This window comes from Balaenoptera borealis (genome assembly GCF_965194805.1).
Source record: "Balaenoptera borealis genome assembly, chromosome: 2".
In the NCBI taxonomy this organism is placed as follows: Eukaryota; Metazoa; Chordata; class Mammalia; order Artiodactyla; family Balaenopteridae; genus Balaenoptera; species Balaenoptera borealis.
In genome coordinates this window covers 157,325,279-157,468,293 of record NC_138867.1, presented here as the reverse complement: position 1 = coordinate 157,468,293, position 143,015 = coordinate 157,325,279, and the positions used below count along the sequence as shown (strand labels likewise).

At 48.8% G+C, this 143,015-nt stretch overlaps 1 protein-coding gene and 2 long non-coding RNA genes across 8 annotated transcripts; 2 read left to right on the top strand and 1 right to left on the bottom strand.

The window, feature by feature from the left end:
• The first annotated feature begins 14,111 nt into the window (after positions 1 to 14,111).
• LOC309623744 lies at positions 14,112 to 33,120 on the top strand. Its single transcript, XR_014241518.1, has 2 exons — positions 14,112 to 28,776; positions 31,963 to 33,120. It is a non-coding gene; the product is annotated as an uncharacterized lncRNA (long non-coding RNA).
• Positions 33,121 to 56,471: 23,351 nt separating this feature from the next.
• On the bottom strand, positions 56,472 to 99,104 carry NEURL1B (neuralized E3 ubiquitin protein ligase 1B). Of its 3 annotated transcripts, none has more exons than XM_082380874.1 (5): positions 98,893 to 99,104; positions 81,263 to 81,808; positions 66,082 to 66,801; positions 63,859 to 63,984; positions 56,472 to 63,488 (listed from the first exon to the last, which is right to left on the bottom strand). In XM_082380874.1, exons 1-5 carry the CDS (start codon positions 98,921 to 98,923, stop codon positions 63,244 to 63,246), a joined length of 1,668 nt encoding a protein of 555 aa, XP_082237000.1. In that variant the 5' UTR covers positions 98,924 to 99,104; the 3' UTR covers positions 56,472 to 63,243. The 3 variants fall into 3 exon arrangements, with proteins under 3 accessions (XP_082237000.1, XP_082237002.1, XP_082237001.1); XM_082380876.1 differs by lacking the exon at positions 98,893 to 99,104 and adding an exon at positions 89,791 to 92,861; XM_082380875.1 differs by lacking the exon at positions 66,082 to 66,801.
• Positions 96,876 to 142,673, top strand: LOC309623742. 4 transcript variants are annotated; one of them, XR_014241514.1, is made up of 6 exons: positions 96,876 to 98,798; positions 100,187 to 100,276; positions 131,382 to 134,352; positions 134,571 to 134,784; positions 135,489 to 135,573; positions 141,956 to 142,673. It is a non-coding gene; the product is annotated as an uncharacterized lncRNA (long non-coding RNA). The 4 variants fall into 4 exon arrangements; XR_014241516.1 differs by having other exon boundaries at positions 131,382 to 134,784; XR_014241513.1 differs by lacking the exon at positions 100,187 to 100,276 and having other exon boundaries at positions 131,382 to 134,784.
• Positions 142,674 to 143,015: the final 342 nt, after the last annotated feature.

The following is a 143,015-nucleotide window of genomic DNA, read 5'->3' as shown; positions in this document are numbered from 1 at the left end:
TCCTGGTATACTTAGAGTTTTCATGTGTATCACTTTTTTTTTAAATAAAGAAGATATTCATTTATTCATTCATAAACATTCATTGAGTACCTACTATGTGCCAGGTCCTCAGTGCAAAACAGAGACAAGTAAAACTTTACCTTGAATTGTGAATGCCTCAGAGTCCAGCAAGAGAGAAAGACAAGTAAATCACAGGGAGCCCTGAGTATGTGCTGTAATGGGGGATGTACGGGAGATGTATTATTTTTATTCTATCTCACATATGATTTTCTCATTTAGAATATATTGTTACACCCATATAAATCTTATATATTATTTTAGTCACGTATCTTACATATATTCTGTTCTCATCTGGGTTATATGTAATTATATGTATTATTTTTGCTTTAAAATTTTATAATTTTACTTCTCAAAAGATTCACGTATCTTACATATATTCTGTTCTCATCTGGGTTATATGTAATCATATGTATTATTTTTGCTTTTAAATTTTATGATTTTACTTCTCAAAAGATAGTTTATAGCTTTCTACTGTATCTTTGAGTTTTATCTTTTTAACAATATAATCTTTTGAAAAAGGTGCTTTTTCCCTCGTGACTTTAATGGTGGTGCATTTTCCATGGAGAAAATTTAGAAAATATAGAAGAAATAAATACATAAATAAAAATAGCTTCTCATCTCACACCACCCAGAGACAGGAATTGTCTACCTGCTACTGTCTTTCCTTCTAGTCTTTTTTCTAGGCTATATGCAATGTTATGGGTCTTATTATAAGCGTGGGACACACTCTTATTAAGACACATGGTATTTAATTTTAATGAAATTGGTAGGGGTGCAGGTGTCTCAGAGGATGAAGTATCCACACCTTCGTTCCCAAAGAAGGTCTTGATTTTCTTCCTCTCTGGGTCCCCAATCACCCCATCCTGACTACTAAATTGAGGAGCCCAGGGCATAACCCCATGGCGGCAAGGGTTTCTGGCAGGCCTGGGACTGGGGTTCTGAGGCTGTGCCCAAGGTCCGGGCGTCAACCTGGCTCCAGAACCTGAGCCCTTGCTCACCCTGGGGCGGGGGTGGAGGTGAGGGGAGAGCAGGTGAATTACTGGGGGTCAGGGGGAGTGTCACTGCCCCCCCCAGGGCCTTCTAAATAAGGCCCTGGAGTCTGCTGTATCAAGAGACAGCCGAGAATCCACGTGGCCCCAGAGTGGCTTGTGTGGGGTGGGGGGCACTGGAAAGCCAAGACCCACCACCCAACATTTCGCTGCCCTCCAGCCTCTTTGAGAAATGAACTTCCCGGGGAACAGTGTGTAACGTACACGCAATATTATCCCAGCCTGGGAAGTGGAAGTTCTGGTTCTCTTTGTTGAGCGGTGGTGGCCTCACGATGGATCTAGGAGGTGGGTTGCTCTGCCCCCTTTACAGCGAGGTGGAAACTGAGGCTGGGAGAGGTGGGGTGACATGTCCAAGGTCACGCAGGTTTGAGGTGACCCTAAGACAGGCACTGTTAAGCCCGATGCTCTCCTGCCCCTAACCCGGGCCGTCCTGGGCTCTGTCTGCGGCTCCCTTCTCTGCAGGCACTGAGCATTCCGTAGGGTAAATTTCCCAGCCTGGGTCCCCACCTCCTCCTCACCTCCTCCCTCCATCACTGCACAGGCAGGAAACACAGGCTCCCCGTCTCGGCTTCCCAGCAGCCCCCGGCCGTGGCCTTCACATACAAATATTTATCTGGTGAATTAACAAACACAGAGAGAGGAGGCCTGCAGATAAAACCAGGCTGGAACATAATCCTCCACACAGGTTCTCCTGGAGGTCTCTACGTGCACAGCCGCACAGCCGCGTGGCACTGTGTGTGTGTGTGTGTGTGTGTGTGTGTGTGTGTGTGTTGGTGGTGGAGGTGATAAAAGAGTCGGATAATGGAGTGCAGTGGTTTGACACGCGGACTCTGGAGCCCGGCTGCCTGGGTCTGAGTCCCAGCCTCTCAGCTGTGTGGCCTTGGGCAAGTGACCGCCTCTCTCTGTGCCTCTTTCCTCCTCTGTGAAACGGTGCCGTGGTCAATGGTCCACACCTCCTAATTCACGCAACAGTGCTGGTACTAGAGTCAGCACAGTGCCCGGCACGTAGCAAAAGCTTTTAGAGTGAAACAAAATATTGGGGAAACGGAGTCAAGATTCCGAGATGAAGTAACTTAACAAGAGAGAAGCCACTTGCACCAGGAAGCTCCCCAGAGGAGATAACATCTGGAATGTTCTGGAATTCTGCCTAAAACCCCCCAGTGGCTCCTCGGCTGTCCTCAGAACCAACTCAGAGAGGGTCTGTTTATTGTTTCCATGGCTCACAAGGCTCCACACTGTCTGGAACCCAAATTAACCTCTTGATTTGACCCCCACAAACGTGCTCTGCTTGCATCTTCCCCACCTTGGCCTCCCTATCCCCCTCCCCCCAGCAGCGGCTCCAGCCCACAGCCCGGGAGCTGTTTTTGACTGCCTCTTCTCTCTCTCATACCCTGCAGCCTGTATCACATGCTGTCCCTCCAACACGCAACTGCTTCTCCTGATGGCCACCAGTGCTCGCCCCTCAGGCCTGACCCATCTCCCACCCGGATGCAGCAGGAGCCTCTTATCTGAGGCCCTAAGTCTGCTTCTACTCTTGGTCCCAGAGCCGCCAGGGATCCTTTCAAAACCCAGCTCTGAGGTCGCCACCTCTCTGCATTTGGCTCCCAGGAGCTTCTCAGCGCATGTGGAAGAAACCCTCAGATCCTGCTGCAGCTCAGCAAGCCCCAGCCTCCGGGGTCCAGCTCTCCTCCTCTCCTCCCGTGTCACTCCTCTGCTTGAACCACACAGGCCTCCTTGCTGTTCCCCTCAGAGCCTGTGCACCTGCCGTGCCCTCCCCCGACATGTGCCTTTCTCCACAAGCTCCCGTGTTCCCCTCCAGTTCTCTGCCCAAATACCACCTCCCCAGGGCCTCCCCCGACCCTCACCTGCAGTACCCCCAACTCTCTCCACACGTACACCCTAATCTCTTCACCTCTATCCTGCCTTAGTTTCCCTTCACAGTGCTCATCTCCACCTGAGATTACATTACAGTGTAATTTTATTTATAAAACGTATAAATAATTTTTAAAATTTACAATATTGTCTATCTCTCAAGCTCATAAGACCTGGGAGAGCATAGACGTTTCCTGAAGGAAAGAGGGCAGGAGGAAAGGGATGCAGGCAGGAAGGAAGGGAGGAAGGAATGGAGGGTTTGTCTGATCTGACCCCATCCAGCTGGGAGGCCGCAGGAAGGAGGGGACAGATGAACCCCAGGCGCGAGGATATTTGGGGGGACAGCCTGTCTGGCTCACAGGGCATTGTGGAATATGAGGCGGGAGGCAGGGCAGACTTTTGGCACAAAATTTATGGAGCTTTAAATACCAGAAAAGGGAACTGTGAAACCAAGAAACAGAATTCAGTATTGACCCTAAAATGTCTTTCTTCTCACCGGAGGACAAGTTAGCTTCTAGAAAGGACAGTGAGGACGGAGTCCTATAAATCATATTCCAACCTTGGTTTGAGCTGCTCTCCCGACCGTCCATCCGCTCGGCAGCTGGGGAGGGTGTGGACGCGGGATCTGAGGCCAAGGAGGAGCTCACGGCATCACACCCTCTGGAATGCTGTGGCTGTGACGAACCCGCTCCAGATTCGCCCAGTTCCCGTCAGAACATGAAACCAAAGGGAAAAAAAAACCCACGAGGCCCAGATTGATCAGCACAGAACTTAGCAACAGCACAACAAGCTGTAGTCAGCCCGCTTCTACAGCCGAGGTTCTCTTCCGCCAGGCCCAGGGCTTGGGGACTCACCGTCTCTGTGGGCCTGTGGGCCCAAAGGCCGACTCCGTGGCCATCGGCGGGGTGGAGCTGGGGTTGAAGCTGGAACCACAAGGGCTCCAGGAATGGCTTAAAATCCCAACGTTCCACACGCGCTCCCTGTGGGGAGCCTGAGAAAGGAATGCTGATGGGTGTCCCCTTGGGCACCCTGGTTCGCTCTGCTATTTCAAGGGCTCACCCCATGCACGCCCTTGTCAGGAGCTGGCAAGGGGATAGGGGACTTCAGAGTTTCAGAAACATCCAGAACATCCCGGCATGTCTCGGTGAGTCACACCCTCCCATCTTCACCATCACATCTGGACGATGAGGAGCTCAGCCAGCTCCTGATCCAGTTCCTCAGACCTCCTCCCACCTTCCAGGCCAGCGTGATTGTACCAGAAAATATCTCAAGTATATGGCAAAGTTCAGAAAATCATACTGTGGACGAGCACCCCTCACTCCCATTTAACCCTTAACGATTTGCCTTATTTGCTTCTGATTTTTCACTTTCTCTCTTAAAAAAAAAAAAAAAAAGTGCCTGTGTAAGCATGGCCATGGTAGGTGGTGGTGGTGTGATATCCTCAGGCCTATCTGGGGAGACAGGCAGACTAGCAGATCATCTGTCAGGCTGATGAGAGAGTGCCTGGCGGATGCCTGACAATAGGACTGACACATAGTAGGTGCTCAGGAAATAGTGGTTTTCCTGATAATGCTGCATCTCACCCACCTGTGGCCTGTGAGGCAGGCAGTCTGCAAACAGAGCTCGGGCTCACTCAGCCAGGAAGGGGACCAGGATTGTGAGCCTTGTTGGGGGCAGAGAGAGGACAGCCACTGGTCCCCCAGTGCTGTCCCTTCCTGGGGGGGCAGGATGGAGTCCCCCCATGGGGCGCTGAGGGCAAGAACCCACCAGAGAACAGGGACATGAGGGAGGTTGCCTTGATTTCCCTGAAGCAGCCGTTTGGGGAATTCAAGGCAGGGGCTTCTCCAGGGATGGGAGTCTCGGGGCTCTCCCTCTGCAGCAGCTGCGACCTGGCCGGGTTGAACCTGTTCTTGGCCTTGCCGCCGTGGCAAGGGGTTGGGGCAGACTTGTTGCAGCTGGGGGTTCACAGGTGGAGTGGATGAGAGGGTCCAGAGCCGAGGGATGCAGCGACGCCTAAGTCTGTCTGACTCACAGACTTAGTGACTGTTTGTGCAACTCACTGAGGACAGAGCACCCTGTCCTGTCCTCCAAGGGCCCCATCTTAGGCCCCATCTCAGAGGTGGGGAGGTACGGGGGTCTCTCTGAAGCCCTAAGCCCCCAGGATGGAGTCCCTGCTCCAACACTGAATAGCTGTGTAGCCCGTGCAGGCAGTCTCTCCCCGCTGAGTCTCAGTGCTTCGTCATCTGTGAGTTGGGAGGATCAAGTGACCAACGTGGCAGCCCTTATTCCAGCAGATACTCAGGGGCTCCTGCCACCCCCCACCCCGCTGTGCTGTTCTAAAGCAGCAGTTCTCAGAGTGGAGTCCCCAACCACCACCAGCAGCATCACCTGGGAACCGGTTAGAAATAAAAATTCCCAGGCCCCACCCCAGACATAGTGAATCAGGAACTCTGGGGTGTGGCCCAGTGCTCTGTGTTAACAAGCCATCTGATGCCCGCTCATGCTCGGGCACCACTCTTTTAGGGCATCATCCTGATCATGTCACTTTCATGCTCTAGATTCTTCCATGGCTCCCCATGGCCTTCTGGATAAAGTTCAAGGGCTCTAAGCAGTGTTCGAAGCCCTCCCCTGATGGCCCTGACTGACATGAGGTGCCAGACCTGTTTGCCCAGTCACATGATAGGCTGCTGGAGGGCAGTGCCCATGACTCAGGCCTCCATCCTGTGTGCTCTGCCCCCAGCCAGGCTGGCAAACTGCACAGAGGGCAGGAGAAAACAATGGCATGTGTTGACTACGTGCATGGCTCTTAGTGGCAGTCTGACGTTTGGCTTCTGGCCCTCACTCGTGAACCTGGCCAGTTGCACAGTTTGGAGCCTCAGTGTCCTCATCTATTAAATGGGCATAATAATAAAGTGGCTACTTAGGTTACTGTCAGGATTAAATAGGTGCAAAGTGCTCAGCCTAGTGCCTGGAAAATAGCAAGAGCCTTAGGGTATCAAGGGTCCACAGTCCCTTATCCCAAATTCTTGGGGCTAGAAGTTTCAGAAATCTGACCTTTTCAGATTTTTAAAAAATTATTTACTTCATTCATTTATTTTTGGCTGCGGTGGGTCTTCGTTGCGGTGCGTGGGCTTCTCATTGCGGCAGCTTCTCTTGTTGCAGAGCAGGGGCTCTAGACCCGTGGGCTTCAGTAGTTGTGGCACGTGAGCTCAGTAGTTCTGGCACACGGGCTTAGCTGCTCCACGACATGTGGGATCTTCCCAGACCAGGGAACCTGTGTTCCCTGCACTGGCAGGTGGACTCTCAGCCACTGCGATATCAGGGAAGTCCCAGCTTTTCAGATTTTAAAAAGGGAACTATACCATGTATTTACATGACACATCCTATGGGGGTGGGGTCTTCTTCTAAAAACAAACACACTGATGTTTCCACATCAAAATGCATGCATATGCAAAGTAAGTGCAAATAATAAAGACCGTCAATCAATAGCCTCCTATCAGTTCAGGTCATGGCAAGGCTCTTGGGCTTTTCTAGAAGGCAATGGGGAGCCATGGAAGGATTTAGAGCAGAGAAGTGATGTGGCCAGGTATGTATATTTTGGAGATTAATCCCTTGTCGGTTGCTTTGTTTGCAACTATTTTCTCCCATTCTGTGGATTGTTTTTTCATTTTGTTTATGGTTTCCTTTGCTGTGCAAAAGTTTCTAAGTTTAATTAAGTCCCATTTGTTTATTCTTGTTTTCATTTTCATTACACTAGGAGGTGGATCAAAAAAGATCTTGCTGTGATTTATGTCAGAGAGTGTTCTGCCTATGTTTTCCTCTAAGAGTTTTATAGTGTCTGGCCTTACATTTAAGTCCTTAATCCATTTTGAGTTTATTTTTGTGTATGGTGTTAGGGAGTGTTCTAATTTCATTCTTTTACATGTAGCTGTCCAGTTTCCCCAAGCACCACTTATTGAAGAGATTGTCTTTTCTCCATTGTATATTCTTGTCTCCTTTGTCATAGGTTAGGTGACCATAGGCGTGTGGGTTTATCTCTGGACTTTCTATCCTGTTCCATTGATTTACATGTCTGCTTTTGTGCCAGTACCATACTGTTTTGATGACTGTAGCTTTGTAATATAGTCTGAAGTCAAGGAGCCTGATTCCTCCAGCTCCGTTTTTCTTTCTCAAGATTACTTTGGCTATTCGGGGTCTTTTGTGTTTCCATACGAGTTTGATGCCCTAAAAGAATGGTGCCCAAACATGAGTGAGCATCAGAATCCCCCAGGGGGTTCTGTAAACACAGATCACTGGCTCCCCACACGTGGTCACTCTGGCCTCATGGCAGCCGGTGAGGAAGGCATGGTCACGCTCCCATTTTACAGAATGTGTTACAGAACACTGAGGCCAGGGAGATGAAATTACTTGCCCAGGGCCTCACATGCTGGGCTCGGTGAGAGGCCTGTGACAGGGGAAAGCATAGTCTTCGGGATTCAGACTGGCTCTGCCATTTCTTGGTTGTTTCACCTTGGCCAGGTGACCTTGCCTCACTGAGCCTCAGTTTCCCCATCTGCAAATCGGGATTGGCAGTTGTTCTTTGAAGGGCTGAGGGAAGAAACACTGAGATGAAGGGTGCTGGGCTGAGCCCCAGAATTCCCCAGGCCCTGGCCCCAGCCCACACCCCAGCAAACCTGGGCCTGGGCTCCAGAATGAGGAGGAGCCCTTCCAGCCTGTGTTGTCCAAATATTGCAAAGGCCTGTTGGTGCTCTCCATGGTGATGGCACCCTGAATGTGATGGGGGCAAGGAAGTGCCTCTGTGCCAGGAACCTGCAGGTGCTGTTCCCGTGCCTGGGACACTGCAGGAAGCAGGCTGGCTCACACAGGCTGGCATGGCCAGTGCCACCCGAGTGGAACTACAGGGACAGCTAGGCCTTGGTGATAAGAGCCTTCAGGGGAATCCAGGAAATGGGTGTGTATTAAGTCGAAGTCTGTGTGCTCTAATCCTAGAAGCAATCACATTTCCAACCCAGGCACTGACTGTCTGTCTGTATCTCTTTCTCTCAAAAACTCTCTTATCAAAGTTCAACATTTTCTGAACACCACAGAGGATTGGGGAGCTCAAAGTCTCCAAAGCCAGAGCCCTGCATTCAAATCCCAACTCGCCAATGACTGGCTGTGTGATCTCAGGCAGATTACCTGACTCTCTGTGCCTTCATTTCCTTATCTGTAAAGGAGTGGGCACCTCCATCCTTCTAGGGGCTCAGAGCAATAACTCAGAGACAGCTTTGACTCTTCTCTTTTCCTCAGCCCCACATCTGACTATCAGGAAGTGCAGCTGGCATCACCTTTAGACCTATCCAGATCTTCCTTCCTCCCTTCATCCACCCCTCTGCTCAGAGCCACCATTGTCTCTCACCTCCCTGTTCTTTCTGCTTCCACACCGGCTCCCAGGAGCTCATTCTCAGTGCTCTGCAGTGCCTCCCTGTCTCAATCAGAGGGAAAACTCAAGTCCTCCGGTGGCACCTGCTCCCGCCCCCCCATGTGGCCTCACCTCACCTCCCAGCCTCATCTCCTGGCCTCACTGTTGCCACTCTCTCCCTGCTCACTCTTCTGATGCCGAGGAAAGTCCTGCCCTTATACGTTGCCCTGGCCGTTCTCTCCGCCTGGAATGCTATTCCCCAGATACGAGCCTAGCTCGCTTTCTGACCTTTCTCCGGTCTCTGCTTAAATGTCATCTGACTCCAACATTTAAAGGGCAGCCCCCATCCCCCCAGGCCCTCTCTGTCCCCCTCCTTGCTTTATTTTCCCATATGGCTCTAAACACTACTCAGTAATCCTGTATTTTACTTCAGTTGTCCAGAATGTAAGCTGCAGAGGGCAGGGAATTTTGTGAGGTTTGTTCTCTGCTGTGTCCACAGCACCTAGAACAGCATGGCCCACAATAAATACATAACTATTTGTTGAATGAATGAATGAATGAATGAATGAATAGCAGCTACTGTAAGTTTGTTGTGAGGATTAAATGAGTTAATGCAAAGCACTTAGAACATGCAGGGCTCGTGGGAAGCTCAAGATAGGTTTGCTATTGCTATTGGGACGTGGTGTACAGAGCTGGCTTGGAACACAGCGATGGGAGAGACCAGTTCCGCCCCTGCCAGGAGGATGTCCTGGAAGAGGCTCAACTCATGCAGACTCCTGGGGCTGTGAAAGGGCCCGGGTGCCCTGGAGATGTGAGCAGCCAGGTGAGCAGGCGTGGGATGAAGGAAGGGCTGCCAGGGATACCAGCAGCTCCAGATCGTGAAGCACCTGAATGCCAGGTAAGGGGTTGCACTTGCTCTGAGGGCAGTGGGGACCTCAGGAAGGCTTTGGGTGGGGGCAGGATTGAGGAAAAGCGTTGATGACTCTGAGAACCAGGACCTGTGCCCTTTGAGGTCTTAACGGGGAAGGTTATGATCTTGAGCTGGAAGCTTTGTTGCAGCAGCAGGGGACTGAGAACCTGTACTCTCCCTAAAGGGACAGTCTCCTTTCTAGCCCTGCCATGGCTGGGAGGGGCCCTCTGGTGAGCAAGAGGGTTCGCCCAGCGATGCCCCACCGCAATCCTGTGCCTCGCCCAGCGTTGCGGAAGTGAGTTGCCCACCTCTGGCAGTTTCCCAGCAGAATTGCTGGGATAGATAGGGAGAAAGGGATGGCGGCTGGACTGTGTGGCCCCCTTGGGCAGGAGGGGCACAGATGGGTCCTCAGTGTGGGGCAGTGAGGCGCGCTCTGTAGGCTGGAGGCTTCCAGGGAGGGTCTCTTCACTAATTCCTCCAGCACGTGCTCAGCGAGCACCTACCATGGGCCAGGATCATGCTGTTTGCTGGACGTGCAGTGGGACACAGCACGGGCAAAGTCCCTGCCCTCTTAGGGCCGACAGTCCAGGATGGGAAGCAGAAAATCCACCCATGAGCAGACGAACAATACTGATTTACAAATGTGAGACCTGCTCTGAAGGGAATTTGCCTTCCGTGGCAGAGATTGATGTAGGCTGGAGAGTCAGGGGAGGGCCTCTCAGAGAAGATGACATTTGAGCCAATATCGGAAGGCTTAGCAGGAAGTCTTCATGCAAAGAGTGAGGGGAAGAGCATCTCTGGCACAGGGAGCAGCAGGGGCCACGCTCGGAGGCCACTCCCAGTCTCATGCTGTCCAGGGTAATGTTGGGTTGTTGGGTTTTCCAGGCCTGGTCAGAATCTGCATTTGGGGTACCCACTTTTTTTTTTAAACAAATATCTACTTGGTTGTGTATTTTTTAAAAATTTAATTAATTAATTAATTAAGCTGCTTTGGGTCTTCGTTGCTGCGCGTGGGCTTTCTCTGGTTGCCGCGAGCGGGGGCTACTCTTCGTTGCAGTGCACGGGCTTCTCACTGCAGTGGCTTCTCTTGTTGCGGAGCACGGGCTCTAGGCACGCGGGCTTCAGTAGTTGTGGCCCACGGGCTTAGTTGCTCCTCGGCATGTGGGATCTTCCCGGACCAGGGCTCGAACCCGTGTCCCCTGCATTGGCAGGCGGGTTCTTAACCACTGCACCACCAGGGAAGTTCCTGGGGTACCCAACTTTAAGAGCAAAACTATTCTTGGAATTCCCTGGTGGTCCAGTGGTTAAGACTCCGTACTTCCACTGCTTAGGGTCTGAGTTCGATCCCTGGCCGGGGAGCTAAGATCCCACAAGACGTGCGGCACAGCCAAAAAAAAAAAAGGAAAACTATTCTAAGTGATCTAAGTATTTCATTCATTCAAGTATTTATTGAGTACCTACTATGTGCCAGACCTTGTCCTAGAGAGCGTATAGCTGTGAACAGGACAAAGTCCCCACCTTCACAGAGTTTACAGTCTAGCAAGAGAAACAGTTAACACGTGAGCAAATAAAAATATCATTTCAGGAGTGAAATGGTAGCTGCTATGAAAGAAATAAGGTCAGTGTAGAATGGTTTAGGGCTGGGGTTGGTGGTCAGGTGGGGCCTCCCTCAGAGGGTGCTATTCGAGCTGAACCAAGTGAGGAAGGAAGCCTGAGAGGATGTGAGGTAAAGTATTCCAGACGGAGGGAACAGCAAGTGCAAAGGCCCTGGGGCTGGGAGACCATTTTAATTAGTATGAGGAGCAGCAAGGAGCCCAGTGTGGCTGCGGTGATAAGAGGGAGCCGAGCAGTGATGTGAGAGGAGGTTGGAGAAGTGCTGAGAGCCAGGTCAGGCAGGGCGGTCAGACTCCTCAGTATTTGGTAACCTCGCCTTTGGGGCTCTGGGACTGCCACAGATGTTCCAGCAAGGCTGGATTCAAGCCAACTGTGTGCTCTCTGGCACAGACCAGATGAGATACCAGTTCCATGCAGGGGCTGTGGTCCCACAGATGCCACCATCCCCTCCTCCTTTTTCTTGTCCAAGTCTCTCCTTCTGGAATGTTCCATTAGTCCAGTTTGGGGTGGCAGTGGGGGCTGCAGGGGTGGAGGGCTGCAGCCAGGGATCTTGCTGTCTTTGGAGGGCTGCAGCTGGAGGCCTAAGGTCCTCCCATTTCAGGCATGGCTCTTCTGTCCCCATTCAACATACTGGCCGCAGGACTTCCCTGGTGGTGCAGTGGTTAAGAACCCGCCTGCCAATGCAGGGGACACGGGTTCGAGCCCTGGTCCGGGAAGATCCCACATGCCGCGGAGCAACTAAGCCCATGTGCTACAAATACTGAGCCTGCGAGCCACAACAACTGAGCCCTCGTGCCACAGCTACTGAAGCCCGCACGCCTAGAACCCGTGCCCCACAACAAGAGAAGCCACCGCAATGAGAAGCACGCCCATCGCAACAAAGAGTAGCCCCCGCTCTCCGCAACTAGAGAAAGCCCGCATGTGGCAACAAAGACCTAACGCAGCCAAAAATAAATAAATAAAATTAATTAATTAAAAAAAAAAAAGACTGGCTGCATAGGTTTCCTTTCCCTGCTGCCTGCTCCAGATCCCCCCTCTGCCTGGTTCCGTCAAAAGTCCCCACACTCCACGCTGGGCCCCCTGGGGGCTTCAGGCCACATACTGGTCCCTGCCCAGCCCTGGCTCTCAGACACCTTCCTGCATCTCTGCGAGCACCCAGGCTCCTGCCTACCCTTTGTGCTTCGGATCTGGGCTTCCACGTTCTACCTCATCTCAGCTGGCTCTTGGCTCTGGCTCCGTCAGCTGGTGACACGTCCAATCTGATGGCCAATCAGTGGATCCCCAGATGTAGATGATGGCGTTGTGAATTTGCCCAGTGTTGACCGTATCACTGTGGCTAGGCCCTCTGTGGGGCGACGGAGATGAAAAAGACATATGCCATCAAGGAGCTCCCAGGCGACAGGGACTGCAGAACTGTAGCAACTCAGCCAGAGGGGTGAAGGCCCCTCCATCTACACCGCCCCCTCTCCCACAGCCATCTTCCTTTCGCCAGTTAGAGAATGTTCTATCTGACTCTACAAGAATTAAGTCATTGGGCTTCCCTGGTGGCGCAGTGGTTGAGAGTCTGCCTGCCAATGCAGGGGACACGGGTTCAAGCCCTGGTCTGGGAAGATCCCACATGCCACGGAGCGGCTGGGCCCGTGAGCCACAATTACTGAGCCTGTGCGTCTGGAGCCTGTGCTCCGCAACAAAAGGGGCCGCAATGGTGAGAGGCCCGCGCACCGCGATGAAGAGTGGTCCCCACTTGCCGCAACTAGAGAAAGCCCTCGCACAGAAACGAAGACTCAACACAGTCATAAAAAAATAAAAAAATAAATAAATAAATAAAAGAACGTGAATTTCTTTAAAAAAAAAAAAAAAAGAATTAAGTCATTCGCCGCTTCGGTCGCTGACCTTCAGCACCCCCTGAAAGGAGTTCAGGGCAGAGATCAGGAACGAGGCACTCTGTGCTCTGGGAAAACTGGCAGAACAGGCCTTCATGTAGTTAGATATTTTCAGGAGAAAATTTAATGAACCCAATTTCAAAAGCATTAAAATCATTAACTGAGAGATCTGTTGCTTGAGACTAGCAGCGACCCTACCGAGAGGTTTGCACGATTATATGTACCGCTTCTCCAAAATCACACACATGCTCACCTCCCCCCCTCACCCCAAACCCACCTCTTTGGAGCAGTTCCTCAGAGCTGAGAGGCTGTCTCCTGGGCTGTAGTCCTAAGTAAGTCCCCAAATAAAACTGGAATTCACAGCTCTCATATTGTTCATTTTATTTCGGCCAACACTTTGATGTGTGGTCTGTTTCTTTTAAAATTTTTATTTGGAAAATTTTCAAATCCACAGAAAAGTTGCAAGAATGGCTCAATAAACACCTCTCTGACCTTCACCTAGAGCAGTGGTTCTCAGTCAGGGGTGATTTTGCCTCCCAGGGGACAGGTCTAGAGGCAATGTCTGGAGACATTCTTGGTTGTTACTGGTATCTAGTGGGTAGAAGCTAGTGACGCTGCTGAACAATGCATAGTATGTGGTGACTATCACTCAGAACAAGGAATTTTCTGGTTTTCATCACAGGAAAAAAAACTGTAACTATGTGAGGTGATGGATGTTAAGTAAACGTATTGTGGCAAACATTTCACAATAAATGTGTATACCGAGTCATTATGTGGTACACCTAAAACGAATACAGTGTTATGTGTCAATAGTATCTCAATAAAAAATTAGATACACTGAAATAAAACCGCACTGAAAAGTTGAAAACGAAAGCCTGGAAAAATGTATAATGTGCAAATACTAACCAAAAGAAAGCTAGTGTAGCAATATGAATATCAGACGACTAGATTTTTTTTTTTTTTTTAGACAATGGTTTCATGAGCAGTGATGGGGGGTCTCTGTGTTTTGTTTTTGTTTTTTGTTTTTTAAATTTATTTATTTTTATTTATTTATGGCTGTGTTGGGTCTTCGTTTCTGTGCGAGGGCTTTCTCTAGTTGCGGCAAGCGGGGGCCACTCTTCATCGCGGTGCGCAGGCCTCTCACTATCGCGGCCTCTCTTGTTGCGGAGCACAGGCTCCAGACGCGCAGGCTCAGTAATTGTGGCTCACGGGCCCAGCTGCTCTGCGGCATGTGGAATCTTCCCAGACCAGGGCTCGAACCCGTGTCCCCTGCATTGGCAGGCAGATTCTCAACCACTGCGCCACCAGGGAAGCCCCAGACGACTAGATTTTAAGCAATTATATTAATAGAGACTGTGAGGGAAAGTACATAGAATTAAAGGGAAATTGAAGGGAAAATCTTTTAAGAAGGCACAACTATCATAAATGTGTATGCACCCAGAAATATAGCCTCTACGTATATAAAAGGAGACATTCATAAATCCACGATTTAACTTGGGATATTTTTAATACATCTCTCTCCAGCAGACAAATGAAAGAGAAAGGATATAGCCTACTTCAGCAAACAAAGTATTGCAACTTGATTATACATATAGTAAATATATAAATAAATAAATAAATACACACACACACACACACACACACACACACACACACACACACACACACATACCAGCAGAGACTGAGGGGGTTCCCTCTAGGACAAAGTACTAAATCTCATGGCATTTGGGTGGTTGTCCTCTAATCGCCCTGGAGATTACATCACTAATGTCCAGCCCAAACATTACAGCCAAGTGGTGAACTTGAATTGCCATGTGCAACTCTAAAAAAAAAAAAAAAGAAGAATTTTCTTTCTTTCTTTTTTTTTTTTTTTTTTAATAAAGTTATTTATTTATTTATTTTTGGCTGCATTGGGTCTTCGCTGCTGCAGCGGGCTTTCCCTAGTTGTGGCGAGCGGGGGCTACCCTTTGTTGCAGTGCACGGGCTTCTCATTGCGGGGGCTTCTCTTGTTGCAGAGCACAGGCTGTAGGCGCGCGGGTTTCTGTAGTTGTGACACGCGGGCTCAGTAGTTGTGGCTCCCGGCTCCAGAGGGCAGGCTCAGCAGCTGTGGCACAGGGGCCCAGTTTCTCTGCGGCATGTGGGATCCTCCCCGACCAGGGCTCGAACCCATGTCTCCTGCACTGGCAGGTGGATTCTTAACCACTGCGCCACCAGGGAAGCCCAAGAAGAAGAATTTTCTGGTTGATAATGTCAGTAAGGACAAGGTTGAGAAATCCTGCTCTAAGCTGACCAATTCATGTGCTTTCATCTCTTGCTGTCTCTCTCTGTCTCTATATATCTTCTTCTTCTGCCCCTCCCCTCCCCCTCCTTCTCTCCCCCATCATTTTCCTCCTCCCTCTCCTTCTTTTGCTTAACCCTTTCAGAGTATGTTGTAGACATCATGACTCTTTGCCCCTAAACACTTCCATACCCCCTGCATAATCACAATATTCACTTAATATAATATGATCATCTCATATACAGTTTATATTTGATGTTGCCAATTGTCCAAATAATACCCTTGATAGCATTTCTTTTTCCCATCTGGAATCTAGCCCAGGATAAGGCCTGTATTCAGTTGTCCTGTCTCCTTTCTCTCCTTTAATCTGGAACATTTAGTTCCTCCGCCCTCTGTGTCTTTCATGACCTTGACATTTCTGCAGAATACAGGCCTACTGTTTTGTAGAACGTCCTTGTCCTTCAGTGTAGGTTTGTCAGGTTGTTTGCTCAGGATCAGATACAGGTCCTGCATCTTTGGCAGGGCTTCCCCAGCAACGCTGCCCAGGTCTCAGCACATCACATCAGGAGGCATGTGTTGTCCGATGGTCCCAAATGAGCTCCCGGCTAAGCTGGGGTCTGCCAGATTTCTCCACAACAAAGGTACACTTTTCCCTTGTGGGATTAGCAAGTAATATGAAGCCTGATGATTTGAGGGTATATATCCTGCCCACTCCCAACAAACTTCCCCTCCACTGATGACTCTTACTTAAATCAATTTATGGAGCCAAATGATTTTCTAATTCCATCATTCCTTGATGATTCCAACCTGATGATTCTCCAGCATCCATTGATGACAAAGGAATTAGTTTTTACTACAATGGTTGTCAAATGATTTTATAAATCCATCATTTCCTCTTCATTCATTAGTTGGAATTCTTCTGTAAGGAGGAGCTTCCCTCACCCCCCTTCCTTCCTCCCTCCTTCCTTTCACTTTTCTTTCCTTTCTTTCTTCTTTATTTTATATTTATCAGGGTGAATTTGTGGATTCTTTTTTTTTACATTCAGTATATTATAATCCATTGCCATCATTATTCAATGCTCAATTGTCCCTGACAAGTCAATACCTAAATTGTTCCATAGCTGGCAACAGTGATCTCTTCAAGCTGGCTTCTGTATCATTTTGATTTATCATTCTTTGGTCACTTCCTTATTTTCTGCCAAAACCTGGTGTTCCAGACTCATCTTGTATTTTTCTTGTTCCAACCTTGGGATCATCCGTTTCCCCAAATGGCCCTGGTTCCTTTTTTTTTTTTAATTTTCATTTATTTATTTATTTATTTATTTTTGGCTGTGGTGGGTCTTTGTTGCTGTGCATGGGCTTTCTCTAGTTGCGGCGAGTGGGGGCTACTCTTCACTGCGGTGCGCGGGCTTCTCATTGCGGTGGCTTCTTTTTGTTGTGGAGCACGGGTTCTAGGCATGCGGGCTTCAGTAGTTAGTTGTGGCACGTGGGCTCAGTAGTTGTGGCTCGCGGGCTCAGTAGTTGTGGCTCGCGGGCTTAGTTGCTCTGCAGCATGTGGAATCTTCCTGGACCAGGGCTCGAACCCGTGTCCCCTGCATTGACAGGCGGATTCTTAACCACTGCGCCACCAGCCCTGGTTCCTTTTATTGGGGAACGATATTTAGAAACCAAGATGTGGGTGCTAGGTGGGCTCATTTTTATTGGGGTGTCATTGATCCCGGCCCTTTCAGCAGATAGAGCTGGAAATCAACATTCATTTGTGTTTAAATACATTTAAAGCATGAGCTCATACTACCCCCTCAAATTCCAGTCCAACACCACAGGAATTTTCTCCCTCCCATATTTATATGTCCCTTGCTGGAAACCCTGACTCCCAAGAACATCAATGTATTTGCTGACTTGCTCAGTGCTATAATAACCACAATACAGTTTCAGACCTGGTGAACCACAGTAAACCTGTTACATAAAGTTTAGGCCTTCTTTCCAGTTCCACTGTCTTTAGCTCAAGGGCAACACAGTGTTTTGGCTGTGTTAAGAGGTTCCTTGGATTTGTTCTTTTTCCCCTCTGTGGTCTCATGATATCACAATTTGCTCTACAGTTAGATTAATTTGCTTTTATTTGTTTAATATTAGAGTTTTGACCATTCTTGTTGATTTTACACCTTGCTTACTTCCTCTCTGGCTCTGCCTCCTACGATTTTGGACAATATTCTGAGCTGAAAATGCTTAGGGTGCTGGTGATGCTGCCGGGAGCTCCTTCTGCTTCAGTTTCCCAAAGTGTGGGCTGTACACTGCCGGCTCGAGCAGAGACAATTTTCCAGACTTGGCATGAAATAACAGTAAATTACACTGTGAGAAATCCATTCTTTTTCTGACTCCCCTTCCATCGTTGGATTACTTCAGTCAGAAAGCTTCAGGTTCATGCTACTGTGGCTTTAATGCCTCTGTAGCAGTTGCTGATCTCCCTCTGAACAAAGAGAGAGGCTTCAGGCACAGAGCCTGAAGAAGGCAATAATATTTAGATGGAAGACAAGACATTGTTTTATTTATCTGTTTGTTTCTTAGAGCCAGGCTGCCTGGTTTCCAATGGTACCCTTGCTGTTTTCTAGCTGTGACATTGGGCAACTTACTTAAGACCTCTGTGCTTCAGTTTCCCCATCTATGTATTTGAGATATAATGGTACCCCAATAAGATTGTTCTGGGGGTGAACAAGTTAACGTTAGTTCATAGTGTTAGTTAGTAATATGCCTAGCAGAGTGTCTGGCACATGGTAAGCACCAGTTATATTCATTTTTATGAAAGCTTTTTGTTGATGGGAAGTGATTCTAGTCTTCCGCCCAGGGTAGTGATGCAACATTTCCTCTTTAGATTAATTTGGTTCAGTGAGCCAATTAAAAACAAAGATTAAGGTTAAAAACAGTGGTCTGCAGATTTAGGAAAAATCATCAGTCTCATGGTGTGATGTGTGGACCCTTCCCTGCAGGTTTCCTTGCTGCCCCAACTTTTCAGTAAAATTATGTAGGTGAAAGAACACTTTGCCAGTTGTAAAATGCTCTCCTTCCTCTTACCCTTCCTTCCCCCTCCCTCCCTCTTTCCTATTCTCCATCTTACCCTCCCTCCCTCTCTCCCTCCCCCTCATCCTCCCTCCTACCCTTCCTCGCTCTTCCCTCTCTCCTTCCTTCCCTCCTTCCACAAATAATAAAGACTCCATCTAGGTGCTGTGCCAGGTACCGTAGCTCTAGAGGTGAATAAGTCATGAAGCCCATCTTCCTGAAATTCACAGTCTAATTGGGGAGGCAGACTAGTAACCAGACAATTGCTGCCTTGTGATAATTGCCCTGAAGGTAGAGCTCAGCATAGCGTGTGATTGGAGCAGAGGGGTGTGGGATTGCCTTACCAGCCTAGGTGCCGGTGGGTGGCTCAGAGATTGTTGCTGAAGGCAGAGCTACAACTTTTCTTTGTTTTTTGGTTTTTTTAATATTTAGTTTTTTATTTACTTGGCTGCGCTGGGTCTTAGTTCTGGCATGTGGAATCTGTGTTGCCGAAAGCGGGATCTTTGTTGCCACATGCAGGATCTTTAGTTGCGGCGGGATCTTTTAGTTGTGGCATGCGAATTATTAGTTGTAGCATGTGGGATCTAGTTTCCTGGCCAGGGATTGAACCCAGGCCCCCTGCATTGGGAGCGTGGCGTCTTAGCCGGTGGACCACCAAGGAAGTCCCCAGAGCTACATGTTAAAGACCACGTACGAATTACTGGGGTTAAGAAGACCCGGAAGGTGACCCTGACAGAGGACTCCACCCATGTAAAAGTGTTCAGCCTTTGAGAGCACACACCATGTGTTTGTTCAGGAAAATATAAGCACTCAGGGTGATGGTGCAGGGTGCAGGGCTTGGGGGGTTGAAGCAGGAGGCTGGAGAGGTCCGCAGGGGTCAGTGAATGAAGGGTCCAGAAGGTCAAGTCCAGAGCTAGGGCTTCATCCTGTACCACGGGGGAGCTGAAGGAGTCCAAAGAACAGCAGGATGTGGTCACATTGCATTTGGGAAGGTCATTTGGGCGCTGGACCAGCTTGGAGATGCAGGCCTGGAGTCTGTATGTGGGGATGCTCTTAAGCCTGGCCCTGCTCCTGAGCCACCTATGGGCCCCGCTCCCAAGAAAGAGACCCCGGGTACACGCTCAGCAAAGACTGGGTCACCCTGATCTGGTGTCCTAACCCAGCTCTGCCCTCCTCTGGCTGGGTGGTCTTGGACAAATTACCTCCCCTCCAGAAGCCTCAGTTTCTTTGTCTGCATCATGGGTAGAATCCCACCTGCTTCAAGGACCACGGTGAAGCTCAGTCATGGCACCGCAAGCGAGAGTCCTTCATGCCTTGCACAAGGCTGTGTCAGTGCATGGGGTGGGAGTTTGTACTCAGTTTCTCAGATTCCCATAGCACCTGACTGAGTCAAAGCTTCGACGTGCTTCACTGCTGCCAGCTCCAGGGACTCCGTCTGCTCCTTTCCAGGAGATGCTCTAGGTCACGTCTTGGGGTTCACTCATCATTGCTCGGTGCACACAAGAGGTTGCCAGCACCAGCTGATGGCCTAGATGGTCCCACACTGGAGGACCCACTTACCTGAATCACTGCTGCCATCTATGCTCTGACCTCCTTCCTGGGAGTCAGGGGACAACACAGGCTCAAATAGTTTTTCATCCATCCATCCACTCATCCATCCATCCATTTGTCCATCCATCCATCCATCTATCCATCCATCCATCCATCCATCCATCCATCCATCCATCATCCATCCATCCATTTGTCCATCCATCCATCCATCTATCCATCCATCCATCCATCCATCCATCCATCATCCATCCATCCATTTGTCCATCCATCCATCCATCTATCCATCCATCCTTCCTTCCATCCATCCATCATCCATCCATTCTCCATCCATCCATCCATCCATCCATCCATCCATCCATCCATTCACCTTCATTGAGCACCTTCTCTGCGCCAGGTACAGTGTGAAGCTCTGGGGAGAGAGGGATGAATGAAATGGACTCGTGTCTGTTTTCGTGCACAGTGTGTTTGTTCAGGAAAATGTAAGTATGTCAGGGTGGTGGAGTACATAGTACAGGGTGTAGGGGGTTGAGGAATGAAGCTAGAGAGGTCTGCAGGGTTTAAGGTATAGTCTGATGGGGGAGATGACCATACAGAAGTAAACAAGAGCATTTTAGACTGTCATAGTATTAGGAAGGAAGGAAACAAGGCCCGGCCATCCAGGGAGAGATGATGGGGTTTGCTGGAGAGCTGGCAGTGGGGGAGAGCAGGGTCCTGGGGTTGTATGTCCTGGGCTTGCTGATGGGCAGGATCAAGGGGTCCTGAGGATCTGCAGCCACAGAACTTGTAGGACCTGAGGAGGGATGGCCCTCCAGGTGACTCTTCAGGGACACAGGGAACCATCTGCCCCAGTGAGGAAGACCTAGGTTCAAGTCTAGGGTCTGCCACTCCCTGACTGTGACCTTGGGTAAATTACCTCCCCTCTTGGACTCTCAGTTTCGTTATCTCTAGAATGGGAATCATAATGGTACTGTCCTCTTGAGTGATGATGATAATGTACTCAATATCAAACAACCCGGCAGGGTGCCTGGTACCTAGGAGGTGCTAAATACATGTTAATTTTGCCATCCATTCTCTCTTCCTTCTTTTCACCAGCGGCCCTAGAGATCTCCAGGACTCCTGAAGACCTTGCATTGGCTGTGGCTCCTCCTGCAGTTTCCCCATCTGTAAAATGGGGTGAGACCAGTGCCTGGCACCTATAAAGTGCTCAGTCAGTGTTAGAGGCTGTTGTGGTTGCTGTAGCCATGCAGACCCCCTTGCAAGTCTGGCCGAGCCTGGCATTTTGTCTGTCACCTCTTGCCTCTTCCCCAGGATGTGATGGACCTGCATGCCTCAGAGCCTTTGCACAGCTCTTCCCTCTGCCTGGCTCACCCTTCCCTCGGGCCAACTCCCCACCACACTCCTCACCCCTATCCCTGGGCACTGAATCCCATCACTCTGTTTTATTTTCTCCTGACACTTGACAGGATCTGGAAGGATCTTTCTTGTCCCTTCAGTTTATCTGATTATTCTGTGTCTCATGGTTAGTTTGGAGGTTCTAGAGGGCACAGCCTTTGTCTTGCTCCCTGCTCCCGTGTTCCCAGCTCATAGTACAGAGCACACAGTAGGTACACAGTGCATATTTGTTGAGAGAAGGAAGGAAGAGAGGAAAGGAAGGAGGAAGGAAGTGGAAGAGATGAAGGAGAGGTGAGAAGGGCAGTGGAGGCTTGTGGAGGAGTGGCTGGGGCTCGGGAGCCCCAAACCTTCTCCTGGGTTTCTCCCCACCATCTTTTTTCAGATTTCAGTGGTGGTTTTCACCGGAACTTTCTTTCTTTCTTTTTTTTTTTTAAGTATTTTATTGTGGTAAGAACACTTAGGACGACACTTAAGTCAGATACAGACAAGTATCATATGATATCGCTTATATGCAGAATCTAAAAAATGATACAAATGGACTTATTTACAAACAGAAACAGACTCACAGACTTAGAAAACAAACTTATGGTTACCAAAGGGGAAAGGGGGAAAGGGATAAATTGGGAGAAAGGGATTAACAGATACAAACTATCATACAAAAAATAGATAATCAACAAGGACCTACTGTATAGCATAGGGAACTCTACTCAGTACTCTGTAATAACCTATACAGGAAAAGAATCTGAGAAAGGATAGATATATGTATATGTATAACGAAATCACTTTGCTGTACCTGAGAGTTATACAACATTGTAAATCAACCATACCCCAATATAAAATAAAAATCTGAAAAAAAAAACCCCCACTTAAGATGAGATCTACCATCCTAACAGATTTTGAAGTGTACAATGCAGTACTGTCAACTACACACACAGGCTATACAGCATATATAGAGAACTCACTCATCTTGTGTAACTGGAACTTTATACCCGTTGATTAGCAGCTCCACTTCCCCCCCAGCCCTCAGGCCCCGGCACCCACCATTCTCCTCGCTGTCTCTATGAATTTGACTATTCTAGGGACCTCATGTTAGTGGACTCATGCAGTATTTGTCCTTCTGTGGTTGGCTTATTTCACGTAGCACAATGTCCTCCAGGTTCATCCATGTTGTTGCTTATTGCAAGATTTCCTTCTTTTCTAAGACTGAATGATATTCCATTATATGTATACATCACATTTTCTTTATCCATTCTTCTGTCCGTGGACATTTAAGTTGTTTCCACACCTTGTCTATTGTGAATAGCGCTACAGTGAACATCAAACTAAAAAGTTTCTGCAAAGGACACAATGAACAGAGTGAAAAGGCAACCTACAGAATGGGAGAGGATATTTATAAACCATACATCTGATAAGGGATATATATCCGAAAGACATAAGGAACTCCTAAAACTCAAACTAGTAACCCGATTAAAAAATGGGTTAAGGGATTGAATACACATTTCTCCCAAGAAGACGCAGAAATGTCCAACAGGTATATGAAAAGATGCTCAATGTCACTAATCTTCAAAACCTCACACCTGTCAGGATGGCTATTATCAACGAAACGAAACAAAACAAAACAAAACAAATAAACAAAGAAAACAAGTGTTGTTGAGGATGTGGAGAAACTGGAACTCTTTTGCACTGTTGGTGGGAATGCAAAATGGTGTAGCTGCTATGAAAAACAGTATGGAGGGTCCTCAAGAAATTAAAACTAGAACTACCATATGATCCCTCCATCCCACTTCTGGGTATATACGCAAAAGAATTGAAACAAGCTTTCTTTTGAAGTGGTCAGTACTCTCCTTCCTGACCTGTCCACTGGCCAGAAGTTACGGCCCTTCCCCATTATTCCCACTGCCCCTGGGCCTGGGTACTTTGCTGGGATGTGCAAGAAGCACATGCTGAGGGGATTAACAGCCCTGGATGCTCTCAGGGGGCTCAACTTCTCGCCAGGGCTAGGAAGGTTTCATTTAACAAGGAGTCTCTGCTACCACCTACTGGGTATCTGGGGAAAGGGTTTCACAGTCACCCAAGGAAACATTCCTGTGTCTGGACACTTATGAATAAATGTCAATCTCCACAGCAATAACAACAGCCGTGATTTTATCAAATGATTACTCTATGTCAGACGTTGTACCAGGTACTTTCAAAACACGATGCCTTAATATCCAACAACCTGAAACGCGGCTGGTGTTATTCTGATGTATTTATACAGAGAGAGAAAGAAAGAGACTTAGAGAAAGAAAAAATGGCCAAGGTCACACAGCTAGTGATGGCCAAGTCTGCATTCTCACCCAGGTCTCTCTGGCCCTAAAGTGGGGCTGAGCAGTGTCTTAGAGAAAGGCAGAGAGGCAACGAGAGGGTGGGCAGGAAAGGCAGAAGAACGGAGTAGAGGGCTGTAGATGGTTCTGGAAACTACTCCTGGTGCCCTTCCCAGGAAAGTTCACTCATGGTTCCTCCCTCTCAGGGCACCCATGCTGTCCCAAGGCCTTGCTATGAGCCAGGACGTCCTCCCAGTGACCCTGGGTGTGCACTCCCTCATCCAACACCACACAGGGGTGGAGAGCTTGGGCCACCATCCTCCAGGGAGTGTGGTGCAGGGTGAGACTGTCTCCAGGCCCTGAATCTGGTGCTCTGGGTGACACAGGTGATCAACCTGGAGAAGCTGCACACAGGTTTCGATGGTCCGGGTGACGTCCTCACATTTTGGGGGCCTGAAGGTCAGGCTGGCAGAGTGGGTGGGAGACCCCCTCTATGGGGTAGATTCCCCAGCATGCTCTGAAATGATGGCCTTGCCATGGTCAAGGGCCCTGTCTGCTACTGTTAGGAAGTCTCTACAAAGGAGGTCATGTTGGTGATGTCAGGAAGACCAGCGGTCTTTTTCTGGCTCTGCCACTTTCTAGCTCTGTGATCTTGGGCAATTTCCTTCACCTCTCTGAGTCTCACTTTCCCCTTCTGTAAAATGGGACTAATCCCAGTCCCTACCTCTTAGGGCTCAATTGGGAATCGATTGAAAACCCATATGTAAAGCCCTGAGGGCATAGTAAGTGCTTGATAGACGGTAGTATGAAGGACCCTCACAGACAGATACATACCAGGCATGCCTCAATGCCTCTGCAAGGCTGAGAAGGAACACTTTTTGTTATATGATGTCTCTGCAGAGCTGGGGAAACTGAGTCACTGGGCCAGGAAGTGCCTGAGCCCAGGCTTCAGCCTGAGTCACAAGCCTAATTCTGGTGAAGCTCCCTGCAGCCATCTCCAGAAATGCTTTGGGTCACTGTCTGCTGGCTTAGTGCCTCCTTCCCTCCCCACCTCATCAGCCAGGCAGGGCTGGGTCCCCTAACTCTGTATCTGATGAGTGAAGGATGCGCTGAGATGAACATTTATTGCCCCTTACAGCTGGGGGAACTAAGGCTGGGAAAGGGGAGGTGATTTCCCCTGGGGGCCACATAGCTGTGTTGGGGTAGGAACCTGACTGGCCCCTGGGGTCATCCATCAGAAAAAAAATGCTTCGGTGGCTGCATTTCCTCAGGGCTGGCTCACACCCCCAGCTCAGGCCTGGGATCAAAGGCGACGCTGCAGGAAGCCCTTCCCAGCCCGACTTCCCCAGAACTAGGACACGCTTTGACGTCAACACGTCCACATTCCTGCCCTCCAGCCCCAGGGCGGGGGCACTGATTTCCTCCCACCAGCCTTGGCATCCCAAACAGGAAGCTGGGTCATGTGGGCGGGTCGGGCCAGGGCACCGGCAGGAGGGGGGCGGGAGTTCAGTCCAGGCGTCAGCTCCCAGCGGCACCTACCGGGCTTGGGGCACCCAAGAAGGGCCAGGGAGTCATGTTATACTATATCACCAGGGTCACAGTTGTTCCTAAGGCACTCATGAAGGGCCGTCAGTGACTTCGTCCCTTTTGGTCTTCACAAACTATTGCACTCATTGATTATGACTATCTTACTGATCAACAATAACGGCTAACCTAGGTTGAGCGCTTACTCCAGCCGTGAGCTTTACGTGGGTTCTCTCACTTAATTCTCATAATCCTCTTATTTTCCTTTAACAGATGAGGAAACTGAGGCATTGGCAGGTTAAGTCAAAAAAAAGTCTGCAGCAGTGGGGAGTGGGCAGGGCAAGGATTTGGACCCTGTCTGGCCTGGAGCTGGTACTCGGAGCCCCAGTGGGTGCAGCAACCTCCCCAGCTCAGCCTCTGCCAGTGCAGTGTTGGAAAATGCAAATCTGATCATGTCTCTCCTGGGCTAATCCCTTCCAAGGCACCCGTTTAGCCCGGGGACAAAACTCCATGCTCTGAGGATGGCGCTCTACGCCCTTTTCCTCCTGCTGCCTCCACCTACCCAGCCACGTCTGGTTCCCAGAACTACTCTCGTTTTTCATTATGACCACATTTTATACAGGAGGAATCCAAAGGTCGAAGAGGAGACAGAAAGTGGGTCAGGTCACAGAAACAGTGAGGGGCAGAGTCAGAATTTACACCTGGTCTGGCTGGTCCAAATCCTTCCACGCCTGAGGTTCCCAGTGTCACAGTGCAGAGAAATGGCGGGGCCCTTATGGCAACTTCCTGGGCCCAACTAGGGATGCAGGGGGGAGGCCTAGAGATCATGGTCAGTGATCTCCCCAGGGGGAGTCTGAGCACCTCCTCCTCAGCCCTCTGAAGCTCCAGGGCAGTCTGAGTGGTCCCACTTATCACAGAAGCTGCAAGACACGCTGTGGGGCTTTTCCTGCTGGTGGGTCCTGCCCTCCCGGGGTTCACGTGAGCCAGGGGCTACGTCAGCTTCCCGCTCCTCTTTCTTGGGGCCCCAAAGTGGCCCCTCCACGCTTCCTTCCTCACTGTCCTCCCCTGCCCTCTGGGCAGGTGCGTTTCCCACACCGGAGGAAGGGCTGCAGCAGCCTGGGGTTCCCACACTTGACTGTGCTTCAGAATGCCCCAGAAGGCTTTTATTTATTTGTTTGTTTGTTTGTATTTTTGGCTGCGTTGGGTCTTCGTTGCTGTGTGGGCTTTGTCTAGTTTTGGTGAGAGGGGGCTACTCTTCATTGCGGTGCGCGGGCTTCTCATTGTTGTGGCTTCTCTTGTTGCAGAGCACGGGCTCTAGAGCACAGGCTCAGTAGTTGTGGCTCACAGGCTTAGTTGCTCCGCGGCATGTGGGATCTTCCTGGGCCAGGGCTCGAACCCGTGTCCCCTGCATTGGCAGGTGGATTCTTAACCACTGCGCCACCAGGGAAGCCCCCAGAGGGCTTTTAGATTGCCAGGCCCATTCCCGAATCTCTGGTTTGGCGGCCTGGGTGGGGCCTCAGAGCATGCATTTTTGTTTGTTTGAAGTACAAATTCTCTGAATATCTAAACGAGGAACTTTAGGTTTGTTGTATATCTTTAGCAATACCCGATCACCAATTTTACTGAGGATTTATTTCTGGGTCTTTTCTAGAATTTTCTTTCTTCAAACTTTGATGTTTTACATACGTTCAGCCCTTCTCATAGCGAGTGTAGAGACCCCTGCTGCCCTGCCAATGGGAGGATATTATCCCTGATGGCACAGAATGAAATCATTCTGGGTCATTCAAGGTTACCCTTAATATAGGACTCTTTGGGTTAGTTTTAAAATCTCATTTGGAAAAATGAACAGAGGACCTGAATAGAAATTTTTCAAACAAAGACATACAGATAGCCAATAGGCACATGAAAAGATGTTCAATGTCACTGATCATTAGGGAAATGCAAATCAAAGCTACAATGAGGTACCACCTCATGCCTGTTAGAATGGCTATTATCAAAAAGGTAAGAAATAATAAGTGCTGGAGAGACACATTCCTCCACAGTGTGGGAACCCTCCTACACTGATGGTGGGAATGTAGATGGGTGCAGCCGCTATGGAAAAGTTTGGAGGTTCCTCATAAAACTAAAAATAGAGCTACCATATGATCCCGCAATTCCACTTCTGGGTATCTATCCAAAGAATAGGAAAACACTAATTCAAAAAGATATATGCATTCTTATGTTCATAGCAGCCAATAACCAAATATGGAAACAACGTAAGTGCCCATCGATAGATGAATGAATAAAGAAGCTGGGTTGTGTGTGTGTATATATACACACACAACATAATATTATTTAGCCATAAAGAGATGAAATCTTGCCATTTTGGGTAACGTGGATGGACCTTGTGGGTATTATGCTAAGTGCTGTAAGTCAGATGGAGAAACACAAATACCATGTGATTTCATACATATGTGAAATAAAAAGAAACAAACAAAATAAGCAAACCAAACCAAACAAAAACAAACACATAGATACAGAGAACAGAGTAGTGGTTACCAGAGGGGAAGGAGGGTGGGGGGGGGGAGGGCAAAATGGGTGAAGGGTGACAGATGGAAACTAAACTTTTGGTGGTGAGCACATTGAAGTGTATTCAGAAGTTGAAATGTAATGGTGTACGCATGAAACCAATATAATGTTATAAACCAATGTTACCCCCCCAAAAACCCAATTCACTTGGTATCATGATGTATCTCAGAGGTCCTACACGATCGCTAGCAATCACTGAGTGTATCACTCAGACAGACAGTTTGGGAAGATGGATGGTTCCAGGGGGACTGTATACCTCTGGGTGGAGGCATGGATTTCTAACACCTGCCAGGACCATGCTTCTGCTGCCAGCGGACCACACTTTGAGAAGCACTGGCGTGGAGGAGGCCAGCTGGAGGGGTGGTCAGCTGGCAGGCAGGGGGTGAGCAGGGGCTCACCACGCTCCACCCGGTACAGCTGCGCCTAGGGTTCCTTTTCCATCAAACATGGGGAACAACAAGACAGTCCTTTTTCAGGCTGGTTTCCTCCACAAACGTTTTGGAGCAAATACATCTGTTTCCGCTCCCTGAGGTTCTTGAGCTCTGGTTTTCACAAGGGCAGCGGGGACTTCTGCCATCACCCTGAGGTCTGTGCGAAGGGAAGCACCAGCTCCGTGGGGCGGGTGCTGCGGATTGTCCAACCCCACCTGACAGTGGGGACACGGAGGCTGAACGTCCACTGCTCACACAGCTGGGAAGCCGCAGGGAAAGGAGTCAAACCCGGTCTTAGTTTCCAGCTTCTCTAAGTGCTTCTTGGGGAGGCCACCGCGCTCACCCCTGAAGGAAGAGACCCCAGGCTGCGGGGCCGACCCGAGTCCGCTGGGCGATTTCTCAGGTGACAGCGCCCTCTCGTGGTCGGCGTGCAAAGGCGAGGAAGAACCGGAGCCCGGCCCCAGAATCTGACAGCCCCTCTCTGCCAGGGATTGATCCTTTGGTTTATTCATCCCTTCAATTCTACAAACACTTTCGGAGTGCCTACTGAGAGCTCGCCGGCGACACGCTGGGACCAACAAAGACACAGTGGTTGCTCTGGCCGCACTTGCAGTCCATCTGGGAGAACAGAGAACATATCCACGCTGATGTAGAAATACAGCTTGTATTAAAAATGCATGGAGGAACAATTTAGGGTGTGTGGGAGTGTGTGCCTGAGGCACTGGCCTGTGGCAGAGTCAGCCAAGGCCCCTGGGAGGAGAGGCGTGATTAGGAGTTAAGTGGGAGAAGAGGGTGGAGGGGGAGTGGGCATCAGTGGGGAGTTTTGCGCAGAGGACACAGCATGTGCAAAGGCTCTGAGTGGAGAGGAAGCCTGGGGAACGTTCAGGTTGGAGGAATCTAGCCAAGCGGGGCGGGTGGGAGGGGGCACCGTGCTGGGAGGAAAGCTGGGGCGGTGGGCAGCCGACCTCACAGGGCCTTCTGAGCCTCAGCCAGAGGGTTTCTTGTGCCCTGGGGGCATCAGGATGGTGTCAAGGTTACAGGTGTGGGCTGTGGCCCCAAGCTGCCTAGGTTTGAATCTTTTCTCTGCCTTTTGCCAGCTGGGTGACCTTGGGCAAGTTGCTGAAGCTCTCTGTGCCTCAGTTTCCTCCCTCTGATAATTGGGATGGTGGCAGAGCTCCCCTCATAGGGCTCCGGTGAGGAGTAAATGAGTCTGCACCAGGAACATGCCTGCAACAGTGCGCGGCCCTTGAGTGCTGGCAGATATTGTTATTGTTGTTGTCATTGTTATTGGAGGGTTCTGGGGTGGGGTGACAGGATCAGAATCTCAGTGACAGGAGGACTCCAGGCTCTGATGAGGACGGCTTGGAGCGGCTGGAAGCAGGGAGACCAGGGAGGGGCTGCTGCAGCCTTCCTGAGGGGAGCTACACTTTTGATTATTGTTTGCATGATGTTTTTCTTTCCATATTTTTACTTTCTACCTTTCTTATCCTTATATTTAAATTGTGGGTTTTTTTTAAAGTTTTAATCTGATACTCTTTGTATTTGGTCTATTTAAAAAATTTTTTAATATATTTTTTAAAATTAATTAATTAATTAAATTTTCAGGGCAGGCTCTGTTGGGTCTTCGTTGCTATGTGTGGGCTTTCTCTAGTTGTGGCGAGCGGGGTCTACTCTTCATTGTGGTGCACGGGCTTCTCATTGCGGTGGCTTCTCTTGTTGCAGAGCAAGGTCTCTAGGCATGCGGGCTTCAGTAGTTGTGGCTCATGGGCTTAGTTGCTCCGCGGCATGTGGGATCTTCCCGGCCCAGGGGTCGAATCTGTGTCCCCTGCATTGGCAGGTGGATTCTTAACCACTGCACCACCAGGAAAGTCCCTGGTCTATTTTTTTTTAAAATAAATTTATTTATTTTATTATTTTATTTTATTTATTTATTGTTTCTGGCTGCGTTGGGTCTTCGTTGCTGTGTGTGGGCTTTTCTCTGGCTGTGGCGAGTGGGGGCTACTCTTCACTGCGGTTCGCGGGCTTCTCATTGCAGTGGCTTCTCTTGTTGCGGAGCACGAGCTCTAGGCGCGCCGGCTTCAGTAGTTGTGGCACGTGGGCTCAGTAGTTGTGGCTCGCGGGCTCTAGAGCGCAGGCTCAGTAGCTGTGGCTCACGGGCTTAGTTGCTCTGCGGCATGTGGGATCTTCCCGGACCAGAGATCGAACCCGTGTCCCCTGCACTGGCAGGCAGATTCTCAACCACTGTACCACCAGGGAAGCTCCCTGATCTATTTTTATTTCATCAAATTACTTAATGTATTTTGAGTTTATGTCTACCATATTAGTATGTGTTTTCTATTTCTTCTAATTAGTCTATGTTCCTTTTTCTATCTTTTTTTTGCCTTTGTACCAGTTTCCTAGGGCTGCCATGACAGAGTTCCACAAACTGAATGGTTTTAAAACAATAGAAGTCTATTCTCTCACAGTTCAGGAGGCCTTCTGGAAAAGCAGGGTGTCACCAGCATTGTTTCCTGCGGGAGGCTCTAAAGGAGACCCCCCCCCCCTTTCCCCATGCCTCTCTCCTAGCTTCTGGTGATGGCCAGCAAGCCTTGGTACTCCTCGGCTTGTAGATGTCACTCCAATCTCTGCCTTCGTCTTCACCTGGCATTTTCCTGGGCCTCTGTGTCTTTACATGGTCATCTTCTTATAAGGACACCAGTCTTATTGGACTAAGGGCCCACCCCACTCCAGTCTGTCTTACCTAATTATATCAGCAAAGACTATTTCCAAACGAGGTCAGATTCTGAGGCACTGGGGGTTAGGACTTTAACATATTATTTTTGGAGGACCCAATTCAACCCCTACTAGCTTTCTTCTGAATTAAATACTTTTTATTACTCCATTCTGCTTCTGTTAATTTCTCTTTTTTTTAAATTTAATTTATTATTTATTTATTATTTTTATTTTTGGCTGTGTTGGGTCTTCGTTTCTGTGTGAGGGCTTTCTCCAGTTGCAGCAAGTGGGGGCCACTCTTCATCGCGGTGCACGGGCCTCTCACTATCGCGGCCTCTCTTGTTGCGGAGCACAGGCTCCAGACGCTCAGGCTCAGTAGTTGTGGCACACGGGCCCAGTTGCTCCGCGGCATGTGGGATCTTCCCAGACCAGGGCTCGAACCCGTGTCCCCTGCATTGGCAGGCAGATTCTCAACCACTGCGCCACCAGGGAAGCCCTGTTAATTTCTTAGTTACACATTCTATTACTATGTTTTTGGTGATTATCATAAAGATTGCAATATGCACCCTTTAAGTATAATATTAATTTAGTGTTTTTGCCATCTTGGACAATGCAAGGACTTTGGAGCACTGTAACTGCATTTTCTGTCACACTTTTTGTGCTATTGTTGCCAGATATATCTTAACTCTACATACATTAAAAATTCTATGCAACATTATTATTCCTGTTTTATATAGTCAAGCTTCATTTACACAAAACCATATAATTATCTTTTCCATGTGTATCTTCCTTCCTCTGATGCTTCCGTCTGAACTTATTTTCTTTCTGCCTGAAGACGCTCCTTTCATAAGCCCTTTACTGGGCGTCTACTGGTGACAAGTTATATATTTTAGTCTCCCCTGCAAAATTTTGTCTTCATTTTGGAAGACAATATCCACAGCATATCAAATCCCAGGTTGCAGGTTTTTAAAACATTTCACCTCTGTTAAAATATTTCATTGTCTTCTATTTCTATCATTACTCTTTAAGAAGTTAGCTGTCAGTTGAATGCTCTTTTGAAACTAATGTGTCTTTTTTCCTTCCGGCTACTTATGAGATTCACTCTTTGTCTTTGATTTTCAGCCATTTTTCTGTGAATTGCCTAGGTGAGTTTGTATTTGTTTTGCTTGGAGGTTCTTGGCATTTCTTGAAACTTTGGCTTGAGGTCTTTCATAACTTCTGTAAAATTTCAGCTACTATCTTTTTGAATATTGCTTCCACTAACCCCAAGTACCTCTGAATGTGACTGTATTTGGAGGTAGGGCCTTAAAGAAGACATTAAGGTAAAACAAAATCAATAAATGGAGAATCTGTCTTATAGGAGCTCCCAGGAAGGTTCCAAGACAACTACTGTGCATAGGCAAGAATGAGAATGGCACACAGTAGGAGCTCAGTAAATGGTAATTGGACAAGTGATCGAAGGTAGCAAAGAAGCATGGAGGGGGAAGTGTGAAAAATCACTTTGAAAGGTAAAGTTAGATTTGTACTTTAAAAGTTAAAGCAAAATAATGTACGTGGAAACTAGAAAAATGGTACAGATGAGCCGGTTTGCAGGGCAGAAGTTGAGACACAGATGTAGAGAATGGACATATGGACACCAAGGGGGGAAAACTGCAGTGGGGTGGGGATGGTGGTGTGCTGAATTGGGCGATTGGGATTGACATGTATACACTGATGTGTATAAAATTGATGACTAATAAGAACCTGCAGTATAAAAAAACAAACAAACAAAACAACTAATACTAAACTTTCATTGGGTTATTTGTATGGAAATATGTTAATATAAATGTTTCAGACATTACATGAAATTTCTAAAAATCTTATATGTTCCGGTATAATGTTATAAGTCATAATTCTAGCTATTACTTTAAAATGTATATCTCAGAAATAACTAAATTTCCTTGTCAATTGCACTATTATGAACTTTCATCAAATCTTTAACTGTGGTCATTTTTAAGTCTTTTGTCATTTACAGACAGTTCTGGGTGTACTCTGATGCTTTTGCAAATATGTTCCTATAAAAGGGGTTCACCTTCAAGGAATTCATAGAAAAGACTCTGACAAGTACAGGTTTCTGGTAACTGACTATACTGCTGAACTGAATGAATAAGCATTTTCAGAACTCTAATGAAAAACTGATGAACTCATAAAAGTGCTAACAAAAGATCAAGATGAAAAAAAAATTAATTACATGGGACTGAGTGAACTGATGAGGATTAGTATAATTTTTGTGACTTTCTGTTTGAATTAAGAAAAAAAAAAATCCCACAAGGACTCAGAGGCAAAGAATATACAAATCAATTTTCACTGCAAAGTAAAGGAGCTGTTACAGTGGAGGATTACTGGACTGAATGTCAATATTATGACATAGTATGAGTGTGTTTTGTGTTTGGTAATTGCAATCATTGTTGCTTTTGTTGTGGTCATCCATTTACAATGCTTGGTGTCAGTCTATCTCTTGTAAAAATAAAATACAGTGTGTGTGTGTGAAAAAAACAAAGAGTTAAAGCAAAATAAATTCTAGATGATTCAATTATCTAAATGTTAAAACTGTATAAATGTACTAGAAGATAATATAGGTGAATATTTATATAATCTTTGAGTTGGAAAGTTAAAGCTTCACACCAAAGGCAAAAAACATAAAGGAAAAGACTGATAGCTTTGACAACATCAATTAAATTTTTTTTCTTCTATTAAAAACCATCTAGGGCTTCCCTGGTGGCGCAGTGGTTGAGAATCCGCCTGCCAATGCAGGAGACGCGGGTTTGAGCCCTGGTCTGGGAAGATCCCACATGCCGCGGAGCAACTAGGCCCGTGTGCCACAACTACTGAGCCTGAGCGTCTGGAGCCTGTGCTCCGCAACAAGAGAGGCCGCGACAGTGAGAGACCCGCGCACCGCGATGAAGAGTGGCCCCCGCTTGCCGCAACTAGAGAAAGCCCTCGCAGAGAAACGAAGACCCAACACAGCCATAAATAAATAAATAAATAAAATTAAAAAAAAAAAACCATCTAAACAAAACTTGAAAGTCAAATAATAAACGATGAGAAATATTTTCAACATATACAGCCAGCAAAGGATTGTTGTTTTTGCTAGCACTCTTACTAACCAATAACACTTTGCCAGAAAATCAGCAAGGGATAAGGAAAAGCAATTCACAATAAGATAGCCCATATTCAAATAATAAAATGTATATGCTTGCCAATAATGAAATAACGGTATAATGCAACATTAGTGAGATGCTATATATTTAAATATCTAATTGATCAAAGATGAAAAATAAATAATACCCAGAGTTGGTGAGGTTACAGGGAAGTGGATATTCCCACATTGTGGGTGAAGTTGTAAACTGTTTCAATCTTTTCGGAAAGCATTTTGGCAGCGTGGATCTAACAGCTTAAATCTTTGCATATTTTTTTGACCTAACAATTCCTCTTCAAGGAATTTATCCTGTGGAAGCAGTTGTAAGATGAACAAAAACTTCAAGGACCTACATGATAGTGCTGCTAATAATTGAAAGAATTTGCATACAATCAAAATGCTCTTTAATAGAGGGATGATGAATAAATTATGGGTCATCCAATCAATGGAATAATGTGAAATACTTAGACTTGATGATAAAAACATCCAGTAGCAATTCAGAAGATGCTAATAGCATGCTGTGGGACCATGAGGAGCCGTTGCCCTAGAAACCAGCACTCACTTAGGGCCACAGGAGTTGAACGGGGTCAAACCCATTCCCCCACCCAGGACCCTCAGGATAATCCCCTCAATGCCTTCAGTCATCTTCCAGACTTTCTCTCATCCCCGTCCTGCCCTGTACAGCCCCTCAGCTGACCCAGTCCTGTCCATCTTCCCTCTTCTCCCTCTCTCCCTCCCTCCCTCCCCCCTTCCCCTCCCCTCCACAAGAAACAAACCAACCCTCTCTCCTGTTCACTCACACACACATACTCACACACCTACACACATCCACACTCACTCACAGGCCTTCCCATACGCTCACCTTCCCCCCACACTCACACTCACCCACCCACAAGCACACACTCACACTTACACACAGTAACCTTCACCACCCCTATGTTCACATGCACCCACACTTTCACTGTACCCCCAACACTCACACTGGACACATCCACACTCACCCTCTCACACCCACACACGTTCACTCTCACACTCATTCATGCTCTACACACTCATCCCCATACAAGCACACACTCACCCACATTCACCCACACACCTTCACTCACTGACGCTCACACACACTAATACCCACCCACGTATCCTCACACACACACTAACACACACCGTCCACACACACTCCTACGCTGACACTTGACACATTCACACTCACACTCACCCATCCACGATCACTCACTCACACTCACTTACACACGCCCCCCACACCTCCTGTTCTCTCTAAGGTCCGCAAGCCCACCTCTGCCCACGGCTGGCGGGCAGCTGCTCTGAGCCGTCCCTTCCCTCCTGCCTGATGGGACTCAGGCTGCCCCGGAGGATGCGGCGCCCTCTAGGTACCCCAGGTGGAAGATGTCTCCACCCTCACACCGGTGCCTGGGAGCCCGGGGATGGATTTGCAGGTTCCTGGCTCCCTCTCCGCCTTGGAGACTCTGCCATCTGGCTCTGTCAGACGCTGCCTCGGGGCTGCCATCGCCAGTCCCCTGGACGCCCCCTAATTCGCAGATGGCTGAGGACACCTGGGGAGACCTGATGCTCCTGGGAGTGAGTGACCCACCCCGACCCCAGGCCTTGCAGCTTCGCCCCCTCCACCTCCAGTGACCTTTCCGTCCCTCCACCTCAGCCATCCACCCCGCTGCACGGGACTCTCATCTCAGAAACCGCATCGCCATCAACCCCTCACAAGTCCAGGTGCCCAGCTCCTGGACAACGCTTCCCGTCCTGCCAGCTCACATACCCAAGAAGCTCACTGTCCCCATTAACCCAATGGCCTCAGCCTGTCCTCACTCTCCTCCCCGCCCCGCCCCCTCCCTCCTTCCCCAGCTTAGATTTCAGGGCCCATCGTTTACTTCCCCGCCAGCACCCTTCGCGGCTTGGCCCCCTCCTCTCCAGCTTGCTTGCCTGGCAAAACCCTAACCCTGGTGAACCCAACCCTTTGCCTTCTGTGGGCCTGTCCCTGAGCAGCTGATCAATCCCACCACCCAGCTGACGGAGCTCACTTTCAATTCAGTTTTATGATCCGCGTGGTCAGACTGTCCCTCGCTGCCATGCCACCCACCGTGACTCTCTAGAAGGTTTCCTGTCCCGTTCCCCCCGGGTCTCTTTCCTCAAAGCCCTGACTTCTCTCACGCTCTCAACTGGTGATCTCAGCTCACTCCACAGAGTAACAGAGGTCTCCGGGGGCAAAACTCACATCGCCACCACCGCACCTACCACCTTCCTGCATCTGCCCCACAGAAGCACACGTCCTCCCCACTACAGCCACTATGCCTCTGGGGCTCTGGATCCCTGCTGGCTTCCTCAGGAGCCTTGTTTACTTGGTTTTCTCTCCCTTCAGCATCACCAATGCCTTCTTCTTTAACTGGTCCCAACCAGCATGCAAAATGCCAGCGCAGGGGTCCACAAACCTTGGCCCATGGGCCAATCCTGGCCTGTCAACTGAGTTTGTAAATAAAGTTTTATTGGCACAGCCAGACCCATCTGTTCAGGTACGTCTATGGCTGCTCCTGCACCACAGCAGCAGAGTTGAAAGGTTGTGACAGAGACCTGATGGTCTGTAATGCTGAAAACTTCTACAGTCTGGCCCGTGACAGAATCAGTTTGCCCACCTCTGAGCTACAGCATTGGTTTGTGGCTGTGTTTTGGTATTGCACATGAGGGGGCTTTTGGAAATAGGGGGGTGGTTTTTGGTTGTCACTGTATTTGAGGGGCTCTACTGGCCTGTATTGGGAGGAGCCAGGGTTGTTCAACATCTGGTGATGCCCAGAATAGTCCTGGGTCACAAAGAACTCTCAAATGCCAAATACCATTAAAACAAATCCATCCATCCATCAATCAATCGTTGAAACAAAAATCTCATGATACTATACACTCCCTGCTACCCTATTTCTCTACTCACCTTTACAGCCAAACTTGCAGAAAGATTGACTGCGCATTTTCATGTTCCTTTCCCCGGTCTCTTTCCAGGACACTTTCATCAGACATCTGTGTCCACCGTTCCGTTGAAATTGCTCTTGTCAAACTCGCCAGGGCCTCCCCATTGCTAATCTAATGGCCCGTCCCTGTTCTCATCATAAGAACCTTCCAGCAGTATCTTCGCAGTTCACTTCTCTCTTTGAGAAGCTCCGCTCAGCTCAGGACACCATGCCGGCCTGCTTCTCTGCTGGCTGCTCTTCCTCTCCTGCTCTCAGATCCCGGGGATCCTCAGTGGTCCTGAGCTCCCTCCTTCTCTCCACTTATATCGTCTCTCCAGCTGAGCCCATAAAATCTAGATTTCTATTTCTATTTCAAATCTAGACTGTTCCCCCAGCTCTGGATTCATATGTCCAGCTGCCTAAGCAACTCCTCCTCTTGAGTGTTTCACAGTCAGCTCAACACAAATATATCCCAAACATAAAGTGTAGGCTCTCCCCTAAGACGTGCCCTCTCATCCCAAGTCTACTGGCACCACCAACCACACAGTTGCTCCAGCTGGAAACTTAGGGGTCATCCTTGATTCCTCCTTTTCTCTCTCCCAATTTATCAGCATATTCTGTTATCTCTGCCCCCAAAACACATCCTCCCTCTGTCCATTTGTGTCTACTGGCCCCGTACCCCCTGAGCGCAGACCGCCTGCATTTCTGCCCTGGACCACTGCAGTAACCCAGCACGTCCGTCCGCTCGGCTCTCCCCCACCTCAGGTCATTGTCCAGAGCCCCCTTCAAAGACTGACTGAACACCTACCATGTGCCGGGTGCCGGGGATAAAAAGTGAATGAGATAAACTGTCTCTGCTTCCACTCACCTCTGATAGGGCGAGGGAGAGAGAGTAAACCGACAGAACGTGGTAAATGCTATGGAGAACATAAACAAAAATCCGCATAGCATGGTCATGAGGAGTATTCTGAGTAAATGACATTCAAGCTGAAACTTTGAGGTGGCAAAGCCTTGTGGGCCCCCTGTAAGGAGCTTTGGGCTTCATATGAAAATCTTTGAAGGATTTTAAACAGAGGAATTATATAATCTGGTTTAAGTCTTAAGAAAATCCTTCCAGCTGCTCCGTGGACAATGGATCAGGGTCGGGTGAGGTCAGAGGAGGTGGAAAGCGCTGACTGGCCAGGCCATGTTCACAGCTCTCAGCCAAAGCAAGGAGATCAGCCAGCACGATCCACATGGATGGGGTGGGGTAGGGTGGGGTGGATTGGAGTGGGGTGGGTGGCTCCCCTGAGGAAAACTGAGGTGTTGTTTCCAAAATAAGGGGAAAGGGACTTCCCTGGTGGCGCAGTGGTTAAGAATCCGCCTGCCAATGCAGGGGACACGGGTTCGAGCCCTGGTCCGGGAAGATCCCACATGCTGCGGAGCAACTAAGCCCGTGCGCCACAACTACCGAGCCTACGCTCTAGAGCCCGCAAGCCACGAATACTGAGCCCGCAAGCGACAAATACTGAGCCCGCATGCTGCAACTACTGAAGCCTGCATGCCTAGAGCCCATGCTCCGCAACGAAGAGTAGCCCCCACTCGCCACAACTACAGAAAGCCCACGTGCAACAACGAAGACCCAACGCAGCCAAAAAATAAATAAAAAATTTTTTAAAAATTTTAAAAAATGAGGGGAAAGAAGGCTGGGCAGGAAAAAATGTAATAGCAGCCCACTTCAGGGACTCAGGTGGAGTGTTATTAAAGGGAGTATTCTGCAGATGAAGAGCTTAAGAAAGTAAAGGGCCTTCCACACCTGGGATATGTGGGGACTCAAGAAAACTTTACTGAATGAAGAGCTAACATGGGTCTAAGATATGAAGGGCTGTGCAGGCCAGGAAAGAGAAATCTCTCTTCCCTTCCGCTGATTCGGGAGGAGAGTGAAAGAAGAGGCAAGAACTCTCTATCGGGGTTTCTCAAAGATGTAATGCTTATAGAGCTGTGGTTCATGTGGTCCAGTCTGAGAAAATTGCTGTGGGATCAAGACCAGAGTCCAGCAAACAAAAAAAGCAGTGTCAACATAGTACAATTCTTCCACTTGTATCTCTCAGTCACCATCAAAAGGATTAACTTCCTACCTTCCTCTTCCACCCATAGGTTCTCCGACCCTCTCTTCCAAATTCCTCCTGCATGCCTCTTGTGCTTCCCCCTACTCTGCGTTTCTTCTGAGAATCTTCCCAAAAAGTGGGCAGGGGGGAAGTAGGACAGAGTCAGCAGGTAGGAGGCAAGAAAGGTTCAGAACACAGTCACAGAGGGGTCATGGTCCCTGGGCATGGCCCAACCTTCCCCAGGCTTGTCTCCCTCACCCACCATGTAGTCATTTGTTTAAGTGAAGAAGTATCTGTGGGATGCCTACCAAGAGCTGGACGCTGTGCTTAGCATCCGGAATAAAAGATGAACCAGACATTTCCCCGGCCCTTGAGAAGCTAATGGTTTACTGAAGGTGATAGAGAAGTAAGCAAATTATCGCAGATTAATGCAGCCTGGTGGTGTCGGGGTAAAGGGTGGGATCTGCCAGGGAAGGCTTTCTGGAGGAGGTCGTATGGAAACTGTGAGGTTTCAATGGAGAGCAGGTAAATAGGCATGATCCAGGCAAAGTGTGTGTGAGTGTGTGTGTGTGAGTGTATGCACTTGGAGTATGGTGGGGGAACATTCCAGACAGAGAGAGAAGCATGTGTACACGACCCACTCCATTAACCCAGGCATGTGTGAAATGAGCTGACTTTCCCCACAACTTCATTTCTATTTTGAGACCCCATTCCACTGGGGTTCTCTACCTTTCCGCCAAGGTCATGGCCAAGTTCCAGGGGTTTGTGTCATGCCAAGATGTTGATGGGAGTAGGTGTACAACACAGAGCCAATTCTCAATTCCATCTTTCCACGTGGTAGCCCTAGATTGGTCCTAGAGCATCTACTGTGCACTGGGTCCTTGCACCCTAGTTGCTTTCTGCCCTGTGGCATCTTTCCTTTGAGTATGGAGGGAGGGAGAGGTCCCAGGTAAGGGAGGGAAGTGCCGGGGGTCAGGGAGACTCAGTTAATATTTAAAACGTACAAGCCTTCCACATTTGTAAGGCAGTTTACTCTGGCTAGCGCAGAACAAAGTGGGGTGGCAGGGGTCGTGGGAGTGGAGGAGCAAGAGGGGGGCATGGTCACGGTGGACCCCACACATCCTCTGTCCTTCATCCATGAAGAAGGGGGTGGCCTGAGCCTGACACGTGTCACTGTTCTCTCCAGCGGAGGTGGGTAGGCTTTTTAAGGCCACATGGGGTCTCACAATTTCACTCTACCCAGATCATGCAGTGAGAAGTTTTCTAGGCTGTTTGGGGCCATCATGTATCTATTCGGTTCCCGGAGAAACTGAGGGTAACAAGCGCCAACGACTCTGCTGGGGTCACGGAGCCAACAGAGCCCACATGTCACCCCCAACCCAGGGCATGACTTCTTCCCTGGCAGACAAGTGGGGAATGATATACAGCCCTGGAGACGCCCCCTTCTGATTTAATCAAACTTAGCATTAGCTGGGCAATTTGCAATTTCTCAGGGAAACTACAGCTCTTGGGAGTGGTTTAACAGGTGAATCAGAGCTCAGGTGTTTTCTATTCTATGTTAAGTAGGAAGGAAAAATAAAAGGGACTATTTAAAAAAATATTCAAAAGCTATCCTCAAGGTGGAGTATACCGTCCTCTCCAAACTGGCTCCTTCTTATACCTTTGGTGGTTTTGTTTGTTTGGTTTTTGGCCGCACTGCACGGCTTGCGGGAGTTCCCTGACCAGGGAGTGAACCCGGGCCACAGCAGTGAAAGCGCTGAATCCTAACCAGTAGACCACCAGGGAACTCCTGGTTTTGTTTGTTTGTTATTGGCCTGATGAGCCACCCAGGCTAGAATGAAGCTGCCTCAGGGCCTTTGCACATACTGTTCCTTCTGCTTGGCAAACCGTCCTTCCTCTTCTGCACCTGGAGACCATCTGATCCCCCTTCAAGATGCTCCTCAAGGGTTCCCTCCTCCTGGAAGCCTCCCCCACCTTCTCAGCCTTGATCAGAGCTCCCACATTCTCCTGAGCTTACCCCAGTCATAGTGCTGGTCACTCTTGTACCATTTGCTTCCATGTCTGTCCCCGCTCCCTGACCATGAGACTGGTGAGGGCAGAGACTGCGTTGTGTCAGATAAATTGGCTTACTCGCTGGACTCCACTTTGCTCACCTTCTTTAGAAGATCATCTTGTCTTGCCAGCTCTCTTTTTATGCCCACTGTCCAGACCCTTCTTGTATTAGACAACTACAATAATATTTTTCTTATTATAACAGCAGTATATGTTCCTGATAGAATTTTTTTATTTTACATGCAGAGAAGCCAAAGAAAATAAAACCACTCAGTTCACCACCATCATCTCTCGATCACAATAACCACTGTTCACATTCTGGTGTATTCCTTCCAGCTTTTTTTCTATGTCAATTATTCATGTGTATTTTAATGTTATCAAGTTGTTTATAGATAGGATCTGTAGCTCTTTTTCTTCCCTTTATAATTTGTCAATATTCTCATGTTAAATGTGTTCCAGTGAGATGGAATCGCAGGTCTTGAGCTGTAAAGATGGAAAGAGGAGCTCTGACTAGAAGCTGAGAGGATATGTCTCTGGGCGGTCAGGGCTGCCGTGTGCAGAGGCAGGGATAGAGCTATGGCGCTGTCATTGACACACCCCATCCAGCCTCACCCACGGGCGTTCCACTCCACACCTGGCCATCAGTACCATCCACTGCTTCCACGGTGCCGGCTACTCATGCTGGCATTCTGCCCCTTCTACCCAAAACATGGTTGAGTTTACTGTCTGCAGAGCTTGTCACAAACCCAGACCAGACTTCCTGACTGGCTTATTTCACTTAGCATAATGACTCGAGGGTTTCTCTTGATTGCATTTTCCTTGTTTTATTTTATTTAATTAATTTATTTATTTCTATTAATTTTTTTATACAGCAAGTTCTTATTAGTTATCCCTTTTATACATATTAGTGTATACATGTCAATCCCAACCTCCCAATTCACCACAGCACCACCACCCCCCTCTGCCGCTTTTGCCCCTTGGTGTCCATACGTTTGTTCTCTACAGCTGTGTCTCAATTTCTGCCCTGCAAACTGGTTCATCTGTACCATTTTTCTAGGTTCCACATATATGCGTTAATATACAGTATTTCTTTTTCTCTTTCTGACTTACTTCACTCTGTATGACAGTCTTTAGATTCATCCACGTCTCTACAAATGACCCAATTTTGTTCCTTTTTATGGCTGAGTAATATTCCATTGTATGTATGTACCACATCTTCTTTATCCATTCGTCTGTCGATACGCATTTAGGTTGCTTCCATGACATGGCTATTGTAAATAGTGCTGCAATGAACATTGGGGTGCACGTGTCTTTTTGAATTATGGTTTTCTCTGGGTATATGCCCAGTAGTGGGATTGCTGGGTCATATGGTAATTCTATTTTTAGTTTTTTAAGGAACCTCCATACTGTTCTCCATAGTGGCTGTATCAATTTACATTCCCACCAACAGTGCAAGAGGGTTCCCTTTTCTCCACATCCTCTCCAGCATTTGTTGTTTGTAGATTTTCTGATGATGCCCATTCTAACTGGTGTGAGGTGATACCTCATTGTAGTTTTGATTTGCATTTCTCTAATAATTAGTGATGTTGAGCAGCTTTTCATGTGCTTCTTGGCCATCTGTATGTTTTCTTTGGAGAGATGTCTAATTAGGTCTTCTGCCCATTTTTGGATTGGGTTGTTTTTTTAATATTGCACTGCATGAGGTGTTTATATATTTTGGAGATTAATCCTTTGTCCGTTGATTCGTTTGCAAATATTTTCTCCCATTCTGAGGGTTGTCTTTTCGTCTTGTTTGTAGTTTCCTTTGCTTTGCAAAAGCTTTTAAGTTTCAGTAGGTCCCATTTGTTTATTTTTGTTTTTATTTCCATTACTCTAGGAGGTGGATCAAAAAAGATCTTGCTGTGATTTACGTCAAAGAGTGTTCTTCCTATGTTTTCCTCTAAAAGTTTTACAGTGTCCACTCTTACATTTAGGTCTCTAATCCATTTTGAGTTTATTTTTGTGTATGGTGTTAGGGAGTGTTCTAATTTCATTCTTTTACATGTAGCTGTCCAGTTTTCCCAGCACCACTTATTGAAGAGACTGTCTTTTATCCATTGTATATCCTTGCCTCCTTTGTCATAGATTAGTTGACCATAGGTGCGTGGGTTTATCTCTGGACTTTCTATCCTGTTCCATTGATCTATATCTCTGTTTTTGTGCCAGTACCATATTGTCTTGATTACTGTAGCTTTGTAGTATAGCCTGAAGTCAGGGAGTCTGAGTCCTCCAGCTGCATTTTTTTCCCTCAATACTGCTTTGGCTATTCAGGGTCTTTTGTGTCTCCATACAAATTTTAAGATTTTTTGTTCTAGTTATGTAAAAAATGCCATTGGTAATTTGATAGGGATTGCATTGAATCTGTAGATTGCTTTGGGCATTATAGTCATTTTCACAATATTGATTCTTCCAATCCAAGAACATGGCATATCTCTCCATCTGTTTGTATCATCTGTAATTTCTTTCATCAGTGTCTTATCGTTTTCTGTATACAGGTATTTTGTCTCCCTAGGTAGGTTTATTCCTAGGTATTTTATTCTTTTTGTTGCAATGGTTAATGGGAGTGTATCCTTAATTTCTCTTTCAGATTTTTCATCATTAGTGTATAGGAATGCAAGAGATTTCTGTGCATTAATTTTGTATCCTGCAACTTTACCAAATTCATTGATTAGCTCTAGTAGTTTTCTGGTGACATCTTTAGGATTTTCTATGTATAGTATCATGTCATCTGCAAACAGTGACAGTTTTACTTCTTCTTTTCCAATTTGTATTCCTTTTATTTCTTTTTCTTCTCTGATTGCTGTGGCTAGGACTTCCACAACTATGTTAAATAATAGTGGTGAGAGTGGACATCCTTGTCTTGTTCCTGATCTTAGAGGAAATGCTTTCAGTTTTTCACCATTGAGAATGATGTTTGCTGTGGGTTTGTCACATATGGCCTTTATTATGTTGAGGTAGGTTCCCTCTATGCCCACTTTCTGGAGAGTTTTTATCATAAATGGGTGTTGAATTTTGTCAAAAGCTTTTTCAGCATCTATTGAGATGATCATATGGTTTTTATTCTTCAGTTTGTTAATATGGTGCATCACATTGATTGATTTGCATATATTGAAGAATCTTTGCATCCCTGGGATAAATCCCACTTAGTCATGGTGTATGATCCTTTTACTGTGTTGTTGGATTCTGTTTGCTAGTATTTTGTTGAGGATTTCTGCATCTATATTCATCAGTGATATTGGTTTGTAATTTTCTTTTTTTTGTAGTATCTTTGTCTGGTTTTGGTATCAGGGTGATGGTGGCCTCATAGAATGAGTTTGGGAGTGTTCCTTCCTCTGCAATTTTTTGGAAACGTTTGAGAAGGATGGGTGTTACCTCTTCTCTAAATGTTTGATAGAATTCACCTGTGAAGCCATCTGGTCCTGGACTTTTGTTTGTTGGAAGATTTTTAATCACAGTTTCACTTTCATTACTTATGATTGGTCTGTTCATATATTCTGTTTCTTCCTGGTTCAGTCTGGGAAGGTTATACCTTTCTAAGAATTTGTCCATTTCTTCCAGGTTGTCCATTTTATTGGCATAGAGTTGCTTGTAGTAGTCTCTTAGGATGCTTTGTATTTCTGCGGTCTCTGTTGTAACTTCTCCTTTTTCACTTCAAATTTTATTGATTTGAGTCCTCTCCCTCATTTTCTTGATGAGTCTGGCTAATGGTTTATCAATTTTGTTTATCTTCTCAAAGAACCAGCTTTTAGTTTTATTGATCTTTGCTATTGTTTTCTTTGTTTCTATTTCATTTATTTCTGCTCTGATCTTTATGATTTCTTTCCTTCTACTAACTTTGGGGTTTTTTTGTTCTTCTTTCTCTAGTTCCTTTAGGTGCAAGGTTAGGTTGTTTATTCGAGATGTTTCCTGTTTCTTGATGTAGGCTTGTATTGCTATAAACTGCCCTCTTAGAACTGCTTTTGCTGCATCCCATAGGTTTTGGGTCGTCGTGTCTCCATTATCATTTGTTTCTAGGTATTTTTTGATTTCCCCTTTGATTTTTTCAGTGATCACTTCGTTATTAAGTAGTGTATTGTGTAGCCTCCATGTGTTTGTATTTTTTACAGATCTTTTCGTGTAATTGATATCTAGTCTCATAGTGTTGTGGTTGGAAAAGATACTTGATACAATTTCAATTTTCTTAAATTTACCAAAGCTTGATTTGTGACCCAAGATATGATCTATCCTGGAGAATGTTCCATGAGCACTTGAGAAAAATGTGTATTCTGTTGTTTTGGGGTGGAATGTCCTATAAATATCAATTAAGTCGATCTTGTTTAATGTATCATTTAAAGCTTGTGTTTCCTTATTTATTTTCATTTTGGATGATCTGTCCATTGGTGAAAGTGGGGTGTTAAAGTCCCCTACTATGATTGTGTTACTGTCGATTTCCCCTTTTATGGCTGTTAGTATTTGCCTTATGTATTGAGGTGCTCCTATGTTGGGTGCATAAATATTTACAATTGTTATACCTTCCTCTTGGATCGATCCCTTGATCATTATATAGTGTCCTTCTTTGCCTCTTGTAATAGTCTTTATTTTAAAGTCTATTTTGTCTGATATGAGAATTGCTACTCCAGCTTTCTTTTGATTTCCATTTGCATAGAATATCTTTTTCCATCCCCTAACTTTCAGTCTGTATGTGTCTCTAGGTCTGAAGTGGGTATCTTGTAGACAGCATATATATGGGTCTTGTTTTTGTATCCATTCAGCCAGTCTGTGTCTTTTGGTGGGAGCATTTAATCCATTTACATTTAAGGTAATTATCGATATGTATGTTCCTATTCCCATTTTCTTAAATGTTTTGGGTTTGTTATTGTAGGTGTTTTCCTTCTCTTGTGTTTCTTGCCTAGAGAAGTTCCTTTAGCATTTGTTGTAAAGCTGGTTTGGTGGTGCTGAACTCTCTCAGCTTTTGCTTGTTTGTAAAGGTTTTAATTTCTCCATCAAATCTGAATGAGATCCTTGCTGGGTAGAGTAACCTTGGTTGTAGGTTTTTCTCCTTCATGACCTTAAGTATATCCTGCCACTCCCTTCTGGCTTGCAGAATTTCTGCTGAAAGATTAGCTGTTAACCTTATGGGGATTCCCTTGTGTGTTGTTTGTTGTTTTTCCCTTGCTGCTTTTAATATGTTTTCTTTATATTTAATTTTTGATAGTTTGATTAATATGTGTCGTGTTTCTCCTTGGATTTATCCTGTATGGGACTCTCTGTGCTTCCAGGACTTGATTAACTATTTCCTTTCCCATATTAGGGAAGTTTTCAACTATAATCTCTTCAAATACTTTCTCAGTCCCTTTCTTTTTCTCTTCTTCTTCTGGGACCCCTATAATTCGAATGTTGGTGCGTTTAATGTTGTCCCAGAGGTCTCTGAGACTGTCCTCAGTTCTTTTCATTCTTTTTTCTTTATTCTGCTCTGCAGTAGTTATTTCCACTATTTTATCTTCCAGGTCACTTATCCGTTCTTCTGCCTCAGTTATTCTGCTATTGATCCCGTCTAGAGTATTTTTAATTTCATTTATTGTGGTTTTCATCGTTGCTTGGTTCCTCTTTAGTTCTTCTACATCCTTGTTAAATGTTTCTTGCATTTTGTCTATTCTATTTCCAAGATTTTCGATCATCTTTACTATCATTATTCTGAATTCTTTTTCAGGTAGACTGCCTATTTCCTCTTCATTTGTTAGGTCTGGTGTGTTTTGACCCTGCTCCTTCACCTGCTGTGTGTTTTTTTGTCTTCTCATTTTGCTTATATTACTGTGTTTGGGGTCTCCTTTTCACAGGCTGCAGGTTCGTAGTTCCCGTTGTTTTTGGTATCTGTCCCCAGTGGCTAAGGTTGGTTCAGTGGGTTGTGTAGGCTTCCTGGTGGAGGGGACTAGTGCCTGTGTTCTGGTGGATGAGGTTGGATCTTGTCTTTCTGGTGGGCACGTCCACGTCTGGTGGTGTGTTTTGGGGTGTCTGTGGCCTTATTATGATTTTAGGCAGCCTCTCTGCTAATGGATGGGGCTGTGTTCCTGTCTTGCTAGTTGTTTGGCATAGGGTGTCCAGCACAGTAGCTTGCTGGTCGTTGAGTGAAGCTGGGTCTTGATGTTGAGATGGAGATCTCTGAGAGATTTTCACCGTTTGGTATTACGTGGAGCTGGGGGGTCTCTTGTGGACCAGTGTCCTGAAGTTGGCTCTCCCACCTCAGAGGCACAGCCCTGATGCCTGGCTGGAGCACCAAGAGCCTTTCATCCACACAGCTCAGAATATAAGGGAGAAAAAAATAGAAAGAAAGAAAGAAAGAAAGAGGATAAAATAAAATAAAATAAAGTTATTATAATAAAAAATAAGAAAAAAAATTATTAAGAGTAAATGTATTCAGAAAAATTTTTTTTTAATTTTTAAAAATAGATTTATTAATTTTTTATAATAAAAAATAAGAAAAAAATTATTAAGAAAAAATTTTTTTAATTTTTTAAAATAAAAAATATGAAAAAACTTATTAACAAATTTTTTTAATTTCTAAAAATAGAAAATAAGGAAAAAATTATTAAGAAAACATATATTAGGAAAAAAAATTTATTTTAAGTAAAAAACAACAACAACAAAAAAAACGGACGCACCTAACCCTAGGACTAATGGTGAAAGCAAAGCTATACAGGCAAAACCTCACCCAGAAGCATACACATATACACTCACAAAAAAAGGAAAAGGGGGAAAATTAATATATCCTGCTCCCAAAGTCCACCTCTTGAATTTGGGATGATTCGTTGTCTATTCATGTATTCAACAGATGCAGGCACATCAAGTTGTTTGTGGAGCTTTAATCCGCTGCTTCTGAGGCTGCTGGGAGAGATTTCCCTTTCTCTTCTTTGTTCGTACAGCTCCCAGGGTTCAGCTTTGGATTTGGACCCGCCTCTGCATGTAGGTCGCCTGAGGGCGTCTTTTCCCCGCCCAGACAGAACGGGATTAAAGGAGCAGCTGCTTCGGGGGCTCTGGCTCACTCAGGCCGGGGGGAGGGAGCGGTACGGAGGAGGCGGGGCGAGCCTGCGGCGGCAGAGGCCGGCATGACGTTGCGGCAGCCTGAGGCGCACCGTGCGTTCTCCCGGGGCAGTTGTCCCCGGATCACGGGAGCCTGGCAGTGTCGAGCTGCACCGGCTCCCGGGAGGGGCGGTGTGGAGAGTGACCTGTGCTCGCACACAGGCTTCTTGGTGGCGGCAGCAGCAGCCTTAGCGTCTCCTGCCCATCTCTGGGGTCCGCGCTGTTAGCCGCGGCTCGCGCCCATCTCTGGAGTTCGTTTAGGCAGCGTTCTGAATCCCCTCTCCTTGCGCGCCGCGAAACAAAGAGGCAAGAAAAAGTCTCTTGCCTCTTCGGTGGCTGCAGAATTTTTCTTGGGCTCCCTCTCGGCTAGCTGTGGTGCGCCAACCCCTTCAGGCTGTGTTCACGCCGCCAGCCCCAGTCCTCTCCCTGCGATCCAACCGAAGCCCGAGCCTCGGCTCCCAGCCCCCGCCCGCCCCGGCGGGTGAGGAGACAAGCCTCTCGGGCTGGTGAGCGCTGCTCGGCACCGAGCCTCTGTGCGGGAATCTCTCTGTTTTTCCCTCTGTGCCCCTGTTGCTGTGGGATCCGCTCTGATAGCCGCGGCTCGCGCCCGTCTCTGGAGTTCGTTTAGGCGGCGCTCTGAATCCCCTCTCCTTGCGCGCCACGAAACAAAGAGGCAAGAAAAAGTCTCTTGCCTCTTCGGCAGCTGCAGACTTTTTCCCGGATTCCCTCCGGGCTAGCACCGAAGCCCGAGCCTCAGCTCCCAGCCCCCACCCTCCCCGGCAGCTGAGCAGACAAGCCTCTCGGGCTGGTGAGTGCTGCTCGGCGCCGAGCCTCTGTGCGGGAATCTCTCCGCTTTGCCCTCCGCACCCCTGTGGCTGCGCTCTCCTCCGTGGCTCCGAAGCTTCCCCCCTCTGCCACCCGCAGTCTCTGCCCACGAAGGGGCTCCTAGTGTGTGGAAACCTTTCCTCCTTCACGGCTCCCTCCCACTGGTGCAGGTCCCGTCCCTATTCTTTTGTCTCTGTTATTTCTTTTTTCTTTTACCCTACCCAAGTACGTGGGGATTTTCTTGCCTTTTGGGAGGTCTGACGTCTTCTGCCAGCGTTCAGTGGGTGTTCTGTAGGAGCAGTTCCACGTGTAGATGTATTTCTACTGTATCTGTGGGAAGGAAGGTGATCTCCACATCTTACTCTTCCGCCATCTTGCCCCTCTCTGCTCTGATCTTTATAATTTCTTTCCTTCTACTAACTGGGTTCTGTTTGTTCTTTCTCTAGTTCCTTTAGGTGTAAGGTTAGATTGTTTATTTGAGATTTTTCTTGTTTCTTGAGGTAGGATTGTATTGCTATAAACTTCCCTCTTAGAACTGCTTTTGCTGCATCCCATAGGTTTTGGATCGTCGTGTTTTCATTGTCATTTGTCTCTAGGTATTTTTTGATTTCCTCTTTGATTTCTTCAGTGATCTCTTGGTTATTTAGTAACGTATTGTTTAGCCTCCATGTGTTTGTCCTTTTTACGGTTTTTTCCCTGTAATTGATTCTAGTCTCATAGCGCTGTGGTCAGAAAAGATGCTTGATATGATTTCAATTTTCTTAAATTTACTGAGGCTTGATTTGTGACCCAAGATGTGATCTATCCTGGAGAATGTTCTGTGCACACTTGAGAAGAAAGTGTAATCTGCTGGTTCTGGATGGAATATCCTATAAATATCAATTAAATCTATCTGGTCTACTGTGTCATTTAAAGCTTGTGTTTCCTTAGTAATTTTCTGTTTGGATGATCTTTCCATTGGTGTAAGTGAGGTGTTAAAGTCCCCCACTATTATTGTGTTACTGTCGATTTCCTATTTTATAGCTGTTAGCAGTTGCCTTATGTATTGAGGTGCTCCTATGTTGGGAGCATATATATTTATAATTGTTATGTCTTCTTCTTGGATTGATCCCTTGGTCATTATGTAGTGTCCTTCCTTGTCTCTTGTAACATTCTTTATTTTAAAGTCTATTTTATCTGATATGAGTACTGCTACTCCAGCTTTCTTTTGATTTCCATTTGCATGGAATATCTTTTTCCATCCCCTCACTTTCAGTCTGTATGTGTCCCTAGGTCTGAAGTGTGTCTCTTGTAGACAGCATATATATGGGTCTTGTTTTTGTATCCATTCAGCCAGCCTGTGTCTTTTGGTTGGAGCATTTAATCCATTCACGTTTAAGGTAATTATCCATATGTATGTTCCTGTTACCATTTTCTTAATTGTTTTGGGTTTGTTTTTGTAGGTCCTTTTCTTCTCTTCTGTTTCCCACTTAGAGAAGTTCCTTTAGCATTTGTTGTAGAGCTGGTTTGGTGGTGCTGAATTTTCTTAGCTTTTGCTTGTCTGTAAAGCTTTTGGTTTCTCCATCGAATCTGAATGAGATCCTTGCTGGGTAGAGTAATCTTGGTTGTAGGTTCTTCCCTTTCATCACTTTAAATATGTCATGCCACTCCCTTCTGGCTTGTAGAGTTTCTGCTGAGAAATCAGCTGTTAACGTTATGGGAGTTCCCTTGTATGTTATTTGTCATTTTTCCCTTGCTGCTTTCAATAATTTTTCTTTGCCTTTAATTTTTGCCAATTTAATTACTATGTGTCTTGGCATGTTTCTCCTTGGGTTTATCCTATATGGGACTCTCTGCGCTTCCTGGACTTGGGTGGCTATTTCCTTTCCCATATTAGGGAAGTTTTCGACTATAATCTCTCCAAATATTTTCTCGGGTCTTTCTCTCTCTCTTCTCCTTCTGGAACCCCTATAATGCAATTGTTGTTGCGTTTAATGTTGTCCCAGAGGTCTCTTAGGCTGTCTTCATTTCTTTTCATTCTTTTTTCTTTATTCTGTTCCACAGCAGTGAATTCCACCATTCTGTCTTCCAGGTCCCTTATCCATTCTTCTGCCTCAATTATTCTGCTATTGATTCCTTCTAGTGTATTTTCCATTTCAGTTATTGTATTGTTTATCTCTGTTTGTTTGTTCTTTAATTCTCCTAGGTCTTCGTTAAACATTTCTTGCATCTTCTCGATCTTTGCCTCCAATCTTTTTCCGAGGTCCTGGATCATCTTCACTATCATTATTCTGGAATGTTGCCTATCTCCACCTCATTTAGTTGTTTTTCTGGGGTTTTATCTTGTTCCTTCATCTAGTACATAGCCCTCTGCCTTTTCATCTTGTCTGTCTTTCTGTGAATGTGGTTTTTGTTCCACAGGCTGCAGGATTGTAGTTCTTCTTGCTTCTGCTGTCTGCCCTCTGGTGGATGAGGCTATCTAAGAGGCTTGAGCAAGTTTACTGATTGGCTCCTTGTTTTATTTTAATGTGCCTGACACAGGGTTTCATGTGTGGGTTAAACAGAGCCTGTCAGGTTAGTGGTCTGAGGTGGGAACCAGAGTTAGGAACCACGTACCATCCTCCCAGCATTGTGGGGTCTTGGGAAGGAACCTGTCCTGGTCCCAGCCCCAGTCCACCCTCACTGTGTCCCCCACCTCAGTGCCAGCCCAACCCCAGACTCAGATGTAACCTCAGCACAGCCTGTCACCCTAACATGCCCTCCTCAAGCTTACCCGGAGCCGCAATGCCATTCGCAGGAGCCTGGCTTCTCAGGTCACCTGGTGACATCTGAGTATCTGCTGAGGGTGGGGTGTGGCGGGGCAGTAGATCCATCAGCACTTGGACCGTGACTATCTATCTGTCCAGTAGTTTTTCTGCTTTGGTTTTTGCCGCCTCTCACCAAAGCCACTAGAGGACGACAGTGCTCCATCTTCTAGAAAGAAACAGCCGATCTCTCCCAAGGAGGAGCCCAGAAGGCTACCTTCTCTGGACCTCAGGACTTCTAGGGTCACTGCCTCATGCTGGGAATGGGGAAAATGTGGTCCCAAGGGGATGGAGCCCTCACCCAGCATCACATGGCTATCCTCTCTCCTGACCCCCTGCCCAGGCTACTCCACTGCCCTTGGCCCATTCTTCTGTCCCTTCTGGAGACTGGCCTGTGGGAGGAAGCCTGTCCAGGAGCCACCAGCCAGGGGAGTCGTGGGAACCTCTGGAGGAAGAGAGGCTGGTTGTAGCAGAAGGAAGATGTCTCTGGGGACCTTTGCCCCACCCATCATGCTGCCCACAGCCTCTGTGCTCACGCCACACTTTGCTGCAGACCATGCTTGGGCTGATCCCCTCTGCCGGCCAACCGCTGTCCACCCTCCGAGGCCCAGCTCTTGGGTGACCTCCCCAGGGAAGCCTCCCCCAGGACTGGCACCCCCGAGAACAACTCCGGCTGAAACAACCCCGGGGGCGGGGAGGGGGTTAGACAGCAAGGCCGGGCTGGGAGGGACGGCTCTAGACAGCCTTGGGACCACATGTTGGGGGACAGGGGCTTGAGAGAGACCTGAATTGCTCAGAATAATGGAGAAGATTCCTTTTTTTGTGGGGATGGGGATAACACTGGAAAAGGCAAATCAGCTAGCACTGGAAGCTGGGGTGTGGATGGGAAAAGCCAGAGACATCTCCCTGGGCACCTCCCTGCATTTCTTTCCTGTGGTGGCATTGGGCATCTTCTCCCAGACCCCCGTCCCTATCCCTCCCTGGTGGGGCAGGTTCCCCTAGGGGACGCCAAGGTGGGCGTGGTCCAGCGCCGAGGCTGCTGCGGGGATGAGCAGGCCGCAGGCAGCTCTCCGCTCAGCTCAGCCGGGGGAAGCCTGGCCCTTCCCACGCCCCTCCTGGAATGCAGGGCTGCTCCGGGAGTTGATCGAAAGTGTGACTTTCCCTCCGGAGTCTGAGGTCAGTCAGCCTCCCAGGCCCGGGCCAGCATTCTTGACAGGGAGCCAAGACAAGCAAGGGGCGAGGGGCCGGGGCCAGCTCAGAGGCCTGGGAGCCCCTGCCATCTGATTGCCCCTCGCTTTCATTCCTTGTGGGTAGGAGGTGTGCTAATGCCAGATATTCCACACTTGGGGGAGGGAGATGTTGAAATCAAGGTTCTGCTATTTGGGAGACCTGTGCTGATCACCTGTAGATGCTGCTAGCCGTGTCACAGGCCCACTGCTTGAGGCAGTACAGGGCCTGGAGGGAGGCCCAGGGGACTGTGGGGCGACAGAGGTGGCCCCTGGCCCAGCTGGGACAGGGAGGAGTGGGATGAATGGGGGAGGTGGTGTAGCAGGCCTGCAGTACTGGTAAAAACAGTAACCACCTACTGAGCACTTCCTAAGTGCCAGCCATTTCCTGACACGGAGCGTCCTGAGCAGTCCACCATGGGGCTGACACCCTCTCGCCTCAAAGATGCAGAAACCGAGGCTCAGAGAGGGTCAGTAACTTGCCCCCCAGCAGAGGCAGGCCTGGATCCCAGGCTTGTCTGTCTCCTGAGCCCGTGCTCTCATCCCCCTATGCTAGACTCCATCACAGTGGATACCCTGCTGGGAACTGACAAGCCGGAATGCATCCTCCTCAGGACCTGGGGAGTGAGTGGTTCTACAGCCCCACCTAGAGGCAGGGAAGTGAGGTGCATCCACACAGACTTCTAGATGAACAGCACCCCCAGAAGGCACCTTGGGCAGACCAAGTGCCCCAGTTTGTTGGGGTTTGAGTGTGGATGTGAACTCTGGCCTGTCCGGCTGACTCCTGAGCAGTTCCTCCAGAGTCCTCAGAGGATGGCTGAAGCCTTTCCCTGGCATCGGGGAGAGGCAGGAGGGGAGTCTGAGGCTCTCAATTGAGAGAGAAAGGTTTAGACCTGGGCAGGTCAGAGCCAGCAGGGGAGGGGGCTGAGGAAAGGGGACCAGCCTGCCCAAAGCACTCTGATGCAGCTGCCCCAGGGACTTCTGGAAGCTTCCCCTGGGTACATTTAACAGCCAAGGTTGGGGCTCTGTTCCCATAGCTGGATGCCTGGAAAGTTCATGTTTTCCACATCCCTGTGTGGGAGCCAAAACCAGCTTGCAAGAGCCAGGAGACTTGAGCCTGAAGGGAGAAGCAAAGATTCTCTGTCCCTGGAATTGGGCTAATAGACGTTATGTAAGTTGAGGACCTGGCTTGACAGCTTTTCTCTCCTTGCCCTTCTAGGTGCTGAGTCTGGTTCTCTCCCTTCCGCTTCTCTCCCCTTCCCTCCTCTCCCACCCTTCCTTTTCTTTCTTCTCTTTCCTCTTTCCCCTCCTCCTCCTCCCCCTCCCTACAGTTTACTCACAGAGAAGCCACGATGCCATGGAAGGAGCCAGACGTGGTTCACAGCCTGGGCTCCACAGCTCACAAGCTGTGTGATTCAGGCAGGTCATTGCCCTCTCTGAGCCTCTCTTCCCTTACCTGTAAAATGGGACAATAATACCTACCTGAATGGCTGTTTGTAGGGCCAATGAAAACACAAGTGAATATGTTCCATGTTCAAGGAACACAAGTGAATATGTTCCATATTCAAGGGCCCATTTGCCCTTGAAAAATCACTGGGTTTAGATTCTGGGAAATAATTACAAAAAGAAAGAGAAGAAATCCTTTTGTATTTGAGAGGCCATGCACAGTGGGATAAAGTTACTTAATTTCTCTGAGTCTTGGTTTTCTCTCCATAAATGGGAGTAATGATGGGATCTACCTCAAAGAGCTGTCATGAGGATTCAATGGATGTCCTTAGCACATAGTAAGTGGTCATTAAATGATTTGTTTATTATTATTATTACTATTAAGGATTGTTTGTCCTGCGGGAACCCAGGAAATGAGGGAAAGAGAAGTCTTTATATATATTTTTTGGCAAAACTCCTCTGAGGCTAGCTGCATCAGGGATGCTGAGGGTCAGGGCATGGGCTTTGTACACTGAAGCTTTAGACAAGAATATTATGTGCCTGGGAGTATGGCCCAGGCATTGGTAAAAGCCTGAACATCCAGGAGAAAGAAGGATGCTTAAATTACATCACGAAATGATCCAGAGCTTTTATGTCTTGGATTTGATCTGTCCCAGCAGCCTCAGAACTACACTAGTCTGAACATGTCTGTTTTGGGGTCCGCCTTCCCTTTCCAGATTGGTTGATTCTTGAGGGTAAAGGCCATGTCATACCTGATTTTGTATCAGGTGTGGGTGTGTGACAGAGATTGGTTCAGGGATTAAGCTTTTAGATTAAGTTCTGGGCAGACTCTGCCTCTGAGACCTAAGGGAAAGGGTGAAAATGTGCCTCTGAAAGATTTTGCCTCTTTACTCTGGAACAGGCACACCTGGGGTCTAATACTACTTCTACCTTGGAGGGAGCCTGGTCTCCTCCCTGTAAAATGAGGAGACAAATATTGTGGTGAATTTTCATTGAGAGAATGTGTGAAAATCACGGTTTCTTCTGCTTGATAAATGCTGGTTCATTTCTCTTACCCTGTTGTTTCCAAAATTCAATGTCACCTAGCTGGGCTGTTCTAACAAGCCAGGAGGAACAGCCCTGGGCAGCAACTTCTCTTCTCCCTTCCCCCCAGTCCTGATACCACTGCAAGGCTCCACCCCAGAAATCTGGGCTCTAAAGCCTGGCCTGGAGGAAGCCCAACCAAACTGGTTAGCCTGGCCTGGTCTCCACTAGAAACTCACAAGCCCTTATCTCCACCGTGACTAAATTTGGATCTCAAACGCAGACAATCAGCCTGGGAATTCCTGATGAATTCTAGCAAGGGCCAGCTGTTCCTGTTGGTTTTTGCAGAGTAGGGAGATAATTTTTCCAAATAAGTTTAAATTAAAAGTAATAACTGGTCATTATAGAAAAATTGGAAAACATGGCAGAAAAAAAGTTACCAATAATGCCATCACCCAGACACAACCCCCATGGACATTTTGCTTCTTTTCTGTTGGTCATTCCAATGCATGGTCAGGTTTTAGGGCTATTGGTTGTTGTTGGTGGTTTGTTTTGTTTGTTCGTTTGTTTTACATCCATCCAATCAAAGTGTATGTGCAGGGTTGTTTTTGAGTTGTTTTTTTGTTTGTTTTTAATTTTTATTGGGGTATAGTTGATTTACAATGTTGTGTTAGTTTCAGGTATACAGGAAAGTGAGTCAGTTATACATATACATATATCTACTTTTTTTTTTCTTCAGATTCTTTTCCTATGTAGGCCATTACAGAGTGTTGAGTAGAGTTCCTTGTGCTATACAGCAGGTTATTATTAGTTATCTATTTTATATATAGTAGTGTGTATATATGTCAGTCCCAATCTCCCAGTTTATCCCTCCCCCCACTCCCTTATCCCCTGGTAACCATAAGCTTGTTTTCTACATCTGTGACTCCACTTCTGTTTTGTAAATAAGTTCATTTGTAGCCCCGTTTTTTTAGATTCCACATGTAAGTGATATCATATGATACTTGTCTTTCTGTGTCTGACTTACTTCACTCAGTATGACAATCTCTGGGTCCATCCATGTTGCTGCAAATGGCATTATTTTGTTCTTTTTTATTGTTGAGTAATATTTCATTGTATAGATGTACCACATCTTCTTTATCCAATTCTCTGTTGATGGACATTTAGGTTGCTTCCATGTCCTGGCTATTATAAATAGTGCTGCAATGAACATTGGGGTGCATGTACTTTTTTTTTTTTTTTTTTTAATTTTTATTTATTTATTTATTTATGGCTGTGTTGGGTCTTAGTTCCTGTGCGAGGGCTTTCTCCAGTTGTGGCAAGTGGGGGCCACTCTTCATCGCAGCGCGCGGGCCTCTCACTATCGCGGCCTCTCTTGTTGCCGAGCACAGGCTCCAGACGCGCAGGCTCAGTAATTGTGGCTCACGGGCCCAGCCGCTCCACGGCATGTGGGAATCCCCGGGACCAGGGCTCGAACCCGTGTCCCCTGCATTGGCAGGCGGACTCTTAACCACTGCGCCACCAGGGAAGCCCTGCATGTACTTTTTGAATTATGGTTTTCTCTGGGTATATGCCCAGGAGTGGGATTGCTGGGTCACATGGTAGTTCTATTTTTAATTTTTTAAGGAACCTCCATATTGTTCTCCTTAGTGGCTGTACCAATTTACATTCCCACCAACAGTGTGGGAGTGTTCCCTTTTCTCAACACCCTCTCCAGCATTTATTGTTTGTAGATTTTTTGATGATGGCCATTCTGACCGGTGTGGGGTGATACCTCATTGTAGTTTTGATTTGCATTTCTCTAATAATTACTGACGTTGAGTATCTTTTCATGTGCTTTTTGGCCACCTGTATGTCTTCTTTGTAGAAATGTCTATTTAGATCTTCCCCCATTTTTTGATTGGGTTATTTGTTTTTTGTATGTGCAGTTTTATATCTTGATTTTCCCAGTATATTTTAATGTAAACATGTTCCTGTGTTATAAACTCTTTGCTGAGTACCAGATGCTGTGCCTAGCACATCACCCACATGATCTCAATAATGCTCACATCCATCCTAAAACCAGGAGCTCCTATTATTCTTACTTTGCAGATGAGGAAACTGAGGCACAAAGAGTTTAAGTGTCTGGCCCAATGTGGAGGTGAGGACCAGGCTGTCTGGTTTCACAGCCCATACTGTTTCCCAGGGATATATCTGTATCATGTTTTATTCAGCCTTTCTTAGACATCTGTTGTTCCTCCCTGCCCAGCTTTCCTTCTACATTGCTCCAATTTTCCCGTGGGGCCTCTGATTCCCACCCCCCAACCCTTAATTCAACAGGTGCGGTTATTGGGTGGAGGTGAGCCCAGGTCCTGGGTCTGACCAATCAGAGCCCCGGATCTCCCCAGCTTCCATGATTGGCTAAGGAAGGGGCACGTGATCCAGTTTGGTCCACGCAGGGATTGCTCAAAGGCAGGATGTAGCCTGGGCCTGCTGCCAGCTGTCTTGAGAACTTGGGTGGGAAGGGGGGACAAAAGAGGGCAGAAGCAGAGGGGGAAAGACCACATCCGCTTGCAGCTTTTCAGATTCCGGATCGAAATGCACCCGAAGTGAGTTCTTGGGTTTTGATACTGGACTTCTCAGTTACCTGAGCCTTTTAATTCCCCAAAGCCTGCTCCAGTTGGGTTTCTGTCACTTGTAACCAAGAGCTCTTGGCAAGTACAGTTGGCCCTCCATATCCACAGGTTCCACATCTGTGGATTCAACCAGACTCAGATGGAAAGTATTTGAAAAAAAATTCCAGAAAGTTCCAAAAAGCAAAACTTGAATTTGCTGTGCTGGCAACTATTTACATAACATTTGCATTGCATTAGGTATTATAAGTATTCTAGAGATGATTTAAAGTATATGGGAGGATGTGTGTATGTTATATGCAAATACAACACCATCTTATATAAGGGATTTGGGCATCCGTGGATCCTCCAAGGCAGGGTGGTCCTGGAACCAATCCCCTGATGATAGAATGGTGAGGGACAACTATAAACCCTGGTTGTTGGTCATCAGGCTTGCTTCTAGTTTTTTATCATTATAAATAATGCTGCAATGAACATCTTTACATATAGAGCTTATCCTCAACAAGAATTATTTCCTGGGGATATTTTCTCAGGAGTTACTTGGCAAAAGGTTTGAATATTCTCAGGCTTCTATAGACATTTTTTCAAATTGTCTCCTCAAGGCTGGCAATGATTTGTATCCCTCACCTCCACTCCCCAACTGTGTAGGCAACTGTGATTTTTAAAACTGAGTCCTGAAGAGACTTTCTTAACAAGCCAAAGTTGTATTTGTTTTTTTAAACAGGAAAATTATGTTAATATAAAACAGATAAAAACAGACAAAAATCAAAACACACAACACGCAAGAGCACAACACACAGGACCAGTGCAAACCCTTCCCCACCCATTCCCCCAGGTTTTGAAACCTTTATTACAGATCCCCAAAGATTAGACTGTATTGGAGAGGTCACAGTATTGAATCAGAAAGAGAGACATTTTTAAAAAGGTCTGTACACAGGTAGTGGGGTGGGGCGGGGGACGTACACTTCCTCACTCCAACATCAAATACACATTGCAGAAGGGTTTCAGTGATGAGCACAGATTTCTAGAACACTACCACGTATGCTAGTCCCCGGCCCACTTTTTAAAGTTGCTTTCAAAAAGGATTAAAAGTGCACAGACACTTTCATAAGGCACAGACAAATTGTTGCACAAGTCATCTCACTAGGGACTTGAGAAAGACGGTGAGAAAATTAAATACCGAGAGATGCCGGGAGGCCACGTGTTCCTGAGCCGGAGTCCTTCTGCCAGAACCGGGGCAGAGACAGGATTGAGAAGCGGAAGGTGATTGCCTCTCATTCGCCAAGAGTTTGCACAACCCTATTCTGGAACTGACTGGGGGTTCTCTGTCGACTTGGGGATTGATTTCCAGCCACCAGTCCCAAGGCCTGAAAGTAGCAGGTAGCTATCTCCCTGTGTCTCCCTGGCAAGACCTGAAGGCGATTATTGGTTGGTGGGGCTCTTGAGGGTTCTGCCCAAGGCCATTTCGGCAGCAACTCAGTGACTACAAGATGCCCGGCATTCCTAATGCAGAGAAGGCTTTCTGAAGTGTGCAGGGGGCTCTGGGTCTGGAAAGCAGTTGTGTACTCACTAAGATAGACCCCCGAGGCAACAGAATGGCCAGGAAAGCCCATGGACTCTGCCCCAAATGTCTCATAATGTCAATCCCTCTGACATCAGAGCTGGGGTCCTGTCCTCTCAGCTCCGTCCTCCCAGCACCCCACACCTTGTGGGCACTCAGCAAATGTTTGTTGAATGACTTTGTGTGCATGTATACATGGTGTTTTACCAAACCCCTGGAGACTCATAACCTGATTTCTGATTTACTCAGTAAACCTTTAATGAGTACCTACTAAGTGCTACCACAGGACCCAGCACTGGATGGGTCAAATACAAGTTTACAAATCTGCCCACCTCCTGCTCTGGACTGCAAGCTCCCTACAGGCCTTGTCTTTAGACCCGGTTCCCATCCCTTTGTCCAGAACACAGGCCACACTGACCAGTGGTTGTCAGATGACTGAAAAAGCATTGCTGTAGTTAGGGGAACAGCTGCCCTGGGTAGCTAAATCCCAGAAGACTCCCAGTTCTGCGAATGGGCTAGAAAAAGGAGTTTGTCTTGACTTGGAAACAGCTCAGTTTCTCTGGTGGTTCAGGCTGAACAGGCATCAGACCACAACAAAGGCGGCATCCTCTGGTCTTCCTGTCCTCGCGCTGGGGGCCCTACTTAGGGGGGGTGGTGGTCATGAGGCCCAGGAAGGTGGTGGGACAAGTGTCTCCCCAAAGTTGCCCCTGATGGGCACCCCCATGTAACAGGAGGAGGCCCTGGGGTTGGACCCAAGCTCACACGTGGCTCAGCTCTGCCGGGAGAAGGTGGGCAGTAGGCAGATAAGCCTGAAAGGAAGGACACTTGTGCTCCCAGGGTTCCGGGCGGCACAGGGGCCGCAAGTCTGGGGCTGGCACCCTCACACAGGGGCGGGTGCCCAGCTCTCTCCAGGCGCTGCCCAGGTGAGCTTCAAGGAAGAAAACTCAAGCAGTCTCGAGCTTTCTGGGCTCGGGGCCAGGCAGCAGAGAGCGTGGGTTTTGGCATCAGGCACTCCTGGGTTTGAAGCCCAGTGCTGTCACCTCCTGCTTCACTTCCAGCACCTTAGTCCTCTTACCTGCCAACTGGGGATAATATCGTATTTCATTGATTCTAGGAGCACAGCTTTTCCACTTAACATGTCGGAGTAAAATGAATCGAATAGCTGTGGCATCTTACAGTTGAAATTGGCAGTGTTTTTCCCTTAGTGGTACATAGAATGGTGTGTTTTGTCATCAGTAGTGTCTTTGATACGACTCAATATGGTACTAAGACCTACCTCACAGGATTGACATGGGGATGCACCTCCCCAGCCCAGTGCCGGGCACACAGTGATGCCAAATAAAGAAGAGTGGTTCCCTTCCCTCTTCCCCCTGCCCCCTCTCCAGACAGAACCTAGAGGGCGGTGTGGGCAGCTCCTCTGCAGCGCTGAATAAATCAGTTTAGAGCATCAGGAAATGTCTGGTTTTTAGAAGATAAACACTCCCTTAATTCCTCTTGGAAACAGGGAGGCTATTTATAGCAGCTGCAGAGCATGTTAAACAGGCCACCAGCTCCTTTCTTCCCAGGTAATAGGTCACCAGGCGCATGGCCTGGTCCACCCTGGGTCCAGGCCCTCGATCCCTGGATTCCTGGCAGTGGTTGCACTGACCCTGGCTGGAACCCGAGGGGACAAGAGAGAGGAGCTGGCTCCCCCAGGCCGCCGAGACCACCGGGGCTTGTGACTATGGCTCAATCCAGTCAGGGGAGCTGCTGCCTGGAGAACCACCGTCCTGGGGGTGACTAGCCCTCTCACATGGGGCCTGTGCGTGGCCTTGCCCACACCCAGCACGTGGGGGAAATGGAAGGCTCCAGCAGACCAAATTCAGCTGGGTGCCGAGCGCTGCCTAGGTATGCAAACTCTTATCTTGGCAAATGCTGGGGTGCCAGTCACTCCCATAAAGATTCTGCTGCAAAATTAAAACCTGGGCGTGTTTCCCAAGTTCATAAGGGAAAAAGAACCAATCAGGGATCCTTGCAGGGGCAAGAGTAGGGTTTCTGAAGTTGAGATCAGGTCGGAATACCAGGCAGAGGAGAAGCAGATGGTCCAAGACCTGGAGCATCACAAGGGCACGGATTGACTGGCCTTATGGGCCTTGATCTGACGAGGGGGACCCCAGACAGGTAACAAACAGTTGCTATATGAATGCAAAAACTGAATGTCCTCCCTTCCCTGCCTCCCTCAACAGAAGAACAGATTAAGAATTGGACTAAAAACGATACCTGCTCTTTGCAAGGTGTCTTGGGCCTTTTAAAATGTGCCAGTCCTGCCAAGAGCTCTGGAGTGGGCAGGTACCAGGCTTCCTCTTGGACAGATTGGGAACTGAGAAACAGAGAGGCCCAGGGACCTCCCTAAAGGTACAGCACAAGACAGGGCAGAGGTGGGGCCCAGAAGGGAATTGCAGGCCTGCCAGCCCATCAGCCTAGGTGTGGTCCGGGAGTCTGCAGAGATGGGCCCAAGCAGGGGGGAGGGGGGAGGGGTTTGGGGCAGGGCCAGGGTCCCAGGAAATGCCCAGCAAATAACCCTGGGGAGGGGGAAAGTCCCAGTGTCAGCATTTTCAGCGAGTGTCTCAGTCCCTAGTTAACATCATCCTAATGATAAGTTAACATCTTAGTAATCACCAGGGGGAGATAAGCTGAGAATCAGAACAAAGACGGGTTGCAAAGCCCTGCTTCCTTCCCCTACTTGGCCAGCAGGTCATCCTGGTGATGCCCACAGCTGCTGGCAAATGCCAGGCCCCGTGTTTCAGCAGGAAATGTGGAGAGTTGCGGAGTGACCCTTTCCAACGCCAGGTGGCTCACCGGCATCTAGGATTCTTTCCCGCCCCCAGGAAAAGGGAACCTGTTGCTTGTCTTCTCCTTGGAGACGGTGAGGATGCTACAGACTAAAAGCATATAGGGATGGAGTCAAGGGGTGGTGTGCTTGTAATTAGGCTGTCTGGGGCTGAAGGGGTGACAAGGCTTCTGGAGAAGACACCACCCAGAGCTCTGGCCCCAGCACCCAGTCAAAACTCCTCTCCAAGACTGAGTTAGAAACTGAAAAAGCAAATTGTTCTCTTATGTTCTCCGCCCAACTACTCCCCAAGGAGTTGCCGCTTCGGAGCTGTAAACAATGAGCTATTTTTGCCTCGCCTTAGAAAATCTGAGTGTCCCTTTTCTATACCATCTGAGGGAGTTCTGTTTAGGTGCAGGCGTTGTACATTCAAAACCAGCTGACGTCACAGCCCCGTAAAGTGAACAACTTCTAGTCACGCTACCGTCTGGGCTCCGGATTGCACATTCCTTAGTGTTAAATAACCTCCTAGAGCCAGGATCCCTGGATAAATACCTACACGTTCTCTCTAGGTCATTCTCACACACTCGCCCTCTCTGGACTGTCTCCCTCCCTCCCCTCCCCCTCTCTCACACACACTCAACCCAACCCCAGCAAAAGGCATTGCACAGAGGACGCCATTTCTCAGCTGAGAGGTCACCGGGGGACAGGGCAGTCTGCCAGGCAGTTCCTGAGCTTGCTCTTAGGACGGCCTTTTGGGGGCAAAGCACTTTCGAGCCAGAAGCAACCCTCGCTTGGACTGAGACCCCCGGGGGCCTCGTGTCCACGACTGTCACGCCTTGCCCACCACTGGAGAGCGGCAGGCAAGACAGCTGCTGCCCTTGGACTCCCCGGCAGCCATGGTGCTCGCCCGGCCCGGGGTGGGGGTGGGCTTCAGAAAGGTGACCTTGCTCTGGTCAAGGCCGTCGGCGGGCCAGGCTACGGCCTGTAGATCTTAATGACGTCCTTGATGGGCCGCCGGCAGATGGGGCAGCAGGCCCGGGCCTGCCTCTTGAGCCGCAGGCCGCAGCCGTGGCACAGGCACATGTGTCCACACGTGTAGATGACTGTGTCCACTTCGCCATCGAAGCACACCGCGCACTCGCTGTTCTTGCTGCCCGCCAGCTCCGGTGGGGAGAACACGGGGGACACTGGTGGGCTCAGTGGGGAGCTGGGGGCCGTCACTGCAGAAAGGGAGAACAGGCAGACCTTAATCCGTGGTTCTCAGGTGGGCTCTGCTGGGGCAATCCCAAGAAGGCAGGGCTTCTATGGCAGAGTCCGTGGGGGGACAACTTTGGGAGACACCAGTTTTGGTTATTCTCCTGGGTTTTGCCCCCTTTCCCATGCTCCTACCCCTAAGCATCAAGCACCATTATCACCCTCTGCGATGCCATATCCAGATGTTTCTCCTCCCTACAGCTGAAGAAGGAAAGGATGCGGGGGAAAGGCGGCCACCTTATTTAGCCCCAGGAAGGGCTGGTACAGCCACCAGGGAGAGCCCCTGTCTCCCTGCACCCTCCACTCCCCCATCCCTGAAGGTGTGCCCTTCCTTACCCAGGGATGATTCAGATGCCGAGGAGGACTGGTTGACACTGAAGGCCATATCGGAATCGCTATCGTCCTGGGAGCCGCTGAGGGATCCTGATGGGGATGTGGTCGCAGGGCTGGACTGCAGGGTGCCTAAGACCAAAGAGACTCCATCAGGGGCAGTGGGAGGTGGGCTCTGCTCTGCTAGTCCCTGGCTCTCCACTGCTTTGCACCTTCACTTCCTCATGTATCTAATGGGAGGACAAGAACTGCCTCACAGGGTTCTGCTAAGAACTGATGGAATCGTACAAGTGTGATAGACATTTGGTCTTTGCCACCTAGCCTCCATTCTTGTTTATTTCAGAAACAGCACTGGAATTTTGTTTGAGGCACTACTTCACCCTCACACACACGATCCAGGCCAGGCCAATAAGAACTTCCACCCTTGGTCTCAGTGGTGGTTCAAGCAAGGCCTGCAAGGCCAAATTCTGTGACTGTCACTAGAACTACTAGGAAAGAAGGCACCCATTCCATTGGGAGATGAGCCTGGTGCTGTAGGGCCTGCCTGAGAGTCAAGCCAACACAGAGCAAAGTACAGCTTTCAGATGGAATCCTGATGACATCCTTTCAACACCTAGATCCAGCTGTTCCTGAATCCATCCAATATACTCCCAGACTTCTGAGGCATGTGTGTACCCCCCAAATTCCCTTTTTGCTTAGGACACTGTGAGTGGGGTTTCGTTACTTGCAACTACAAGACTCCCAACTAGTGTTCAACATGGATGGGTCTTCTTCCCTGAACTCACTGTTGGTTCAGATAATGATGGGTTATCTCTGATGTGAAGAGACAGGCCCCTTCCTTTACCCTACTTGAGGATGGATGGACAGATTACAGAACCAGGGCTGCTGTCAGACGGGGATCAGGAGGGCAAGTCCCTGGCCTCCAAAAGCAGTCACTTCCTTTCTACCTTCTCCTGCCTTCTCTTCCTGACCACTCAAAGGCTCATCCTGGTTCTTCTGGAGGTGCTGGGGAGGGGGAGAGAATGACTCTAGGCTTAGTTCTTGCAAAGCCCCAGTGGGAACTTGGGCAACTCATCTCAGGCTGAAATGATGACTATTGTCTGATGGTCCCTTAAAAAAAAAAAACAACAAACCCAAACCAACCAAATTACAACCACCACTACCCTGTTCCTCCTCTGTCCTCAGTCAAACAGCAACAGTCACTGTCGTTACTATTGCTACTTATTAAACATGCTGCATGTGGCAGACACCTGCTTAAAAACATTATATGCACCTTTTCATTTCATCCTCACAATAACCCCACGATGCAGGTCATCACTCCCTTTCTACACTGAAGGAAACTGAGGCTCAGGGATTCTCTGATTTGCCCAGCATCTTCATGGCTGACCAGCCACGTGACTGGGACATTTATTTAATCTCCCTGTGCTTCAATTTTCAGGAGGATAAAACTGAATGAGGTGACATATGAAATGTTCATCGTTTCTGTTATCGTTCGGACTTTACTTCTTGAAACACGAAAATGGAGCTGTGCTCTCTGGGAACCTTCCCTGATCACCAGCCCCGCTCCACCAAGTTGGCGAGAAGAGAAGCCCCTCTGCTGTAGCGAACACCACACCGCGCAAATCTCCATTTGGGTGTCTGTGACGACGTGAGGGCGCTCCACGGTCTGTGTCCTCTCCTCTGCCGTGCCCCATCCCACGAGCTCAGGGCCTGGCCCACAGCTGGAGGAGGGTGCTGCGTGTCTATTTGTGGCAGAATGAAGGCAAGAAGCAATCTCAAAACGGGATGGTTCAAGCCTGCGTTCCACTTTCTGTGGACGGTGTTATTCTCATTTTCCTCTTTTAAATGTAGTTGTATTTTCTTTTTCTCCTACACTTAATATACATTACATGTGTAAAAAATATTTATAATAAATCATAATAATGGAAATAAAAATTGCACCGACAATTTACCTGCCAGGCCCTGACACCAGCGGGTACTTGGGTTGGTGTGGACAAAGTGTGGTCCAGGGAGCTGCGACAAAGGCATCCCCGGGGCACTGGTTAGAAACGCATCTTCTCAGGACCCACCCCCACTGAATGGGAAACTCTAGGTGGAGGCCAGGTGGTTCTGATGCACGCTCAAGTTTGGGGGACCACCGGCTGGGCTTCAGCAGCGGCTCCGGCTACCTATCCAGTGGCGCCAGGATTCCCGGGGCGAGCGCCGCATACGCGCGGTCGGGGGACTCACCGAGGAGGCGCAGCTGGCCTGCGGCGCCGCCGCTCACGGCGAAGAAAGCCCAGAGCGCCTGCGTGGTGTCCACGCACAGCAGGCGGTCGCGCGGGCGCCCGTTGACGCCCAGGAGCACGTCGCCGCCGGGCCGCAGAGTGAAGCTGAGCGCGTCGCCCCCGCTCGGCACGGGCCCGGCGCGCGCCACCACCCAGTACTCTTTGCGGTCGAGCAGCGCGTAGGGGTCGGTGGGCAGCTCGGCGGCGCGGAGCCCGCCCGGGTCGCATGACGTGATGCCGAAGGCCAGCGCGCTGGGCGCCGCCATCCCCGGGCGGCCCACCTCCACGAAGAGGCTCTCACCGGGCCGCAGCGGGCGCTCGGAGAAGACAAGCGTGCGACCGCCGTCGGGCCGCGGCGCGCAGGCCACCTTGCGGTCGAGCGACAGGCTCACGTCGGGCCCGCGCGTCGCGTGGAAGCGCAGGTCGGCTTCTAGCAGCGCCGGTGACGACGAGGGCCGCGGGCGCTCGCGGGGCCCGCACGGGATGGCTGCGGCCGCGTGGTCGGCGAGCGGCGGGCCCGGGGCGCGGCCCAGCGCCAGGTGGCCCAGCTTGGCCACCACCTGGTTGTTTTCGAGCTCGTTGTTGTCGAAGTTAGCCGCGTCGTGGCTGCTGGGCGGCAGGCAGGCGCTGAAGCGGGCCTGGCCGAGGCGCGCGGGCGTCAGCGTGTCGGCGAACCCGCTCTCTGCGCGGGGAGGGCAGAAGAAGGGCAGTGAGGGCGCAGCCGGCCAGGAGCCCCCGCCTTGCCCTCCCCGCGCCCCCACCCCCACCTGGGCCCTCCCTTTCTTTTTCTGATTCCTTCGTGACGTTATTTAAGATCCCCAGGTGCACAGAATTGGATCAAGCATCGTCCCGAGAGCACTTGACTATTCTTATCTTTGGGACGGGCAGATGAGGCCCTTCCTCCCTTTTTCCTCCCTCCTTCTCTTACTCCCATCCCTCCATCCTTTCCTCTCCCTCTTTTCTGTCTTCTCGTCTTCCTTTTTTTTCTTTCCCCCTTCTTCCTTCCTCCCGCCCCCCTCAGAGGTTTTCATACTTTTGAAGATTTTTTTTTTCTTTTAATTGGTGTGTTCGTTTCTGCTTCATAACAAAGTGAATCAGCTACACATACACATATTTAAAGGGCATTTAAAAATCATTATTGTCTGCTTCCCCAACTAGAACATAAGCTCCAAGGGAAAGAGCAAACCCTTGGGTTTGTGGCCTTAATGTGTGCCAGGTTATTATTTTAAGCTCCTTTTCACAGGTTCTCATTTAGTCCTCATACAACCTGTGAGGTGTGTTATCACCTGTTATCACCCACCATTTGGTAAAGAAGGGAGCTGAGGCACAAAGGGGCTAGGGACACGACCAAGGTTGCACGGCAACTAAGTGGCAAAGTCAGGACTCGAACCCGGGGCTGTCTGGTTCCATGCTGCCTCTGAAAGAAGGCGGGGCATGGGCCTGTCCTCCTCACTGCTGTGTCTGCAGCAGGGAGCACCGTACCTCGGTGCTACTCCACCTTTGAATGTGTAAGGTTTCTGCAAGAAATGGCCTCATTGTATAGGACAGGAAACTAAGGGGGCATTTTTTAAAAGTCACAGTCATGAAAATATTTTTGAATAATTTTTAGTAACGTGAAAAAATGCTCTTGATCTATATTAAGTAAAAAAGCAAATAAAAATAGTGTTTGTCATCCAGGTAATACAGGCCTTCATACTTTGGTATCAACAGATTACTTGTGGACCGTCCCTAACTAGAATGTGAGTCCCTGGAGGGCAGTGTCTGTGACACAGTCTGTTCACCACCAAGTTTCAGGGCTTAGCAGAGTGCTTGGCAGATAGCCTTCATTATTATGTAGTTTACTGGATGAATAAATGAATGAGGTCTCTAGCAGAGACTGACTGCTTCTCTGAATAACAAAGATATCAGGGAAAGAAAGTATTTTGAAGTTGTTTTTGTGATCAAAATATTCTTGTTAACCAAAGCAAGTAAAGGAAGCAAGAAAAAGTGTTACTCAGACTTTTTAAACCAAACCACTCTAGCTAAGATGTTGTTACCATTCTGTAATTTATATCATGGGGGAAAAATATTTCTTCCTCTTCAGTTTTCCAAATATAAAATTAAATCATAAAAACAAACATGGTTTTGCAAAAAAAATGCCCTAACCCCTGGTGAGAGGCTCATATGTTACTCCCCCCCCCCCCCCACTCCATACAGGGCAGAGTTTGCAAACTGGCCATCCAAGTTCTGATGCTGGCTTACAGACTTGTCTGGTTGGCCTACTAGTGTTTGGGTTTTTTTTCCTTTTTTTAACTTTTTATTTAAAAATAACCAAACATATACAAATAGTATAATGAATGCTGTTTACCCAGATTCAACAATTAACATTCATGGCCAATCTTGTTTCACTGACGCCCCCATCAGTTCTCCCTCCTATATTATTTTGAAGCAAATCCTAGACATGCCATTTTATCTCAAAAAATTTCAGTATGTCTCTCTAAAATTTAAAGACTTCTTGTCATACTGTGTGTGAGAATATGCTTTTTTCCCAGTTTGTTTGAATGAAGATCCAAATAAAGCCCACTCATTGTCATTGGCCTCTTTTAAGCTATGGTTGCCTCTTCTTTTTTCCCCTTCCATTGGTTTGTTGAATTAATCACCCCTTGGTCTTTCAAAATATTTTGTGAACTTGTGGCCAGTACTTAAGAGTCAGGAGATTCACTTTACACTGGATTTATAGCCTCTCTTGGAAAATCAGGTCTAGTGACACAGGACCTGAATTCTTGCCTGTCATCAATGGGTTACAGCTTGCCCTTTTGCTGAGGTTGTTTGCTTTCCTTCCCCATGGCCCTGAGCTGGCCCCTTCACCCATCTCAACTGCTTGCTTCGGCTCTGTGGACATTTGAGTTTGTCTTGCATTAGAGGATGCTTCCCCACAACCTGAGGGAAGAAGTAGGATTTCGGTTTGGTCCTTTTAAAAAGTATATATGTGTGCATGTGTCTGTATCTGTCTATAATACTATATGTGCATAGGAAATCAAGTTCTAGAAAGACATACAACAAAATGTTAATGGTCATTATCTCTCAGGTAGGTGAGGTTATGAGGGATTTTCTTCAGATTTTTCTGTATTTTCCAACTTTTCTACAGTAAACATACACACTGCAAAGTTTTATCATCAAAAACCCCAATATTTTGAAAAATCAAGTTTTCAATTAATATTTAACAATGGGGGGAAAATGCCCGTGATATAATATTAAATGAACAACAGAGGATACAAAACCGAATATACGATTTGATTCTAATTATGTGGGAAATGTATGCATGGGATACAGATGAAAGATATAGGAAGGAAATACATAGAAATTCGAGGGTGGTTATCTCTGGGTGGAAATTTGCTTCTTTATGGTTTTCAGATTTTCTCATTTTTCGCTAATGAACATGCATTGATTTTGTAATCAGAAAAAAAACATGAATAAAAGTAGACTAAAACAAGCACTTTTTTTGAAAAGGCATTTTAGACAAGTGGATGTTTCTGGGAGCCTCTTGGCGTAATGCATTTTCCCAGGGCTCGCTGCCTTACTACAGTCATCCTGTGAGGCCAAGCCTGAAGGCACTGGCCGTGGCTTGCCCTGGGCCTCTGCTCTTGCCAACACACTCTGCTTCTGTCCCCCACCCCCAAAGCTCTTCCTCCTGGCCCCTAACAGCTCCACATAAGAGCCTGTCCTTCAGTATAGCATCCTAATTGAGAGCATGGCTTGGAGATGGGTACTTAGGTTCGAGTCTTGGCTTCAGCCCTTCTTGGCTATGTGACTTTAGGTAAGTCACTTTACCTCTTGAAGTCTCAGCTTCCTCCGCTTAAATATCGTATATTAACGCATATATGTGGAACCTAGAAAAATGGTACACATGAACTGGTTTGCAGGGCAGAAATTGAGACACAGATGTAGAGAACAAACATATGGACACCAAGGGGAAGTGGTGGAGGCGGTGGTGGTGGTGGTGGGATGAACTGGGAGATTGGGATTGACATGTATACACTGATGTGTATAAAATGGATAACTAATAAGAACCTGCTGTATAAAAAAATAAAATGCAAAAATTTTTTAAAAAATGGAATAATGATGATACCTGCCCCCCCTCCACTCCCACCCATGTTGTTATAGAGATTAAATTAGATGCTTTTATAAAGAGTCTGGCACAGGGGTCCCAACCCCTGGGCCACGGACGCGCTATCAGTCCCCATGGCCTGTTAGGAACCAGGCAGCACAGCAGGAGGTGAGCAGCGGGCAAGCCAGCGAAGCTTCATCTGTATGTACAGCCGCTCCTCATCGCTCACATCGCTGATCTGACAGGAGCTCCGCCTCCTGTCAAATCAGCGGCAGCATTAGATTCTCATAGGAGCGTGAACCCTACCGTGAACTGCGCCTGCAAGGGATCTAGGTTGTGCGCTCCTTATTGAGAACCTAATGTCTGAAGATCTGAGGTAGAGCCGAGGCAGTGATGTTAGCGCTGGGGAGCGGCTGCAAATACACATTATCATGAGCAGAGAGGTCTGACTGCACAGAGACCATAATCAATCAATGCACTTGAATCATCCGGAAACCATCCCCCCACCACCCAGTCCATGGAAAAACTGTCTTCCACGAAACCAGTCCCTGGTGCCAAAAAGGTTGGGGACCGATGGTCTAGCACAGAGCATGGTACAAAGTGCTCAAAACATGGTAATTATCATTATTCCTTAAACATCTATTAACAAAATGTGTAGAGCACTTGCCATGTGCCAAGCACTGTGCTGGGCACTGGCTGAAGAGGAGAACAAGCAGGCATGGCCTCTGGGTCCATGGAGCTCTCACTCCAGTGGGCGAGGCAGATTTTAATGAAGCAACTGACAGAAAACTAACTCTTCTTCCAAACCGTGATGAGTGCCACCAAGAGCTGCCATCTCACGATGCTCTGAAAGACGGGCACATTCCAGTGGGGAACTCAGACTCCGAGAGGCAAGGTGAGTTACTCCAAGTCACACAGCTAGGAAGTGATAGAACTGGGATTCTCTGTGTGTGTCAAAGGGGGACTTGGTCAGAAGTGGGGCCTGAGAGTGGGTCAGAACAGCCCAGTCTCTGATCACGGAGCTATGACACGAAGGCTGAGGGAGTGGTGGCTGGGAGGTGGAGTGTAAGCATTTCAGGCAGAGGGAACAGCATGTGTGAAGCCTCTGAGGCGGTGAAAGCTTGGTATGTTTTTGAGGCTGGTGTTACAGAGTATGTGACAGCACTTAACGTGGGACCTGGCACACAGTAGCCCCTTGGAGAAGCTTGGGTCTCCTTCCTTTATATAAGGAGCTCTGTCCCTATCAGGCATTGTCCCTGAGTGAGACAGGCCCAAGATAGCAGAGTGCTGACCTAGGCCCGACACTTCAGAATCCACCTCTCAAAGCTTCTCTATGGAGAATCAGCCAGCTGGCTACAGGCAGAAATCCAGCCACATCAAGAGGCCATCAGGGAAGCTTATCAAAACTTCCTGGCTCTAACCTGTGACTCGTCTCCAAATCCACTCCCTGGACCTGATGAAAGTATACACAACCATTTACTTGAGCACCTACCAGAAGCAACTCCATGCATTCATTACCCTTATCAATCCTTACCACTATCCCATGCGGCTCTGCAAAATGGGCACATTTCACAGTGGGAAAACACCGAGGCTTTGAGAGATGAAGTGAGTTATTCAAAGTCACACAGCCAGTGGTGACAGAAATGGGATTCCATCTCAGGCTATGCAACTCCAAGGCTGGGCTCCTTATGACAAGCAACGCTGCCTCCAAAATTCAGCTGTCCTTGTTTAGCTCTTACAGCTGCCCAGCATGGGGACTCAGCCTCAGGCCAAGTGGAGTTGTGGTCCCCAGGGACCTAATATCTCTGAGAGGAAGGGTCCAACAAGTGCCCCCCCCACCCACCCATGATCATCCACCAAGCACCATCACGCAGCAGCAGTCCGAGGCCAGGCGCGCGGAGGCTGGAATGGCTGGGATGGGCGCCCTGACCTCCCACTCTCCCTGGGCCACCTCCAGGGCCTGCCTCTGGCCTGGGATGGAGCTCAGTTCTTCCCTTTCTTTCTCTTCCCTGGCTCTCTCAGGTCAACTGTGTCTGGGCCTGGAAGTAAAGCAGAATTTATGCCCCAAGAGAAACCATCTGTGTGTGAAGATGAAGATGAAGACTGGACGAACTGGAGACAGAGGGGACCATCCATCAGTCACTTCAGTGTCTCAGAAGGACTGCTTTGGGCCGTGTCCTGGAGGCAGAAGTGACAGGACACGCTGACAGAATGATTGCCGGGGGAGGAAAAGAGGAGTCCAGCATGACCCCGGAGGTTTTGGCTGAGGCACCACGTGGGTGGTGCCATCCACCGACAACAGGGATGGCTGTGTGAACGTGTTCCATGTGGGAAGCCTCTCGGACACCAGAAGGAGGTGTGAGTAGGCGGAGGGAACTCTGGAGTTCAGGGGAGGTGTCAGGGCTGGGAATATGGATTTGGGAGCCAACAGCTTAGAGATGGGACTCAAGGCCCAGCGACAGGCTCCTATCATCTGGAGAAAGAGGGTAGATGAGAGAAATGGCCTTGCCTCATTTGTTTGTTAAATTCTACAGTTGTTTAGGCACTTTTCTACATGCATGTTGTATTATATGATTTAAAGGTAAGAAGGAGGGCTTCCCTGGTGGCACAGTGGCTAAGAATCCGCCTGCCAATGCAGGGAACACGGGTTCGAGCCCTGGTCCGGGAGGATCCCACATGCCCCGGAGCAACTAAGCCCGTGCGCCACAACTACTGAGCCTGCGCTCTAGAGCCCGTGAGCCACAACTACTGAGCTCACATGCCACAACTACTGAAGCCCACGCGCCTGGAGCCCGTGCTCTGCAACAAGAGAAGCCACAACAATGGGAGGCCTGCGCACCACAACGAAGAGTAGCCCCCGCTCGCAACAGCTAGAGAAAGCCCACGCGCAGCAACGAAGACCCAACACAGGCAAATATAAAAACACATAAATAAATAAATTTATTAAAAAAAAATAAAAGTAAGAAGGAAAGAGAATGAAGAGGGCCTAGGATAGAATCCTGGGGCTCTCAGCATATGGAGACAGGCAGGGGAGAAGCCAGCAAGCGGGCCAAGGAGGAGAGGCTCAGGAGGTGGGAGGAAAAGCAGGAGCTTTGGAGGCCCGGAGCCACGAGCAGGTCAGAGAGGCGGGGAGAGGTGTCCTGTGGCAGCAGGGAGAGGCCTGGTGAGAGGATGGAGACGACAGCTCTGGATTTGGCAGCACGAGGCTGAAGGGTGAGCTTGCAGGCTGAAGTCCAGCGAAGCGGTGCGGACGGCTCTATTGCAGCCAGGTTTTAGCACATTAGGGAGGAGTTGGATAAAACTGGAGTGAGAAAGGTTTCTGATGGTCCACGAGCACTGGCCACCCCGTGTATTACTGCCACAGCTGGGAACAACTTTCTTCAACGCACCTGGTGGTGCCCTAAGCCAGGAGAAGATGAAGTTGAAGGGCTAAAACTCTCACTGGCCGAGATACTGGGGCATCAAGGTGAGTCCCGCCAGACTGGGTCACTGATGACTACATGGGTAACTAGTAGCGACCAAATGTTGAACCTCCTCAGTATCCATATACTCCTGCACATGTTACAAAGCCTAAGGAACATAAGCAGTTGTTTTTGAACTTCAAGAGAAAGCCTTGTTTGCAGAACCTAAAAAGTACAAGCTGGTAGCTGTCCCATTGTTTGAATTGATGATTCACCAGGCTACGGACCCACCATTTCTTGTCTCCCTCAGCTTCTGAGCAGGTTCTATTTTACCTACAACTGCAATCCTGTGCCAGGGCAGAGGTAGAAGAAGCTGTCTCTGGGAGCACAGCTATATGCAGTGTAGAATAAACATGGTAGAAAATGTGCTTTGGGTATATCTCTTCCCCAGTCCTTAAATTGCCAACTATACTTTCTGTTGTTTGAATAGTAAATAATATGAAGAACCAGAGGGTGGTGTAAACAAATGTGATAATGTTTCATTTCCTTTGGGGCCTACTCATACTTTTTTGTATAATGTTAAAGAGAATTGATTTCTTTCTATTTGTGTTTTCTTTTTAATTTCATATTAAACATTTTTTTTAATCAGAAAAAAATTTCACGGTGGCACAGTGGTTAAGAATCCACCTGCCAATGCAGGGGACATGGGTTCGAGCCCTGGTCTGGGAAGATCCCACATGCCGCAGAGCAACTAAGCCCGTGTGCCACAACTACTGAGCCTGTGCTCTAGAGCCCGTGAGCCACAACTACTGAGCCCATGTGCCACAACTACTGAAGCCCACGTGCCTAGAGCCTGTGCTCTGCCACAAGAGAAGCCACCCAATGAGAAGCCCACGCACCGCAACAAAGAGTAGCCCCCGCTCGCCGCAACTAGAGAAAGCTGGTGCGCAGCAACGAAGACCCAACACAGCCAAAAATAAATAAATAAAATAAATAAATAAATAAATGTATATATGTATATTAAAAAAATTTTCACTGGGATGAGCTGAAGAAGGAAATGGGAGGGGGTGGTATAGACAACACCTTTGAGAAAGTTTCTCTCTGAAGGAGAGCAGAGAAATGGTAGTAGCCTGTGGAAGAGATTGTCAAGGGCAGTTTCTTTTAAAGATGGGAGCTACCAGAACCCTTTTGTGTGCTCATGGGGATGATTCTGTGGAGAGGGAAAGAGAGGCTAGAGAGAGGGACAAATGACAGGAGACTGTCCCTGAACAGGCAGAGGGGACAGGAGCAGAGCTCCTTCTACCATGGCGACAAGAGGGCAGGCAGAAAGGCAGGGGTGTTGGGGATGGAGAAGAGAAGGTGAGGATGTTGGGCACCGAGCCCGGGCTTTTCCAGATGCCTCCCTGCTGCCAACCAGAGAAGACTGGACCAGGGCAGACAGACCTCGGCTGGTCCCTGGCCAGTGCTGTTTGTGACCTCAGCTTCCTTCTGCAATTTGGGGAGCTTCACACCTGCCTCACAGGCCCATGGGGAGGACTAATGGCAGGGCTGTGGAAGGAATAATCACGTGCCGGGTGCCACGCCCGGCACAGAGTGGGCCTTTAGGGGCCCCTCGTAGGACGTGGCCACAGAGTGGAGCTCTCACTCCTGACTGGGAAAGGATAAGCCTTCGGGGTACCCTACCAGGCAAATGCCTTACTGTGGGGCTGGGAGCTGGGCACTGATCTGGGCTGTTTGTAAAGAAAACAGTAACTGCAAAAGCCGATTACCCTCTGCTGCTCCCCACTGGGGCTCCGGATGAAGCCAGCTGAAGCCGCTCCTCCCTGCCTGATGTGGTGCTCACAGGTCCCATGCCAAGGCACCTCTCGGGTCCTGGACCAAAGCCCCTTGCCCAGCACAGCCACTGATCAGCTGGGTGACCTCAGGCAAATCCCTGCCCCTCTCTGGGCCTCTGTTTCCTTATCTGCAGCACGGAGAGGTGCACTCAGACCTGCAGGCTCTGATTTCAATCTACAACTTCAAGTCTTTATCAAACAGTTTGTTCATAATACTAGTGAACAAATACTGAACCACCAACTGTTAGGTGACCTTGGCCAGGTTATCCATCCATGCTGGGCCTGCCGATGGGGACGATACTATTTCCTATCTCACAGGGTTCTTGTGAGGACTAGAAGACATCACCCAGGTAAAGCCCTCAGCGTGGTGCCTGGCACAGAGTAGGTCCAATAAATTAACGAAAGGGCTCAAGTCTTTCAAGGGGGGTTAATGACTCCCTTATGAGGCCTTTGGAGAGCCACTGTTGCTGGCTATCTGGCACCCAATCCCCCCTTCTTCTGGTCTCAGCACCCAACTATTCTTTTGAGGGAACTCCCCCTGCCCCATTTCCACTCATTGCCTTGAGGAGGGAGTCTTAACTTGGCCAGTCACTCTATCCCATCCCTCTGGCCATGGAGATCAACGAGATTAGATCTTGAGATTTTAGCTAGACCTTGTGGGAAAGCAGCTCTCCTGCTAGATTTGTTAAGTTCATGGGACATGGGACTGGAGCTGCTGGTGGCCTTGCCCCCAACCCAAAGGGAGAGCCTGATTGAGGATGACACCAACAAAGACTACAGCTGAGCAAGAAATAAAGGCAGGCCAATATTCTGGGTGCTATTTCTTGGGTCTCTGCATCAAGCCAGTCTAACAGGGAGCTGTTCCCTGGAATTTTCAGTCACAGGAGACATTAATTCCACGCCCCCCCCCCTTTTTTTTTTTTTGCTTGAGTGAGATTGAACTGGTTTCTGTCACTTGCAGCCGAAGGTTTCTGACAGCATAGCCTGCAATGCCATGACCTTGGGCTGGCGTTCCATGTCCAGTCTGACCAGCCTTCTACCGCTTGGCAGAGGAAGGATAATGAGGCCATGACACTGACCACTCCTGAGCTGCCTGGAAGTGGGACAGGGCTGCCTCAGGACAGCATGGGGCCTGCATTCCAGAGCTCTGGAAAAGGGCTTCCTTGGAGAAAAAGGAGCCGGGAGAGGTGTGCATGACCTGGCTGAGCCTTCCTCTCCTGGGTCCAAGAAATACTAAAATCAGCAGAAAGTAACTTGTCTTTGGCCCAGAGGAGCATCCAGAGAAATCAAGGCTCTCAGGATGGACCACTCCAGGCCCCAGTAAGCCCATCCTGGTTGATGCCCCTGAGAACAGTAAACTAGCAGCCACAGGGCAGCCCTGTGGGAGAATGTATCCAGCAATGCAGTTTGCATGGGGGCAACCCAGGTGTCCATCAAAGCGGGAGGCCATTAGAGAACAAGGAAGCAGAGAGACAGATACAGATAAATCTTAAAATGGGGCAAGTGAACAAAGAAAAATAGAATAAGATCCTTAGCACAATACCATCTACCTATGCATACAAAACAGCTCTACATATTTTTAAAAGATACACATGCCCAAGGGCTGCCAAACATCAGACTGATGCTTATCTGGGCAGGGGAAGGCGTGAATGGGAGTGGGGATTGGAGATGAAGCAGAAAAGTCAAAACAAGAGAAGGGGCTTGTGTGATGATACCATGCCCTGAACTGAGAGGTCTGAAGAGCTCAGCTTGGTACCAGGCAGGGCAGAGGGACAGGCACCCATGCAAAGAGGACCACTGTGATCACAATCCTGGCTGCACCCTGGGATCACCCGAGGAGCCTTTAAGAAATCTGAATGCCTGGGAGCCAACCCCGCCCCCACCCCACCTCCCTGAGGTTCTGATCTAATTGGTCTGGGTATAACCTGGGAAGTGGGGTTTTCAGAGCCCCCCAGGTGACCTCAATGTGCAGCCAAGGCTGAGAACCACTGAACTAAAGCGTTCTAATCCTGGCTCTGCCACTCACAAGCAAGTCACTTCCCTTCTCCAAGCCCTGGATTCTTTATCTAAAAGGGGCTAAGTTGCCCTATCTTGAGGAAAGACTGAATGTCACAAGAGGGGGCACCTCAGGGTCTGGCCACAGAGAAGCAGCGCTCTCTGCTGCAGCTGGACCCCCCTGCAGGAGGAATGCTGGGCTGAAAGCACAATTTCATCAGGTGAGAGAAACAGGCAAGGCCTATGAATCTCTTTTTGTTTCTGAGACTTAATTTTGGCTCAAGTTCCAGGGCAAATACAGTGCACCCCTGTCCCACCAGATGGGGAGGACACTTCCCAGATGAGGGTTGCCAGATAAAATATAGGATGCCATGTTACATTTGAATTTCAGATAAACAACAAATTCTTCTCTACCCAATATTCTGTAATAACTTATATGGGAAAAGAATCTGAAAAAGAATGGATATATGTATAAATGAATCACTTTGCCTTACACCTGAACCTAACACAACATTGTAAATCAACTATACTCCAATATAAAATAAAAATTAAAAAAAGAAAACAAATTCTTTTATAACTATGTCACAAATATTGCATGGGGTATACTTGTACTAAAGAAATTATTCATCATTTTTCTGAAATTCAAATGTAACTGGGCATCCTAAACTTGACAACCTTACCCAGATGCTGCTTTAGCTTGGTGTTGAGGGTCTATCCAGTGTGGTCTGAGAGAGGTGAGGGAGGGATAAGGGGTCTCTATTCTGGAGTTTCACAGCTGAGACTCTCTAAGGGTACTATGTTACCCCCTTGTTCCTAGTGAGGAAAAGGAGGCCAGAGGAATTTGCATGACACTAACATCAGTTGCCTTTTATTTATCCACTTGGTACTGTGGACTCCACCCTCAGAAGCCCAGTTCTTCCAGGAACTGGGAGGGAGGGACCCCCTTTATGGTGGGATTTCTGTGGTTCTCATGTTGTGCCAGCAACAGCAGAGTATCTACTACCCAGGCTCAAACCGTACAAAATCATGACTGTTTCGCTTTCTTCTTATTTGTATTATAACTTTTTTTTTTCTGATTATAAATCATTGTTGATAACTTGGGGGGAAAAAAGAAAAAAAACACCCATAACCCCTTTACCCCGATGCAACCAATGTCAATCTCCTCTTTCCCTGGGAAGGAAACATTTATTGAGCCTTGATCACATGTCAGTAACCTCTCCATTATCTCATATAACCTTTAGAAAGAAAAATAACCTTATTGCCCTTTCTGATTATAAAAGGTTTTTTACATATATATTAAAAAAGATAACTCATAGAGGTATGAAGAAAGAAGTGAAATTCACCTATGATCCCATCACCGAGAGATAGCATTCCTTCTAATCTCATTTCCCCATCTGTATGTAATTGTGAACATCGTCCTGTGGCACCTGTGCTAGGTACTCCCTGTCAACCAGCTCATTGCAGGCACTACGGGCAGATAAGGAAACTGAGGCTCATGCCTGCCACCTGACACTGATGTTCCAGTGGGCCCTATCCTTCCCTCCAAGGGGCGTGGGATGCTGGAGGGGCTCAATAAAGGCTTGTTAAGTGAACAAATGAACAAGGGCAAGAGTCCGTGACTCCTCACAGGCTTGTTCAGTCTCATTAAGTCATCAGAGGCTGCTTCCAATTTGTATTTTTTAAAAATCCTAATCCACTTGCACTGATTATGGAGTGGCTGTGATTTCTCGGCTGTGACCCTGAGACATGGGCTATCTGAGGGAGCAGGTGAATGAGGCCTGATTGTTTTCCTGCTCTATAGGAATAAAGAGCTCCAAAAAAGAGTGACAGGAGATCCAGAGGAGGTTTTAGAAACCTACATTTCCTGGAGGTGAAATACCAAAATCTTCCATGGAGAAGAGTGTGGGGGGCAACACAGTTAAAATGCCCAAGTAAGGCCCCGGCTTGGAGGGTGGGTAGCTCTTCATAATTTGGTCTTCCTAAGCCTGGATTTCAGGCATGAGCTTCAGCCCCCATGCAAACGGGCAGAGATTCTTGCTTCTTAGCTGTTATTTCTTGAGCGCCTTCTATGTGCCAGGTGCTGTGCTAATCCCTTTCATACACCATCTCATGTTCCCCTGCCCAACAATCCCACGAGGTGGGTGCTATCACGAACTCACTTTACAGATGAAGAAACTGAGGCACAGAGAGGGTTCGGTCACCTGGCCAGATAGCTGGCAAGTGGAGAGCCAGGTGTGGAGTAGAGATCCGTGTGACTCCCAATCCTCTGCTCCTAACTGCTCAGAAATTCTGCTGCCTTTCTTCTCCTGGAGAGTTGGGGAGCCTGAACGCATGCATCTCCCCTCCCTGCCCAATGGTGGTGTGGGTGGTGGTAGGCAAGGAGCCCAGGGCCAGAGTTTTCCCTCAAGATGCAGGGTTGAAAGACCAGAAACAGCCCAAACATTCAGATATACAAACTGTGGTGCATCCGTATCACAGAATACGACTGGACAATAAAAAAGGAACAAACTTCTGATACACCATCAACATGGATGAATCTCAAAGACCTCGTGCAGAGATTAAGAAGCCAGACACAAATGCATATACTGTATGATTCCATTCATGTAAAGTTCAAGAAGAGGCACAATGATCTATAGTGAAAAATCGGAAGAGTGGCTGCCCCGGGAGAGAGGGGGGCGCTGCCTCAGAAGGGGCAGGCAGGAACTTTTCTTGGCTTATGGACAGGTGTATAAATCTGTCAAAACTCCAACTTTAGATCTGTGCGTTCACTGCAGGTAAATGACATATAGGGCTGTGTGCCCTGAGAAGCCTGCTCTCCTTTTGCTCCCCCAGAAATGGAGGCTGGGTTGGCTCAGGTGCAACCTGTGACTTCAAGAGCTAAGGTCGCAAACAGAAAGCAGGTCAATGGTTGCCAGGCGCTGGGGGGAGGGGAGGATGGGGAGTGACAGCCCAATGGGTATGGATTTCCCTTTGGAGTGATGAAGATGTCTTGGAACTAAATACAGGTGATGGTTGCCGACTGAATGCCACCGAACTGTACACTTTAAAATGGTACTTTTGTGTCACGTGACTTTTACCTCAATTTTTTAAAAAGTTTAAAGAGAGAGAGAGAGAAATAAGGTCTTAAGAGCAGCAGACTTGTAGCCCCATGAGTTCTCACTACCTCCTCTGTTAGAGCCAGACCCACACTTATCTGCCTGCTTCCCCAGTGGACCCTGAGCCCCTTAACCGTGGGCCTTGATTCGATACATATTGCCGACTGCCTGGGCAGTGTAAATACTAGAAGACTAGGTCATATGTTTGACTGCTGTACGAGTAAATGGATTGTGAGTGAATGAATGAGCAAATGAATAAACACGTGTGAGTGAGTGAATATATGAATGAGTGAATGAATGAGCGAGCAAAAGAACAAATACTTGCATGAATGAGTGTGTGAGCAAGTGAACAAGGGAGTGAAGGAATGAGCACAGGAATGGATGAAAGAATGAGTGAGTGAATGAGCACGGAACTGAATGAAGGAGCAAGTGAATGAACCTGGGCCAGACCATGGACTCTGGACCACACCGTGTGGGTTCCAATCCCGGCTTTGCAATGCAAGTCATTTAACCACTGCGTGCCTCAGTTTTCTCATGGGTAAAACGGGGGTGGTAGGTTTTCGCCAGAAAGAAATGAGTTGAAATATGTCAACTGCTTAGAAGACTCCTGGCAAAGTGAGCCCTCGATATTCGTGAATGTTACAGAAATACACATTCATGCGCGCGGGGACCCGCTGCCTGGTCCAGGCGGCGCCGCCCTATCCCCCTGCCAGCGGGAGCCGCGACCTACCGAGGAGCTGCACCTCGTCGGTGATGCCGTAGACGTCGATGAGCGCCCAGAGAGGGCCGCTCACGGCCACACCGCAGTGGAAGAGCACGGGCTCGCCGTCGTTGACGCTGTAGAAGACACGGCCGTGGCGGTCCGCCCAGTAGGCCAGCACAGTGTCGCGCAGCGCCAGGTTCTCGGGCAGCGCCTTGGCCCAGTAGCCGGGCCGCGTGACCAGGTCGGGACAGGCGTACTTGGGGATGTCCTGGGCGCTCATGAGCGATGGGTCGTGCGCCGTGAAGCCGAAGCGCAGCGCCCCGCTCCAGCCCGGGCGCACGGCCACCAGGCGCAGGCGCACCTGCTCGTATAGCCGGATGGGCCGCTGCGTGAACGTGACCCCGTTGCAGAAGCTGTTGCGCCGCGTGGCCCGGCGCGAGTGGCCGTCCAGCCGCACGTTCTTGCCCTTGGCCTGTGCATGGAAACGCGGCGCTTCGCCCAGGACCGGGCGCCGCTCCGGGCCGGGGCCACAGCAAGGCCGGGTGGCCAGGAGGCGCGCCGGCGGGCTCGAGTCTGCGGGAAGAGACAGGCAGGAGGGTTAGGCGCCCTTGCAAACTGTTAGGCCCCTCTGAAACTGTTCAGAGCTGTTTCACTCCCAGACAGGCGAACACCAATAAGCTGGTCACAACAGCCAGGCTGGGGTCAACTGACTTCACCATCCCCATCATATACCTCCACATCTAGAGGCTTCCTCCAAAAGCCGCTTCAGGGCTGCAAAGTCCCTCTAAAGGGAACAGCGGCCTTGGATTCTTGGGGAGTAGTGGGGAGTCTTTGGTTGCTTTTCTCTGTGTAATTTTTATTAAAAAGCAAGGCAATTTGGGCGCACTCTTGGGATCTCCAGTGCATCCTGGAATCTCAGCTCTCTGGCACTTCCTGGCTGTGTGATATGCAGGAGATCCTATCACTTCTCTAGCCTGTTTCCCTGCTTGTAAAATGGGGACATTGCTTAACTCACACAGCTGCTAAATGAACATGTGGATGAAGTTCCTAGAATACTGCCTGGCACAGAGCATGTGGTTAATAAGCGACTAATAACATGATCATAATACTGAGGTTCCAAAGGACACCCAAGCCAGGATTCTGACTTCCCTTCCCCTTTACCCACAGAAGAGGAAGGCATTCTTTATAAGCAAGGCTGGCTTTTCTACAACATACACCTTTCATAATTCATTTCTATGGGAATTTTGCCCCAAAGGACCTGGAGAATCTTGGGATAGTCTCCTTTCAAAGGATCTGGACACTGGCCACAAACCCAGGTGGCCCCGTCTGGAGGTGGGGGCATCATCCTTCCCACCTTTCCTCCTCCATCCCTGGTTACTTACCATGCATTTCCTCATTTAATCCTTATAATAACCATATGAGGTAAGAACTACCATTATCCCCTTCATGCAGATGAAGACATGGTGTTTCAGAGAGGTTGATTTATTTGCCTGAAGTCACACAGCTGGCTTCACTAAAGGCAGAGCTTCAATTGAAGCCATGTTTGTGTGACCTCCATCCTGCCTTTTTAGCCATTTTACCTTATTCTCTCTGCTGTTTAGGAATCAACACAGGATGGACAGAAGGGCTGGGCTGTAGACCCCTGACGTAGGAGAGGGATGCAGAGGCCACCTGTTGATTCCTTGTACCCCTAGGCAGGCCTGCTAGGCATTGAACTGGTGGAGGAGGGCAGCAGGCAAAATGCTCACTCCATTATTCATCCATCCATCCATCCATCTATCCATCCATCCATCCATCCATGCATCCATCTATCCATTCATCCATCCATCCGTCCATTCATCCATATATCCATCTGTCCATCATCCATCCATGCATCCACCCATCCATCCATCTTTTCTGCAGATGCATCTGCTGGTGTGAAGCACTGAGGGAGCACAGGTGATGATACAAATCCTGCCCTTGTGGAGATCTGAGTCTCTCCGTGGAAGAGAAGACACACAGATGAATAGACATGAACATTAGGGACCAATAATAACAATAGAGACCACATTAGGCATTGGCACTGGGGGGCTATTAGGCCCAGAGGAGACCCCAGACTCAGCCAGGGGCCGGAGGGCAGGGGGTGATGTCCACAGAACCAGGTCTTAAGGGAGTCTACATTCCAGGCAGAGGGAACACTAGGGGCAGAGGTGGAGGCAGCTGGACTTGGAGGGGAGGGTAAGTACTACGGTAGGTGTGACAGAGGGCATCTGAGGTTGGACAGCCACTGCTTTGCAGGGCTGGGGGGTGAGGGTGCCATCGCATCATAGGGACCAGACAGGAAGGCCCTGAACGCCGGCCTGGGAGGCTCAGAGCGCACAGCATGGGGAGAGGGAGCCACTAGGGGCTTCCAGTGGAGCAGGCCGGCACTGCCTGTTAGGGAGGACCCCTAAGGCAGAGAGGAGGGTGGACACAGAGCCAGGCTGTGGGCCATCTCCGGAACCACAAGGATAAGAGTGAGGGCCCACTGGACAGCAATACCGGCAGGACAAAAATCAGACGAGTGGGGGAAATACTGCCCGGGTGTAAACCATCAGGAGAGGCCACCCAGTACAGCAGAGCCTGCGTTCTCCACGCACGCTCTGGCCTTGTACCAGCCACCCAACCCTGGGCGGCAGTTTCCTCCTGTGTCTAACAGGCCGGATTCTCTCCAAGGTCCCTGCCACTGGCAAACTCTCCAGGAAACATTAAATAGGACCAGAGATCAAAAGCACCAAAGACCGCAAGCCACCCTTATTTGATTATTTTTATCTCAGCTCCCATCACTGTTGTTTTTCCAACCTTATCTCTCAATCAGAGACTTTCTTTACAAAACTGGCTTGGGAATCCTAAGCAGATGTTCCTTCAGAGTGGCCTGGCGATTTCAATGGATGCTGGGGGTGTGGAGAGACACTGCTTTGTTACTACAAGGGGATGTTTCCTGCTAAACCAGCTATATGTCAGGATAAAAGGCAGCCAAGTAACCAGCGAAGTTTACATATTTGTTTAATTTTGATTATATGATCCAACTTCCTTCAGGGAATGAGGGATAAACACTACTTTTCCCTCCTCTGAGGCCAGAGTCCCGATGTGAGATAAAGAAAACCAGAGTGAAAAAGTCTCTAAGAGGATGTGTTATTTACACAAATTGAAAATGCTTAAAATGAAAGAACAAAAAGCAATCTCCAAATTGTACACCAGCGTCTGCTTTTAGCTTAGCTCAGGGAAAACAGCTTCTACATGAAACAGAAAACTGTGGCCATGGACCCCACGGGCCTCGGAGAACATCCTAGTTCAGGGATGTCAGTGGAAAACCTGAACTTTGTCATTTAAATTACAGCAATAAACACTACAGCCATATTAGAGAAAGTTTGGGAAGAAGGAGAAAATTTCCCCTCTTCTCCCCACATTCACACCTTAACTCACATTGCATTTTTCATCTTCCCTGCCTGGCCCTTATCCACGGAAGAACCACTGGCTGTGCCCTCACTAGGCGCCATGTCTTGGGCCGGATGTTTTGATACAAGGTTGTAGTTAATTCTCAATACAAATTCCCACCCACAGGATTATTGTCTTTATTTTCCAGGAAAAAAAACTTCCTGCGGCTACAAGGAGATGTGAACCCAGCTCTGTCTGACCCCAAACCAGTGCTCTTTCCTCCTGTCCTGACTTTCCTCCATAAGTAGCCCAGAAGTACTAAGCCCTAAGTAGTACTGAGTACCTTTTCTAACTTCCTTGCAACCAGAGCACACATTTAATTTTGCCTCCTGCCTTTTCTTTCCTAACTCAACATTACATAAAAAGTATTTTTTCCCACATGGCTCCCAAGTATTCACTGTTCTGTTTCACGACTGCAGAATATTCTACTGAGAGCCAAAATGTCCCCTGCCGTTCCCCTCCTGGTGATCACTTCAGCTGTTCCCCCACATGGCTGAGTCCATGGGCACAGAGGTTCCTGGCTGCTGGTGCCAGGACCAGATTTAAATGGATACCCTGTCACTGGTGAGAAGGTGTCACCTTCTGCCAGGGAGGGGCCCCCAGCCCACGCCAGGGACCAGACCCTTTCCTCCCATGCAAGGCCGAGTCCCCACTGGCCTCGTGCGGGTGTGCCTCCCTCTCTCTGGCCAGGAACTGGGTCTAGAGACTCTAAGAACAAGGCAGGGGGAAGGAGTTTCTATGCGGTGGGAACCGAGGGGAGACCTCTGTAGTCTCTTCCTGTGTGTAGGAAGGAGGGGACAGTCCTGGCCCACCCCTCATGGTTAACCAAAGGCTGCTCCAGCCCCTCCAAGACCAGAGGGGAGGGTCTTTCCAGCGTTTAGTCAAGGAAGCAATGCCCCACTCGAAAACGTACGAGTACAGATTTTGGAGGGTGGGTGATGAGTGGCTGTGGGGATTTAGGGAGGAGGGAGCTCTGTTCTGGCTAAACAAATGTTGCCACTGCCAGCCTTGGGCTAGTCCTTCGGGAAGGCAAGGGGACATCAGAACCGCTCCGCAGGCTGCTGCTCTGTGGTTTACTCACATCAGTGCTTTAGAACGACCCTCACGAGCTCTGGGTTCGAGCCCGTGCTTTGCAGCTAATTTGTCTGAGGGGCCTTTGGACAAGTCACCATCTGTGAATAGTGTGTGAATGCAGAGCCTCGTCTCGGGCTACTGGGAGGGGCGATGAGAGCACAGAAAGCTCCCAGCAGGAGTCCCAGCACACGATGGATGTGCACTAAACGTTCATTCCCTCCCCTGCAGGGAACATCAGGTCCAAGCCCTGGGTAAGCCCCTCACTCCATCTCTCCCACACTTTTATTTTCTAAATCTCAATGTGAGAGGCGGTTAAAAAGAGCACAGGCTTGGAGTCAGACAGATGGGGGTTTAAATTCTGGTTTTGTCGTTTCGTAGCTGTGTGATCTTGAGGTACGTGCTTAACTTCTCTGCCCCGCCCCCCAACCAGACCTAGGAAACTGGTAAGAGTCATCTCCACCCTGCACGATTGCTGTGAGGACGAATGAGGCCAGCTGGTCAGACTCGGTGTGTGGCACGTAGTAGGTGTTCACTTAACACTGGGTTTTCCCCCCCCACCCCCTTTAGTTACCTTATTTAGTTTCTTTGCCGAGAAAAGGTTTACTCCTGGGTCGAAGATGGCTACTTGTAGGGTCAGGGGAATATATCCTGCAACGTTTCTCCCATGGAGGGTTGGTAACCTTGGCCAGGAAAGGCCTCTTGAAAACCCCAGGGTCACTTTCCCTGGGTGTCCAAGGACAGAGGGCTATTTTTAAGCCATCCCAGCAGCGTCCCAAATGTGCACTGTGCCACCCCTGAATGATGCCCGCTCATCGCCCCAACCCAGCCTTTCCTTTGATCTAAAAAGAGCCCAAGGAAATGGCATTTACTGCCAGGAGGGTGGCAGGAAGCAACAGCTCCAGCTTCTCTGGCTGCCGAGATGACGGCCTCCAGCTTGCTGGCATTCAGCAGATGGCATTCTGGCTGAAATTTTCAGCAGATTCCGCCCCACCGGGAAAGGCAATTGCCAACTGCGAGGACAGTCTATTCTGCCCCCTCCCTCTCACCAGAGGATTTAACTAGCCTTTTACTGAGCCTCCGTTATGTGCCGGCATGGGCCTTTGTGTATTGAGTTTACATTCTTATAACCCTGCAGGGTAGGTTTTACCACCTTCATTTTCCAGAGGAGGAAACCAAGGCAGCAAAGCTGGGCAGTGGCAAGAGAGGGCCAGGCTCTGGCCCTTCCTCCCATCCCTGCCCTCTCTCCAAGGCGGCCGCCTGTGGCCTTTGGGGGCAGGGGTCGTGTGCCTTGCTAAGCGCGATGACAGCTGTACCGGCCCCTCTCCCACCGAAACACACCCACACTCCACTCACACAATTTGATGTACAACTTCAGGGGCTTTCTGAACCCGCACAACATCGAACCTCAGACTGTGGACCTTCAGTAACAAGTCTCTGGTTCAAGTGACAGAGGTAGGAAGCAACAGGGTGCACGTGTGTGCGTGCGCGCGCGCGCGGGCTTTAGAGAGGAAAAGGCAAGGCTGGTATTTGGCAAGGCTTCCCGTCACCCAAAGCAGAGCAGGGATACCAGTCTCCTCTGGCAACAGAAAGCAACTTTTCTATTGGTAGGTTTGAAAGTGGATTAGAAAAAAATAACCAAGCCTCCTTCACCTCTGCCAAAAAGGGCAGTGACATGCACCCAGCAGACAGACGCCAGCCTAACGGGACTTTGTTCTCTGTTTCAGAGGCCTGGTCGGCCAGCACCCAGGGTGGAAAGGGGCCAGCCCACACTTGGAAACCACCACCCGCCTCCTCCCCGCTCCTATTCTCTGCAAACAGAACCCGGTCAGCGCAGTGCAGCCGGAAAGGCACAACACTCCTGTCAACAGCTGCAAGGAGGCCCAGGAGGGAGGCCGGAGGTCACACGACACTGCTCGTTGGGAGAAAAGCCCTCTCCTTCCAGGTCTAAGTGGCAGCCCTCTTGGCTCAAGTGGGCTCAGATGCACTGAGTTCCCGGGGGGTGAGGTCATCCCGACGACCCCTCCAAGCGTGTTCAGCAGAGTTGGGATTCCCAAGCCGGCTCCGACCCTCTGCTGGGCCCCTCGGTCGAGGTCTCTTCTTGATAAAGGGACCCAGGAAGCTCCAACTTCAGAAGCGCCGGCTCCCAGGGTTAGGACCCCACTGCTGCAGAGGGTGGGGGGAAACGTGCCCTCATTCCTTTTCAAGTACATCACTTCCTCCTTCATCTGACATTTAAGGAGCGTCTGCTCCATGCCAGGGCCGCGCTGGCTGCAGGGACACACGCGCTGACGAGTCCCACACAGTCCCTGAGCCCAGAGCTGAGAGACCAGCAGGGGGGATGGACACAGACACCAGGACCGCACAGAGTGGTCAGCACGGAGGGCTGGGGCCATGGGGACGCTTCTCAGCGGGGCCACTCTGCAGTCTGAGGAAGAAGTGGCTGGGGGTGGGGCATGATAAAGGATGGGGAACTGTGTTTCGGGCAGAGGGAACAGCACAGGCAAAGGCCTGGAGGTGAGAACAGGCTGAGCGCACTTGGGGAACTGCAGGGAATAGAGTGTAGAAGGGAAAGGGGAGGGTGGAGAGGGAGTCAGGAGCTACATCACAAAGGGTCTTAAAGGCCTAGCAGAGGAGGTTAAGGTCCTCAAGAGGGCTCCGGGGGCCACTGAAGGGTTTGAAGAAGGGAAAGAGCCTCTGAGGATCCATCTCTCTGAAAAATGAGATTCAAGTCCTGGGTCATCCCATAGAAACTGCCCGTTCCTTTCTTCCCTGCCTATCAAAATGATCCGGCACAGCAGGAGCGGGAAAACCAGTCCAGGTTTCAAACGTAGCTTCCAACCGCTGGCAGTCTTGTCCCTTGGCTTCTCCTCCAGGCAGCTTCTGGCAGCTGCCTGCTAAGCCAGCTGATGGGCCAGCTCTCTCCTTCTCTTTGCCCTGATGGCAGCCACTCCCCCAGCCTGGGTGGTGCCCAGAAGCCTGGCTGTTCACTATCCTCAGCCCTAGATAGGCACCTGCAGGGTCCCTGTCCCACCTTTGAAACAATAGGTCCACTGGCCCTGCTTTTCAGGCTCAAAAGCCGCTGGAAACTCTCCTAGAACACCAACTGTTCTCGCCTCTGGAGCTGAGGAAATGCTCTTCACAAACCCCATGGCTGGGTGGTGTTTGCTGGCCCCGAGGGGTGGGAGCCCACCTCTGTGGCACTCCCAGTGTGTGCCAGGGGCTCACCACATGGCCCATTCACTCATGGCCACACCCTGCCAGGTGGCTTCCAAGTGAAGAAACTGGGGCCCAGAGAGGCGGACGTCCTGGCCAGAGACCACCCAGCCTGTGAGGCTAGTGCCTGTTTTTGAATCTGGTCCTGTCTGACCCTGAAGGTTGCATCCTTCCTGTTTTATGCCTCATTCCTCCCAAGGTCTCTCGCTTACCCCCTGACCTACAAGGAAAAAGTAGGCTATGTACAAGAGGCGTAAGCCACCTTCTGGGACAGAGGTGGAGTGAGGCCCTGGCTTGGTCTCAGAGAGGGGCAGGTGTGGTGGTGGATGTCATCAATCAGCCTGTTTTGAGCAACTCAAAGGCCACAGGTTGGCAGAACTTGGGATGAACAACAAGCAGCATCTTAAAAAGGAAAACGGTGGCAGATTATAGCAGGGGGATGGAGGGGGTACTATTTGGTCCTATTGCTCCTCTCCTTTTCATCAATTTCAGGAGCACAGATTCCTTGCCTTCAAGGAATCCAAAGTCACCTCGGGCAAAGAGGGTGAGACATGCCCATTTACAGAGTCCCCATCTTATGTTGGCTCAGACTTCTCATGGAGTCTCCTATTTATTCCTCATCACAACCCCATGAGGGGGTCACCATCATTCTCCCCATCCTAAAGATGGGACATGAAGGTTCAGAGAGGGGAAGTGACTTGCCCAGGGTCACTTGGCTTACATATAGAAGAACTGAGGTTTGAACATGAGACTACCTCCAAAACCAGTGCTCTTTCCACCATCTCTCTTGGGATTCCAGCCAAAGACCCCATCTGTGATCTCTGTGTGACCCTTGGCAAGGCTCTTGTCCTCAGTGTCCTGATCTGCCAAATGGGAGGTGGGACATGGTGATTCTGAGCATTCTCTGAATTTATGCGATGGGTGGGCATCTCCTTGGGGAAAAGGAAAGAAAACACGCACCTGAGGGATATAATTATGATGTAAACAATGTGTAATGTTGAGGATGTAAACAGAACACACTTGTTTAATAGCTGTGGACCTTGTGCCGACTGCCAGTACTGCCCCAGACACCACCACCCCACCCATATCCCCAGATGGTTTACTCATTAAAGAACTCTCTCCCCTCTGCCCAGAGGTGAGACAAGAGGCCAGCTCTGAGCTGCCCTGAGTCCTGGTAATAAGGAGAATGAAGGGGAAGGGATGAGAGCGAGCTGGCACTGATATCCAAGAATGGCTGCTGCTCAGAAGTACCTGCTGTTAAGTGTGGAAAAGTGCTGAGGCTGGGAGGTCACAGGGGAGGAAACAGACCCAGAAGGGGGCAGGTGGCTTCATCTTTCTGTGCCTCAGTTTCCTGATCTATAAAATGGGGCTAAAGCCTCCCAACATGCAGAACTGGCAGGGGGATTAGAAAAGTCAGAGATTAGGAAGGGCCCTCCATGCGTTCAGCAGATGAGCACTGGCTAGCACTTCCTATAAGACCCCGGGGTCAAAAGACACCTTAATGGACAATTCATCCCGGATCCATCTGATGCTCTAGTTGCCTCTACAATGTCCATGTCAAGTCCCAATTGGGCTAAACACCAATGCCACTCTGGCAAAGGGTACTTTCTCCCCCACTGCCCTCATTCCACTTCCAGATAGCTTCCACAGTTAGAAAGTTCTTCCTTTGACTGAGCTGAAATCTCATGTGATGTCCACACACGTCTGGTCATGTCTGTGTTTAGTCCACAGTACCCTTCCCTATCAAGTCTGCTCCCCTGCCTCATGGATCTGCAGGCAGCTCTCAGGTTCCAGGGGTACCCAGGCTATGTTGCTGGGGATCCTTTGCCCCTCTGGGGCTGACATGGCCCTTGCTTTGCTCTCGAGAAAACTCCCAGGACATCAGTCGTCCCCTGGCCTGCCTTGAAAGGGGGTTGGAGAGCTACACATCAGACTTTGGGAATATCAGCTGGGGTCCCCATAAGCTACCGGGAGAGTGGCCCCACCCTGCCATGCCTAAAGGTGGGATGTGAGATAAACAACCTCAGAAGTAGGTGAGCAACTAAAAAGAAATCTGCCAGACAAATCTAAATGCTCACAAGTTTCTGCTCAATACTATGAAGCCTTCCAGGGCAAATGTGAAATGCCCCCCACCTGACCCCCTGTCTCGACCTGGCAGTCATCCATCCCACCTCAACATTGCTTCCTTCTAGTGGGAATCATGTTGGAATACCCAAGCTGTGTGCCCTTAGGCAAGCTACTTTCCCTCTCTGTTCTCTCAATAGTTATATGGGACTAAAAATAGTAGCTCTCTCACAGGGCTTGTCCTGAGGGCTAAATGCAGGTACCTGCTGAGAACAGTGTCTGGCACAGCCTGGCTGAGTGATACAAGCTAGTGGTTATTATTATTCTTTTGTGTCTGTCTCCCTTGGGAGTACCAGGCCCAGCAGGGAGCAGGGGCTTGTTTGTCTAGTGAATACATAATCATAACAGGTGCCCCCTGTGAACACTCACTATCTGTCAGAAGCTTTGCAGGCCTGAGACGTAACATCATTATCTCCTTTCTGCAGAAAAGGGAATCAAAGCTTAGAGAGGTCAAGTCGTTCGTCTGGATAATAAGGGGCAGAGCCAACACTCAGACCCAGGGATGGAGGCCCCCAGCCTGTGCCATTACCAACTCTGTTAATAATGACAGCACACCAGGGAGACAGGATGCTCCTGGCCTGCAGGAAAGCCTGGGTGCAGGGCGACAAAGGGCGCTCACCTTGGCCCCAGGCCCTTGCTCACCGACTGGTAGGGGCTGCCTGGAGCTCTGGGTAGCAGCCGGGCTCAGGGGAAAGGATGTGGGTGCATGGTGACACCTGTCAATGGGGGGTGGGGATGGCCGAGCACGGGCCAGCTTTTACCAGGCAGACGCATCAGGAGCCTGAGCCCTAGTCAGGCAGGAGGGAGGGGTGCAGAGTTCCCGTTCACCCCTTCTCCTCCAGGGCAGGATTCCCAGAGGCCACCTCCACCTTTTTAGTTAGAGTCTCCAGGCCTGGGGTGAGGTGAGCGGGGTTGGTGGATGGACCTTTTCTATGGGCAGCTTCATTCTGGCTGCTGGGGACAGAGGCGATTCACCTTCCCAGGACAAAGAAGGTAAGAAGGTGTGCCTGCAGGAAGGACAGCTTGTGGGGAGGGGGGGCTCAGGAGCTCAGGATGAGGCCAAGGGGCAGCAGCCCCAAGAAGCCCCAGTGGGTAGCGCCCCATAGTGATGGGGGAAGGGGCTTTGGGGTCAGGTAGGCTTGGGATCAAATTCTGTTCTGCCACTTCCTAGCTGCCCGACCCAAGGCAGGTCTCATGACCCTTCTGAGCTCAGTTTCCTCATCTGTGAAGTGGGAGACTACTTCTGGAAGGCTCGTCCTGATGGTTCAAAGGGGATGAAACAGAAAAAGGGCCTGGCATGGGGCGGGCATGCTGCAGCTCTGACCACTCGGCTACATCCCCCAGGTGGGCGCTCACAACCTACCGCACGCTGGGCCCCTTCCTCTTCCCTCTCTGCTTTAAGCTCTCACCACACACCTGGCTTCTGGGCTTCTATTTTAAGCCCTCATAGAGCACCACCAAGTACAGAAAGCCCTTTGGTCCAAAAGAGGACAGAGCTGACTCTTCTTGCCCATGGGGAAGATTAAACAGCCTGTTCTGAGCAGCCTTTGCGGCCCAGACCAGCAAACACAGCACATCATCCTGGCGGGGAGTGTGGCATCTGAGAAAGCTAAGTCTTCTGACTGCAGGCCGGCCTGCAAGAAACCCCTCTTCCTCTGACCTGACCTCTACCCACCGCTCTGACCTCATATTGCCACCCCCACTTGCACTGGGACCCCCGAACTCTGCAGCTCCCCCTTCACATGCCCCGTTCTCCCTCCCCTCAGGCCTTTGCACATCTAACCCTCTGCCTTGAACAGCCTTTCCCATTCCCTTGTGGCTAACTTCTCTGCTTTCTGGTCTCAGCTGGACAGCACCTCCTCCAGGAAGCCTTCCCTGCATCCTCCTCTAGGCTCTCACAGCCCCCTGGGCTTCCCCTCCCCCACTTACCAAACTGCCCTGTCCCTGTTAGTCTCTCCCACTAGACCTGGAAGTTTGGTGAGCCAATGGAAACTGCAAAATGCAACCTGCCAGGCAGATTCTTCTCCTCAGAAATGAGATGTCTTGGACAGGGCTCAAGGAACCCTTGGGAACTGCTGTCAGTGCTATGAAAGGGATGCCTCCCAATCCAGCCCCTCAGCTCGGGGCTCGTGGTCACCTGGGGCAGAGCTTTCAAGGCAGGAAGTGAAGGGCACTTGTCAGCCAGCCCCGTCTAGCAACCCCAGGGGCAGGCCTGAGGCCTCTCCTGTCCATGGTGGCAACAATAACCATGACAGCGACTGCCCTGGGCATTGTGCTAAAGCCTCCGCCTGCTCTGTTCCGTTTAATGTTCACTCCCACCAACTGCGAGGGAGCTACGCATCCTCCCCATTTGCAGGGAGGAAACCGAGGCACAGAGAGGGAGGTCCTTGCCCAATATCACTCCCCTGGGAAATGGCCGCGCTGAGATTTGAACCCAGGTAGCCTGACTCCAAGACGCATGTCTAGACCCGGACACCAGACCTCCTGCTGCTGTAGACCAGTGAGTGGGCTCACCATATCCCTTAACCACTGTGACCCACGGAGAGAAATGCATTTGACATTGTGACACGCAACACGCACAGGTGCACGCACATATGCACAACTGAAGCCAAAGTTTCTGAGGCAAAAATACTCTTCCTACGTGAATGCACTCGATATTTTATTTTTTATCTTATTCTATGTCATTCAGATTTTTTGTAAAAGGTGGTCGTGCATGACCCACAGTAGACAGACAACAAGGCCAGGCCTTGTTCGGGGTGTTGGGCATCGGCCCCTCCTTCTTTGAGGCACAGGGTAGCAGCACCTTATGCTCTGCAGTGATATAACCAGTCACGTGACCTGCTCTACTAGAGCATTCTATCCTTCTCCCACCAGTGGCCAGCTCCACGGGGCCCACCTGTGGCTGTCCATCCCATTCAGGGCTGAACCCCAGGGCTGGCACACGACATGTGCCCAACAGATGTCAGATAAGTGAACGAAGGTGCACAGTCAGGAAAATGCAGAGCAGAGCACACCCCAGGGTCACCCAGCCTGGGTGCACGGCACTTAAGCGGAGATCAGGATGGCTTTGGTGCAACTGAGCTACAGAAGACCCTAAAGGCAGGCAGAAAAAGATGACATTCGAATGGGGGAGGCAGACATTCAGTTGGACTTTCCTTCAGATGTCGCCTCCTCCAGGAAGCCTTCCCTACCCCCCTTTCCTGCCTGGGGAGAGAGAGAGGGAAGGGAGAAGAGGTGGGATCAGGAAGAGGGTAAAAACAGAGGGAGGCCCTAGTTCCTTCTGGCTCCAGATTCTCCACAGGCAACTTCTCCATGTTTCCTATACATTGGACAGACCCATTCCTCTTCCTCACTTCCACTGATGGATTAGACTGCTCCACCCTTTCCCCCAACGCCCACCCCAGCCCCCAGCATCCTCGTAGGCCATCACCAAGGAACCTTGATGAGTCAGGGCCCCTGACCATGTGTTGACAGCCTGGTAGGTTTCAGGGCTGTTGGACAAACCACTATCACTTTGAGAGGCTCAGGCTCAGGCCTCTTGCTCAACGGGGAGGCTATAAAAGTGATTCTTCATGACCCGGTGGGAGAGAGGCAGATGGGGCCAGATAAGGCGGGCAAGCCCAACCTAACTTTACGTTGTGACTGGGTAAAGGAGGAAGAGCGGTGCAGAGAGAGAGGGGAATGTCACTGGTTGGGTCATCCGTGCAGCCGCTGTGATGGCTGTGAGAGTGACAAAGGCTGCTGTCCTCCCTAGAGCTGAGACAGTCCAGATCCAGGGAAAAGAGAGGCTGCCGGGCCCGCGGAGCATTACCGCCCACTGCCAGAGGGCAGCAGATCTGACCCATGTAGGCCCAGTAGCCACACGGTTCCGTATTCAGGTCAAATAAAGAAAGAGGCTCTATAGGGAAGGCATCTGAGTGGCCCCGTAGGAGCAGGTGCTTCTGGTCTGGACGTAGCATTTGCAGACTGACCATCTAGGTTAGGAAGATCGGTCCTCCCCCTTATACCGGTGAGCCTTTGTCCTTTACCTCTCCAAGCCTCCATCTGCCTCCCTGTAAGATGGGGATAAATATAGCCCCTCTAAAGTGTTGTTATGAGGATCTGGAATAGGTAATGTGGGTAAAGCCCTTGACTCAGGGCTTGGCACAGAGCAGGGTCAACACGCTTCCCTCACTCCAGAGCTCCAGGATACCACTCACTGAACTAACACTAGAAAGGGCCGTTGACTTGGTCAAGCATGGACAGACTTAATGATTAAACCCAACCAACAGTTTGAATTCAGCCTCTTCTCCAACCAGAACTACGGGTGAGCCCCAGAGGCGTGTGGAGGGAAGGGATTGAAACGTGCTGGTGGGAGAAGGGAGAGAGTTCCTCCTCCCCATCCCCCTCCCTGCTGGAATTGTGCCCTCCTCTCCCCCCCACCCCAAGCATGTTTACACTTTTCTTTTTTTGCTTTGCAAAACCCAGAATAAGGCTAAAGGAGCGCAGAAAAAAGGACCATGTAGTATTACGAACAAGACAGACCTGGGTCTGCTAAGCCCAGCTTTACCACTGCCTTACTGTGTGAGTTGGGGCAGGTGTCTCAACCTCTCTGTGCCTCAGTCTCCTCATCTGTAAAATGGAGGAGAATGGCACCTTATTTTGCAGGTCTGAACTGCAACTAGAAAGGGAATGGGTAACGCACACAGTAAGAGCATAGCAAATGCGAATTCCCGTGCTGACCCCTGCACACTTGTTTACAGGGCATTGATCTGAATTGCTGATGCCCTTTGTGAGGGCCACCAAGGGGCTTCCCCTCAATCGATCATAAAAGACATTCCTTTTTGGGGGCATTTCCTTATTGTATACAATAGCATGCCAGGTGTACTCTGGGGCACCCAATAAATGGTATCTGAACCATGGATGTCAGGAGAAGACTGCAGGACTTTGGAGCTAAATAAACCTGGATTCAATCCTGGTTCTGCCAACCGGATGACCCATGTGAAATGGGATGAGTCATTTTACCTCTCTGAGACTTGGTTTCCTTATCTGTAAAATGGAGATGATAATCCCTACCTTGCAGGGCTGTTGCAAGAACTAAATTCATTCATTCAGCAAATATTTACTGAACATCTACTATGTCCCAGCCACTGCTCCAGATGCTGAATATACCACAGTGAATAAAACAGGCAAAATCCTCCCTGGGGAGACAGACGATAAAGAGCTAACTACATGTACAGCGTGGCACATGGTGAGCCATGCTAAGAAAAAACACAAAGCAGGGGAGAGGGAGTGGGAGACGCTGGGGGCAGGGGCCATGGCAGGAGCTGCGTGGAGCAGAGACCTGAAGGAAGCAGGGGGAAACTATGTGGAGATCTGGGGTAAGGATGTTCCAGGCAGAGGGATCGGCAAGTGCGGAAGCCTTAAGGAGAAGCATGCTTGGCATGTAAATGAAGCCACATATGCAGGAAGCCTGGCATGGAATCCAGGTGCTCGGCAAATGCCAGCTCTCTATTTCAAGTCCCGTAGAAGGAACCCCACGCATGTGTCCTTTTCCTGAGAACGAAAGCACAAGGATTTCTACAGGGCAACACTGAGCCAAGTGTTCTTTCAGCCTAAGATGCAGGCAACATGTGAGCTCCACCACCAGTTTTTGGGCTCCTGCCAGGCACCAGGCTCTGGGCTGGGTAATCAGGGATACAAGACGATTAAGACGTGGGCTCTGTCCTCAGGCAGCCCCAAGGCGAGTCGTAGAGACGGGTGATGACAATGCAAAGTGGTCTGATGAACAAGCAGAGACAAGAAGGTATTTAGGTGGCAGAGCAAAGGTGTGGGTGGTCAGGGAAAGCTTCCTGGAGGAGGTGACAACTGAGCTGGGTTTTGAAAGATGGACTAGACAGTGAAAGGATATTCCAGGTGTGGGGAGTATCATGTACTGAGCACAGAGGTGCAAAAAACGGCACAATGTGTGTGAGAAACTAATTACAGGCAGGTCAGAAAACAATAAATGGTTCTTTGTGGTTTTGACACCTACAGCCTGATGTGGCACAGGAATGCCAGTTCCATCTCCTTCCTCAAACTCAATGCAAGCTTCAGCACCAGTGGAGTTTGAATTTTCCACGATTAGCTACTGCCATGAGTAACCGACCTTAACCCCAGGCTCCCAGCCCGGGGTGGCCCTGTCCACAGAGAGAGGGCCAAGTGGGATGGAGAGTACATAAATATCCAGCTATATTTAGCCCGCCTGGCGTGCCTCTGTCCCTTCATCTACCCCAAGGCTGACCCACAGGTGGCAGAATGGCTTTTCTACTAGAACAGCATAAACATTTCTTAATTAAGAAATCCCACAAAGGGGCTCATGTCTTTGTGGCTGGGAGGACATCTGCTGCTCTATTTGCCAATATCGCTGGACACCTCCAGACTGGGTGGCGGGTTCTCCCCATCCCCATCCCGTCAATAGCCCTGGCCATAGGAGGCGTGGCCACTCTCAGGTAAGAGGACCTGGATTCAAATCCCACCTCTGCCACTGATTAACTGGTGACGCTCTGCTGGTGACTCCGCCTCTCAGAGGATTTGTGCAGTGGCCTGAAAGCTGCCCAGGGGCTTATAAAGTAGAAGGAGGGGCTCCTCTCCTATAAGCGGGCCTTGGGAATGTGGGGCTCAGCACCATCCATTTCAATCCCTTCCAGGGGAAGAAATAATTATTTTTTGATATATAATTATGAAGGAGAGAGCTATATGGGACTGTTAGAGCATAGAGGAGGTGATACCTCCCTCTCCTCCTAAAACCTCACATATGTGTCTCTCACCTTCTGCCTAAAGGATGCTACAAATGCCCAGCCTTAAGGCAAAATAAAGATCTATTCTAAAGACTTGGCAGGGAGGAGGGTGGGCAGGCAGACATGGGTCCCAATCCAGACCCCCTCCCCACTAGCAACATGGCCTTGCATGTGTCATTTCGCCTCCACTGAAACTCAATTTCTTCATTATAAAATTGGAATACACACCTTTACCGTGAAGCTTCTTTGCATACCGCGCTGGGGTATGCAAAGTGCCAGACACTGAGCCTCCAAGCCTTTGAGCAGCGCTGATCTATTCCCACAATTACCAGGTATTTTCTAGCAAGGCCTCCTCTGTCTTCACACCCCCACCTCCTCCCAGCTCTGGATCCCCTTACTCTGGCTCCGGAAATTCTGGGGCGGTGTTAACTAGGGGGCGATGCGCTCGACAGCGGCGACTGCAAGGGGCTAGAGAGCTCCCAACTGAGCCGACACCAGAGGGGGGCGCAGCCAGGGTGCGCGTGGGAACGTGGCCAAACCAAGGCAGCATGTACCGCGGGGGCGCTGAGCGGCTGGTAACTGAGGTACCCCTGCGAGCACCCCCCCACTCTCAGCCGCTGCAGTCTCGGCACAATGGGCGGCTTTTGGCCGTCGGAAGCCCTGCGGAGCCTGATTCCATTCACCCCCCCGGAGCGCCCCGGGCTCCTTCATCAGCGCCCTTGGGCTGGAACAAAGGCAAGGGGTCGCGCAGCATCGCCCCAACAGCCCCTTCGCGCATCTGGCCAAAGCCGGGAGAAAGAGCACCGGGGTCCCCAAGGTAACCAGGACGCGGTACCCGCCCTCCCAGAGCGCAAAGCTCAGCCGCTCCGCGCGCGCTGAGCCGGGAGTCGGGAAGCACCGGAGGTTCCAGCCCGCCGCGCCCGCCGAGGGCTCCAAGGGTAGGTGGGGTGGCTCTCTGGAAGTCACCCAGAGCGTCCCCCAAGGAGAGAAGCACCCCAGCGCCCGCCTCCCGGGTGGGGCTCCCCGGCGTACCTGGCAGGGTCCTGTGCACAGTGTTGCCCATAGCTGCGTCGGGGCGCGGCGTTGCGGTGGCGCGCTCGGGACGCACGAGGCTAAATACGCGGTGGGCCGGGGACCCGGGCCGGGGTCGGGATCGGGCTCCGGGGCATCGCGGCTGCACTGGCGAGCCGGCGGGCTGCAGCTGGGGAGGGTGCGGTGAGGGAAGCAGCGGCGGGAGGAGGAGGCGGAGCCACCGGCCGGGGCCTGCCGGCTCCGCCCCCGCCTCCCGCCGCCTCCAACCACGCGGAGAGGGGCGGGGCCGCGGCCGCAGCATCTTTTGAAAGTTTGCACCGGGAGGCGGGAGGGGAACGGCCGAGCCTCCCGCCCTCGCGGCTCCCGCGCCCGGGGCAGGAAGGCGCGCTGGGCAGCTGGGTGCCTTCAGGGTGCCAGGTTCGTTAGCCTGCTGGCCTTTCTGTCATTAATTGCAACATTTTAAGAAGGCCTACTGTGTGCCAGGCGCTGGGCCACAGGGGGCCAAGACCTCACCCTGCGGAGCTTCTATGCGGGGTGTTGAAGCTGCGGGGGTAGGGGTGGGGGATGAGGAGGTCCGGGACGGAAACACAAGCACAAGGTCACCTCGAACAGTGTAAAGGGCTTGAAAACAGTTCAACCAGGGTGATGGGTTGGGGTGGGATCTCGTGCCTACAAGTAGGAGAAACCTAGGCAGTGTCCAAAGGTTGGGAGGAAGGGAACCTATATTCATTAATTCACTCACTCGCTCATTCATTAAAATATTTATTGAGCACATCCTATGTGCCACAGGCTGTGCCGGGCACTGTAGATACAGACAAGCCATGCTAGTCTAGTGATGAAGACAGAAATAGCAAGCAATTAAGATCACATAATATAATGATCAAAGCCAGGAAGAAAATAAAACAAGATAAGACTGATGGGGTGACTCTGCGGGGCTCAGGGAGAATCTGGGGGCGTGTCAGCTCCATCTGATGCACAGCAAAGAATCGGCATGGGAAGAGCTGGGGACAGTGTCTCTGGCAGAGGGAGTAACAGGCATTCCTTATTCATTCATTCACCCCACAGATCTCAGTACCTTTCCTGTGCAGGAACCCACACTCAGTGGGGCATGAAGCCTGCTAACCCCTGCCTTCATTGGGCTCCATTTTTCAGATCAGAACACTGAGGCTTAAGAAGTGAAATGACTTGCCCAAGAAGACCCAATTCCAAACCAGTTTTTTTTTTCCAGCTTTACTTTCCATGCTCTTGAATCCTTTATGACCTTATGAAATGTGTTATTACCCCCACTTCACAGATAGGCAGATTGAGGCTCAGAAAGTGGAAAACAGGTGCTCCAAATTTCCCAGTAAGGGGCAAAGCTGGCCTGGAGATATGTGATTGAAAGGTGGGTATCTGGGAGAACAAGCCCCCGCCCACGCCCCCCCCCCCCCGCAACCCCAGCTCAGCTTCTCTGGTGCCTTCTGCCTCGAGTGCCTGACCCATCCCAAAAGGGTTCTTGTCCTTCAAGGTCAGCTCAAAGCCTCCACCTCTGGGAAGCCTTCTCTATTCCCCACCACACCCTGATTTATCATATACGTCTGAACATAAGGTTGGCTTGTGTTTGAGTCACTAATTTCTCATATTACAGGTACTCTGTCAGTCACTTATTTTTTAAACACAAAGTCCTGTTTGGGAAAGGTACATTAGTTCCATATACCCTCAATCCATGTGAGTTTGGGATGCATATAGAGGTCAGTATTATTATAAAAGGAGTCTAGGAAATTTTACTCATATAAAGCAGTGCAGTGCAAATGGGATTTTGTAACTGCAAGTGTCACAAAGGGAGGGTCATAAAGGGTGACGGCAAGGGAGGTTGTCTTAAACAGGCCTTTTAAAGGTCACTTTCAGAGCACCCAAATAAGTGGCAGGGTTGTGCAGACCACAAATGCACACCTGCAAATGAAACCCCAACTGTCCTAATGCAATGCAGATGGTACCTGCAGAGGGAACACAGTGTCCAGTGGTCACCTGACACTTGGATCCAAAAGGGCTGTGTTTTAGCATCTTGGTCCCTGTGATTAAGATGTGCTCTGGAAAACCAAAAATTCTTTCCCCCCACCCTCCCACCAGCTGATGGTGACACTAGTGTCAAAGCCACGTGTAAAGAATTTGAACCAAGTAGTTTCTTGAAATTTTAGATCGGACAAAGGCAGTATTTCCAAATTAATATTTTATTAAATAAATGAAATATTAAAAATCTAAATATATAATAGTGATTTAAAATATATCTCTCTCAGTAAAGAAATAAATATTACAATAGCCGTTTGACTATTTCGTCTCCACACCTTAAAGTTTATATTATTCAACTTTACTGTGCGTCTTCTCACTGGGAGACTAGGGATTGCCCTTAACCTTTACTTGGGTGGCCTAATATTTGGGCATATATGGTAGTTGCTCACCCCTCTGAGGTCCCTCTGTACTTTGTCTTTTCCATCAATTACACCCTCAGGGCAGGTGCTTTAGCTGTTACCCTTCTGTCCTCTCCATTGGCAGATGGGAAGCCTCCTGTGGGCAGGCTCCAGGACATATTCACTTATGAATCCCCGGTACCCAGAGTAGGAGTAGCATGCACAAATGCTCAATACACATTTGAAAAAACTGACTGCAGAGAGGCATTGCTCTAAAATGGGAGAAGAAAGGAAAGAAGGATGGAAGAAGGGAGGGAGGAAGGGACGGAAGAAGGAAGGGGTAAAAAAGAGTTGTGAAGGAATGAGTTTTAGTTGATAGCAGCCCTGGACTTGGGTGTCATCAATAGTGATATGTGTGGGGAGAGACAAACAAAATAGGGATGCATTAACAGAAGTATAGTCTGTAGAGCAAAGGAGGAGCTTGCCGCTCCAGTGCATGATTAGACCATTCTGGGAGAAGTTGCTTTGGTTCTGGGCACCACACTTGAGAAGGAAGACAAAGCTGCAGGTGGCTTTGGGAGAGAGGGAGATCCCAGTCACAGGAGGTGTGCAAACAGAAGCAGAGGATGCGGGGCATCCTTGGGCCAGGACAGCAGCCTCTAGTCATAACCTCTCCTAGCCTTGACTTCCACACTGCCCCCCACCCTTAGCCACATCTAAAATTGTGGAGACAATGCTACCCTCCCTTGGCACCAGGACCCGTGCTTGGGTTGCAGGGACCCCTGGGTGGGGCTGCCTCTCTTGATTGTGCAGTGTTGGCACAGTCTCCCATGGCAGTGGGTAGAGGGAGGGCCCAGGCTCTGCCCCCTGGCATTGCTCCCTCTGGGCATGCCCTAGCAGATCCTGCCCCATGCATGGCAGGCCATCAAGTGTACCTCGTAAAAAGGTCACGCACTGAGCTGGTGGGGGTTATGACCACTGCAGACTCCTGGGTAGAAGACCCCTTCCTCCAGGGAATCCAAGGGCCTTTGCACAGACTTGTCCTTGCAACTCAAGAACTGAGAATCCAGGCTACAGTCAAACCACAAAGCTTGGTTTTAAAATTGCTACAGGAGGCCTCTACTTTTCAGCAAACTCTGCCCATCAAACCCTCGATTTCCAAACCCAGCGGTCTTCACCCACAAAAGCAGTATATTTTCAATTCCTGGTTACAAAGTGCCAATCATGCAGTGGGCACCAGGCTTCGCCCTTTGAGTGATCCTCCTCACATCCTAGTAGCATGCTCATTAACATAATTCCCGTTTGACAGGAGAGGAAACTGAAGCGAAGGGCGAGGAGGCAACTGCCAAGTTCACACATCCAGGAGGAAGCAGAACTCAGAGACTTCTAGCTCTCTCTCTTTACAGAGGAGGAAACAGGCTCAGAACCACAAAGCCACTCATCCAGTGTGGCACAGTGGTGAACAGAGGAGCCAGGTGTCTTGAGTTTTTCTGGCTCCCATACCTATGTTCATGCGGGGCCGCCCTCAATGAGCAAATCACGTTTGTGTGGTACTAAATCTGGCCACAGTTTACCTGGCAGCCAAGGCAAAAAGGGAAAGAAGCCCTGGCACATGGCTTTCCTTGTCCTGTTCCCTTGCAGATACATACTTGGTGCTGGCATCAGTTCCAAAGGGGAGCTCATCACTGGTGCACAGGAAGGCTGAATGGACAGAATCTTCCTCTAGAGTCTACCCAAAGCCACATCAACAACATTCAGATGGATGGGTCCCATGCTGGCCATCCGAAAACGCCAAGCACTGGAATTTTCCTGAAATCCAGTGGAGGCATCCCTGCCACAGGCTGGGGTCATGGGTGGCCTGGACTCAGCTTTCTAATAACACAAGGACAGAGCTTAGATGCTCTGAGACACATGGTCATGATGGCCATGCGATGGAAGCCTGAGGCAGGGGGTGAATTGAAATCAATTTATGATCCCAATAACTTGCATTTACTGTGCAGTTACAATGATAATTATGACACAGTAATAGCTAACATTTATTGAGTGTTGGATGCTGTTTTGAGTCCTTTAGATGTATTAAGCTAACAACAACCCTAGGAGGTAGTATTATTAATATGCGCATTTTATAGATGGGGAAACCAAAGCCCAGAGAGTGTAGGTAGCAGGGCCCTGGTCACATAGGTAGAGAGCAGTATGACTGAACATGTTAGGTTCTGATTTGTTTAATCCTCATAAAAACCCTATGAGTGAGAAAAGGAGTTAAGTGTTGTTAAGGAGTTACTTGTATTTGTTGCCTTTTAAAATCTTCATCCCCTCCAGCAGAGGTAGGGGCCATTATCATCTCCATCCTATATGACATGCTGGGAGGCTCAGAGAGGTACAGCAACTTGCCCAGGTCTACGCAGCCAAGAGGGCAGGACCCAAACAGGAACCCAGCCTGCTCTGACCCCAGAGTCTGTGCGTTCCTCCTGTTGGCCCCTCAGGGGGCTGAGAGTTTGCAAAGAGCCCAGCCCACCCTACCTAGAGCAACCTGAGGGCAGGCTTGTGCTGATCCATCCCAGGGTCCAGTGCACAGCTTGTCCTGGCCCTGGGAGAGCCCACTCTTCCCTGCTGCCTTCCTAGAGCTGTGGAGAACCCACCAGGGGGACATGGACTTTTAAAGAAAAACTGGAATAATGAATGTGGAAAGGGCCAAATCCTAGCTAGGCTACTTACTTAATTACCTTGAATCTTGTTGGCTACGTGTCTCTGCATAGTTACTTAACCTCTCTGGACATCAGTTGCCTCATTTGTAAAATGGGGACGATGATAACGCCTACCTGATAGGCGCTATAAACTTTCAATGAGATTATGATTGCAAAGTGCTTGGCACAGAATAGGTGATCAGTAAGTGTTTAATTAATGAATGAATTGATGAGTCAATAGATAAACCCCAGGGACAGGGGTTGGATCTCATCCACAGATGATGTGCTGGCTAAGGGCTCAGTCTCTGGAACCAGACTATCTGGGTTCATAGTCTGGCTTCCCTCCTATCTAGATGTGTGAACTTGAGCATGTTACTCAAATCCTCTGTGCCTCACTCCCCTCGCGTAAAATGGGCTAATAAGAGTACTAGCCTCATAGGATTGTTTTGAGGATTAAATGAGATCATACATGTCAAGTGCTTAGAACAGTGCCTGGCACGTGGTAAATGCACAATAAAACTAAGCCACCATTATTATTAATTATTAACTATTGTTATTCCTGGGGTCAGTTGCTTGGGGAAGAGGACATTTCTTCTAGAGGAAGGGAACAGAGTGGGGACATAGGGTGGGACCTGTAGAAGAAGCTGCTTCTCTTGGTCTTGAACACTGCGGTGTCTCATGTCCTGGGGGAGCTCCTCAGAGCTGGGTCAGGAGCTGCCAGGTTTGGGGAGCCTGAGCAGGGGACCAGAGGGGTTATGCCAGCCTGGGGCCCACTGGTGCCACTGCAGGCCATGTGAAGCGTGGGTTATGCCTGGCAGATCTGGGACGCTTGGCTTCCTGTGACCCTGGGGTCTTTCAGGCAATCTTCACCTCCCTCAGCTGGCCCTGCACTGGCCAGAGCATCAGGGGAGTCACAGAGGCTCTGGGGCCATGTGGGCTGCAGCAGGAACCTGAGTGGGGGACCCCAGGTTGTCAGGGATTTGAGGCAGATTGGGATCTGGGACAGCTGGGATGTGTGTATCTTAATGTGCAGGGCCTTGTTGGTCCAGGAGGCCAGGCCACTTGTACCACCAGTGGGTTCGGTGGGCTCCAGGATTGAGGGGCAGACCCAGGTCTTCCTCCGGCTCTGATGGGAGATGGTGCAGAGGGAAAGAGTCCAGCTCCGGGCCCCTGGCTTGGGTGCACACCCAGCCCGCTACTGCCTAGCTGAGGGTCCTTGAGCATGTCACGTGCCTTCTCTGAGCCTCAAGTTCCTTATCTGTAGAATGAGGACAGTAGTTCCCAGTGTGGGAATGAAATGAGAAGCAGCCTGGGAAGGGGTCGGCGCAGAGTGGAGGCTCAGTCCAAATGGCCTGAGGTTAGAATTACCGCGAGTTTGGAATAAGATCCAGTGTGGAGCTAATTTTTTCTCCAAAACACATCTGTAGTGTAAAACGCGATTAGGCTGAATTTCTTGAGGCGTTGCCAGGAGCCCGGTGAGGCTGGTAAAGTCCAGAGAACAGAGGCAGACCTTGGTGGGACAAGTTGGGGGTGAGGTGGTGGGAGTATGCCACCAGGGGCCACAGCAGGTGCAGCAGGGTACGGTTTGGACCCTGAGGCCAGGCTGACTTGTTCAAAACCCCTGGCTTGACCTTTCTTGGCCATGTGGCCTCTGACAGGCAACTTCTTTCACTAAGCCTCAGTTTCTCCCCATGAAAAATGAGGACGGGGGACAGGGTCTGTCTCTCTGACTATTGGGAAGGGTAAATGAGGCCAGTGGCCCTTCTGTTGCCCCAGAGCCTGGCATGGAGACTGGCTCAGACCAGGCTCTTCATCTCAGCAACCACTGTTACTGTCTCAGGAAGAGAAAGGCTGGGGCCTCTGTCTGCTCTCTATGCTGAGGGACGCTACTCCTTGTTTATTTAGGGAATCTATAAAGCCACCCCAGTCCATGCTGGAGGCTTCTCACCATGGTCTGGTTCACGCTCAGAGGTTTCTTCATCATCGTCTGACCAGCTTGAGGGAAGGTGTCTGTGCCGTGTGGCTGGGGGAGCTCGGGTACCAATTGGCACTTGGAAAGCCCAGGATCAACTCGAGGCTGCAGCACTTACCCAACTGAGGCCTCAGGCCGACCTCAGTGTCCTCATCTGTAAAATGGCCAGGAAAAATCAGTTTCTGGGTTTACTGGGGATCAGATGGGATTCGACTTGGACTGTGATATTCAGGCTGTGCGTATTGCAACACTGCAGTCGGATGCACAGGACCAGGTTGGCAGTCCAGGATTTGGTCCCATAGACCAGGGTTCAAATTAGCGATTCGCCTTCTTACTTGCCCTGTGACTTGCCCTAATGTCTCAGAGCGATGGGGACTCAGTGACAGGCTAAACTCTCGTGAAACAAGGACCGTTAATTCTATCAGAGGTATAGATATAGAAAGATAAATACCCTCTTTTCTCTCGTACTCCTCCCCCCAACAATTTCTGGTCCCTGCTTGCTCTGCCCCCAATTGTCCCATAACTGGGTGAAATCTCACGAGGGCTCTTTAAAACCATTGCAGGAGCACCCGTTCTGCGCCAGGCCTAGGGTCGCACCCTCGCTGGCTGGAGAGAATCAGGCAGTACAGGTGAGAGGGGAGGAGCTGGGACCCGAGCCAGCAGAGGTGGGTGACTGGGAGGAGGTGGCCCTGAGAGCTGGTGCCGCTGGACTGGCCGTGGAAGCCCAGCACCCGGGAGCGCTGGCCAGTTCACCGAGCCATTTCCCTTCATGGCCTCTTCGCCCTTTTCAATGATGAAGAAACTGAAGCTCAGAGAGGGGAAGGATTTGCCCGTGTCACACAGCTGGACTCAGGGGACTCGTGCCTGTTGTGGGACCCCTACAGTCGGGTCCTCCATCTCACTGACCCCTCACCTGCAGAAGGAAGAGGCTTCTTAGGCCAAGAGGATGGAGACCGTGAGAGGAGGCGAGCATGTGGAGAAAGCCCACATTATCCTCCATCCTCCCAGAGTGGTTGGAGGGTGGGAGCCCTGGGGGCAGAGTGCCTGGGTTCGAATCCCAGCTTGGGTACTCACTGCCTGTGACCTTGGGCTAGCCACTCCACCTCTCTGTGCCTCAGGTTCTATTTCTGTGAAATGAGGCAAATGATAGGAACTCCCTGAGAGGTCTGTGAGGAAGGAATGAGCTGATAGGCCTGAAGCATTTACAGGGGTGTCTGGCAATAGTTAGTTCTCAAGAAACACATGCCCCACGGGCAGCCACGGTTACAGGTTCTAACTCCTGCTTTGAAATGCCTCATAAGCTTCTGTTTGCATTCTTTGAGTCTGAAATACACTTCTAAGCATCTATCCTGAGGATGTAATCCCAGACGGATAGGGACTAAGCTAAGAAATGCCCAGAGTTCTTCAGTACACACTGTGTACACCAGCATGAATTCACAAACATCTCCTACCGCAGGTAATGTTTAGTAAACAGGTGTCACTCATAGAACCTTACAGAGCTCCTGGCCATGATGCTTCTGAAGAGTTTGTAGTCACAGGAGAGAAAGCTTACATCATAATGTTAAATGAGAAAGGCTGAACAATGTGTATAAAAACAAGGTGAAAGGAAATGCATCAAAACATGACAAGTCATTTTCTCTGAGTAATAAGGAATATGGGTGTTTTTTTCCCCTTCTATCTGTGGGCAATTTTTAAATGTTCTGTAATGAGCATGTACAAAACTTTTCTAATGGTAAAGAACTCAATAGACTGCTTTTCAAAGATAGAGTTTTATCTAGTAGCTGAACCACTGCCTGACAGGTCCTTAGCATTTTGGCATGGATTGGATTGTCAGTTTTCAAGCAATGAGTTGAACGCTGTGGGATGGGAGCGTGACAGGTAGTGCTTAGTTCATGCATATTTACTAAGTCCCAGCCCTGGGTCAGCTTCAGAGTGTGCAAAGTGTGCAAGGGAAGTGGGCCTTGGGGGAGGGCCCAGGCACAGCTTGAAGTCCCCTTGATACCAAGCTGGCAGGAGGTACCAAAAAATATTCTGGGAACATTGCTGTCTTCATGATTTTGCCATATCCAAATGTTGCCTGTACTATCACTCACTTCAGAGTTTTAAAAAAATTGGTTCACCTAAAAAATACTCAGAAAACTGTAAAACATTATTGAGAGGAATTCAAAAACTAAATGGAATGATATATCACATTCATGAATTGAAGATCCCGTATTTTAAAGAAGTCAATTCACCTCAAACCAATTTATAGATTCAATGCATACAGCCCTAATCAAAATCCTAACAGGCGTGTGCGTGTGCGTGTGTGTGTGTGTATGTAGTATGTATTATAACTTGGAAAACAGTTTGTAAAACCTGTGTGGAAACACAAAGGGTGAAGGATAGCCATTTTTTGAAAAAGACATTTTTTGATAAAAAGGAACAAAGTAGAAGGATTTGCTCTACTGGATGCCAATACCTATTATATAGCTAAGTAACTAAGATAGTGTGGTATTGGTACAGGATAGACAAATAGACCAACGGAAGAGAGACAGATGCCAGACATAAATGGACTCATGTTTTTTGACAAATGTGACATTACCAAGTAGTGGGGGAAAAGGAACATCTTTTCAATGACTAGTGCTGTGCCAATTGGATACCTATATAGGAAAAAAAAGAAACTTGATCCCTACCTCACACCACTCACAACATCAATTTCAGGGGAATTATAGATCTACATGTTAAAGGCAAAACAGTAAAACTTCTAGACGATAACGTAAGAGAATGTCTCGATGACCTCAAAGTGATAGAAAAATTCTTTAACAAGACACAGAAAGTACTGACCATAAAAATGGATTGATAAAATTGACTACACTAGAAGTTAACATTCTTTTTGTCAAAAGATATTAATGAGAAAATTAAAAGGCAAGTTACAGAGTGGGAAAAATATATCATACACATATAACCAACAAAGGACTTATTTGTTTCCAGAATAAATACAACTACAAATTGATATGAAAAAGACTAACAACTCAATACAGGAATACTTCACTTTATTGAGTTTTGTTTACTGTGCTTTACAGATACTGAATGTTTTACAAATTGAAGTTTTGTGGCAACGCTGTGTCGAGCAAGTCTATCGGCACCATTTTTCTTTCTCACTTTGTGTCTCTGTGTCACATTTTGGTAATTCTTGCAATATTTCAAACTTTTCATTATTATTATATATATATTATATGTATTATTATATTATAGTGATCTGTGATCAAGGGTCTTTCTTGTTACTCTTATAACTGTTTGGGAGTGCCATGAACTGCTAACACTATGAGACAGAGAACTTAATTGATAAATGTCGTGTGTGTTCTTACTCCTCCACTGACCAGCTGGTCCCCTGTCTCTCTCCCTCTCCTCGGACCTCCCTATTCCCTGAGACACAATAATATTGAAATTAGGCCAATTAATGACCCTACAATGGCCTCTGAGTGTTCAAGTGGAAGGAAGAGTCGAACATCTCTCACTTTAAATCAAAAGCTTGAAATGATTAAGATTAGTGAGGAAGGCATGTCAAAAGCTAAGATAGACTGAAAGCTAAGCCTCTTGGGCCAAACAGTCAGCCAAGTTGTGAATGCAAAGGAAAAGTTCTTGAAGGAAATTAAAAGTGCTAACTCCAGTGAACACATGAATGATTAGAAAGCGAAATAGCCTTCTTGCCGATATGGAGAAAGTTTTAGAGGTCTAGATAGAAGATCAGACCAGCCACAACAGTCCCTTAAGGCAAAGCCTAACCCAGAGCAAGGCCCTAACTCTCTTCAATTCTATGAAAGCTGAGAGAGGTGAGGAAGCTGCAGGAAAATGTTTGAAGCTAGCAGAGGTTGGTTCATTAAGTTTAAGGAAAGAAACTGTCTCTATACCATGAAAGTGCAAGGTGAAGCAACAAGTGCTGATGTAGAAGCTGCAGCAAGTTATCCAGAAGATCTAGCTAAGAGAATTCATGAAGGTGGCTACACCAAACAACAGATTTTCATGTGGACAAAACAGCCTTATATTGGAAGAAGATTCCATCTAAGACTTTCATAGCTACAGAGGAGAAGTCAATACGTGGCTTTGAAGCTTCAAAGGACAGGCTGACTTTCTTCTTAGGGGGCTAATGCAGCTGGTGACTGTAAGTTGAAGCCAATGCTAATTTACTATTCTGAAAATCCTATGGCCCTTAAGAACTATGTTCAATCTACTCTGCCTGTGCTCTATGAATGTAACAACAAAACCTGGATGACAGCACATCTGTTTACAACATGGTTTACTGAATATTTTAAGCCCACTGCTGAGATCTGCTGCTCAGAAAAAAAGATTTGTTTAAAAATATTACTGTGCATTGACAATGCACCTGGTCACCCAAGATCTCTGATGGAGATGAACAGCGAGATTAATGTTGTTTTCATGCCTGTTAACACAATATCCATTCTGCAGCCCATGGATCAAGGATTAATTTCGATTTTCAGGTCTTCTCATTTAAGAAATACATTTCATAAGGCTATAGCTGCCATAGATAGTGATTCTTTTGATGGATCTGGACAAGGTCAATTGAAAACATTCTGGAAAGTGTTCACCATTCTAGATACCATTAAGAACAGTCATGATTCATGGGAAGAGGTCAAAATGTCATCATTAATAGGAGGTTGGAAGAAGTTGATTCCAACCCTCATGGATGACTTTGAGAGGTTCAAGACTTCAGTGGGGGAAGTAACTGCAGATGTGGTGGAAATAGCAAGAGAACTAGAATTAGAAGTGGAGCCTGAAGATGGGACAGAATTGCTGCAATCTCATGCTAAAATTTGAATGGATGAGGAGTTGCTTCTTCTGGATGAAGAAAGAAAGTGGTTTCCTGACATGGACTTACTCCTGGTGAAGATGCTGTGAAGATTGTTGAAATGACAGCAAAGGATTTAGAATATGACATGAACTTAGTTGATAAAGCAGTGGCAGGGCTTGAGAGGATTGATTCCAATTTTGAAAGGAGTTCTACAGTGGGTAAAATGCCATCAAACAGCATTGCATGCTACAGAGAAGTCATTCGTGAAAGGAAGAGTCAATTGATGTGGCAAACTTCATTATTGTCTTATTTTAAGAAATTTCCACAGCCATCCCAACCTTCAGCAACCACCATGCTGATCAGTCAGCAGCCATCAACATGGAAGCAAGACCCTCCACCAGCAAAAGGATTACGACTCCCTGAAGGCTCAGATGATGGTTAGCATTTTTTAGCAATAAAGTATTTTTTTCATTAAGGTTTACCATTTTTAGACATAATCCTATTGCACACTTAATAGACTACAGTACAGTGTAAATATAAAATTGTATGCACTGGGAAACCAAAAAGTTCACGTGACTTGCTTTATTGCAATATTCTCTTTATTGAGATGGTCTGGAACCAAATCCTCAGTATCTCTGAGATATGCCTGTGTAAAAATGGGGGGCTTCCCTGGTGGCGCAGTGGTTGAGAGTCTGCCTGCTAATGCAGGGGACACGGGTTCGAGCCCTGGTCTGGGAAGATCCCACATGCCACGGAGCAACTAGGCCCGTGAGCCACAACCACTGAGCCTGTGCGTCTGGAACCTGTGCTCCGCAACAAGAGAGGCCACGATAGTGAGAGGCCCGTGCACCGCAATGAAGAGTGGCCCCCGCTCGCCGCAACTAGAGAAAGCCCTCGCGCAGAAGCGAGGACCCAGCACAGCCAAAAATAAATATAAATAAATAAATAAATAAATAAATAAATAAATAAGATTACTATTAAAAAACAAATGGGGAAAAAAACAGGCATTTCAAAATAAGAACATTCCAATGGCCAATAAATATACAAAACAGTACTGAATCTCATCGATAATCAGGGAAATGAAAAATCAAATTCACAATGAGATAACCACGGCACCCCAGCCGGATTGGCTAAAATTTAAACTTTTGACAATACCAAGAACTGGCAAGGATGTGGAGCAACAGGAACTCTCATACACTGTTGATGGGAGTGTAAAGTCATACAATCACTTTGGAAAATTATTTGATGGTATCTGTTAGAGTTAAACATACATGTACCCCCGTGATCCAGCAAAACCCTCCTAGATATAGTCCCAACAGAGACCTGTTTATGAATGTTCCTAGCAGTTTTATTCAAATAGCCCCAAACGGAGAACAACCCAAATGTCCATCAACAGTAGAATGGTCAGTAAATTGGGATATACTCATACAATGGAATATCATTCAGTAATGAGAATGAAGTACAGTCCACATACCAACCTGGTTGATTCAGCAACATAATGTCCTGTGAAAGAAGCCAGGCACCGGAGAGTACATACCACATGACTTTATTTATGTGATGTCGAAAAACAGGTATGTGTAGGTTATAAAAGTGTACAGAAAAGCAAGACGTGACTATCATAAAACTCAGAGTAGTGGTCAACTTTGAACAGGAGGGAGGGGTACCATTTGGGAGCGGCCCAAAGGAGGGGCTTCTGGGGAGCGAGAAATGTCCTATTTCTTGACCTGGATGTTTGCCTTTTGATAAATTATTGAGCTGCACATTTTGGTTTTGTTGCAAGCTTTAGCCCCACACAATGTGGCTTCTCTGTGCATGTTATATTTCACAACAAAAAGTTTAAAAGAAAAAAAAACTTCCAGGGCACCAGAGGGAAGGCAATTTGAAAGAGTCCGGCTCCTGAGGGAGCATCCCTGGGGCAGGGGAGCAAGACAGTGTCAGTAAGAAACACAGAAGACATCGAAGTCTTATTTTATCTAGGCGTCAAATGCCTTACCCATCTTAGAATTAGAAATAGAATTCAAGGGAGAGAGGGGCAATGCAGAGATGTGCATTAGCATGTTTACACACTGGAAAATAAATGCATATAGTTTTCTGACTGAAAGTCAGGTGGACCTGGCTGCACTGTTTGGCAGAGATGGTCAGCTGTTCAGTTTGCTAGGTGGAGTTTTTGGGAAAATGTATGAGTGGAATCTACACATCCAAAGTTGTGATGAGATTTTATTTAAAGCACATGTTGGGTATACAACATGCTGGAAGTTACATCCTTTGCAACTATTTACTTCTATGATGAAAACATTTAGGTGCCAACTGAAAATGTTTGTGTGCTGTAGGTAGTTTTCAAAATTCTTTTAGGGGCTATGTGAGCCCCCAGTGTGAAGACCCCTGTATGAACAGACAAGTGGAAAGAGGCAAGCCGGGGCCTTCTAGGGGTGGTAGAGAATGGGCAGAGGCCTGGAAGGCCAGCTGCGCTGGGAAGGGGCTGGGGGAAGAAGAAGAATGGTTGTCTGGTCTGTAGGGGAGCCCTGAAGAGTCACCCCTGAGGGCCTGCAGGAGGGGGAGCAGGAAGAGGCCTAGGGACTGGGGAAGCAGAGCCCAGGAGAGCCAGCAGGAAGAAAAGGCCAGGGGCTGGGAGCCTTCCGGTGAACAGGTGGTCAAGCAGATGTAGGAGAAGAAAGCAAAGAAAGGGGGCATCCCTGGCCCCTCGTTGTGTGCGGCCACAGCTCTTGAAAAGACCCAACAAAGCAGGCCCTCTACTCTGGCAGCTGCCTTGAAAAGGCCTTGTGCCCACCCATCTGCCACCAGCTCCCATCCCCCACTAGCGCCAGGGTCTCCCAGCAACACTGGCCTTTCCTGGCCAGGGGTGGGGCAGAGGAAGGAGGTGGAAGGCCACCCAGCCACCTAGCCCTGTGCCTGGGGACAGAGACCACTGGGGGCAACTCTGTCCTTCACATCTCTCTTCGGAAAATTGTCAGTACAAAAGATAGTGGCTATAATAAAAATTGAAATTTCAAATAGTGCCAACATTGGCAGAAAGATCAAAGTGAAACTGTGCTCTCTGTAAATCTCCACTGCAGCCAGTTTGCTATGTATTCTTATTACCTCTGGTCAAATTCTCCCCAAAAGAAAATAGCTGGGTCTTTAGAGTCAGCCAGTTAGGATGTGCATCACAACTCTGCTACTGCTGTGTGATCTTGAACAAGTTCTTTACCTCTCTGAGCCTTATTTCCTCATCTGCTAAATGGAGCTAGGTTTAGTACCAGTCTCAGAATATTGATGCAATACTCTGGGTCCTCCACGGCATGAATCCCCACCCCCATCCCTCCTCCTCCAAAGTTGAAAGGGGTGGGTGTGTCCCTTGGGGAGGAGAGTGGAACACTCTGAGTACTGTCCGCAGCCCACCCACACACTCAGAGGGAGCTGAGGCCCCTGAACTAAGGAAAGTCCATTCTAGTGGATGAGACAGACAAGAAACCAGGGTGATACGTGGAATGAGGGAAAACAGATCAGCGGGATGGGTGGGTGGCAGTGGCCTTTCCAGCCAGGCAGTCAGGGAAGGCCTCTCTGAGGAGGGGACCTTTGAGGGAAGCAGGAAGGAAGCCAGGTGGACGTCTGAGGAAGGGTGCACCAGGCAGAGGGGCCTGCAAGGGCATGAGCTGGGAGGCAGCCTGGTGTGCTTGCACATGACATAGGTATCACCTGAGGAAAGGGGGGCTCAGAAGGACAAAGAATCTCGCTCAAGGCCACCTAGGATGCTGAGTGGCTGAGCTAAGAGATCTCAATCCACATCTTTCTGACCCCAGAGTCTCTGACCCTGAAGCCTCCCCCAGCTGAATGCTGTCTGCCTAGCATCTCTCACCTTATCGAAAGGTCAAAGTCCTCTCTTCCCTGGAAGAGCAGGGGTGGGGGTGGGCGGGGCTTAGCGCAGGATGGTTCCCCCTCAGCCAGCCCTGGTCACAGCCCAGTGGAGTGCTCCCCACCGATCCCTCCAGGTTTCTGTCCCTCCGGTCTCTACTGCCCCTGAGCTGGACCCTGCGGGAGGAGTTCCAGGATCAGGCATCCCTCTGAACTGTCCAGCCACTCTCGGCCACCTTGTCAGAGACTGGGATTCCTGCATAGCCCAGCTGGGGTCCTTTGGGGTCCTTGCGACCTCCTAGGACTCAGACAGCTGAGGGCACAAAGCCATCTCCGGCCTGGGCTTCCTGCCAGCGCAGGCCACTCTCTGGCCTCAGGTGCCCCGGTTGAGGACCAGGGCCATTGCTGAATATTAATGAGGAAATGAATGAATGAAGAGGGAGTGACAATGCAGCCGGGTGGCCTGGAGAGTGCTGAGAGGCAGGAGGCTCCAGAGAGGTCAGTGAGGGGAGGAGGTCAGAGGGGGACGCCAGGAAAGGTTAGACTCAGCTGGGCCTCCTTTAACCCCAACCCCGAGGCTCATGTGCCCATCTCTGAAATGGACCCATTATGGACTCTGCGAGCAGTGAGGGCCTCTCCCTCCCACTGACCCAATTCTGGCCACTGGCCAGAGGCCATCAGATTCTGAAGGCCCCTGGCCACACTTGAACTCCACAGCACTCACGATTGCACGAGGGGAGCCTCTGGGATAAGCAGCTCTTGTTTGCGGTGCACATCCCAGCCCGGAGTGTTGGCACTTCCAGTCTCTAAGCAGCCCTCACAGTGGGCGCTACTGTCCCTGTAGTCTCGGAGCAGAAGCAGCCACTTGGACCTGGCATCCCAGCACAAGATTACACGGGGGAGTGAGAGCCAGAGTCACTCCTGGGAGTTGGACTCTGGAGGCCCTGGGTGCGCACTTGCCCCCGGGGGGGGCAGGCCCTCTGTGGCCGCAGATCCTTTCCCAGGCAAAGCTCATCCTGGGCAGGTCTCTGTGAATCTGTTCTGACCTTCAGCTTGACGTGGGGGTGGGAAAGGCGGGGGCTATGTTTCAGGACCCATCACATGAAAACAGACTGAGGATCCCCCTATTTTTAGCAACCAAGCTGCACGTACCTGTTCCCTGCCACCTGCCCCACCCCCCCACCAGGAGCAAAAGCTCGGATAAACATTCATTCACACCAAATAATTCCGTAAATAAAGACAGCTACATTTTGGCATCCCCTGTGCTCGAAATATATGCTCCTTAGATTTTTAATATCACGTGCAGTCTGCATCATTTTAACCCAAGCGCATCAGCTGTTGACTGTCTTATTATGTGAGTTCCTGTTTGGGGTCTTAAGATAACAGGAACAGACTGGCGGGCTCAGTGGGTGTGGGGATCCTGGTGCTCGATCCTGGTGGTCTGTGTGAGAGGTCTGGGTTCTCCTCACCCCCCAGGGAAGGGGCTGTAATCATAGTGAGGCCTACCACCTACTGAGCTGGGCTTCCTGTATCCATTCTGCTCACAGCCGGCAGAGTTCTCACCCCGCGGCATGCCCTGGCTGAATCCCTCCTGTGGTGTCCCCTCCAGTGCACAAAAGCTCACCTCCTGACCTGCCCACAAGGCCCTCTCTGCTCTGGCTCCTGAGGACCTTTCCAGCCCATCTCCCACTAAGCTGGCCTGTGCTCGCAGTGTTCTTTAAGTACTCCGAGCTTCAGCTAGCCTCAGGGCCTTTGCACCTTCTCTTCACCCTGCCTGGAATGTTTTTTCCCCAGATCTCCTAAGTGGCTTCATCTCATCACTCAGGTCTCAGCTCAAGTGTCGTGTCCTCAGAAAAGCCCCCTAGACATTGACCATCCTGACTAGCTGGACTTAACCTTCCTGCCCCTCTTCCCTCCGGCACAAGTTATCTCAGCCTTCTATTTTACTGTCTTCAAAGACTTTCTGTAATACAGATAAGGCTACTCGTTTATCGTCTTCCTAGGAGGCCAGCAACATGAGAGCAGGAATCTCAACTGCCTTGTTCACCGCTCTATCTTCAGAGCCTATGTGACACACAGCAGGTGTTCAATAAATATCTGTTAAACCAATGAATGAACCCTCAGCAATGCTATTGCTATTTCTCCCGTGTTACAGAAGAAGAAACTGAGACCCAGAGAGGTTAAGTGACTTGTCTAAGGTCACACAGCCTGTACACAGGGATCCCCCTGGTCCCACGAGCCCCACAGTAGGTCTGGGGTTGAGAATCCAACCTGGAGCACAAACCCTCCTTCTCTCCTCAGGGAATAAACCTTGAGGGGCATGCAGTGAAAGGCTGAGCAAAGTCTGCCTAATTAACCAGTGCAGGGGCCACCATGCAGAGAGGATGGGCCCTTGATCACAGCCCACGGGTGACAGGACAGGAACTCCACCCATAAAGACGATTGTGTCATTCAGGCCAGCGGCACTGACAAGCAGCTCACCAGAGCTTGCTCTCATCAAGTCAGGTTATTACAGGGCGTTACTGTCACCATAAAGGGCCTTGGAATGAAGGTGACTGGGGAGAGGTCTTTTTAGAAATTTCTGAGCCAACTCCCAAAACCTTTCACCAGCTTAGGGGGATGGGAGCTCATGCTTACTGGGTTCCTACTGTGTGTCAAATGTCACGCTAGGTGCTTTCCTTACATTTTCCCATCAAATCCTCCCCTCAACCGTGGGAAGCAGGCACTTTTGCCATGGTGAGCCGAAATTAAGATGCCATCCATCGTAAGATGCGTTTTGATTTCCGACACACAAAAAATGTGAACAAACATGCCTTGTAGAATCGATGAAACCTGGAATTATCCTCATCTCACAAACAAAGATGCGCAGGCTCAGAGAGGACAAACGATGCTCAGTTGTGGGCGGGGGAGGTCCTCCAAACTGCTTGGTCTGGTTCCCCACCCTCTCCACTGTGTGCCCAGCCACCAAGCCTTTCTGCTGGTCCTTCTGCCTGGAACATCCTTCCCAGTCATCCGCCCCACTTCAGCCCGGTGAGCTGCCTGGCCCAGACATGACCCCCTCTTTGGCCCTCCCTGGCCTCTGCGCTCTGTGGATGAGTCTCTGTTGGCAGCTTGACCTGGAAAGCGGTTCATCAGTTCTTCCAGGGCTGTGACAGTCCGGTTCCCCATTATCTGTCAGCAGTGACATAGATAGGGTCACCTGAGGGGCTTTGTTCCTCCTTGTCATGGACTCTCACACCTCAATGAACATAAGAATCAGAAGGGGGAGTGTGTCTGAAATGCAGAGTCTTGGGCCCTCCCCTTAGAATTCCTGATTGGCTAGGTCTGGGTGAGGCTCCGGAATCTGCACTTCTAGAGTCCTGCCCTGTGATTCTGTTGTGGGAGACTTTGCAAACCACTGCTCTAAGCTTTAGAGTCTAAGGTCGTCTTGACTGGCAGGATGGCCCCCAGGGAGTTTGCCCCTGTGAACTGAGCAATCAGGGCCCTTCTAGTTGTAAAGTGGGAAAGCAATACAATAACAAACATACCTGCCCCAAACGTTTATTAGTATATTACACCATCCCACCCAGGCTGACCTACCTGTTTATCCCTACTGGAGTCAAAACTTACCCCTCCTAAATCAACTATACTTCAATAAAAAAAATAAAATAAAATAAAAAATAAGTCATGGGGATGTAACGTTCAGCATAAAGAATGTAGTCAATAATACTGTAATAACTTTATATGGTGACAGATGGTTACTAGACTTATTGTGGTAATGATTTTGTAAAGTATTTGAACATCAAATCACTATGTTGTACACCTAAAACTAACATAATATTGTATGTCAACTACAATTAAAAAAAAAAAAACAGAAAAAAAAACTTACCTCTCCTATCCATGTATCCCTTAGAGTTCTGGTATTGCTGGTAGAGCTCCAGCTCCCTGATACCCCAGCCTTTTTGGGGTGCCAAGGTAAAGATGTACAGTGTAGGTGTGAGTGTTCACTGCTCTGTGTTCACAAGGGCTGTCGGGAGATAACACCTTCATGCAAAGGAGCAACGCCAATGGTGGAAATCTAGGTCCGGTTGCAAGCCGCTGGTAATAGGTGCGGGACTGACAATGCTTCTGTGTATGTTCCTGGCACTTGGTACGTGGTCTAGCAATAGTTTATAGAAAAACCGAAGGGCCCGGACCTTACTCCTGAGCTCTCCTATTTACAGCCTTGCTTCATGTTCTTATGGCTCCTCAGACACCACTTACCAAAGCGCAAGGCTGGAGGGGTGAGTGCGAGCCTGGATGGTGAGAGCCCTAGACCTGAGAGTTTGCCTGCTACTCTAGGATAATGGGGATTTTGAGCAGGTAGCAAAGGGATTGGAGGACAGAGAGAGTGGAGACATGTACCCCTGTGAGAAGGCCGTTGCAGTATTTTCTCCAGCCATTTATGGAGTGTATTCTGGTGGATAAGGAAGGTCCCTGCCTCGGAAAGCCCACAGCCTGGACACTCAGCAGTGCCAGAGGGCATCAGGCTGTGGACAGGTGGGCATGTGGTTCCGTCATGCTCTTCCAGGAAGCACAAGTTTATTTTACAATTGATGACAAGGCCGAAAGAATCTGCCCACTAGAACTCTCCTCTATTCTCATTCTATTTCTTAGAGGCCAATGACCTGGGGACTTTGATTCTCCTCTCTTCTGCTTCAAACCTCAATTTCCACCTCTTTAAAATGGGTATCAAATAAAACCTGCCTCACAGACTTGTTGGAAGATTCAAAGAAGGAAACAGATATGTAACCACGCCTGGAGTGTAAGTGGCCTGTAAGGGTTAGGGGTGGGGACTATGTCAGGGACATGCTAGTAGAAAGAAGTAGAGGGGCAGACATTTCTACTAAGTCTCTCAATGAGTAGGAAGTGCAAACAGAGCAGAGAGACATTTGAGAAGGAGGTTGATTTTCCTCAAGACTGTACTGTGTGGTTGTTGCCCCAGTGCCTTCTACCTTCCCAGCTAGCCTGACCAAGGCAGCACTTCCAAGCTTAGAGATAGCCCCATGCAAACTGAAGCTCTCACCTGCAATAACCTTTTTTCTCCCCAGGGCCTAGAGTCTCTTCCCCACAAATCTGATCATGTCATACTTCCGCTTAAAACACTTAAGTGGTTTCCTACCATCTTGGCGTCAAAGCCCAGTTCTTCCCTATGGCCCGTTGACCTTTGCATGGCCTGACCTCTGCTCATCTGACTTTATCTCATCCCTCTTGGTTCTGCCCATAGGATCTCTCCCTCCAGGTACCTGTTCTTCATCCATTCTGTTTCCTTTGCCTGGAACGCTTCCCACCCCTCCTTCTTCCCCTGGGTACAGCCCTCAGACCTCAAGGAAGCCTTGCCTTTACCCCTTCTCTCTCTCTTCTTGCTCTGAGCAACCTCCCTCCCCTGCCCCATCACACACACACTTTTCCTTTGTGGAACTTTTCAAGGGGACAAGTATGCATTTATTCATGAGGTTGTTTAGTTATTGCTTCTCCCCCTAGACTATGAGCTCACATAGGCAGCAACATAATCATCTGTTCAGTGCGGCATCCCTGGCTTCTGGCACAGGGCCAGCATGTAGTATGTACTCAATGAATGCTGGCTGAATGAACAAAGGAAAGGACAGACAGAGCACAGAAATCATTAGGGAGGAAGGACCTACTATGTGCACAGAGCTGAGTCGTGCAGAGGGATCCAGATGGGTGAGGGGAGTCTGGGAAGAGACCAACCTTGATTCCCTAGGCCAGTGGCTTCCACAAAGGACTCATTCAATCCCTTGCAGCCCCAAGAGGAGGGGACTCCTTTCCCATATCTGAGTCAGAGGGGCCTGGACCCACTTCCTTGGCCCGCACACAACTTTCTGTGTGACCTGGGCAAGTCCCTTGGCCTCTCTGGGCCTCAGATCCCTCACGTGGGAGATCATCACAGCTGCCTTCTGCATTGTCAGAGGCGAGCAATTGGAGGCAGATGCTGACTCTGTGCCCGGCACACAGTATGAGCTCAATAAACATTCATCCCCTCCTTGTTGCAAATAAGCTTGTAATTTAATCCATCAGGAGAACATGTTTCTCCCAGGATCTTTCTCTCTTCACATTAGCTAGTAGGTTTTAAAAATCCCATTAACACCATATTTTTAAAAGCTGTGTTCTTGGGAGGAGGAAGGGAAGGGAAGACATTTCCTTGTGAATTTGATTTAGTGGGAAATGATCTTTGAGTTAGGAAATTCTTGTTTGGGGTCCAATCGCATTAACAGTGAAGAAGGCATGATGGGAATGGCCAGTGGACCAGGGCCAGCTCTCGCAGCTCAGGGTATGGGATACAGCCCATGCACCCATGGCGCCTACGGTTCTGCCGTTACCATCACCCTTTGCATTAACTGTGCTCTCTAGAAGTCTCTGTACAAAAATAGCTCTTTGGTCATAATGGGTCCCTGGGGGGATGCAGTGGGGTTGGGGAGACACAGTGTGTGTGTGTGTGTGTGTGTGTGTGTGTGTGTGTGTGTGTGTGTGTGTGTCTGTGTGTGTGTGTGTGTCTGTGTATGTGTGGAGTGGGGGGATTTTGTGTTACGCCTATAAAGCGTAAACCTCCTCTACCTGAAAGAAGCTGATAGAAAAGCGGAGAGAGACCCACACACAAAGAAAACAAGCTAGGGTTTGTTTTTCCACAGCTTAGGAGAGACCGTGAGTCAGCGGGTGGATCAAGAGGGGGAAGGTTCCAGCTGGAGACGCTCAAAGCAGCCCTCGTTTCTCTGAGGGAGACTCATGGGAGCTGGCCTCAAAGCTGGAAGGCACCCCCATGAGTCAGTTCTAAGGAAGCACCAACGCCATCCTGCTATGCCATTCATGTCATAAAAAGGAAGTACCTACTACATGCCACACAGTGTAACATGACGGCCGCTTGGCACCTGGTGTCTGATTTAATCCTCACCACAGCCCTGAGAGGTGAGGGATATCATACTCTTTTTATCGATGAGGACACTGAGGCTCAGAGAGGATAAGTCACTTACCCAAGGCAGCACAGGGAGTCAGTGGTGGGGATCTGGGGGCTGTGTAAACTACCTGCAGACAAGCTGACAATATGCAGCAAAAGCCCTCAAAATGTGCCTGTTTTTGACCCAGTTGCCCCACTTTGAGAAACTGAGGAATATAATCAGGCAAGGGCCACCACCGCTCAGCTCTGTGCATGTTCTAGAAAGCATCCTTCATCATGGGAAAAACTAGAGGCCATGGCTCAGCCATGAGGAATTTGTGAAATAAACTCTAACAATGGAATACTATGCAGCCATTAAAAATAATAGATGCATGCTGTTTGCTGATGTCAGAAACAGTCACGAATGGCAGAGCCAAGATTTGAATAGTCTGTGAAGTCCCTGGATCCCAGGCTGGGCTTAACCACTCATCAGCTGTGTGATGTTGGACCACTGGCTAACCCTCTGGGCCTCTGTTTTTTGATTTTAAAGTGGGGATAAATCAAGAATTATAGAGCTTTTATAGGCATTGTAAGAAGTAGATGAGTTAATGTGTGTAAGCACTTAGAATGGCACCTGGCACATAGCAAACCACCTGTAAGCAGTAGCTATTATTTCCTTGGTTGGGAAATTTGGGGCCATTATTTCTTCAAATAGTTTTTCTTTTACTCACCTAATTACACATATATTAAGCAGCTTGAAATTGTCCCACAGCACCAGTGGATGCTCTATCCTTTAAAAAAAAATTCTCTTTTTGTGTTTCATTTTTGGTAGTCTCTACTGCTGTGTCTCCATATTCACTAATCTTTTGCCATGGAGCTCATCCAGTGTAATGTCCCAGACTTTGTAGTTTTCATCTCTGCAAGTCTGTTTTATATCTTCCAAGTCTCTATTTAACTTCTTCAACATATGGAATGCAGTTATAATAACTGTTTCAATGTCCTTGTCTGCTCGTTCTAACATTCATGTCCGTTCTGGGCCAGCTTTCGTTGATGGATGTTTCTCCTTACTATGGGTCGTTATTTCCCTGCCTCTTTGCCTGCCTGGACATTTGTGATTAGATGCCAGACATTGTGAATTTTACCTTGTTGGGAACTGCATATTTTGTTCTAGGATGAAATTAAATTATTTAGAAATGGTTTCATCCTTTCAAGTCTTGCTTTTAAGATTTGTTAGTTTGGACTAGAGCAGTGCTTAGGCATTAGGGCTGATTGTTCTCTGCTACTAAGGTAAGATCCTTCTATGTATCCTGCGTGATGGTCCGTGCATCCTGAGGTTTGCCAGTCTGGGTGGTGCGAACGGGCACTGTTCCTGGCCCCGTATAAGTACCAGGCACTGCTCCATCTAATTCTTTCAGGTAGTTTTTTCCCCAGCTCAGATAGCTTACTTGCTGTGTGCACTGGTCAAAGGAGGCCCGCTGAGTTTCCCTGGATGTCTCTCTCTCTCTGCAGCACCCTCCCGTCCAATACTCTCTTCTGGAAACTCTAGCCACTTGGGACTCCCTGGGCTCTCAATTCCATCTCTTCAACTCGGAGAGACCATCGAGATCTGCCTGTTTTCCACCCCTCCCTCTGCCCCATGCTATGGTCTGGGAACTCTCTAGCCAGTGAGCCTGTCCTCCCTTGTTTCCTGACACTCCAGAATCACTGTTGCCTCCTGCCCAGTGTCTTGAAAAGTGTTATTGTTTATATTATGTCCCGCTTTTGTTTGTTTCAGGTGGGAGGGTCAATCCAGATTCTGTTCCTCTATGGTGGTCAGAAGCAGCAGTCCCTGCATTAGCTGTGATTAACGACTATCATTAACCCCATGCTCTAGTGCCTTTTTCAGGGCCCAGGATCTTTGGCAAGGGGAGGAACAGAGAGGTTAATTGACTTGCCCAGGTTGCACAGCTAGTAAGTGCTAGAGCCAGGATTCGCACCAGGCTTGGCTGATTCGAAGTCCCTTCCCTCTACTCCAACTACTGCCTCTGGGCAGAGAGCTGGCCTGAACCAGGGGTGGCTGAGTAGCAGGGGGGCAGGAGGCCAGCCTCGTGCTTCAAGCTTTGGGATTCACAATCACCAGCTGCAGGGTGGGCTGGGACTGAAGGCCAAGCTGAGGCAGGACAAGGCCTTCGCGGGTTCTGGAGCCCAGGTTAGCTGTCCTGCCTGTTCCCTCCATCCCCTGGACCTTGGTGGTATGGGAGTCAGGAGTGGGGCTTGCCAGGCCTCTGCAGCTGGGATGGGGTGCCAGTACAGGTAGCAGGCAGAGGCGAGGGCAGCAGGAGGGCCTGTGTGACGGCTACCCTTGCCTTCACCTATGGGGCAGGACCCCTTCTGGGCCCTGCATGGCTGTGGGGGGGGGGGGGCTGATGAGCAAGGGCCACCTCATTCATCTGTGTATGGAAGGGTCAGTGGGTTTGCTGCTGATGAGAGGATGGAGAAGGGAAGGTAAAGTGAATTTCCAAAGACTGATGATTATCTCTTAGCCATGGCCATCCTGCAAGAGTCCCTCAAGTCTAGAAGGAAACCATGTCCTCCAGCATCAGAGAACCTGCATCTAAAGAAATACCTGGGCAAGTGTCCTCGTCTCCCTGAGCATCATCAACTGTTAAATGGGAAATATTCTCATCATGATTCAAGGCTTAGACACAACAGCTTGTCAGGTATCTAACCTGGATCCGCCCCAGAGGAGGTACCTAGGAACTAGGAGTGAAAGAATTCACTGAAGGAATGAATGAATGAATGAATGCATATTTGATCACAAAGCCACCCTGCCTACTCACCTCCCCAGGCTTGCAAATCTCATTTCCTTCCCAAGAGAGGCCTAGGCTTTCCTAAGCCTGACCCTCCCCCAATATCTACCCTCCCACCCTCACCTCCCAAAACCCATGCGATGGAGGCTGGTCACTAAATTCCCTGACCTCAAACCTGCCCTGAAAACCCCACAGCAGGAGTCAAGTGGCGCCAGCCTTTACTTGAACTCAGCGGTTTTGCCGGCTTCCCCTTGGGACCCTAGAGCTGGGAAGCCATTTTTCCTGTTATCACCATAAAATCTTGTTTTGTTCCAAATGGATGCTATTGACCCATTAGAACTGATGATCCTCATTCTTGCAACACGCTCTTGTTCCTCTCAAAAAAAGACCTCACATGCGAATCAGGTTGCCATTTTTCTGAAATAGAATATTGTACTCGTATGCAGAAAATTCAGAAAAGCATGAAGAAAAGGAAACACAAAAAATAAATAAAACTTTAAAAAAGTCCTCCATAGTCTCAGAGACAGTCCTGCTAACATTTTAGCATATATATGTCCAGTCTTTTTTCTGTGCTGGAGTTAGAAAGGTGCAGAGTTACATTTTGATGAATGTATTTTAAAAAAGGTTTAAGGAAAGCATGCTCCTAATAAAATCTCTATGGTGAAAAGAGTTCATAGTGAGAAAGTAAGTTCATCTTCCATCCCGGCCCAGCCCCCCTCTTTGCTCTCCCTAGAAATAACTCATGCTACATCTTCTTGTAGAGACTTCCATATAGTCTGTCGTTATAGAAGGGTGTGTGTGTGTGCATGTGTGAGCACACATATGTGTGTTTGATATCAGAATGTACCTACTGTTCTGTAAATACTTCTTCACTCAGCCTCCTTTGGGAATGTGTTCCCATGTCAATCAATCAACACTCCTTCCCACGCACTATTCTATTTGATGGCTGCACTTATTTATGGAACCAACTTCCAATTGTTGGGCATTTCAGTTGTTACCAATTATAAATCACCTTGACCACCCAGTGTGTTAAATGGGTAAATGTTAGGCTGTCTGCGGGGAGAAAAAAGCCCTGGTTTACAGTGCTTGCCCATTTCCATGGTGTAAATATTCCCATTCCTCTGTGGCTGATTTTAGGCTACCGAAGACCCCAAAGGAGCACAGTCCATGGAACCCTGTGTAAGCAGCTTCCAGCACACCAGAGCCCCACCGATGACCTTTGGGACCACCTTGGTGCATATTCCTAATTCTTTCCTAGGAATAAATTCCCCAAAGTGAATGATTGTCAAAGCATATGCTCGATCCCAAAGCTGTGGATGAGCAATACCAAAGTGCCCTCCAGAAAGATATTATCAGTGTATGCTCCCTCAGCCTAGTGTGAGAGATCCTTGCGCATCTCACCCTGCCCCTCCAACCATGCCTGTTATCCTGCCTTTTCACCTCTCCTGTCTGATCATTGCTAGTTTCATTTGCATTGTTTTTGGTGAATAACTCTTTTTTTCAAGCTTATAGTCAAGTGAAATTTTATTTGGGCAACTTTCAGAACATTTCACGAAGTCTCTGGGGATTATCAGTGTCCGGGAAGCAATTTGAGAACATGGCTTTTCTTGCACGGCTTTGTTTATGGATGAGATCAAATAGGAGATCCATTCACTCACCAAACAGCTTCAAAGCTTTGCCCAGAAGGTACCTTACTTGCTGTGTTACTCAGTCTCATTTTGTCCCAGTCACTCTGCCCCCTACACCTTCCCCCCTCCTACCTTTGTCTCAGGCAAATACATCTGGAAATACCGGAGCATCCACTCAGCATGCTGTGGATAATGGTGCCAACTAAGAGCTGTGCTCGGGGAAGGTGGAGGTGGGCAGTATGAAGTATCTGAGGTGCTTTACAAATAAAGGAGGTGTTCTGGAGAGGCAGCTGTGTGGCCTTGGACAAGTTATGTCACCTCTCTGAGCCTCAGTGCCCTTATCTGCAAAATGGGGGTAGGGGGTGAGGTGGCAATAGCACAGCCTATGCAAGATTACAGTGAGAATTAAATGAGCAAATGCATTTTAAGTGCTTAGCACAGGGTCTGGCATCTGGTAGATATGCAACAAATAACAATCATCATCATCATCATCATCATCATCATCATCATCATCATCATCATTTTATCACACTGTCAGAGTGCCTTGTAAACCACAGGGGTATATACAAGTGTGAAGTAGTACCACTACCATCCTCCATGTTTCTTCTAGCCCCTCTGCTCTGATCAGAGAGGTCACCGTAGACCTCACATGTCCAGTTCCAAAGCCAATCTTCTCTGGAATGGACTGGACCCCCTTTGGATTCTTTGAACACAGTGCCTTCATTTGACCAAACATGACTTTTCTCAGAGCAGAGCTAAAGGCTTCTTCAAGGACCTTCCTCCAAAAGGTCCTTTCTGCCTTTGCTTGGGTGGGGACAAAAGTGTCTTAATGGAGCTCTTACCTCCTGTCTCCCCCAGCCAATTTGTCCTGCCCAGATGTCTTCATGAGTCTTTCAGGACACAGCCTTTAATCCATCCATCCATCCATCCATCCATCCATCCATCCATCCATCCAACAAATTGATTGCTTACGTCTGTTCTCAGCTACAACACAGTATCACAGAAATCCAGGCACTTGCCAGGGGGTCTACTTTCAAGCAAATTTTAAAAAACAACCACACCAAATTTTACCCTGACCTTCGTGATATGACCCTGCCCATCTCTCCGATTTCATCTGCTACCACCCTCCCCCTCATCCACCACATTCCAGCAACACAGTCAGCTGACAGTCCCTGGAACACACTCAGCTATTTCCCTACTCAGGGCCTTTGCACATGCTGTTCCTTGGCCTGGAGGGCTTTTGTCTCTCCTGCTGGCCTAGCCAGTTTCTTTTCATCATTTCGTTTCCAGATGAAATGGTATTTCCTCCAAGGCCACTTGCATTGCCCCACCCCAGCAGAAATCATGCCCCCTTCATGATGCTTCATTCACAGACTTATCATAACATGTGAAGTTGTGTTTTCTCTGTGTTTTTACTCATTTAAAGTTTGTCTCTTCTGGAAGATTGTAGGTTTATGAGGATGGGGATCCTGATTGCTGTGCTCACAGCGGTGGGACTGGAGCTTAGGTCTATGCCTGGCAGCGTACAGCCTCAAGATAAATGTGTTGAATGAGGGAGGCAATATTTAGCCAAAGCTCAGTGAGAGAAACAGTACTGAGCAAGAATTGCTTTAAAGACAGATTGTCCACCTTCCTTTCCAGATATTCTCCAATCTTTCCTGGAGGCAGCCAGATGGCAGCCATTTGGGAATGGCGACTCTCCTTGGGAACTGGGGCTGCAGACATGAAATGTGTGTTGCCGGGAAAGTGTAAATGCGTAGAGGGATGGGATAAAACATGAAATTCCTCCTGTGCCTACTGCAAGAATGTTGGTCATTACACACCATCCACACTTGTGAGAATTCTTGGGAGAGATTCTTGCCTTAGAACCACGAGATGGATTAGAGCTGAGGCTCTGAATTTAGATGGTCTGTATTCCAACGTTTGTTCCACCAAGCGTATGACCGGGGACAAGTTTTGGATCTTTCTTTTCCTGTTAGTGAGGATAAAAATAGTGCCTCCCTTGTGAGAAGTAGTAAACACCTAATAGATGCTAGCTATTATTATAATTCTCCTGGGTAACTGGTTTGTTCAAATGGCATGATCATTGTGATTTATGTCACTGACCAAATTTCCCTTTTCACACTGGCTGCTAGGAAGCTCAGCATCAATCTTGTTCCCCAACCATAGCAAATTTCTAGAACCTCATGTGTGCTTTTTGTAAGTGAGCTTTAGTTGTGGTTTCATTTATGTCCCAACTTTGTCATTTGTTTCTTCACTTGCTCTACTATTTATGTGTGTAGCTTGCTCTAATTTATGTGTCCTTGGAAACTGCCTTTAATCTTTCCAGTAAGAGCTCTGGTGTCTTGTATGAGAAGTTTCTGCTTGCATGTGTCTACTTTTTTCTCCTTAGTGAGACGATAGTGCATTCTAAGCTGAGTGGATGAGCTGATAAAATGTTAGAAAGGCGAGGAACTCAAAGAAACTCCCTGCCTTAGCCCCAAGAGAGGATACCCAGGAGATCTCCACTCTCTCAAGTGTCCATAAAACTGAAAACAACTCCATGTGGGAAAGGTCAGTGACCAATGGGCATGTTTCCTGTGTTTCAAGACCATAGAGAGAAGTGAGGGTGTCTGGAAGAAGGAGACGGCAACTAGGGGGAGACTTTGGTGGTCCAGGAGCTGCCTCCTTGGTTGGCCAACACGAGGAATCAAGTTCCATATTGATTCCTGGGAAGGGTAGAGATTCCAGTGGCTAATGACTCCCTCACTGACATCTGTGTCACCCTCTTCTTTCTGGATTCGGAGGACTCAGATCATATATTTCATATCTTCTCATGAAAAATTGGACCATTGGGCAACTCTGGGCCCCCAGTCCTATGTGGCAACCATTGGTGCCTCTTCTGATGGGCACAGATCTTTGAGTGTTGTGCTGGTCCCCACTGCCTGGCCTGCCTCACCTACCCACTACCTCTGCCTGCCCCAGTTGGCATCTGAAGCTAAGCCCTGGTTATGGTGAGACCTGGGCAGCTTTCCTGTCTCCTTGGAGACTTTTACCACCCTGGCAGGCCCTCGTCCTCTCAGACACCCTCTGTTTTCCCATTTGTAAGTTGTAGTCTTCTCCGTGGCAACTCCAGTCCCTTCAGACAGCCATCCTCACCCCACCCCATTCAGCCAGATCTTTCCTGTCCTTCAGACTTGAGACGTCTCATTTCTGGAAGAGCTGCCAGGATCCCCAGGCAACCCTGTCCACATACCCTCGTGCTGTTCTGTAATTATTAACCCATAGTCCTGCCACAGATCCATAGACCTCGCACCCGCTCGGGGCTCAAAACATGCTTGTTGAATGAATGCATGAGTTAGGGAATGAACCAAAGCATGAGTGAATAGATTAAAGCTGCCCAAGTGCACGTGGGTCCAAGAAGCAGAGCCCAGAGTTGAACATGGGACTCAGAATCCTGTGCTCTCCTACAGCATCACTCGGCCGGGAGACCCTGGCCCACCTGCTGTCCCCCTGACTGTCTCTCCAATGTCAAGCTTTGACCGCTGAGCCACTGTCAGCCTGGCCACCCTCCCCAGGTTGATGTCCAGGGGAGAAAGATGTCACAGCACTGGACAGTCACACAAGGGCCCCGGCACCCTCAGCTGCCTTTGCTGAGAAGAGCCGCCCCCTCCCCCTACCAAGGAGTCTTTCTTTTCTCCTCTCCTTCCCCCCTCACCCAGTCCTCTGTTTAATTGCTGTTCTAGGGAGCAGGAAGAATGTCGTAGATGGTGCATCTGTTTCTCTGGAAGACTGTGGAGCCGCATTAAAATATGTGCTCTGTGCTGGGGCCTCTCTCACAGCTTAATAAGGGGGGTGAGCTGAGGAAGGAGGAAATGGGAGGGGCAGACAGAGAAGGGGACACTCAGAAGTAGAGAGAGAACACAGAGAGTGACAGAGACTCAAAGAGAGATGGAGAAAGAGAGGATCAGAGTCAGAGTAAGAAACAGATGAGAGAGAGAGAGAGAGAGAGAGATGGGAGGAGGATTGTGAGCTTGTGGCCATCGCCACGTTCCTCTGATTTTCAGCATTTTTCTAATGGGCCCTGGACAGAGATTTACGAGGGTTTATCTTAAACATCTGCAGCACGAGGCTGACAAGATACACATTGCATTTATTTTCGGGAGCAGCCGTGAGCTGTTCATGGAAACCCAGACGGGCCAGGGCCCCGCGGCTGCTGCCCGCCTCCCTGGTCCCCTCTGTTTCCATGTCTTCTCCGAGATGCTGGCAGGAGACAGGACTGAGTTTCCTTCAAAGTTCATGGGTTCGAGTCGCCGAGGCTGGGAGAAGGCCCTCTGCGCAGGCTGGGCTGGTTTGCAGTGGGTGGGGGTGGGGCTGGGGGGGGGCAGCCTGGCCTGCGGAGGAGGGGCGCCAGGATGAGGGATGCCTAGAGGGATGGGGAGGAGGTAAGGAAAGTTGGGGAGCAGCCCAGGGGCTCTGGGAGGGAATGTTTTGTGAGTACAGACTGTACGTTTAGTCATCATCACTAGTCATGTGGTGAGAGTCATCAGTCCCCCCATTTCACAGACAGAGAAATGGAAGTTCAGAGAGGGAATGGGTCTGCCCAAGGACACACAGCCAGGAGGAGTGGGTATTTGACCATTGGCCTCTCAGTGACCATTCCCTGGGTCCCTCTCCCAGCAACTCCTGTTTCCATTTAGGGATCTGAGTGATTTGGGGATGTTGACTCCACTCGGAGTCTGGGAGGAGCCCGTGATCCAGCCTAGACAGGGGAAACCATTCTTTCCTTCTGGCAACAGTGGCTGTAGCAGCAGGCAGGAGGCAGGGCTGCAAGGATCATGATGCCTGGCCAAGGGGCTTGGACAGGGTCATACGGGGGCAAAGATGTCTCTCAGGAGGATCCTAAGCAGAGCCTGGAGAGGATCGGGGTGAAGGGGTGAGGTGGGGTGGGTGGTCAGACCAGGGCATGGGTGACAAAGGCAAACATTCAAATATCAGTAAATCCAGTTACCAACGTGCTGTCCCAAGCCAGGGTGTGACTGATTAAAAATAAATAATAATCCTACATTCAAAGGCCATAGGGAACACATAGTCTAACTGCTCACCCATTTTACAGATGGAGAAACTGAGATACAATTTTATTCAGTACTGTGTGCTCAGAATTGTCTTAGAGTAGTTCATCAAGAAGAGTGGGGTGGGGGTCTTAATGATTTCTTACACACCATCCTCTACCCTCTCTCCATCCTAGTTTTCACTCAACAACCCGCCCAGCTCCCCAGATCGTCTACCTTCCATGGAAGGCTGACACTCATCCCAGACTTGGGTTGGACCCTATTGCCTTAAGGCCCCTGGCAACAGTAATTGGTTAGGGGGAAGAGTGAGCCAAACATACCTAATCACAGTGAATCTCCAGAGTCTTGTTTGGAAATGCTGGGACAGAATGCTCTTTCTGACTTTTTGGATTTGCTTGAGGATGCATGAAGATTCCTTTTTTGGCAGATGTTAGAAGCCATCTGGCTACCAGGAGGGAAATCAGCTTAAGGACGAAGCTTACAGACACACAACGGAAGGTAGAACTGAGAGAACAACTGAAAAATGGAGTCGGAGCCCTGATCAAGCCTCACCCGAAGCTCATACACTCTTAATTTCCCAGCTATGTGAATCAATAAATCTCTTCTCTTCTCTGCATCAGCTTGAATTGGGGTTTTTTCACTTGTATCTTGAATGATGCATGTGGTATAGTAGAGTCAGGCCACAGACCTGAATTTCAGACCTAGCTCCAGGTGTGGGATCTCTGGTGGGTCACTCCCCTCTCTGAGTCTCAGTTTTCTCACCTGTAAGATGATGATGGCAAGCCCCGATGGACTGGGCTGTTGGGAGAGACTAGCATGATTGGCACCTCTAACGTAGTACTTGGCACCACGTATGGCTCCAGAATTGCATGCTCTGGGACCTTGCCCTTGGGCTACTGACCAATCTTGCTTCTGGGCTTGTAAGAGGAGCCTCCTAAAATCCCATCCCATGGGCCTCGGGTAAAGCAGCTTCTTGGAGCAGGGGTGGGAGGTACTCTGATTTGGGCCCTGGGGGACCATCCAGAAGCCTGGGTGCAGCACCCCAGCTGGCTCTCAGGCCTGTCTCTGGTAGGCCAGGTGGCCAAAAATAGTTGCTTTGCTAGGTTTTTAATGGGAAATTGATTCCAGGCCCAGGGAGAAGGACTTCTTGACCTGTCCTCTTGGAACCTCAGGAGCCTCTACACCGGCCCTCACAGCCCCAAGGCTGGCTTCCCAAGGAAGGCCGGGCCAGCCCAAGGTGACCAAATGCAGGGTGGGTCTTTGTTTTCATCATGAAAGCAACACAAGTGGTGAAAACTTTACACCCTGTACTTTATATTGAGACCTAGAGCTCCCTCTGTGTGCAGCCCCAGTGCCTCTCCTCAGAGCAGCCCTAGCAGACAGTGTGTTGGCGATACCTTTCCAGAGGATTTAATACCCAGACAAGCATACTCATGTATGTCTTTTTTTCTCACACAGGTAGAATCATACTATAACTGCTTTTCTACAACCTGATTTTTCAAAGAGCTTTATTGAAATAGAATTCACCTACCATAAAATTCACCCATTTAAAGTGTGCAACTCAATGGCTTTTACTAAATTCACAGTTGTGTAACCTTCACCATAACCAGTTTTAGAATATTCTGTGTACTCCAGAAAGAAATCCCCACTCCTTAGCCATCACCCTCCAATCCCTCTATACTCCCACCCCTAGGCAAACACTAATCTACTTTCTGTCTATTCTGGACATTTCATGTAAATGGAATCATACAGTATGTGGTCTTTTGTGACTGGTTTCTTTCACTTAGCATAATGTTTTCGAGGTTCATCCATGTTGTCACACGTATAAGTACCTCTTTTTATGGCTGACTAATATTCCATTGCATGGATAGACCACATTTTATGCATCCATTCCTCCACTGGTGGACATTTGGGTTTTTTCTGCCTTTTGGCTATGATGAATAATGCTGCTATGAATGTTCATGTACAAGTTTTTGTCTGGATATATTTCTCCTCGGTATACACCTAAGAGTGGAATTGCTGGGTCATGTGGTATCTCTTTGTTTAACCATTTGAGGAACTGCCAGATTGTTTTCCACCCCAGCTATATCATTGTACACTCCCACCAGCAATGTATGAGGGCTCCAATTTCTCCACTTCAACATCAACACTTGTTATTATCTGTCTCTTTGATTCTAGCCATCCTGGTGGTTATGAAGTGGGATCTCACTGTGGTTTTGATTAGCAACCTGGCTTCTTTTTTTTAACTTCATATATCTTGGTGGTGTCATGGACCCATTTCAACCTTTTCAATACTCACACAGTATTCCTCTATAAGATGTATCCTATTTAATCACTCCCCTATTGATGGGCAGTTGGACTATTTCCTGCAAAGAACACCTCCAGGGCAGGGGAGGGGTCCTGAGCAGGTTCTTCCCAGGCCCCTGGGAGGGTGTTTGGAGGAGACCTCCTAGCCTCTGGCTAGTATCGTCTCAGTGGCACAGAGAGAGGGCTCCCTGCCCAGTTCTAGCCCAGGCTCTGCCCCTGAAATGCTATGTGACCTTAGGGCAAGTCACACAACTTCTCTGGGCCTCCTTTTCCTTATCTGTAAAAAGCAAGGCTTGAACTAAGTCCCCCAGCATCTTGCTTTCCTATCCCATAGCCTCCTTATTCTGATGATCACCCTTATCTCCTTGGCAGATGCATTGAAAACATTTTTCCTTGCCACCTCTATCACAGACCCTCTGCTATAGTTTCATGGCCTCATTTACCTCTCCCAGAACTCTTGAGACAGAGACCCTGCTGGGCTTATGGTCTGACTGGAGGTTCAGAAAGGTTCAGAGAGGGTAAGTGACCAGCCCACGGACTCCCAGAAGGTATAAGGACTCTTGTACCCATTTTACAGAGAGGAAAACAGAGGCCTAGAGAGTGAAGTGGCCTCCCCATGGACACACAGTGGGCCAGAGGTGGAACAGGGGTTTGAATCTAGGCCAAGGACATTTTCTTGGCAACTGTGCTCATGCTCTTGTGTTCCAGCCTGCTCACTGCAGGAGACAGGCTTGCACTCAGCCATTCTAAAAATGGTGAAAGCAAGAGGCCAGCCAGGCCATGCATGGGGAGGGGACAGGACGGCGAGCCGGGGCTGGGGGCACTGGGGAATGATGCACCATGGGCCTTTGAAATAAAGTTGAAAAGAAGACCTGATTTATAAATAGAAAAAAAAAAAAAAAAAACCCAAGGTAAAATAACAGCTGTCCTGCTTTTTTTTTTTTTCTTTTTTCCATAGTTTCTGTTATTCCTAAAATCCAGCTGGTGAGGGGTGCTGCCAGCTTTGGAGGTTCCCTACTCTACCTGCGGCCTGGTCCCCTGCTTCTCCCTAGACTCACCATGAGAGGACAGACACCCCCAGTGGGTCCCCAGTCAGCTCTGCAGTGGCCCCCTTGGCTGCCCCTCCCTGGATACCGCTGCACACTTGGATGAGTGGATGAGAGAATCAAGGATGAAGAGACAGGTTTTTCCCAAGCTTCCTGGCCAGTGCGATCTTCCCTGGTCACTCCATGTAGACTTGCCACCCCTCCCCCAGATAGGCAGCCCTTCTCCCACCCCCAGCCCTGCCTCTACTCTCTTTCCTCCACAGCGCCTTCCACACCTGATGGACCTTGAAGACCTTCTCCGTTCATCATTGCCTTTCTCCCACACTAGTGCAGAGGCTGAGGGCAGGGATCTTGGTCTATTTCATCCTTGGGCTGGGCCCAGCACAGGCCTGGTCCAAAGAGGGTCACCTCCTCTCTCCATCCCCCTCCTCACTGGTCTCCATCCTTGGCATCTTCTCTACAACCAGAGTGCTCTTGGTAAGATGCAAACCTGACTTTGTCAATCCTCAGATCAAAATCGTTCTCCCTGCTCAGAAGGAAGCCCAGGTTCTTTAGCATCTTTGCAAAGCCCTCCTTGATCAGGCCCTGCAGACCTCTGTGGCTGTCCCCCACCTCAAGCTGCCACCAGCCTCAATTCACTCCTGACACTATGCCATGTTTCATCTCACTGCCAAGGCTTTGCCCTTCCTGGGGTATCTGACTCCTACTTACCCTCGGGTCCAGACCTCTCTTGCTCCAGGAAACCTTCCTGGACCCAAGGCTCAATAAATGCCTCCTGGGCCCCAGAAATTAAGAGCCTACTCATATTTCTTGGTCTAGCTGTGGGTACTGTGAGGGCAGGAATCACACATTTTCTGCCTCTTCCTGAAGCCGCTGACTCAGCCTGTGCCTGGCATATTAAAGGGGCTCAGGTCATGGCTGTTGATCTGTATCAAGATGAAATAAACTGAATTGAACTGAATGAATCCAATCAAAGTGATCCGTCTAACTGGAAATTTAAGATAAAGCAATAGAAAGCAGTTTGGAATTCACATTTTTGATCCACATGCATCTAAGATCCTCATTTACAGATGGGGAAACTGAGACCCCGAGATAGTAAATATCAGAGTCTGGATGACATCCTCTAACTTATTTCTCCCAGTACAGGATATATATTTTTCTTTCTTTCTTTTTTGAGACAGTGGCTACAAGGACCTACTGCTCCACCAAGCCTTCTGGCCTTGAAAAGACCCTGAGGCAGCGTGGGGGGAGGAAAAGCTCAGAGAGGTAAAGTGACTTACCCAACATCACACAACTAGGAGGTAGCTGAGCTAGGAATAAATTTGAGATCCATTTGACTCCAGAGCCCCTCCATAGGCTGCAAAATAATGTTCATAACAAAGGGTAGGAGGTGGACCTAAAATGGTATTATTCTGAGATTCTGCCTTCAGTCTACGTTTCCTAGCCTCATCTTGGCTGTTGTCAATGATGCTGCAATGAACATGAGAGTGCAGATATCTCTTCAAGATCCTAATTTAGTTTTCTTTGGATGTATACCCAGCTATGGGATGGCTGGATCATATGGTAGTTCTATTTTTTATCTTTTGAAGAACCTTCATACTATTTTCCATAGTGGCTGCACCAACTAACGTTCCCACCAACAGTGTATAAGGGTCCCCTTTTCACCACACCCTCACCAAACCTGTTATCTCTTGTCTTTTTGATAATGGCCATCCTAAGAGGTATAAGGCAATATCTCATTGTGATTTTGATTTGTATTTCCCTGATGATTAGTGATGTTGAGCACCCTTTCATACACCTGTTGGCCCATTTGTATGTCTTCTTTAGAAAAATGTCTATCCAGGTCCTTTGCCCATTTTTTAATCAGGTTCTTTGGTTTTTTTCTTATTGAGTTGTATGAGTTCCTTACATATTTTAGATATTAACCCCCTATCAGATACATGATTTGCAAATATTTTATCTCATTCTATAGGTTGCCTTTTCAGTCTGTTGATGGTTTCTAGTGCCCATGCTTTAGGTGTGATATCTAAAAAATCATTGCCCAGACCAATGTCAAGAAGCTTTTCCCTCGGTTTTCTAGTATTTTTATGGTTTCATTTCTTATGTTTAATTATTTAATCCACTTTGAGTTGATTTTTGTATATGCTGTGAGTTAAGGGTCCAATTTCATTCTTCTACATGTGGATATCCAGTTTTTCCAACACCATTTATTGAAGAGGCTATGCTTTCCCTGTTGTATGTTTTTGCTACTACCCTTGTCAAAAGTCAGTTGACCATAGATGCATAGATTTATTTCTATTCTGTTCTATTAAGACTAATGTATCTGTTTTTATGCCATTACTATACTGTTTTGATTATTGTATCCTGTTAGAATGGCTATTATCAAAAGGACAAAAGATAACAATTGTTGGAGAGGATGTGGAGAAAAGATAATCCTCAGGTACTGTTGGTGGAAATGTAAAGTGGTACAGTCATTATGAATAAAAGTATGGAAGTTCCTTAAAAAAATTAAAAATGGAAAAACCTTATGATTCTGCAATTCCACTTCTGGGTATATATCTGAAGGATATGAAATCAGTATCTCAAAGAGATATTTATACTTCCATATTCATTGCAGCTTTATTCATGATAGCCAACATATGGAAACAGCCTAAATGTCCATCGATGGATGAATCGATAAAGAAAATGTGGTATATATTTACACAATGGAATATTATTCAGCCTTTAAAAAGAGGAAACCTTGCCATTTGCAGCAACATGAATGGACCTGAAGGATGTAACGCTAAGTGAAATAAGCCTGACACAGAAGGGCAAATACTGTCTGATCTCACTTATATGTGGAATCTAAAATAGTCCAACTCATAGAAGCTGAGATTGGAATGATGGTTGCCAGGGCTGGGGTGGGGAGGGCAAGGGGGAAATGGAGAGAAGTTTGGTCAAGGGGTACAAAGTTTCAAATATGCAAGATGGATAAGTTCTGGAGATCTTATGTACAGCATGGTGACTCTAGTAAACAATACTGTATACTTGAAATTTGCCAAGAGACTAGATCTCAAGTGTTCTCACCACACAAAAAAGTTAACTACACGAGGTGATGGATATGTTAATTAGCTTGATAGTGGCGATTTTTTTCACAATGTATGTATATCAAGACATTGAGTTGTACACCTTAAATATATACAATTTTTATTTGTCAATTATGTCTCAATAGAGATGGAAAAAAAAAAAGACTCCAAGGACCACACCCTCTGAACAAGCCATCACACTTCAAGGATATATATATATACAAAGCAGTCATGGTATACGGTAGATTCTCATGATTTGCAGTAGTCCTGTTCTAAGAAGTCACCCGAACACTGAATTAGCAAATGCTGAAAACATTGCTTCTAGGAGAAATACAGGGTGAGGGGCCTGCGAGCCTCTGGTCACAACATTTGATCAACTGATCAGTACATTACCTTGTTTTATGTGTGTTTCTGTTTAAAGACACCTTATTTAATATATATTGTTAATTAATTAACACTGAACCCACGGCCAGTGGCACTATAACTCATGCCTGAGGGAAGCTTGTCTAACACACGTGTTTTCTCCATAAGGCACATCCCAGCCCTCTTGAGCTTATCATCACTGGACAGCACTTCAGTGCTAGGTTGGGGGGGTCATGTCAAAAAGCAGAATCACCAAAAAAAGCACAAAAATGTGGAAAACGTGGCACTAAATAGATCGCAGAAAGAGCTGAAACAAGAAAGCTGACCTCCCCTCAGCTGGGGATGTCCGTGTGGGGTGACTCACATTTTTTGCCGCTCTGTGCATGTCTGCCAATGACCATGAAAGTGCCACAAGTATTGATTTTGAGACTGCAAATAAATTTTAGTAAGTAGGCAAATTCAAAAATATGGAATCTTTGAATAATGAGCATCAACTGTGTGCCAAAAAGCTGTTGATGGCAACACTGTGACAACACCACCACTGGATATGGCCTAAATGCCAGTTCGTAGGGATTGATTAGGCCAAGGTTTCTCAGACCTTGGCACCATTGACATTTGGCGCCAGATAATTCTTTGTTATTGGGAGTGGGGACGCCGTCCTGTGTCTTGTAGGACGCTTAGCAACACCCTGGACCTCTATCCAGTAGTTGCCAGTAACACCCCACTCCCTCCAAGTTGTGACAACCTAAAACGTCCCCAGACACCGTTAAATGAGAATCGCTGGGTTAGATAAACTAAGAGGCGGCCGCACAATGGAATGCTGTGTGGCCTTTCAGAAGGATGGTTTATAAAACGACTTGGAAAGATTTCCATGACATTTTTAAGTAGAAAAAAAAGACGGGTGGCGAAAACTGGATGTAAACTAAAATCCCATTTTTACACACGTAGAGAAAAGAGAAAATGAGAGAGGGACGGTGAACACTTTTCTGCTTTTCTGCTGGACAAGCATGTTCCAGGCCTTTGCACCAAAACAAAGTCTTGAACCTGAATTTTAGGGTCTACTGGAGACACAGACTTGAGGGCCACAGCACTTGCTGCCCTGGACTCAGACCCTTGCCTAGGATGGTTTGGGATCTAGAGTCAAGCCTTGCTTCTTCCTGGCACTCCCAGCAGCTGTCAACAGCCCCTTGCCTGGTATGCAGGACCTCTCTGACATTGGCCTGCTCCCCACCTGTATCCCCAAGCCTTCAACCTGCTCTCCACTGTACAACCTTGGTCAGTGGTTCCCGCTCAGTTGGGACTCTGGCCCTCTGCTCAGCTGTGGCCAGCACCCTCCCCTGGGGACAGGATCTGTCCCTATTACCAGCCCCTAACTGGGGTTACCCTCAATAGATCAAAAGCCCTGGTATAGGCCATACTGCCTCTGCTCCCCAGCTGAGCCCTGCCCCCCCCCAGTCTGGATGCCTTGGTTTATCTAGACGGTTCCCCAGCAGACCAGAGCTCCTCCTCACCATCTTCTGGGGCTGGTATACGAATCGATGCAGCTGCACCCCCCAGGGAACAGCCTTGGCAGCTGGGCTAGCTGGCCCACCCGTCCCCTCCAGTCTCGACAGCCTCCAATGGCCCCCTCAGACATGGTGGGCTCTGGAGCTACATAAGCCTAGACTCAGATCCTGCCTTGGGCACTTACAGCCTGTGTAGCTTTGGGCAAGTTGCTGTCCTTTCCTGAGCCTCACCCTCCTCATCTGTAAAGTGGGTTCCTCTCAAAGCTATGGGGAGGATTAGCTGAGCTAATGAGTGTAAACCACATAGTAGGTCCTCCATCAGTGGTAGCGTAGAGGGTTTCTGTTTGAGGTGATGGCAAGTTCTAGATAGTGGTGATGGTTGCACAACATTGTGCATATTCTTACTGTCACTGAATTGTACACTTTAAAATGGCTCAATGGCAATTTTTATGTTATGTGTATTTTACTACAATCAGTCAGTCAATCAACAGTGGCTCCCTTCAAGGCCCTATTGCAGAGTTCATGCTCTGGCCTGTCCAGGCTTAATCTTTGGACGCCTTTGCCTCCTCTTCCACCTCCACATGCTCCTTAGAAAACTGCCCCGACCTTGAAGCTGACTAAGACATCCTGTTTTTCCCTCTTCCTGGAAGGCCCCTCCCCCCCCAGAGACCTTCCACAGGGCGGTCAGGCAAGGGGAAGGACCAGAGGAGGCACAGCTGACCCTCCTTCAAGCCCTGTGACTACAGCTGGCAGCCTGAGAGGGGAGGACCCCACCCAGCCCAGGAGTTTGGAACGAACCCTTTGTCTCTCGGGGCGGTGGCTGTCAGCAGCTGGGGGTCCACCTCAGGGTCTGTAAGCTAAGCCTGGCCTGGGGAAGCCCCCGCCTCTGACTCTGCCCCAGAGTCTCCTGTGTCCACAAGTCCCCTCAAGGCAGGCTGTCTAAACCAAGCTCACCCTCACCATCTCCGCTACTTCTTTTCTCCCGGGTTCCCATACCCAAGAGTGGCGCTGTCCACTCAGCAGCACAAGCCAAAAACCCAGAGCCCGTGTCTCCCCTTACGACCTCACTCCAGACACCCAGGACCCCAGAATTCTCTGCCCACATTTCCAGGGCCTGAGTCCCTCCTCCTGAGGGTGAACTGTATCACTGGCATGTGGGTGCATCCCTAGACCTGAGGGGTGGACGAGGACAGCTGTTTGAGGCAGGGTAGGGCACTGCTTAGAACTTGGAAGTACAGGCTAAATCCACTACACGGCGGGGGGCAGATGAAGGGAATGCAAAGAGAAGAGCGGCAGATCCTGGGCAGCAGCCTCTATAAAAGACTAGGGTGGGCCTGCCTTCACCACCCCCGAGGAGGGGTTGTTTCCTCCGTTCCCAGCTGCCCAAACTTCCCGAGCAGGAGGCGGGGCCTGATCCCCATCTCCTGGCTTCAGAAGGGTGGCTTTATGTCAGCTCCTAAGTGTTTAATCCTGTGTTTTCGGTACCTCCATCACTCCACTTATCTCTGTGCCTTCCTTGGCGCGGAGCCAGGCTTCCCACCAGCGAGGCTGAGGCTTTGCCTGATGCTACCTGGGAGGTACCCTGCCAAGAAAAAGAAAAGATGGCAGTAGATGCTCCCTGGGCAGCTGTCAGCTGGGGCTGAGCTGGACCCACTCAAGGCATGGCTCACACTTCAGCTTTCCCCAAAGACTGAGGGAGCAGCTGTTGAGCCTCCAGGCCTGACTGCTTTCCCCACCCCCATTTCTCCTTGTACAACTGGTCAGCCTGCCCCATTTCTCCCTTGTCTCTCTGCCCCAGCCAGCTTTTCCCAGCCATCCTCCATGCTGCAGCCAGAGTGTACTCTCCAGAATCAGCTCTCTCCCTGCTGACACATTTTCAGGGACTCCCTACTGCTCTCTGGATAATGCCCAGACTTCTCACAGGACACAGCCCTAGCTGACCTTGCCCAGCCACTCCCCACCTCTCACCATACACTATAAGCAGACAGCAAGTTCTGCCTCCCAGGGTGAGCTGGTCAGTGCTTTTGTGCCCTTGCAGCTACCGTATCCTCCACCTGCTTTTTCACCTGGCAAATTCTCCCTCATGCACGGCCATCAAGACCTGTGAGGTGAATGTTAATAGCATCCTGACGTAATAATATCTCAGAGGCATCTCCATTAAAGAAAGCAGCTTCAAGTATTAATCTGCTAATACTAGATGGGCCTGGGTGCAAATCCCAGTGTACTGATTATTGGCTGTGTGACCTGGGGCAAGGTACTTAACCTCTCTGTATCTATTTCCTTACGTGTAGAATGGGACCAAAAATATTGCCCTTATGGGGTGGTCATGAGATTTACATTTACATGAGATATGCATGGACTTGATCCTGCCATTGTAATGGCCCCAAAAGCTACAGCTATGACCATATCATTATTAACTTCTGCATCCAGAAGGAGACGTAGGTAGTGGATTCCCAGATGTAATAGGGAAGATCTAATCCAGGGCGTGAAAAACAGCAATTAGAAAAGGCACTATATAACATCAGGTGAAATAAACAGATGCCAGTGGTGCACACAGGATAACTGAATCTTTGCAAAAACAATAACATATTTTTGATAGAGGGAAGAGCATCCCAAGATGTTGGAGTGGTTATCTCTGCATGAAGCAGATTTTAAATGATTTTATTCATTTATTTATTACTCTTCTGTATTTTCTATATTTTTTCCTATAATGAGTGCTGTGGGTTGAATGGCGTCCCCCTACAAGATATGTTGACATCCTAACCCCTGGTACCTATGAATGTGATCGTATTTGGAAATAGTTATCTTTCCAGATGGAATCGGGTTAAGATGAGGTCATCATGGATTCAGGTGGACCCTAATCCAATATGACTGGCTTCCCTAATAAGAAGAGAAAAGACACAGAGACACACACAGGGAGAATGAATGCCATGTGACTGCAGAGGCAGATCGGAGCGATATGTGGACAGGCCAAGGAGCACCGAGCATTGCCAGCAATGCCAGCAGCTAAGAGAAAGACAAGCAAGAGTTCTCTCCTAGAGCCTTCAGAGAGAGCACGGCCCTGCCGACACCTTGATTTCAGACTTGCAGCTTCTAGAACTATGAGGGAATGAACTCTTGTTGTTTTAAGCCACCCAGTTATGGCAATTTGTTATGGCAGCTCTTGGACTTGTCATACTTGTGTACTAGAAAGGGCTGAGAGTTTAAAAAAAGAGACAGGAGGAGGAGAGGGAGGGAGAGGGAGGGAGAGAAAAGCAGAAGCAGAAGCTTGAAGTGGGTCGGCTCAGGGCTCAGCCCAGAGGTGCAGGGAGTGTTTGTTGAATGAATAAATATATCTCCTTCATATAAAGTTGTCCTCCCTGTGCTGTCTCGCCACCCATCTCCTGCTCCAGCCCAGGGCTCCCTAGGCCTCCCTTGTCAGCCAGGAGCTCTCCCGCGAGGCCCTGCCCCGTGCAGGCCGGCACAGGGCGGGTGGGTGGGGGACTGAAGGAGCTGTGCCTCAGCATCTCCACCACCATCGACCTCACCGGGGTCCCTGTGGGACACATGCCCTCCCCACCTTCTCTAAGCATCAATCCTCTGCTCAGGCCTCTCAGCGGAGCCGTGGAGGGCACAGCCTTGCTCAGCTCTCCTTCCAGGAAGAGGGAACTGAGGCCGGGAGACTTTTAGCTGGATGGGGACTCTATCTCCAGCAGGGGAAGAAACAGCAGATGTCTTCTGCTCCCCTGAGTGACCCTGTGGGCCTTGAAGAATGGCAGGAAGTGGCTCTGGGCCC

Excerpts from the sequence above, each read along its gene's own strand:
- NEURL1B (XM_082380876.1), bottom strand. The coding sequence starts at position 90,085 with ATGAGTAAACCATCTGGGGATATGGGTGGGGTGGTGGTGTCTGGGGCA. Across the intron at positions 63,985-66,081 it reads AGGCCAGCTGCGCCTCCTCG|GCACCCTGCAGTCCAGCCCT; the intron begins GTGAGTCCCCCG and ends CTTTGGTCTTAG. Across the intron at positions 63,489-63,858 it reads GGCATCTGAATCATCCCTGG|TGACGGCCCCCAGCTCCCCA; the intron begins GTAAGGAAGGGC and ends CCCTTTCTGCAG.